General features: G+C 51.2%; 11 protein-coding genes, 1 long non-coding RNA gene and 1 pseudogene across 12 annotated transcripts in view; 4 read left to right on the top strand and 9 right to left on the bottom strand.

The window, feature by feature from the left end:
- The window catches only part of LOC108864657 (uncharacterized), a 26,382-nt gene extending 7,688 nt beyond the window's left edge, over nucleotides 1-18,694 (bottom strand). Inside the window, exons 1-2 of the mRNA XM_029112376.1 lie at nucleotides 18,579-18,694; nucleotides 15,020-15,086 (exon numbers count right to left, since the gene is read on the bottom strand). Of these exons, the coding sequence (XP_028968209.1) occupies nucleotides 15,020-15,086; nucleotides 18,579-18,694 (183 nt within the window). The remainder of the gene's footprint in view (nucleotides 1-15,019; nucleotides 15,087-18,578) is intronic.
- A 1,461-nt stretch (nucleotides 18,695-20,155) lies between these two features.
- On the top strand, nucleotides 20,156-21,863 carry IscU (Iron-sulfur cluster assembly enzyme). The gene is made up of 3 exons (XM_003746450.2): nucleotides 20,156-20,343; nucleotides 21,104-21,275; nucleotides 21,361-21,863. The coding sequence occupies exons 1-3, from the start codon at nucleotides 20,263-20,265 to the stop codon at nucleotides 21,573-21,575; spliced, it is 468 nt and encodes a 155-aa protein (XP_003746498.1). The 5' UTR covers nucleotides 20,156-20,262; the 3' UTR covers nucleotides 21,576-21,863.
- Nucleotides 21,864-22,257: 394 nt separating this feature from the next.
- On the top strand, nucleotides 22,258-24,306 carry Bub3 (mitotic checkpoint protein Bub3). Its single transcript, XM_003746449.2, has 3 exons — nucleotides 22,258-22,337; nucleotides 22,978-23,292; nucleotides 23,456-24,306. The coding sequence occupies exons 2-3, from the start codon at nucleotides 22,985-22,987 to the stop codon at nucleotides 24,141-24,143; spliced, it is 996 nt and encodes a 331-aa protein (XP_003746497.1). The 5' UTR covers nucleotides 22,258-22,337; nucleotides 22,978-22,984; the 3' UTR covers nucleotides 24,144-24,306.
- A 339-nt stretch (nucleotides 24,307-24,645) lies between these two features.
- Ent3 (equilibrative nucleoside transporter 3) lies at nucleotides 24,646-27,760 on the bottom strand. The gene is made up of 8 exons (XM_029112374.1): nucleotides 27,546-27,760; nucleotides 27,124-27,379; nucleotides 26,931-27,005; nucleotides 26,544-26,812; nucleotides 25,916-26,435; nucleotides 25,613-25,800; nucleotides 25,216-25,456; nucleotides 24,646-25,081 (listed from the first exon to the last, which is right to left on the bottom strand). Exons 1-8 carry the CDS (start codon nucleotides 27,720-27,722, stop codon nucleotides 24,672-24,674), a joined length of 2,136 nt encoding a protein of 711 aa, XP_028968207.1. The 5' UTR covers nucleotides 27,723-27,760; the 3' UTR covers nucleotides 24,646-24,671.
- Nucleotides 27,761-31,001: 3,241 nt separating this feature from the next.
- On the bottom strand, nucleotides 31,002-34,146 carry Syx6 (Syntaxin 6). The gene is made up of 8 exons (XM_003746447.2): nucleotides 33,874-34,146; nucleotides 32,670-32,748; nucleotides 32,343-32,386; nucleotides 32,124-32,253; nucleotides 31,964-32,035; nucleotides 31,622-31,786; nucleotides 31,361-31,480; nucleotides 31,002-31,116 (listed from the first exon to the last, which is right to left on the bottom strand). The coding sequence occupies exons 1-8, from the start codon at nucleotides 33,900-33,902 to the stop codon at nucleotides 31,021-31,023; spliced, it is 735 nt and encodes a 244-aa protein (XP_003746495.1). The 5' UTR covers nucleotides 33,903-34,146; the 3' UTR covers nucleotides 31,002-31,020.
- A 371-nt stretch (nucleotides 34,147-34,517) lies between these two features.
- Nucleotides 34,518-36,971, top strand: Tmem18 (transmembrane protein 18). Its single transcript, XM_003746448.2, has 7 exons — nucleotides 34,518-34,585; nucleotides 34,752-34,849; nucleotides 35,351-35,445; nucleotides 35,702-35,770; nucleotides 35,946-36,052; nucleotides 36,277-36,364; nucleotides 36,508-36,971. The coding sequence occupies exons 3-7, from the start codon at nucleotides 35,362-35,364 to the stop codon at nucleotides 36,640-36,642; spliced, it is 483 nt and encodes a 160-aa protein (XP_003746496.1). The 5' UTR covers nucleotides 34,518-34,585; nucleotides 34,752-34,849; nucleotides 35,351-35,361; the 3' UTR covers nucleotides 36,643-36,971.
- Nucleotides 36,972-39,095: 2,124 nt separating this feature from the next.
- Nucleotides 39,096-40,307, bottom strand: LOC114828403 (RCC1 domain-containing protein 1). The gene is made up of 2 exons (XM_029112406.1): nucleotides 40,058-40,307; nucleotides 39,096-39,904 (listed from the first exon to the last, which is right to left on the bottom strand). Exons 1-2 carry the CDS (start codon nucleotides 40,173-40,175, stop codon nucleotides 39,141-39,143), a joined length of 882 nt encoding a protein of 293 aa, XP_028968239.1. The 5' UTR covers nucleotides 40,176-40,307; the 3' UTR covers nucleotides 39,096-39,140.
- A 186-nt stretch (nucleotides 40,308-40,493) lies between these two features.
- Nucleotides 40,494-47,031, top strand: LOC100897269 (peptidyl-prolyl cis-trans isomerase D). Its single transcript, XM_003746446.2, has 7 exons — nucleotides 40,494-40,554; nucleotides 40,770-41,091; nucleotides 44,595-44,710; nucleotides 44,812-44,937; nucleotides 45,037-45,366; nucleotides 45,476-45,826; nucleotides 46,128-47,031. Exons 2-7 carry the CDS (start codon nucleotides 41,031-41,033, stop codon nucleotides 46,335-46,337), a joined length of 1,194 nt encoding a protein of 397 aa, XP_003746494.1. The 5' UTR covers nucleotides 40,494-40,554; nucleotides 40,770-41,030; the 3' UTR covers nucleotides 46,338-47,031.
- A 1,838-nt stretch (nucleotides 47,032-48,869) lies between these two features.
- On the bottom strand, nucleotides 48,870-51,698 carry LOC114828397 (fibroblast growth factor receptor 1-like). The gene is made up of 7 exons (XM_029112373.1): nucleotides 51,626-51,698; nucleotides 51,407-51,543; nucleotides 51,152-51,281; nucleotides 50,876-51,033; nucleotides 49,677-50,794; nucleotides 49,353-49,493; nucleotides 48,870-49,131 (listed from the first exon to the last, which is right to left on the bottom strand). The coding sequence occupies exons 1-7, from the start codon at nucleotides 51,696-51,698 to the stop codon at nucleotides 48,870-48,872; spliced, it is 2,019 nt and encodes a 672-aa protein (XP_028968206.1).
- A 4,084-nt stretch (nucleotides 51,699-55,782) lies between these two features.
- LOC100897561 (uncharacterized) lies at nucleotides 55,783-60,179 on the bottom strand (annotated as a pseudogene).
- Nucleotides 60,180-61,669: 1,490 nt separating this feature from the next.
- On the bottom strand, nucleotides 61,670-62,442 carry LOC100909377 (uncharacterized). The gene is made up of 2 exons (XR_001951218.1): nucleotides 62,408-62,442; nucleotides 61,670-62,222 (listed from the first exon to the last, which is right to left on the bottom strand). It is a non-coding gene; the product is annotated as an uncharacterized LOC100909377 (long non-coding RNA).
- Nucleotides 62,443-81,909: 19,467 nt separating this feature from the next.
- Nucleotides 81,910-84,354, bottom strand: LOC100909378 (52 kDa repressor of the inhibitor of the protein kinase-like). The gene has a single exon (XM_018640720.1). The coding sequence runs from the start codon at nucleotides 84,352-84,354 to the stop codon at nucleotides 81,910-81,912; it is 2,445 nt and encodes an 814-aa protein (XP_018496236.1).
- A 3,734-nt stretch (nucleotides 84,355-88,088) lies between these two features.
- On the bottom strand, nucleotides 88,089-132,241 carry LOC100909093 (Down syndrome cell adhesion molecule-like protein 1 homolog). Its single transcript, XM_029112403.1, has 14 exons — nucleotides 131,749-132,241; nucleotides 131,466-131,473; nucleotides 131,231-131,378; nucleotides 121,541-121,624; nucleotides 93,452-93,520; nucleotides 90,751-90,898; nucleotides 90,431-90,608; nucleotides 89,816-90,247; nucleotides 89,539-89,683; nucleotides 89,350-89,445; nucleotides 88,768-88,959; nucleotides 88,517-88,687; nucleotides 88,249-88,421; nucleotides 88,089-88,160 (listed from the first exon to the last, which is right to left on the bottom strand). The coding sequence occupies exons 1-14, from the start codon at nucleotides 132,239-132,241 to the stop codon at nucleotides 88,089-88,091; spliced, it is 2,409 nt and encodes an 802-aa protein (XP_028968236.1).
- Nucleotides 132,242-137,143: the final 4,902 nt, after the last annotated feature.

The raw sequence follows: 137,143 nt of genomic DNA, 5'->3' as shown, positions 1-137,143 counted from the left end.
TGCGGATCGACACATAGGTCCTGCTCTGACATGGGGAGTATGGGAAGTCTCGAGAGGGGGGGGCGCCCGGCCGTCCCCCTCCCTGGATCCGCCACTGGTAGGGAGTCGCTACTCGCTACCCATTCCCTTTGGCGCCGCGACGACAACATTTGGCAAGCACGTGCCTCTCGACGCGACCCGAGCGTGCCCCCGAGGCGTGCTCTGGGAGCTCGTTAGGCGCGTGAATTCCGCCGCTGCCCCTCCCCCCTCATAGAATTAAATCATGATCATGATGCAAATAAGCAGAACGGTAGCATTCGAGCCGGGAGTTCCGTTGCTCGTGATTCATATCTTTTTAATAGGAATGGATTAGGTACTGATTGCCAGATTGATTTCTATCTGCGCTATCCGAGCTCGCTCCATTTAATCGTGCAGGTAATTACTCGTCGTTGTGAGACCGCGCGGCGTCGCAATCAGGAGCCGTTAGCCTTCTCTCCAGATTCGGTAACGTTCCGTCGCAGAGGCAATTTCGCTAATGATGGCCCGGGGAGGAATTTGGTGTCGAGTGCGCGTAGTGTGAAGTCACTCATGCTCTAATGGTTTCGAAGGACCGACGAGCAGAAATCGTCGCTTGGACTAGCAGAGATTCGGGAATAGTTTCACTCCAAAACTAATACATGGTACCCGCCGCATCCGGAGGAGTAGATTAGCGCAATGTGAGACTTTCTCTTTGAAATCGACGGTCCCCATTCCGACTCCGAACGTTTGGCGTCAGAATTCCCACTCCGAACATTTAGCGTCAGAGTTCCCACTCCGGCGTGGACGCCTAGGTGGAAGAGCCTACGAACCTCTCTGAATGAATCACGGGGACAGACTTCCGAGCGTTTGCTGGCAGCTCCAAGTTTCGTGAAGCCCGCAAGGCGCCATCGGTACCTCGTCGACGGACACCCGCCGGGAGCCATCGCATAAATCCCTTGTGAGCATCGCATATTGCGATGATTAGTCGAAGGAATCGTTTTGATTTATGCACACGCCACGACCTCTCACCATCATAAAGTGACGGAAGACCGAACATATGTAGCTGCGCTCGGAATTCTCCGGTCTTTTCATCATCGAACGCAACGGATCCCAACGAGACACATCGGCCGCGAATCATGCTCGCTGCCAGCGGAGCGATTAACAATTTCCGTCCAATGAACCGGATTGAAAACGAAGCCGGACATCTTCAAACCACCCAAGGGAAGCGTGAAGTAATGGCCGCGAATCAAGACGGTCGTCTAAACGCTGCAATGAGCCGGGCAACAGATCGCCCGTTCCGAGCTGCTCAGCAAAAAGAATTTCGGTCGGTCAGTCGAGAAAAGAGCTAACCAGATAACTTGCCGGCTGAGCGGCTGACGAGCGGACAAACTTCTCCGAGCATCGCAGTCGGTAATAAGGACTCCGTTCAAGTCGTTCTGGTAACGAGTCCGGCCTCGTGGCGGAACAAGACAAAAATGCATCCGCACGGCAGTATCGATCTGATGACGCATCGAAAGAATCAATCGGGTCGACAGATAGAAGTCGCTAATTCGAAAAGCTTTGGAAATCACGGATTTCGTGTCTAAGACGATTATTGATATCGACACCAGTAAATCACGGATCGACACATACCGTGAGAAACGAGCTTTCATCATTCCTTTGATGCTTCCAAACAATGGAAGTCCAAGCGATTCTAAGGGTCAATGAGCGCCTCCGATCACCTTCGAGCACGAACTGGCGACACCTTTGTTTCAAGGGTGTGAATCAGATGACTCTGGCTGTGAGATAATGTGGAACTAACTCATAGAGCAACTCGGATCGCGAGAGCTCAATTTTTATCTTGGAAATTGAGTCCCTAGGAACATGAGATGGATATGGATGGAAAATCAGAAAATGAGCGGGCGTATAATTTCCGAAGAGCAGCGACCAGGACACGGACGCTATGCGCGGTGGGCCGAGGGAATTGATTCGCTAATCACTAATAAGTTCCACCGTCATCGCTCCAATCAACGGGATCGGTGTAATGGAACAAAAACGAAGTAACGTTGTTCGAGAAAAGTTTTTTCCTTCTTCGTTGGGCGTGGCCGACTGCTCGCAATGAGTACACTTGACTCGTCGGTGCGCGCCGCTCCAGATCAGATTTGCTATCCGCCTTTCAGAATGAACTCGGTGTGCGAGGTAGTTAAGACTTATTTTTCGCCGTTGTATTATTCTCTTCTTCGGTGCTCGGAGCCACGATCCTTTGCAAAAGCTCTCAATTCCGGCTAGATCCACCTGTTTCCTCTCTTAAATCCCATTGTGAATCGGAAGGAGCCACGAATCCTTACGGGTCCCGGCTATACAGGAATCCCTTTTATGCCTCGAACAATTCAGAGGGATAAACGATGAAATCTGAGTCGAATTCTCCGAATAGAAAACCAAGCTATCGAGAGGGGAAGCGAGAGAAAAAAAAACGATACCCCTTCGCTCTGAACGTACGACCCTTCGACGCCGGACACGAATCACGTGACACTCTTAGTTTTCCGATTCTCAGCCCCATCCCCCATTCAAAAGTCTGTCAACTCTCTTGACGATGAATTTTGTCAAATAATGATCCTGAAATCCCCGGAGCTATCCCTTTCTTCCCTTTCCGGAAGAAAAACACGAACGAGAAAAACGACGCGTGAGGATACCGAATGGAATCATATTTCACCCAAGATGGATACAATTGGAATTCCAGGGTGGAACTATAAGCGTGACCCTGCGGGCCCCCGATCCTGTGATGGCAAGTTGGAAGAGTACTCAAGGTAATCCGACACGTCGCCGGATGTGTCTGGTAGGCTCTGATCCGACTAGGAGACTTTCGACCTCGATATTTGATCTGACCCTCACGAATGAGCTCATCGGGGACAGAATCCGCTCAAAAATAATGCGGCTTGGAGACAAAGTGACGGGGATCATATTCCGACTGATCACCTCCTACAGAGCATTCCAAAACGTGGGTCGTTGGGGTCTACCTTATGATAATCAAGGAAGACTGAATGGAAATTCAGCGCTCCGGCTCGAGGTTTCCCGATCATGAATGAGAGATAAGAGATAATCGGAGCGGGAGTTTTGTTTGACTTATATTTTCAAGGTCCCCCAAGGGCTACAGGCGGGATTCAATAATGGCGTCATCACACCGTCCGCTTCCTCGGCGTCGGAACTCAACCATTGAACCTCGACGCAGAAACCCAAGGGCCAAGACCACGAAAATCGGTGTCCGATTTGTGAGTGTTTTCTCTCAGAGCCAGAATTCCTCGCTCATAATTTCGCCCGAAATGATTTACAGCCGTCATGAGGACCACGATTGTTATCCAAAATACCTTCCCATGAGTTTGCGGTATTTGTTCCGTCAGTGCGTTCATTTTATCCGCAACCACTATTGCGTGTGTTAGAAAGTGAGCGCGGCCGAGAAAAAAAATCGAGAAAGCGATGCGGGCCAGGGTTCTTCGGCTGAACGCGTGACGATATTACGAATCGACTGCACGTTCTTCTGTTGTTCGCTTGTAACTAACACACACATATCAATCGGACGGTAAAACTCAGCCCGGTCTGAAGAGGTAGGCCAGCGGAGAAGAATTCACGATAAGAGGATCGGTGTGAGAGGAGTCGTTCCTATATTTCGAACGGACTCCACCGGTCGACTGAACGCGGCGCACCCCGCTGACCGTCAAGGAACTCCGGAAGAGGTCCGAATGCGAAATGGGAATAACTTAAGGATTTCCGTGGCTCGCGTTCAACCCCGGTAGCTCCGCCGTTTTCTGTCGGGTGAATCCTCCGTCAGCTTCGAATATCTCCGTGATCCATCAATCCAGCGGTGGAGCTCGTAATCATCAAATCATCGGTCTTCCTCACTCATACTAGCTCCCTGCCGCTACTTGACGGTGCTTTCAGTCCGATGCTGATCACAATGCGATCAAAGGTCGTGAATTTTCGCGCCGATTTCGCTGTGTCGTCGTCGCCGGCTACTCCGCACAGATCAGATCGTCAGACGAGCGACAGCTGACGATGATACCGAAAGCCTCATCTATAAACATTTCCGAGCGATGTCCGAGCCACGTACAGACAAATGAACGGTAATCGGATGATCGCAGAGTGGCTACCAGACTCTGTGCTCAAATGTTCGGCCAACGACTGTCGTGTCGAGCGCGGGTCCTCGATTCGATGGGAGCGTTTGCCTTCCAAGCCTCGGCTTCGGTAGTTCATGACGCTGGGTCTGCGGGGGTCGGGAAGCTCGAGAGATCCAAGAAACTTGTTCGGAACACCTCACAGTCGAAAAACAACGATAGAACACTGTTCTGCTCGGATCAGGACACGTATTCATCCTCAAGGAAATCGAGTCGAGCCTAGTCCGGGCTTCTCCGACCATTTCATCCAGGATGAGACTCCGAAGAAGAAGGCAAGGCACGTAAAAGTAAAGAGACGTGCAACGGAGCCGAGCCAGTGAGTACGGAACTAGGGGGACAGCTCGGGGGAGGAGCAGAGCAGAAATGAGAAAAAGATATCAGGGCGGAAAAAGGGCAAAGGAATGAAGGTGACCAAATGTGTCGAGAGAACAATGTACAGCTGATGAGAGGGCCGAGAAGAAACTTCGGGAACAGTCCTGCGGGAAGCGAGAGCGGGCTCGCGCCCTGCAATCTCGATGTGACTTCGAGTGGGAGAACGATTCCGGGCGACCGCGACGGTCCAACCGGGACAGACGGAGTGTGATCGCTCGAGGCACCGAGTGAGACTTCGCTCAATGAGTCTGATCACATGACCCCTCGCACTGCCATGGCCCGATCGGGTTGGAAAGAGAAAGGCGAACCATCAAACGGAACGGGGCGATTTCTTTTCCAGCCCCACGGTCTCCAACACACGTCCCGTCGATATTCTGTCCGTTTCTCCCTCTGCGTTTCCGGTCCAGATATCCTCTGGCGGGAAACCTTCCCGCTTCCGGGGCTCCACCTGTACAAAATTTCCCAGAAGCGGAGTCGAGCTCGTTCGTTTTCTTCGCACAGAATGGAGCGGTAGGGTGAGTCACTAAGCGCGATTTTGCAAACATTGAGTTCCCATTTTCCCGAGTTCTCGACCGCAGAAACTCTGAACGTACATGTGATTTGTTCATGTCAAAACCGGAATCGTTGACTCGAACCTAGTAAGTGAGCACCTCGATCGGAAAGCAAGTCGACTTCGAAAAAGTTCGAAATCCCCTGCAGAGAGTCGAGTTCATTCCGCCAGTCTATTCTTGTCAGACGGTAGTCAAGTTGCCGGAAGCAGACCTCTCGTCTCAAAAAAAAGGTCCATCGACCGCCAGGAACAGAAGAGGGGAGAAAATTGAAGCGAAAGTCGCAATCCTCGAGGGGATACCACAGTTCCGAAAATATTTTCGAGAATTCAAGCCGATTCGAGCTCGACGGAACGGAATGCGGAAGGGTCTGCTCTGAATCCGGCCATAAACGCGAATGTTATGAAACTCCGAGCGTGCCCCGTGCTGGCGCCACTCTCAAGCGTTCCCCAGAGAACGACCTATTCGTCACGCAGATACGTGAAAGCTTAATTAGATTATACGTAGAATGGCCGCGGGCCTTAACTAGGACGCTTGGCTGAATACAGATCTATAACATCTCTTGCGGACCGTGGACGTGACCGGGGCGAACATAGTTCGTTTGTTCTCTTGAGTTTGTCATTGAATCAATAAGACGCTACCAAAAGCTACGCTGTGCGATCCACTTCCCACCGCCCGCCTGGATCCAAGTGGTATCTTAGCGACCAACAAATAACCAGGATAGGTGGCCCTCTCCTCTACACGGATCCCTCCCCAGTGCCCCACCCGCGAACTATGCACTCGCAGTCCGAAGTTGTATAGGAAACCCCACATTGTGAGGGAGCCCCTCCCCCACCCAGCATGAGGGAGCCTACGAAGTCTGCGTTTGAGCTCTACGATATTGGGTCGGCTCCACCGGTCGAAGCATCCCATTGGCGCAATGTTGATGCTGCATCCTTGGGAGGAGCTGAAGACTAACGTAGCCCGGCAACCAACGATAGTTACCCCAGAGCCATATGAGTCACCTAACAGCTTCTCTATTAGCAAGAAGAAGGAAGAGAATCGTTTTGATGTCACATTACAGAAGGAGCTCGAGGCGCTGGCCGGTCCGATCCGGGAGGGAATAGTGATCAACGCGCAGGTGGGAGAGCAGCTGCTCGGAAGGAAGAACAGGGTAGACGACTCAGCACCTGCTCTCTGCGATACCGAAGCATTGGGAAGCTCGAATTTTCGAAGATCATTCTGAAATTCGTTTCTGAATTTCAAGGCCGCGAGTTTCGACAGCTCGCTCTCTCGGAGGCGGTAGGCACGGAGAGGCTCGGACGCCATCCACGATTTCTGATTCAAACTCAGGACTCGTGATGAGCTTGTCGTAGATGAAAATAGCGTGGATGGGCTACGATAGCCGACAATCTTGGCATCTGAACACACTCACTGAGATCTGCCATCGAAGCCGATTTGAAGATATTTTTTCACGTCGGTATGAAGAGCTACGACCGTTGGAGTCGGATATTACTGATAGCGGTGGTGAGGCTCTACTGAAAACTCGTCGATTATATCCCCATTAACAGATTTTCAGACGGAATGGAAATTCGATTGAAAATCAAGGAGCGGTCGTCGAGGACGATCAAACTCGGAAAGAGCGAACGTCGTGCATAATTCAACGATTATGGGGATCGAAACACTTCAAGTCATCCCAACGCGGGATCGTTTTCCCCTTGAACGGAAACCAATGATGACTTACCAACTACGCAGATGAGACTTCAATCGAGCCAACACGCATTCACCTCCATTCGGCAAAATCGGAATGCTCAGTGCTTAGCTTTCGGTGCGAACAGAGTCCACGTATAATTTGATTCGTAGTCTCCGGGGGCGATAATCTCGCCCTTGCGGAGAACAAATAATCGTTGCATCGATCCCGTTTCGGAATTCTAGTCTCGAGCTCTCGAGAGTGGGGGCAGATACGCACCACCGTTTGCTCCGTGGGGTGGGACGATCGCGTGAGCTCATATCGGATCCTCGGACGCTCGCCTCTGTTTCAGCCCATTCACCGAAAGCGCGGGCGGGCTCGCAGCAGATAAATCCAGTCGGATAAGGTTCGGAGATAATAGATTCCCCGTGCGAGAGCTCCTTCCTCTATTCCCTCCCAGTCAATGTCATTCCCGTTCTCCTTCGCCTCCCTTCTCGATCCCGATAAGCCGAATGCGCCACCAGCAACACCGTCGAATAGGATGAGCGTATCATGGGCAACACTGTTGATTGTTCCTTCAATCGGTGGTCGCTTCGGTGCGATGAATGAATTCGAGCTAAACGCAACGAACGACCCTGTACGTACATCGGGCGAAAGGACAAGCCGGGAGCAGATCGCAACAATGACAACACACAATCACGATAACTTCGCGCTTTGATCTATCACTGATGACACGACGCTCTACGATGTGGAAACGACTCCAAACACCTGCACCATCGGTCGACGCTGCCACCGTGTCGTTGGTCGCTATCGAATGAATAAACAGTTTCAGGCAACCGCTTGCGCTTCTGTGTCTCGGTGACACACGAGGTTCGCTCATCCGCATCGTCATTATGCATAATTTCTCTGATCTGCGTGAACACGACAGCGGGACAACGATACTTTGAAGATCACCGGGGCGGTGGCGCACTCACAGCCGAAAAGAAACACTGCAATGTCCCGCGGAACAGCATCAGGTACTCGAACACCCCTTCTCATTGCCCTTGAATACGAAACATAACCCTCCCTAATTTATCGTGAGCGCTAATCGACTTCGGATCCAAGAAAATCTTGCTGTCCCCGGAGCTGGTTCGCAGCTTTTGCGGGGAAGCCTCAGCGTTCCCTCGGAAACTGCGCACGTCTTTTGCGTTCCGCACGGGAGGGAGCGGATCTTTTCTCTCGCGAATTGATAAATCTTCCCCGGCTCTGAGCAATGTGTGCTCGCAAAGCTCGATCGCTTGTGAATCAATTTAGGAAAGTTTCCGAATGTTTGAGCGGAGATGAACCCGTCGGGTCGCTGGGCCAGAAAATAAGTTCTGCAGCGATGCAAATACGCCAGGTCTTGCACATTCCCACCGTGAGATTTCCTCGGAATAATCACAGAAACAACGAGATAGGGAAACCAACCTCGCCCTCCAAGCGGGGAACTTCGATACAAAGTACAGAGGTCCTATACCCGGTATGTCGTCCGATGTGATTTTGTTGCTTCTGTGTTATGCCACAACCTCCTCTCCTCCTAATTGGCCTGATTCGGGAGCCGGGCGAGACCTCGTTGAAGGACATGGTTTGCTCCGCAGTTCTCCTCTCAAAGTGAACCGCCGGTGTGGTTCCACTCGTTAACAACGCGAAGTGGACGATCGTTTCACGGAGGCACGTAAACTCCGAGGGTACAGCGTTCCCGCAATTCCACCTGACTCGCTGTCTAGGTTTGCTCGACTCATATTTATCTGCCGAGATAACTCGCGGAGTTCTATGCGGGATTCCATCGTTCCAGAAAGCTGCGAGAAGAAGAAGCGTGAAACAGAAACATCGAATGTTCGTCCACCCGTGAACCGCACGCGCTGACAGATCGCACAACACTCTGATGTAAGAGTTCCCTTGAACGGACGCTGACTGACGGGTAGGGAGCCACAGGCCAGCGTACGTGTACACTGACACGCACACACGCGATGGTCTACGAGGAACAAAGACATCCGCCACAAGATGCAGCAAACAAACAAGCGGAAGGAGCTCTTGCTCCTGTCAGCTCCGACAGGGGCGGAGGCAGACTCGAGCACGTTATACTCGAGGTGGTACCCCCTAGCCTGCCGTACAAGCGACGAGAACCTCGCTCGTCTTCTCGAGCCCCTGCTGACTTCACTACATCAGCTCTTCGAATGGATCTCCAATATTCCATGGAAATCCCTGATATTCCATGAAGCCGGCAACCAGGATGTGGTGCCCGCGGGACAAGTCGTGGAGTGGAACATGACGCCCAGCAGAATAAGATTAATTGATTAGGCAGTCTCTCCTGGAACTGGTTGGTCAGGACGGCCGTAGCTAACGAGGTCTAAGCCGAGGCGATGCCTCCTTGTGGTGAGTCGCCGGATCAATCAGCTTGCTGGCCAGTCGATTAATCTCCTTGAATCTGTCTCTGGAAGACGGAGGCGAAGTAAATGAAATGCGTCTTCTACGTCGTCCGCGAGGATTTCCGTCGTGGGAGATCCTTCTTCCGCAAAACAAGCAAGGCTCGATGGGAGTGCATGGACTCCGAGATAATGAATGCTCGTACTCGTCTGAGCGAGAGCGTACGGCTCCGGATGCAAAAGTGGCGTTCTTATCTTAACTGCGGCCGCTCCGCGGACACGAAAATACCAGGGAGAACGGAGCTCGGAGAACACGAAGGCGGCGTCGACCATCTGGCTTTGGGTGACACAGAGCGGTGGATCCCGGTACGCGGGCAGTTATCCCAACAAACGAGAGAAGGCGATTCTCAGCTGCGTCACGTATTTGCTGCTGTCCTAACAAGCCATTTAGCTCGCTGGCCAGTCGGCACGCTTGCGCCCGAGCGGCAAAATACTGAGAGCCTTCTTTCTCCCGGAGCACAAGCACCCGGAGCCTCCCACGTCGTAAACCCCCAACCGCAAACGTCCCGCGAGACAGGAGCTGATTCCGCGCGACATATGGCCACGCAATACTCTCTCTCTCTGCCTGCCAGGGAATGAATGGGAGGCACGCTCGCGGGAAAAGGAAGCAAGCGACCCGCGCGCAGCAGAGGAGACTTCGGTGAAGCTTTCCGGGAGACGAAGTTGCATTTGAAATTACTTTCGAACTGACACTCCGTCCGCTTCCAACTGCGCGCCAGCACTCGGAGTGGGAACGAGATTGGTGAAGGACGAGATCACAGAGCAGAAAACCAGCCGCCGAATCCTTATCGACGCGAATCTAGTTCGGAAGGAGTGAATGCAATCGAGGGATGGCTCGGAAAGTAACGCCACGAAGCCACCGGGAGAGCCTCCTTGACTCTATGGATATCATGAGACTCGACAATCTTTAAACCCGAATCGAGGTAAATCTCGGTGCTCGCGAAGCTCCTACCGAGGATCGCGAAGATCTCCTATGTCAGAGTCCACGATTCTGGCGTCGATGACGACAGCAGCGGGTAAGAGGGGGAGTGGTGAGTGTGGGCTCCAGTATTAAATCTCTGCCGAGAGGGAATCGTGTTATACGGCTGAAACGAGGCGTCGTTTTACGGCCTCAGTCAGCTATGGGTGAACAGTTTTTCGAACGTCCACCTCCCATCATTGTGCGCTTTGCATGAAGGGAGCGCCCAGGGCTTGGACGCTCCAAACCCGACCGGATCCAAGCTGGGCCCGTAGCTGGCACGAGATTCCGTCTGCGGCTCGGGCAATCAAGCCGAACTCATAATGGGACTCTCGAAGCGAACTCTCGATCCGCCTTCTGTGGAGTTCTCCGCTCATTGTGGATATCGCAGCCGCTCATCCAGGAGAAGTTGCTCGGTTCTGACATACGGACGTATGCAGACTCGTTCTCTCCCCAGACGCCTTGATTTCCTCGTGACTTCTTTGCTGCTGTACTCGGAATCTTCTCCCAAGTTCTAGATCACCTATCCGATCCCCTTCCCCAGCCAGCCCTCAACGACTATTCCGAATCCGTGACTTCTTTCGGGTTCCACAACCTCCCAACGAATTATTCCCTCAATGAGACGCCGTAGGATGCTCCGTCGAGTGTGTAGAGTGTTGGAAATGGGTTTTTCTGAACTGCTCCACGTGATTTAAGGTCAGGCCACAATCGCTCTAACTCAGGTCTGTATCCGGCCGAATAGGTGATCTAAGTTTATGGAATTCTATTGTTTGAGGGATCTCCCGGAATCCCTCGGGGAATCCCGATTTCTTCAACTCGATTCCACGCTCGTGGCAAGGCCAAGGCGCATTCCCACATTGGATTGCAGGGTAGGAAAGAGTGAAGATCCTTCTTCGAAATAATTCAAACAGCAGGCGATTTCTTCGTGTTTTTCTGAGAAGAATATTCACCCGTTTGTCTCGTCGACTGGCAAGCGACGGAGAATTACGCTTCACATCTTCACTCTTTTGCTCGGCCAAGATATGGAGCTATTCCGGCCGATGATAATCACCACATACACGCGAATCACATGCATCCGGCTTCATACCATTAACGAAAGGATTTCGTAGAGATCACCCTAAGTCGCGTGCCTGAAGTTTGAGACACCGGAAGCATTCTTAAAGGCTAGCTCCCATCGGCCGGAGGAGAGTGACGCCTTGTAAATCAAGTCGGTGATGGGAGTCCTTCGTGTTCACGTCTGAACATGTCTCGAGACACGTTGGGAGGCTCGCCAACATTTTTTGAGCATACTTATCGTGCACTCCCGAGCATATTCCATTGCATTTTTTCGGGGTCTCGAAATGGCCGGCCACGAGTAGCCCCGGGATATTTATGGTGCTATGCAATGGTAGAACGTCTGTCGCAGCTGCGAGAGGACCGAGAACTACCTATCTTTCTCCCATGCGATTTTTTCCTCGGGAGGAAATGGAAAATGTTCCACGCTGAGATCCCTGAGACGCGAGCTCTAACGACTCATTCTTCTGTCTCCGTCCTAAATGTTCTACGGTGACACTCTGTTGGCGCTCCGAGACTGAGGAGCAAAACACCACGACCAACGAGTTTCTCGCTCGCTCTCCGTTGGTGCCCAGTGTCGAACCGCTCGGGAGGAACCAATCGAACGGCTCTATTCTTGAAACGGATGCCTAGCACAGCCGTTCCGTGAAAATCAGGTCTCGGACCCGCGCACGTACAGGCGCGATTCGCAAGGTTGGAACGTGCCGAAACTGGCCACGCTCGCCTCATGCCCGTTGTCCGCATGTTCTTTCCGTTAGCGTGGACGCGCATCACAGCACGCGATGGCGGTGGTCAGATTGTCAGACCGAGCTGGATAACTCTGGCCATTTGTAACGATTTCGACAAATTGTTAAGCATGTCAGAGGCCAGCAGAAGATATCTCTGCGGCCAGAGGTCTCCATCTCGAAGGCTTCAAAGTACCCGAGACTGTTAGAGTCTCCGCGGGGCACCAATCCACGCGGCCAATCGCATCCCGCGAATATCGAGATGTCGAATGTTTGGGCGTCACAGTCGCCCGAACTTTTCAGCTCTATCATTGCTCATAGAGTTCATTCTCGTCAGTATACAACCCCGCAGAGTCGTCCCGACGCAACCAGCTCGTCCTGTCTTTGCTCCAGGAAGCTATTATCCGAATCCTGAGAATTCGAAGTGTCAGGCGTAGCAGCAAGCTGCACTTTTTCCGAATACCTTCTTGTCAGTCGGTTCACGGTACAATATTGTCCTTCAGAGAGGGACCTCCTTCTTATTCGCGCAAACATCCCAATACTGTTCGTCGATGGGTACCAATCAATATCCGGAGAAGTCGCAAGCTCTCGTTCAAGTGGCCCCGTTTCCGGTAGCGCAAGAGCAAACACGTCCCACCGAGGAATGCTACGGAACGACCTGAACTCCAGACCGAAACCTACAAACATGAATTTCTTTTGGAGAGAGCCAGTACCGAACATAGCACATCAGCTTCGCAGAAACGAGGAAGCTCCCGAAAGAACGCAGCGCGTTGCAGTCAGTCTGGTTAGGGAGCGGGAGTGAACTCCGAGAGGAAAATTCATACGATGAAATTCAAGTACGACCATGCCTTGTGGAATCGAATGTCTCAGGTTCCTACAGATTATTCCAGAAATTCGAATGTCCTGAGGCAGTCTTCAGTTCATTTGTCAGAATTCGCCTTCGATTTTTTTTGCAGTTTTCATGAAGCACCAACATAGTATGTATATGCCGAGCGTAGAAGCCTAGCAAACACCGCGGAAAAACTCCATCGCGAGGTCTGACCCTTGCTCCCGCTTCGGCAGCACACCTTCGGGGCGTCTCATTACCATACGGAATATCTTCACGAGAAGGAGACAAAGCGCGGTAGTAGGAAGATGCTCTGCTGAATATCGTGGCGTTAGCGATTCGCAGAAACACAATCGAATCCGAAAGTACACCATCGACTCACTTGTTGTCCACTATTTACATTATGAGCTCCGCTTGACAAAGGACGGTGGCAGAAAGCACGAAGCACTTATAATGACAGAGGCGACCGTTCGATGATGAGCTCTCGTCGATGAGAACGAGTGTATCACCGTGGAACGACTTGTCGGCACCTATGACATGACGTACCGCCGGTGCGTATAAATGAACCACATTACACACAGACGTAACAGAAATCTCGGCGCTGGGATCCTGGCCGTGCTTCAAATGGAAGCGGAGCAAGCAAGCGTGAAACATTTCGAAATGGACCCGCTCGTCCAACAATGGTCCCGAGTCCCGAGTGCTGTTCCGTATTCGAGCTCGGGCTTTATTCGAGGGGAGCAGAGTACACCGTCGAATAAGGGGGAAAGACCCTCTGAGGGCAATAAACCACAGAAAAATCTTCGCACGGAATTCGGTGGGACATCACGCTAGAGCTGCCTAACTACGGGGAGCATCGTCGATCCGAACCATCGGAAGGAACGCCACCGGAGACGTTACTATTGACCATGGTCGAACGGGTTTCTGTGTCTGATCTCGTTGATCGTCGTGATGATCGCATTGACTTGACCACGAAGACCTTGTGCAGCGGTAACCCTGCTCGTGGCTTACCCATTCTTCTGGATCGCGAGCGAACAAAAAAAAACGTCCACACTTTCTGGAATCACAAAGCGTCCGCGGAACATTCGCTGGCTCCAATTTAGAAAATGCGGGGAACTTCCATGGGAAGTTTGACGTCTACAGCTGAGGGTTCGGCTCAGCAGGAGCTACGATGAGCGAGTGTTGCGTAAGCCAGAGTTTAAGGGGTTAGATCGAGGGCTGTGTCGGGGGAAGCTCAAAAACCTCGGTTGCGGCATCGGGGAAAAAAGAACCTGACCGAAAATCGAGGGGCACGGGGAAAAAGCTGCGGACGAAATCAACGGAATATGCAAACTTCAGAAAGCATCCCGCGCAAGCGAGAAACGAGTAGGAGGAGGTGCATGAGACTTTAGACCAGACGCTCCCGAAACGTATGCGCATACGTAAGCGACCAAAGACCATCGGAGAGGAGGCGCTTATCGGGAGACATCCACAGGCTGTGTGTCAACAGAGGAATGATTTGCAATGCGGCATGGATGGACTTTTCTCCGAGGGTCTATTCCGAGCGATCACTGCGAGCAATAAAGAACGAATTCGAGAGTAGGGGAAAAACACACTGATTATGGAATGAGGAGAATATGATCCGAAGAAAATCCCTATGGAGACCTCTCATCGTTTCCGAAATCGCAGGAAAGCATCCAGGCGAATAGAATCGATTCCAAGGAGCGAGAACTCGGATTTAAGGGAGAACGTATCATCGTCCTGAAGGGGAAAACTCCAAGGGAATGCCAATGAGGCAGCATTTATCGATTCGAACGGTCTCTCTACGAGGTGAGACATTCCATTTGGACAAATATGCGACAGATCTCACAGAGCTCAAACGAGAAGCAAAACGATGCTATTGATCGAAGAGCTCTATTTGTCGCTTCTATCCGCATCGCCGCACAGCAAACTGACGATGAGATCGGAGCTTGCTGCGGGAAATGATGAAAAAACGTCATGTGACGCTCTACGAGGTAAATCAATGTCTTCTATCCGCACGTGGATTCCACGGATACCGGAACGGCACTGTGACACAACAATCAATTCGACAATTTTTCTTAAAACTTCCACCGTGGCTCTTCTATACAATTCTACTACTACGGTCAGCGCGGATGCTCGCGAAGATCGATTATATAATAGCATTGAAAAGCGGTTCAAGACTGAATTGTGAAACCGAGAGAGTCCATATTTCGTGTGCGATAGACTTAGTTGAGCAACAATCGAGCGCGGGTCCGAGAGAGTCTGTCCGGCTAAGCTCTTACCTTGTTCGCGAGTTGAGGCGACTCTTGGAAAATCACGGCACGAGTCTCGACGGTTTCGGCAGCCTCCCTGCAACAGAAATCAGTGATCGTCAGCTTTTTTCTAAAAATAAGGCTCGCAATTAATACAGGAATGTGTTCGGATCCGCTCACGGAGGCAAACTAATTTCGCCGAGCATGGCGTACTAATGACTTCTCTGACCAGCAACGGGAATGTAAGAACAAGTCGTTCGCTTGGGATTCCAATCACGTCTCCTTCATACCCCACGCGGATGCCCTCCCCTCGACGGATCATGCTTCCTGATTCGTCCTCCCCCCAACCACTCCCTCCTGGAGTATTCCTGCATGCTGCAGCCGCTCTTCTGAACCTCGGAAAATGCCGCATAAATGTTCGAGCCCAGCGCTCCGAGCCGGCCTCAGTTCGAGCTTTGCGGCGAGCACATAACGAAGCCCAGCAATTATTTACTCGAACTCCGGGAGGAGCGCGTTTCTAGTAGTCGATTCCAAAAGCTTCCGAGCAATTTCCAGCTGCCTCCGTGCATTCGAAACCCTTCCAACTCTACTTGATGGAGAGATCGTGGACTCTGTAACTTTCTTCCGGTGCTCCTCCTTGTCCCCGGCATCTTCCTCTCCGGATTCCAGAAGAATCAGCTGGAATCTTTCGAATTATACCCAACGGAAGCAACTCTTTCGTTAGGGCGCCCTGCTCAGATTGACGGGGGATTTTCTCGTCGAATTTGCAAGACTCCGATGGAGACGAGAAGACTTGATCGGATCCCATGCGCCGCCAAGTTGGATTCGGAAAATATCGTTTTCAGAGAAAACCTTCGAATGGGATCCTGCCTCATGGGAGTTCTCATCATACGCATTGTCATTGTTTTGGATTTTGGACATAGTGATCCGTCAAAGTCTATCTAGTTTCTGGCGCAAGCGGTCGGCACACGCCGGACAAAGCCTTCAGGTGACGTAATTGACAAGATCTTAAAGACGATCCAGCGTACATTGGAATTTGGACGGTTCAGACTACGCCATCTGACAACTTCCGAACGCGAATACCGATCTCACCTCATTCGTAAGAGGGGGCGAGCTGAATTCCTGACAAGCACAGCCATCATGAGCTCAATACGCGAGCCCGGCTCGAGCAAGTTATCGAGACTGAATCAAATCAAGCTGTGATTCGAATGACATCTCACGGAGATCCTCCCGAGGAGGAATCTCGTGATCGAGAAGGGTGTTAAGGAGGCGACCACTACACATCATGGGACACGGCATGAATTCGCAATCCCACACCTCTCGGACGCGTCATCTTGAGCTGACGCATGCACGGGATTGCCTCCATCCATTCGCTCGAATTTCATGAATCGGAGACTAGCTCTCTAATCAGATTCGAGCTCAGATCCAAATCTCTGGCCTTCGGATTCGAAGTCGACAGTAGGAGAAATTTTCTACGACGCACCATCGGCCGGTAGGAGGTCGGCCGACTCCTAACAGCACTTAGGCGAAAACCTGTGATCTGTCAGCCTGCGAGAAACTTTCGCAAAGCCACGGAATGAGGCTTTGCGCCTCCTCCACCACCGACTCATAGCTCGTACGGAGGTTTTTCTGGGAAATGAAGTTGAGGAAATATTGCAGGAGGACATCTTCTCATCGCAGAGTTTCGCAATTTCCTAGAGGAGACCGTAATTAGATCGAGTTCTTCCCCAGCTTTGGGAGTTCCTCTGATCATTCTCGCTAGACTGAAATATGTGAAGACGAATTTCTCGGGATCACATCGAGATAATCATCCAAGAATGGATGAAATTCATCGCATACAGCGAATAATCGAGGCTTCGGCTACTGCCTGCGATTCAGAGCCGGCTTGGTAACCCTTGCGGAGCCTTTGCATGGACCGCGAATCCATCGAGTGGGGCTCCTCGGTTGAGTTTCCTATTTTTCCTCTGCTCTTCTTCCGCCTTCTCCGAGCTCCCACGAGCTGTTTTTCCGCAACGAGAAGAGCTACAGAATCGGCTGCTCGAGGCTCGGAATACACCTGCGGTGTTTTCTTTGGGTCTATTCTCGTACTCGAGTACGGCGTCGACTGAGGAGAAATCACGAACTTGAGCGACGCGTAGCCTCCACCAATCGAGTTCGGAAGCGCTCACAGCCTCAGAGCCCCCTGTAAGAGAGTCTAGCCACCGGGACGACCCCCTTTGATGCAGGTCAATTCCCTAAAAATAAGTTCCTGTTGACTCTCGAATTCAGTCGTCGAATGCTTGAGCACCGAGTGATTCGTTCTATTTCCATCCCGGGAACCGAGACGCTCCTACTCAAGAATAGCAACAGATCCGAGGGTCGCAGAAACTTCGGGAAGGACGATGAAGGATGATCCTCGAAGTTCATGAGGTGAGTCGACGACTAGCGATAACAACTTCGATACGAGACTGTTTCCGGGGTATCTCGGTAATCTGTCTCGGTAATCTCTTAGGTCATCTCACTCCCTAAGTCAGGGGACGCGAAAAAAGGGATGCCAACCCCCCCAAGGAATTGAAAGCAAGGCAAAGATGCTTTGCCTTGCTGTGAACGTATCGAGCCGGAGCTCCGATCATTTCAACTTGAATGGGTTCGATTCATGGCAAAGAGTATTCAGGGACGCCTGATTCATCGTCGCCCGTTTCAGATCGCTCTGATTCACTTCAGAAACCTCGCGTACGAACGTCCACTGCATCGCAATTCGAATTGACTGCATTCGATGCTTCGGAAGACGCTCTAGCATGCGTTCGATGCCCCACGGGGAAACCTCCTCTGAATTCCCTGACTCGATCACGAATCGTGAAATTAGGGTATACATATACATGCTAAATTATTTCCCGGAGACGTGAAATACCGGTTTCCATATGTCGATATTATCGATATTTCGCTCGACTACTCAAACTGCTTTTGACAGCTCATCACTTGAATTCCGATCAACTCAGCGATCAGGGATCAGATTCGAGAGAGAAGAATCTCCCGCATCGTTGTGTCGACAAATGACGTTGTTCATACGAAAGACATGGTCTCGGAGGTATTCTAGCAAAAAGCAGCGGGATCGATCGAGAAACTGTCGGCACAGATAGAATCTTCGATCGCAACATCACAGCCGATCGCATGGATCGCACTGAATCGGTGCGAAATCTCAGCGGACCTCCCAGGACAATCTTTTCTCAAAACTGTCCCCGTTCCGAAGCCGATTCCAGGCCGGAAAACTACATGTCGGTCGTTTAGTCGGAGCCAGCTACGCCGATGATGATTTCTCTGATGCCACTGAAGTCACGCCCTACGAAACTATCAACAAGTCTTCGCGAAGCTTGACAAAGCGCCGAAGGTTCTGTCGGTGGTTCTCCATGCTCGACAGCAGAAAATTTCCGAATCATTCACGGCGAGTGCAACGTTGGCTCTCTTATCGAGACTCCATCCGATCGCCGAGGAGGGTCCGTCGTCGGTATGACCGATAGAGTAACTTCAATTGGCGGTCAGCTGAGCGATATCCGAGACGACGGGCGCTCAACTCGATTGGCAGCTCCTCTCGGTCGCTGTTCGAACTTACTTGTTGGCCTTCGATGAGTTGCGACCGCACACACACATTGCAATGAAGAGAACGGACACGATCAGCACCGATAGCGAAAAGCCTGCCGGCCCCAGAATTGCAACTTCCACCGACATAGTGTTCGTCGATCCTACTTCGCCGCGAACCCACTATTCCTCCTTTTATCGGTGCACGGCGTTTCAAGACATACGTCCACCCTTTTTCACATTTTAACAACGATTACACGGGAATGTCCCTGGAGTCGTGGACCGCATAGCGAGGCGGTTGCCTCCCAACTCATAGAGACTCAGTCCAGCTGCACAGATACGCGGTCGGTGTTGCTGCCTGTCACTACTGCTAGCTTCTCTTCACAGTTCACAGCTCCACCTGCCATGTTTACACTGGAGGGCTACCCTCTCCCCTTGTGGTGATAATGTGGGGCCTTCAGCCTTCATGCCGTACCACGAACGTTGGCGCTGCCCAGAGCTCCGGCTCAACTTTGAGACCGTTGCCGCACTGTTTGACGGGCCCTCCAGATCTCGCCCCTGAGCGCGGGGAGTTGTCGGGAACAGTCCCTTGGTCCAGGCCACAGAGCAACTCTGCGCGAGACAGGAGGGAAATCCGTCGCGTCATGGGTCATGGAACGGATCAGGGAGCGCTGCCCGAATCAAATTATACCGCGTCAGAAACCGAGGTATCTGAACATCTCTGAAACTCTGACAATGCCCCTAGCCCAACTCTCGCATGCGGGGGAGCCCTCGACCTTGATTGGCGGTTCATGAGCACACGAGGAGCCTTCCCAGAATGTCCTGTAGTCAGTGCCTCTTCCCAGAACCTACTTAATATGTGCTCTGCATTGATCTCAAACTCACGGCTTCCCCCGTCATCCATTAAAAGCCTTCAACCAGCTGAAGGAGTTGAGAGCGGTGTATAGATTGTCGGTCACAAATTCTTCGCGCTGTCAGTCAGTGACCTATTCTACGAGAGGGAACGTCCGCTCGGAATCACTGGCGATGACGTGCTCTATTCCTCCCCTGGGGAACCACTGGGATCCTCGCGAGCTCTGCAGACGTCGCGGGGAGTCCTTTCGGCTCGATCTCTAACTCGATTCTCCGAGTGAGATTCTCCATGAAATACTAACAGTCCGTGATACTCATGGCAGGATGTCCTCCGAAACATGCGAGAGGAATTTTGCTTCCTCATCGGGGAACTTGGAACCGGTCTTTTTTATTGCAACCCACTTCCCACTTGCAGCGATCGTGGAAACGTCGCCGGTATCAAAGGAAATGACCTTTTGCCGAGTTCGTTCTTTCTTTCTTTGGAAAATGCTCTTCTCGCGTAAGCGACGACCGCCCGATCTGGCTCAGGTCCGGAGACGGCGGGCAGACAAAGATCATCTTCTGAGACTCGGATCCCGATTTCGGCTCCGAGACCCGCCTGACAGATAGACGTTGAGTCTGTCGAGGCAGACTAGAGTCCTTCTTCAAGCTCGAGAGCTTGACTTCGTAAATGAACTCCCCCACTTCCCCCTGCAGCCTCGTCATAAGCCGTATCACATTTTCGATACCGAAATCATGAATCCCACACACCATCGAATCATAATAAAACATCAGACCTGCGCGACTGACTAGTTTGCCTGGACGAGACACAGAAACCACAGCTACCAATTGGATTTCGAGAGAATCTGCGAAAGAAGTTCCCTATAATGCTGTCCCGAGTGATCTCCAAATCTCTGAACTCACTCAAGAGCCCGTTCGGAGGGCAGACAGCCTGTTACCATGAGAAGGTGGGTTAGACATCCGGCCTTATCCTTGGCCTTGAAGTCATAGCATGAAACTTCCGAGAAGCAGTACCGAATCATTGCCATTGCTCTGGAGACTCGACGGAAGTCCATCCGAGGAGAATATTGATCGACCCCCGTAGCGGTTCCGGACCTACTACGTCGCCTGGACCCGTTGGTAGAGTGCGATGGATGTCAGTACATGAGGTGTAGAGGTGTCGGAGAAGTTGAATCTGACGAATTGAACCTATCAGCCATCTCTTTCGGGACCATGCCCCTGTACTGGGCCGGGCCGCTCACTCGCTCCTCGATCAGAGCCCCGACTTCACTAGGAGTGGAATGGTTTGAGTCATGAGATTACGCTCACCTAGGCAGAGACAGAGGCGAATCAGCGAACGCAGTGCTGCGTTCAATAAGCGTGACTGTCATACGATATGGGTACAATGGGTGCGATCCCGAGAGCCTTGTCGAATCTAGGAGGATGGATGGTTGAGACTTCCCGTGTCGATTGAAGTTCTTGACACCATGTGTGATCGTTGATCCTTGATTGCGATGTTGGGAAGTGCGGGCGCGACAAGGCTTCAGAAGGCGCAGATCAGCTCAGCATCGTATCATTGGTCTCAGACGATCCCTGAGTCAGCAGTTCCCTCCCGCATTCAGGAAGTTGCCTCCTTTGACTTCCACGTAGTCATCTCTTGTGCACCTCTGATGGTCTTTCTCAGTTGAGTGGGTTCTCGATCGGATATTGAATGAATTCTCCTCGCAGGTGATCGATCACTACGAGAATCCGAGGAACGTCGGTTCTCTCGACAAAACTTCAAATAAGGTCGGAACCGGACTGGTCGGGGCGCCGGCTTGTGGAGATGTCATGCGTCTCCAGGTGAAGGTTGACGACCAAGGCAAAATAGTCGAAGCTAAATTCAAAACTTTCGGCTGCGGTGAGTGATTTTCGGAACTCAATAATTCCCAGAGGAGGAACTGACAGAAGAGCGATAACTCATTCAAATTGTCTCTCTCTCACAGCCAGTGCGATCGCGTCATCCTCGCTGGCCACAGAGTGGATTAAGGGAAAGACAGTCGACGAAGCCCTACGGCTCAAGAACACGGATATCGCCAAAGAGCTGTGTCTCCCGCCGGTGAAGCTACACTGCTCGATGCTCGCCGAAGACGCGGTCAGGGCTGCTCTTGCGGATTATCGAATCAAGCAGAAACCGGAAGCGGCATCAGATAAGCCATAGCAAGCTCGGTCGCCACGCGACTCCGATGGATCCCTCCAGCCTCAGCTGAGGGACGACTCCCGGGCATTCAGCGCGAGCTTACACCACATACAGATTTGAGTTGTTATCGATGGATCTTAGATTGTAGTCATGCGCACTGACGACTGGCGAAGTTCGGGATTCAGTCCGAAAGAAATCTTAGTGGTTCGACGGGAGTCGCCGCCAACCAATCTGTGATCGGGGAGGCCTTATCATGGGGAAGGTGAGAATCGCCAGATGTTGATGTACATAAATAAAATTCGTTGGTTAGACAAGCGAAAGTGTCTTAAATGCCTCCCCCAGATCGACCATTGTATTATATCGCATCACGTCTCATATCCCCCTGTCTCAAGGGAACAGCTCGATCGTGCTCCTTGATTGTAAATCAGCAATGATGAAATGTCACGGACGAAATTCTTCCTAATGACCCAATAGCTATGCAGAAGGAACAGCCTTCCCCCGTGGTTTTTGAATTCGTGGTTCCTTTCATCACGACGGAGACAGCCCCATTCTCGCGAGTGATGGTGGCGGTGATCGCCGCGTTGAGCTCGGTGATCGCCGCGTTGAGCTCGGGTCGCTGCTCTCATCGCCCGCCTAAAGAGCTCCCGATGACGAAGCGTCAAGTCCCCCACAAGTGTCGGTGGCTGAAGAAAACATTGATTCGGTGCCGCCGCTATCATTGTTCGAAGCGTGTTTTTGAATGAAGTGTTCTATCGGACCTCCTCTGTCGTGAATTGATCATCTGTGAGTAATCCCGTGGGATCTATGGGGAGCCTTGGGAAGCCACGGAAGGAGCTCGATCACTCGCATATCAGGAGCCCGCATCTGTTCGATTGACCGGTAAACCGTTGGATGGCGCGAAGACATCCCTGCGAGTCCGCCTGGAACGGTCCATACGGGAGAACTCCGACATTTACCGCTTCTCCACGTCCAGATTTGGTGGTGACGTTCCGCATTTTGTTCCCCTTGAAATTCCCGATTCGAGGGCTCTATCTACTACGATGTGAACGCTAAAGACATCGTAGCCCGCCGAGCGACATGGTCATGCCTAAAGTTTTGTTTGAGCACCTGAGACTACCACAATCCCCGTCTATATAGATACGACGGAGAATCGTACATATATCTCAGGAGTAATGGTCTCGGCCGTCTCCGCAGTAATCGAACATTGCCTCGAGCTTGATAGTTTGAGACAATATTGCTGCTCGACATCGCACATTGCCGGCGGCTGGAGCGTTCGAGGCGAGAATCGAAGCGGAGTAGCGATGGAGCAATATCCTGGAGCGAATGATCGGAATTCGAACTTTCCCCAACTAGATAATCAGCCACTGCATCATCTAAAGAATATTACTTCGATCGAGATTGAGTCTTCAGAAAACTCTTGCAGGTCAGAAATGTCCGGCGAGCCTACGCAGAACGAGATCGCTCTGCAAGACTGTCCCACGGACGGGATCTCAGCTGTCAAATTCAGCAACTCTTCAAATCAGTACCTCCTCGCCTCCTCGTGGGATGAGTACGTCCGCGTTTATGACGTTCAGCAGGATCGCTGCAAGCACAAATTCGACCACACGAGTCCAGTTCTAGACGCATGTTTCTACAACACTACCCACATCTGGAGCGGAGGTGCCGATAAGACGGTCCGCCTATTCGACCTCCATTCCGGGGCCGATCTCCGGGCTGGAACACACGACGATGCGGTTCGGTTAGTCCTGCGTTTTTTGACCTTCTAGTGCGTCAAATTGAATCGCATGCCCCGGATACCTTGACGGATCGGATCGTATTCGGAGCGATTCGTTCCGGTTGGGGGATCGGATTCCTGATCGGAATGGATGGAGATCGTGGAAATTCACTCGATCGTTTTTCAGATGTGTTGAGTACATCCCAGACGTCAATCAGATCGTGACGGGCTCCTGGGACGGAAACATCAAACTGTGGGACCCCCGACGACCGGTGGGAGCCGTGAGCACGCACGCCCAGGATAACAAAGTCTACACTCTCGCAGTTTGCGGAGAAAGACTAATTGTAGGCACCGCGAACCGCAAGATCCTCATCTGGGACCTCAGAAACATGGCCTACGTCCAGCAGAAACGGGACTCCTCGCTCAAGTTCCAGACGCGGGCCATTCGAGCTTTCCCCGATCTCACGGGCTACGTGCTATCATCGATCGAAGGCCGAGTAGCCGTCGAGTACCTCGACCCGTCGCCCGACGTACAGAAGAAGAAATACGCCTTCAAGTGTCACCGAACGAAAGAGAACGGCATCGAGAACATTTATCCAGTCAATGCGATCGCTTTCCACAGCAAATACGGCACTTTCGCGACGGGAGGAAGCGACGGGTTCGTGAACATCTGGGACGGCAACAACAAGAAACGTCTCTGTCAGTTCCATAAATTCCCAAGCAGCATCGCATCCTTATCTTTCTCGCCCGACGGTAGCATGCTAGCTATCGCCTCGAGTTTCCAGCATGAATACACCTTGGATCCGAATGTCGAGCCCCCGCCCGACCAGATCTTCATTCGTCACGTCACAGACCAGGAAACGAGACCCAAATGAAGCCCCCCTCTTCGGATAATTGCCTTCCTATTGTACAATATATCGAATTATTCCTCCATAATCCTCCCGCCTTCAAGAACTCGTATACGAATACGGCAGGGGGAAATATGGAGCTCCGGAACGTAGACTCAGACCGACCGGCTATTACTCACCATGCCTGGACGTCCATGAAAGCCAATAGATGTTTGCGCTTCGGTCCTGATTTCCGGGCTGTCGGTTCGACGGGGAGTCCGATCATAAGTGAAATATACGAGACAAGATTTCCGGCGAAGATACCCTCTGTTATTTTTTCCCACATCGAAAACAACAATTCAAAGGCGAACAACAAGAAGCGTCATCTGCGAACGCCTCGCTTTCGATCCTAGAGGCATCCGTGGCTTTCAAGTGTAATAATTATATTATCATCGATTTAAAGTAGGTACTACGATATGGAGCTTGGTATTCGACGGCCAGGGATCCGAGATTCGCTCCTTCATATGATAAGACTTATTGTACAGTGATGCAGCATAGCGATGATGATCGCTCCATCTAAATTTGGCCATTCGGTTCAACAGTGGTAAAGTTCAGATATGTCGAAATGGTCGTCAGCATAGCCGTCGGTGTTGAGGCGGAGACGGTGCTTTCCGGCGTTGCCGTTGTAGTTGAACTTGTCGTCGACGAGTTCATCATCGCCCCTACGGTCTTGAGGATAATCGAGGTCGCATTCGTTAGATGTGTGCTTAAGAGCTCCGTCGGTAGCGGAGTGGGCAAAGCCGTCGCTCGCACAACTCCAGCCGCCGTAGAGATCGGAGCGCTGAAGCCAGCATGGAAAAGAGTCGGGTGCTGCATCGATGCGCATGGTTCATTGGTTCGCATTTTTTTCACCCAACCCTGTATGAGGTAGGCTACGAGAGAGCCTGTTGTCAAGCCCACGCTGTAGCTGAGCGTCATTATGTTCCCTGCGGAGGACAATAAGATCGAGGAACAATGGATGAGACCAGTTACGGAGAGGAACTGTCGCAGACTTCCAACTCTTGTTTCATAATCGGTGTATCAGGGGGCTCATGACCGGGGATTTCTGGCGCAAACTCACCTGTCAGCTCTCGGTACTGATGCGGAACCTTGCTTGGAGCGACAATCATGGGAACGCTTCCTAGAACTCCGTTACTCACGCCGAGCACCAGAGATAGAATCATTGACCACATATCGTCGAGAGCCGTCGTCTTCGCGCTCGGCAGAGCGCACATGGCGATCCATGGCACGAGTATCACTCGCCCCAAAGAGTAGTATAACATTGAGTTTTGGCTAAGTTTATACGAGAAGGATGCGAGCATCTGGAAGAGCGGCAACGAAAATCAGTTCAGAACAGCGTCAACGATCGGGATGATCACAGAAAAATATTAGGATCCGAGTCGATCGATCCGAGCCGATCCCCGGAGTCGAGATCATGGTCGTGCGAGTTCGAGCGATTGAGGTTCTTCCGAACTGACCTTGCCACAAAAATCAGAAACGTTGAAAATCGCCATAAGAATCACAGGCATCCAGCTGCCGAGGCTACACGAAACTATTTGGGACTCAATTCCGGGGAAAAGGCAGAGTGTGACGAAGTACGCCAAGGCAATACTCAGCATATAAGGCCAAACGGACCGGGCGACTTGGAAACGGTCCGTGAAGCCCTCTGTAATGAGATGGGTCCGCTCAGTCTTCGCTAGAGAATAATTCGAACCGAATAGGAATCTACCGTCGAAGTACTATCCCTCGTTTCCACGGGGAAGCTTGCGGAGCCGACTCACTTTTGATGGCTCTCAGCCACTGCACGCGTTTCGTGGCAGCGGTGCCTCTGATTTTCACTACAACGTCTTGTACTTTGAAACGATGACGGCCCTCAGACATGTCGAGATCGTTGCTCGAGAGCCACCTGATCTGATGCGCTGCCAATCCATAATTCGCCAGCTCCTCTTCAATCTGGAACGGTTCCGAGTCCTCAATGCCATGATAGCTCAAACAGACACGATCCGCCGTTGCGGGGACCGCATCAACTCGAATTCTTGATATTGGCCAAACGAGATCTCTGGCTGTCGACGTCAGGTTGAAGGTCTGCATTGAGACATTTGATGATGATTGATTGATTGATTTATTAACCATCCCTGGTGTTACAAGATTGTGAATCACCTGGCGAGGATCAGCGAGAGGTTCGGACAGAAGATTCACGTCCCCGGTCTCGACGGTAGGAGAGGTCGGAGGCGACCTGAATGAGAGCACCGCGTTCTGAGGGACTCTCGGAGATGCTCCATCATCATCCGCCGTGTCAACCTGGATTCGAGAGAACTCGTTATCCGCCTCCTGTCGGCTGGGTCGATGAGTACCTACTATGGATGTTTACTGGAACCCGATTCAAGCGAGCGCATTGGGAGGCTTTACCAAATGCACATCTTCGGTATCGTCCTTGTTCAAGAGTTCGCTCCGCACCCCCGACTGAAGCTGGTCGCTGAGAAACACTGTGTTCGGAGTGCAGTGCTGACGGAGGTAATAAGTAACGAAGGCACAGCTCTGCAGTTTTGAATAGATGATTATGCATGACACGATTAGGACTACTGATATGAAGAAGAACAGCATCGTGTTGATTCTTTCGTCCTTCAACAGGAACTTTGTCGATATGCGATTCAGCGACGCAATCAAACCCGCGGCGCCTGGGAAAAAAATTATTTTCGGTACGACTCGCTTTCTGAGAATGGGAGGGAAGGGAAGCAAACCGCGCGTATGGATCTCTCACCCGTCTTCATAAAGTCAAAAGACAGCTTGACTCACTTTCTCCTGTCATCACGGCCTGAGTGTAGCGCGCGGGAAGCATGCTGGTGTATCCGTAGAAACTCGACTGTTGCACTGCACGCAGAATATAGAATCGAGTCATCTCGAAGTCGGGAGAGGAATAATCCTCTACCCTAATAAGGAGCTGCGGAATATACGCCTCATACCTAAGAAAACCTCCTCCAGAACGAACCTGTGCATCCGAATGCGACGATCGCTACCGCTAGCAGGTTTACGGCGTATCCCGTATCGTGGTCGAATACATCCCATCCGATTTCGAATAGAAGAACGAAGACCAACGTCACGCACGAGACGACGTAACCGAACGCAATTCTTGTCGTGAAAGGAAGAGCCTCCACGAGAACGTTGTTGATGCATACGGCAACAAAAGCGACGAGAATGTAGCATAGAGACATGTCAAAAAGTATCAACGTTTTGGGGTACTTGTCCTGGAAGATAAGAACGCTTTTGTCGGGGGGAAATTCGACGGACTGCCCCATATCTGTATGGTCGGTCAGATAACCCGTCCCGAAAAAGCATCGAGCCCGCGTGAGCTCATCATGGGCTCTCTACCATCCCACGTCAATTGGGAGGGCATCGCGCAAGCGATCTTACCTGGAAGTAGTCGCAGGCTGTGATGAACGAGTTGTAAGGTACAAGAAAGCCGATACCGGCGAGCACTAGGCCTAAATAAACTAGGTGATAGTTGTCACGCGGCGCATCGTGATCCCGTTCCGGACCGCGCTGCCGCCGGTTGAGTTGAACGTAACCCCTACTGAGGTTTTCATCCATGATTTGCCTGCGTTGAGAGCATTCCTCGCTCCAGCAGCTGCTTCTGCTCTCGTTGCTGGTGGTGCTGCCGCTGCTGCTCCCGCAGCTGAGGACCGAGGACAGCTCAGAATTCCGTGTGAGGGTAAGTGAGAGGGAGGGCTCTCCGTCTAGGATGGCGCAAATCTTCCCGCATCTACAGGATCCTGAATTCGGTGCCGATGTGACGGAACCGCAGAATTCGAATGGAAACCCTCCGTTTCGGAGAATATTCGTGCTCCACCCCTCGTTCGACGGGAGTTGGGGGCAGCAGAGGAGCTCCGTGAAATCGCGCGATTCCTTCCGAGGAGAAGCTCGTCAAGGGTATCGAGTTGCTCGAAATGTTTCGGGCCATTCCAGCCGGACTCCAGTCGATCCACAATTCGAGTCGAGTCAGGCGATTAGCGTCGGTCGCTCGCTGAGAAACGACTGTTGCCGAAACTTACTTAGGCCTTAATTCATGTATCTATGATTGCTCCAGGCTCGGATTCCCGACCAGAAGTGGAGACGTAGGGAAGGAGGCGGAGTGTTTTCCCTCAAGCAGAGACGCTGACACCGCATGTTCATACGAGCGCTTTGATACGTGCACTTTTCCTCTACAACCGAAACAACATGGGAGGTTCCATATGAGACGACATCGACAATGGAGAGTTTTGAGAAAGTGTCGAACATTCTGACAGTGATCTCGTGGGTCTCTGGGGTGCTGAAGTCCAAATCCGAGACCCGGATCGCTTCCCTCGCAGATTTTGAATCTTTATCGCTCGTGCGCTAAGAATGCAAGTCGACTTTCTTCCGCAACGTCGACCCGAGGACGTCGAGAACAGCGATGGAACCTCACTCTCTCAAGACACCCCTATCATCTCTCCAGACGGATCGCCGATCGAAGGTCTTTGCAACCCATTGTGGGGTCCTGAGTCACTGTTCAAATGTGAGCGTTGCGGAGGGTCCTATTCCACCGCCGTCTTTCCCACGAGTGCCACCGCAGGAGGCGATATATCCATCGTTGGAACGAGATGCGTTTGTCGACTTGGTGACGTTAGCGTAGAATCCCAGATCGATTCACAATCGTCGTTCGAAACCGACTGGATCGAGAATTCCAGTCTCATGTCGGAGATTTCCGCCCTCCTTGATGACGAGGAACTCCGAGCGGTTTTCACGATAGCGGATTCGCAACATTCTGAGGGTAATCCACTCGATTCGATGGAAGAAGATTCCCTCGTCAGTCTGGAGAAGAGCGAGCTGTTCTTCTACGAGAACCCGTTCCGTCCAGACGTAATTTCCAGCCCGATGAATCGTGAGGTGGACAACGCAGAGTTCTTCAACGTGGACGAAACGCCTCGTTTCGTGAGAATGAACTTCGAGTGTAGAGACATGACTCGAAGAATTGAAGGGGATCAAGATTGTTCTGAGAATGTTTCCGCGGAAACTCTCCGCGTAAAGGATATCAGATCTTCAGCGAGGAAGGAGCAGAGAGTGACGACGGTGGGGAGCAAGAAGACGGCGAAAAGAATCCGATCTCTAACAGGGAAGTGGAGGATCATGGAGTTTCATCTGAAGGAGTCGAGCATCAAACTTTACCTCAAACGCGAGGTGTCTCGGGGGCGGGCGGTGACGAAAGTTCGTACGACGTCACGAGTCCGGTGAGTTCCCGCTCATAGACGCTGCAGAGGCCGCATATCCCGTTCCCGGAAAAAATCCAAAAACCTCCTTTGTGCTGTTCGGAGGATCAGAAGTGGACCGGAGAGTGGGAGTCAGTGTGGAGCAAATGACCTTGTGGAGTACTCCTCGTGAACGATGCGCCGCTCGAGGGGGCTCTCGCGTTGTATGAAAGCTGTATCTACCTTAATTCCGTTGATTTAGTGAACATCGATTCTTGTACCACATCGACTGTTTACATGACTCGTTCGAGCGCGCAGAACAGAGGAAAGTGTGAATAAATTCAGCGTCGAATTTCGCACGAAAGGTGTGTTTCGCCTCTCGTGCCAACGGCAGTTAATGATGATATGACTGTGCTCGAGAATATTTCGGTGTTTTCCAATCTGATTGAATTTGGAGGGGATGCTCCAATCGACGCTCACCCAAAGCGAAGGCTGGATTATCGTGGGGTATGCCCTCCAATTAGAGGGATTGCCGGCGGAGGAATGAGAACCATGATTCCATAAAGTTCAATATATTTCGACTTTATTGTAGCATCTCTTCTCCAGGGAGGCGAGTCACTCGTTCCGAGTATAACCCCCTTATCTGCATAAGAACAGAGTTTTCTCGGCTTCGGAATGCAACAAATGTATCATGAGAAATCCAAGTATCGTTGTAATGTGCTATGCTCCCGCGGGAGAGATTGGTTCACATTGAGAAATACCCTTCGGAGGAATTCAACAGAGGCCTCGGACGAAGCATAAATTGGGAGATGGCGAGTTTCGATCCCCACGGATCGGCGACTCAAATTCCCAGAGCAATGACTAAGGATCGTCAGCGAGATTCACGGAAAGACGATAATAGGAGGACAGCAACACCAGAGGAGATTTTCCAGGCGACGCCTACTATCCTTCAGTGAAAATGTAGAAATAATTCGAAACGACGCATTATCTGGAATCGCGCTGTTCAGGCCATATGCCAATTTTTCTACGGCTACTCCGGTCTACTCCTACTCACAACCGCGGTTGCTTCGTCAGAAGGCTCAAAATACGAGACATATTCGAATCCAAAGTGAGCGGCGCCAAGCATCAGAGAGGCGTCTTCGAAAAACAATGAAGAGAAGGGTAAGAAAATCTCAGCAGATTGAATCTCATGCCGTGGTGTTCTTCAACCAGTGCTTGAGCTGCGAGCAACATTCGCAGGATCACGGCGCAGTCGCAAGATTGTATAGCAAAAAGTCTCACTCTCGACAAAACACTTGGGAAGAACGCTCAGGATCTAGCTGAGTGAAAAATTCATTACGCAAGCTACAGCGAGCCCGAAAGCTCAGGGCTGGAAGGTCCCGGGAGGCCCGGTTCTGGATTCTCCCGCCCCACCCGGAATGAATATCTTTGGTGCAACACAGAAGGGTGAACTATGGGATACGCTATAAAAAGTGTCCGCGTGGTGTTCGCGTTTGTTCAGGGGTGTTCTATTAAAAGTGGTCGATAAACTCTGGAGGGAAAATGAAAAAATCGAACTATCGAAGTTACACAATAAATCATTGGCTATCGATCACGGTGAGAGATGTCAACGAGTTTGCTTCCGAGTATAATCAGGTTGCAACGGCCGCACTCTCCTGAGGATCATCTTCTCCCTCTCTCACTTCCTACAGGACGATGAGTAGCGTTATGACGAAGATCAGAATACACGTCAACAGAATTATCGCGAACCACTGACGCCGATCGTTGGACATGTTCAGGACCTGCGGAGTACAATATCGATGTTGAGCGTGACCATTCCAGAATCCGCAAATGCCTGTGACACCCTGATGCTCAGAGGGGCAAGTTTTTTGAGAATGGAAACGTTCGTCGTTCGTGGCGGGAAAAAAGCGAAACGCTCGAAGAGTGACGCACTCCTCGTGGCATCGGCAGGGAAAGGCTCGAGAAGAATTATTTGTTTTGGGGGCTATCGCTCTCAAAATCACACTCAAAAAGCGCTCCACCTACCTTCGCCATTTTTTTCAGCGCTACATCGACTTTATTCTGCGTTGATTCTATGTCGTTGCCGAGGTCGTCGAGCATCATGTTCTGTTCGTCCAATTCAGAGTTGATCTGTTTCGACATCACCTGCGGGGAGCGCGATCAGCCGTCACTCAGAGGAACGAAGCAGCCGTGACGACGCGTCGTCGTCGACGGGAGACCATTGAAATCAGCTGACCGCACACCTTATTACGCTCCGAGCGAAAGGTCGTGGACCGAATGTCTCACCTTCAATGTACCGACTGTGGTGTGTATCTGATCTAACTCGTGTTCCTGCTGATTCATGAGGCCACGCTGGATTTGAGACGCACGCCCCGCCATAACTCGGTGTTCCGGAGATTCTTCGTTCCGGAGCGATGTGTAGCCCGCACCAGCGCCTCTCCCGAAAAGATCCTGCCAAGAGCAACTCCTATTGAAGACATATGATGCGGGATCGAGATCTCCCGGGAATTTCGATCCAAGCCCCGTCGGATTGAATACCGACTGAGAAGGCTTTTCGTGAGGGTGCACTCGCCGGGAATGCGAGAAATTCCCAGGGAATCTTCCCGGAAATTCGGAACTGATACGTACCATTCCTGGTGGTTTTTTCTTTGGTTTCTTCTGATTGTCTGGTCCCATAACAGCTTCTTTCATCTGATAAACCTGCAATATTCCGGAGTAGATGCAACTGACTCAAACAACGTCGATATGACTCAGATTGCGATTGAAAGGATGACCCTTAAATGTGTACCTCATTCTTCACGGCTCCGATAAATTCCTTCCGCGCGAGGACCTCCTCGGATGTCAGTCTATATCGGCGTATATTTTTCTCAAGATTCGATACGGTCTCTTCGAGGTCCTCCACGTCCCAATCGATCGATCTGTCGGAGAATCAAATTCCAGGAGTCCTGAATGATAGCTTGCTGAACTCTGAAGACACATCGGCGATCGATAAGAAGTTCTGACTCACCTCAGCGCGTTCCGGAGTTCGTTAGAAGTCCACTCCACCTCTTCCTGTTGGTAGCAAGATTATTGTGTCATGAAACAATTCCACGGGAGTAGACCGGAACGATTGTGGTTTCTACCACGAGCGCATGCGTTCCCCCCGAGGATGAATTCGATCATAGAATCAGATTCCGAGAAATCGATCGAAGAAGAATCATTGCGAGATGTATGAATGCTTCGTCCAAAGGGACAGATACGGAGTGAAGCAGAGGAAACGGATAGCAGGTTTTATGTACTCTCGAAATCATCTATTTGCTATCCGAACTACGGATTCCGGAAACAAGTAATATACCTTCGATCTGCTCTGCAGCTTAAGCTGAGACCATTGGCTGTAAAGGAGACGGCTCTTTTCCAAGGCGCGGCTAATGTCCCTGAAGCAATAGGTTAAGAGTAAAGATGAGAGAGGAGGAAGCGTTATAGGGGTTCACATGGAATCGACTCGGATAGCAGCAGAGCGTAATCATCGTGGAAGCTCATCCGACTTCAGCTCGGCAGGTGTTTGCGGAATAATCGAGGGATTCGGGGAAGTTGAGGAATGGTGTCCATAAACAAAAACATCCACCGGGCAGCGCGGACTACCACTTACTCAGGCGCATCAAGAGAGCGGTCCAGAAAAAAAAGCTCCCCATTCTGAAAGCTGAGCTTTCAGTGATTGGAGCCCCCGCGGTTCTCAAGGCACCAAACGTGAAGCTCGCTAGCGGCTCAAATCTTTGATGGACGCCTCATTTACAGTCTGCCTTGCTTCGGATCGTAACCGCTCCCGAAGCCTACACCGAAGCGACTACGAAAAACGCACCGATTGCTTCACGATAAACTGCGAACATCGTCTGATGATGATGATTGATAATTTATAAAATCATGCGGAGAAGATTGGGAATTTTCATCAACAACCATTGCAATCTTCGCAATCGGTTGTCAGCGTGACCGGAGCGGAAAGACTCCGAGTTTTGCAACCTGACTCGCCATAATGGCTTGACAAGACACCACCGTTGGGAGCATCGAAGTCTGCGGAAGCGAGCGATCACGGACGGTAAGGATCGATGGAATACAGCTGTCAAGGTTGTCTCAGGAAGTTCCCGGAAAATTTCGGGAATTCTCCCCCAAGAATCGTCGCCCACAACCCACAACGAAGATCGTCCCATCTCGACCGAAGAACTCACAGGTCGGAAGGAAGTGCCGTCGATGACTTTCAAGCGACAGATATCTGATCTATAAAGAATTGCTGGGCCTTTTTGTTCACCCCAATCGAGGAATTACGCGGATCCGAGCAGTCGTGATCGCCCCTCTCGATGATTCGGAAGCCAAGTCTACTTAGCAAGCGACGGCCAGGCAAATACACAAATGTCAAAAGGCTCAGAGCAGGCTTCAAAATGTAAATAATAGCATGCGAGAAGCTCTTGCAGTAACAACGCGATCGAGCCTAACCTGAGAGAGCTTAGAAAGCGTGATAGTGGGCACGCTCGAGCGTCGCGCAACGTACTTTCGGCAAAACTTACTCCTTGCACGTAGGATACGGGTCTTCCATGATAACTGTTCAATCTGTTCTAAAACAGCACCACCATTCCCTCAGAACCAGCTGTCTGTCCGCAGCACGACTGACTGAACTGCTGTTGATGATGACATCACTTGCTAAAGCCCCCTCGCCCCCTCCTCGAAGGCTCCGGGCATACTGAAAGATCCTGAGATGGGAGTCGGGAGTGGACCGTGATGCGAAACGATTCCCCCGCGACTTGTGACGAATCAGAGACTGGGAGTGAAGAGGTGGAAAACCTGTTCTTGGAGCGATAGTGGCGATCCGAGAGCGCTCCGAGGGTGCGGAGCGTTTGGCGGGAAATTTCAAAAAAAATTACAAACGAACATTCTCGGGGACTGTCAAGCGGATCGAATGGATAACGGAAACATCTATCAGACTCCGGATCACCCGGTCGACTGGAGCGACGCACGAGGATAGTCACATCCGTCATCCTCGCGGATCGAAGCTGAGGAAAAGAACACGGTGTTCTTTCTGCGAAGGACAGAGCGCGCCAAGTTCGAATGTCTGTCAAAATCAAATTCATTCTGGTGATCACTTTCGGAAATGAAGACTTGAGAAGCATCGAGCCCTTCAAGAAGCTTCCGTCTGCGCCGCCGTTCCTTTCTTGGTTGTTCGGTGAAAATTGTTTCGGCCAGTCCAAGGCGGTACATTGAATCGACTCTCGGCTTCGTCGAGTGAGTTTTTATTGTTTACAACCGCTCATTCCGTTCTGCGCCAGGCTGCGCGTTGCTCGGCCAGCTGATGAATCGTGCCGATCAAGCTCGGCGGCCTGAATTGAGCGTCTCGATTTGCAGCAGTGTCGGCATTTGCGCGCAGAGTTCTCATTCAATGTTTTGACAGATTCCTCCGAGAGACGTATAGAACTTCCGTGAGTCTAGTCATCGGAAGACGGCGTCTGAGGTGACGGGAGTCTTCGGTCGAGGAGCGGCACGGTAAAGGTAATTATACCGACTCTGTGCTTCGGATACCGGATAGCAACTCCCCACTCTAGCGATTCGGCATCGAGGAAGACCCTCGAGCCTGCTCATTTTTCCATGCTGATGGGATCGATGGAGCGAAATCGAATTCGGATCGAAGTTTCCTGGTGTACGTGTAGTGTGGTCGCGATCTGTCCGAGCAGGAAGATCTGAAAGCTCTCGCAGCGTCGATGTCCGGAAGTGTCGAGCATCATCTTACGATCGGCGATCTCGCGCTCTGACATATCCGATTCTCCAGATCAGGCATCGGAGTGAACATAGTGTGCCGCTTCACCGAGTCAATAGCTGTGCGGGAATTCGGTATCCGTAGGTGTACATCCGGAGAATAAGATTGAAGAATAGACGGCTCTAAGTCTCTGACGGGTTTTTGGATCGTCGTACCGGAATTGTGAGATATGCAGCTTCTCCTGACGGTCTCCTTCGCGATCCACGGACCGTAGATAACCGCTTTCCTCTATTCAGACGGGTCAAACATGGCAGCTCGGGAGCATTTTGAGGATCCTCACTTCGAGGAGGTTGTTCCGACTGAGTTCTCTATGGGCCTCATCATTAGCAAGGTTGGTATCCTAGGGAGAACAGACTGATCACGCAGAGGAGAATGTCTCTCATCCTTCAGTGCTAAGTTGGTTCCCTCTGGAAGAGCTTTCTCTGTCCGGGGGGGAAATGTTTTCCCAGCCTTTCGGACGTTTCCTCTGAGATCATTCGTGTGACGTTCTGATAGCCGAGAGACCCTCTGGGTCGAAACAATCCGAAAGGGAATAGGTCACACCAGGAACTGCTCGCGTAGTCGCTCATGGCGTGAATCAATTTCAGGTCGATTTCCGAGAGCCTTGGATCATAGGACTTGTGGCCTTCCACTGTACCATGCTATTCTTGTCTGTGGTGAGCTGCTGCCCTAGAAACGCTTCATATCTCACAATTTCACACGAGATCAAAAACGACTCTCCGACTTTGCAAGACCAGTTTAACGCGGACCGATCATCGACTGCGGAATTCCGCGTCTGTGCCGCGGAGCATTGGAGGAGCGGTTGAATATTTCTATGTTCTTTGATTACAGACCACAAGATCAAGGAACAATGTTCAGATGATTCTCTTCAGCATAATGCTCGCTCTCGTTTATTTCTCTGCGACCGTGAACGAATGGGCGGCTCTGAATTGGAACAAGTGAGCATTCCGTTCCACTGTATTCAAGCTACTTACTTTATAGTATCGAGATCTGAGGTCCCTGCTTCCCTTCGGCGGATTCCCCCTAACACATCTGACCATGAATCCTCCTTTTAGAGAGGATCTGCCGCTGAAAGTCGAATCGATTTCAAATTTTAATTACGCAAGGGGATGAGATGAATGATTTTGGGTTAGATTGTGAGTCTGACGGAAGAAATTTCCAGGTTCAGCAAATACCAGTACTTTGATTCCAACGGATTCTTCATCTCGACCGTGTTTTCGGTACCGCTGCTCCTCAATTGCCTCTTCATGGTGAGTGAAGCCTGACCTCAGTCAGTTATCACGAGAGAGGAATTCCCGAGGTATCCGAGTGTTTACTGCGATCAGAATTTCTGGCTCCAGAACATTCGGTAGTTTTGTATCTCGGAAGTCGAGTTGACGATCTCTCTTCACAGATTGGACAATGGCTCTACCAGGCGCGAGATTTGATGGTGGACCTCCGCAAGGTTCAGCTGAAGAAACGGCGACGAGATCAGCATCCGATAAATTATCGAGAACAATATGATGGGAAGGCATCGAAAGATGCTTGAAGTTTTTTCTCCGCCCCAGCTCGAACCAAAGTTCCAAGTTTGAAGATGCTCGTGCCCTGTAATTGTAAAAATTGTGTCCCTAGTTTGTGTTGGGTCTCCGTCCGGAGACCTTCATAGGGTTCAGCCATCTGTAAACAGAGATGTCATGCTGTGAAACACAGGCCACCTCCTATTAGTTTTATGAAGCGCCGCCATTACCACCATTGCCCCCGGAAAATCAGACATTCCGTCGGTTTTCTATAGGTACCGCTCAGTGCGTCGGGCCTTAGCCGTTTTCCTGATGCTCCCAATCGCAGAGAATGCTCGAATAAAGAGTACGAGTTCGGTGATCGATAGGTGCGGCCCCTTTTCAACAGCTGATCCGCGCCACGAGTAAGTTGGAGACTCGATTCGCAGACCCTATACCCTACCGCAGCTCCAGGTGAATCCCGGGAAAATCTTTCCCAACACTTCGGTAATGATGATATTCGTGCCCGGCAATCACCGAGGAGAGGTTTCGGATCGCGCATGCGGCAGGTTGAGCTTGACCTTACCGAAGTATTCGATTGTTCCCGCGCAATACGAGCGATTCCGGATCGAGGGCGTTTTTCTGATAGGTCACTTTCCGAAAGATCAACGCAAAGAGTATAGAGACACGGGAAGGTCGGGGGTTCGACCATAAATTGAGGAGCATGAGGGGGAGTCCCGGAAAGCCTGACGGGTAACTCAATGGACCGTTCCAGGCACGGACTGACGGTCTGACGTTCCAGATGTTCTCCCGCTAGATGAGCGAGTCAGAGCGACGCCCGCCCTCTATGAGTTCATGCTCTCAGAACAAGACAATGGAATGGAAGTTCCAATCCATAGGAGTTAATGAGAGTCGGAGTCTGCCGAACTCAGGGTTCCTCGTTTGCCTTGATAGAACGAGCACGAGCATCGAAGCCTACGCAGAGAGTGCTCCGAAGTGGAATGAAGTGAATTCTGATGGAGACAATCTTTGAACGTTCGCGGAAGATCTCTGCGAGGACATCTTTCTCTCCTCGTGACAGCTGATCCGTGGTTGACAACGGATTCCTCGGACACGTATGGGCTAGCCTCTCATGAGCCGCGCCGATATACGGAAAGGAAGCCATCGAGCGAATGAATGAGTGTGCGATGTTGCGGAACGCGCTGCGGACTTCAACCCTATCCGTCTTTACAGTGTCCGTAGTTCTGTTGCAGTGAACGTTTTTGGTAGCGCATTTAATGGCGTCCGTGATGTGCAGAGCGGAGAGAGCGATTCGACAGCTCAGCTCGGTGAACGAGCGCGTGAGTGAGTCCACCCGACCGACCGTCAGTATTTCGACGACGAGTGAGATGACTGAAATTTCCGCAACGGCAGCCTCACTGCCCGCGCGAGCCGGTCAATGCCCTCGTGTTTACCACTCCCGTCAGCGGTGCGACGACACCAGTGCCTCTGACTCTTTGCCTCTCAGACCGAGGGACCGACTGGCTCGTTGCTTTGCCGATCGCGGACCTTCGACTAAGACTCTTCAGCGCCTGCTCGTGACCGTAGGTCGTTGTTCCATGAACCTCAAACCCTGTTGACTGTCGTCTGGCGGGCATTTCCATAGATCTCTACGAACCCGGCGAGAATCAATGTTCGAAAGTTCCAGGAAGTAGTCCGGCAGAGCTCGGGCGTCAGCGAGAGCGCAGAAAAGCCTTGCATCGCGAGAGCGGACATTCCTCCTTTTTAGGTGTTCAGTTCCCCAACCATCGGCGATTTGAGTCAAGCTACAATTTGCCGTCCCGTGGTGGCGAAATTACGATCATTAGTCGCCAACCGTATCTCATCTTGAGTTCTCCCGATTATATCGACGCCCCATCTGCGGGTAAAGAAGGATACTTGATCCTCAGAGGTCGTCCATGGAAAATAACGAACAAAAGCTTTGAACTCCCGAGGCTCTGCTGAGTGTTGATCCAGGAATCGGGACCTCGTAGAGTCGTAGAAAGTGTCGGAGGCTGGGGATGAAATTTGCTTCGTTCGAAAAGGATTTCGGCTTCTCTCCGGCGCGGAGCTCTTTACTATTTTGATCGAAAGACAAAGAGTGAATCGGAAATAGATTCCCAAGTTCCTTTCTACGAATCGGTGGGAGCCCCAGGGTCACTCACACGACGGTGTCTACGCTTTTTCCACAAGTTCCGAGCGGCTGTAGCAGAGGTAGCGTGTCCCCATTGTCTGTTTCTAGCCGTTGGTAAAGGAATTTGTATAAACTGACGGGAACGAGAGTAACGGGAGAGGTTCGGAGGGGACACCGACGACCTGGTCTCCACCTCCAGAGCGAGAGTCAGGAAATTCTCAGGAGGAAATTTGTCCCTTCGCCTTAAATGAAATGAGGGGTCGCGAACCTCCGAGCGAAAAACATTTATTCCAGTAAAATCAGTCGGACTCTGCGGGAAGCTCCCGCTTCCGCAACGTTGAGAAAGATAAGGCCTGAATCTTCGCCGTGCTTCGAGTCGAGATCTCGATCGAAGCTCCCTCAACTTCCGCGGCAGACCTCACAGAGCTTATAGGCAGTCGTCCAGAAGCCTGCTTCCAAAGTTTTGCCCTTACTCGAACCAGAACAGCACGTTCTATCGATTTTCGAGCATTGCCCGAAATCATCCCATCCCCACGAGAGAAGTCTTCCATCATCCGTGAGAACCACCGTGTGCCGCGAACCACACCGAACGTCCCTAAGTCTGATTCCAACATCCCTCAACTCGGGCAGCCCCACAACATTTCTCGAATCGCCCCTCGGTCCACCGCATTGCCCGTGCTGATTCCAGCCCCATTGGTAAAGATATCCTCGATCGGAGATAGCAGCCGAGTGCCATCCCCCAGCTGACACATGCGTGATATCTAAATCTTCAAGGTGAGCCAAAGGACGGAGTTCTTCATCGGCCGAAAGATCACCCGAACCTCGTTGGCCCCGGGAACCGTCACCGTACACGAACACTTTTCCCTCTGTCGAAAGTGCGACAAGATGCCCGAGACCCGCCGCTATTCGCGAGCATCGCAGTTCCCAAGACTTTGATGTACAGTTCTTGTAGTCGTATATGAGCACATGGGTGGCTGTTCGCAGAGCCAATCGATCTTGAGCCATCATGGATATTTGCAGGACGCCATCCAAATTTTCGATCTCGTGCTCGAAGCCATCGTAGAGACCATGAATGCGGCACTTTCCTCTCCTGACGATCGCAAAATGGTCTCGGGACAGGCTGCAGTCATCGACGGCAGCCGTGTCGTCGGATACGACTTTTCCTGGAAGTTGAGACAGTCGCCGTCGTCCACGGAGCCTTTTCAAGGAACCCGATCGATCGGGTGGGATCCTTCATAAGGCTTAATATTGTAATGCAAGCGCTCATTGTATTTATTTAGAAATATTCTTCGAATGTGGAGGAGATGAGGTCTAACCTGTTCTCAAGTTGCTCACTTTATTGTTACTGACTGCCAGAAAGTCTTTCCAACCTATGAAAATGTCATCCGCTGCGATGCTGGAGATATTCAGAGGATACCCGCTGGTTTTCCACATGCCGGCGATGCGGTTGGGGAGACTCTCGCTGGCAGGCCCCGCCTCGATCGAGTGCTCGATGATCCCTCAGATCATCGAAACGCGCTCGGAACCCAGTTATTCGGGTGGGAATGTCGCAGGATACGCATTGTCTTTCTATCGAGACCGTCGTCGAATACGATCAGCTGGTCGCGGATTCGAATTCCAGCGGCGGCGTAAGCCATCTCCACAACACTCGCTCTGAGCAGACAACATCAGCTCGCGGTTCCCACACGGCTGCTTTCGCTACTGCGGCTGCTGCCGAATCGGCTGGTCGACTGTCGGGGTGACGACGGACACAAGATTTCGTTCTGTGTATTCGTGTTTTCTCTGTAGCCACCAAGGAGGCACGCCAGAGCAGGTTCGAGAGTGCCCCCGTGGGCTCCTGTTGTGTTTCGGAGCCGTTGTCGAGTTCTCGTGCGAGAACGACAGTCGTCGTCACACCAGTCGTCGGTGGCTCCAGTATCCTGTTGTTGTGGAATTGTTTGTGGAAAAACTCAGCGGTCCATTGTCCGGGCGAGACTTCTGGCGACGTCCGACTCCTGATCTATCCTACGAGCCCTCTATCGTTAGCAGGAAGTGGTCTCCCTGATACTTCACAGCGCGTACCGCTGTTTCCTTGCTCGGAAGCAGAACCGAAGTTCCCGTGATTGGAAGAGCGCCGCTCGCTGGAATCAGCGGCGCCGCTGCGGCAGGGACGACGGCTTCGCCCATTGGAGAGTCCATGAAAAGTACCTGCTAGGTCGGAGAACAGGCAAGAAGCCCCGAGTTTCACCCGGAGATCGATAGGGAACCTTCGCGCGAATCGTACTCAGTCAGTGTTGCTCCTTGGCCGGGATGGCCGCTCCTGCAGAAAACCCCATGGTTTTCCTCGACATTCGGATCGGCGAAGAACAGAGTGAGTGATTTTCGATGTGTGATCATGAATAAGTCATGTATATGCAGTGGGAGTGTCGGTCGTCCGATTGGAAACCGATTGATCCGCGAGCATTCGAGGTTCGCCTCACAGAGCGCATCGGAACTATATTCAACATCGTCCTGTCAGTGTACTCCTCCGGTGCTCAGGAACCGAGATTGCGATTCGAGCAGAGGACTTTGCGAGAAGGAGCTCGCTGTCGCGGTCCCTGGGGATTCGGAGGCTCGCACTGAGGGCACGAATGGAAACCTAGGAAGGTTGGCTGTTCGCTGGGATTTTTTTGTCCCAACGAATAAGGAACCGGGGGTCCTCTTCCCCACCTACCACAGATCAAGCTTGTTGCGTTCGGCTTCCGATCAATTTTGTTGAGATATGTAGAGATAGCTTTTTTTTCAACGGAGGAAAAGGCGATGAAGCGCGTCGAGCATGGATCGCTCATTGATAGCCGGTCGTTACTCCGAGCGAATGCGCGTCTCTGGATGGATGAATACAAGAGCAACAATGGGGATAATCGCCGCGGAAACGGCGAGGAACCAGCCGGGAGCAAGCGAGAAACCTTGAACGAGTAGTTCGGATTTAAGCGGAACGTCGAGACGTCTGACTCTTCCTAGAGGTGAAAAGTTCCAATCTCGCAACACTGAGCGTGGCCGACAGTTCCGCATGGTCATGATCGATGAAACCCATGGAGTCTGTAGCTGACCGTCCGTTTGCCGAAACAATATCGAAGCGGAAAACTCCGACCCCGGAACTCGATCCTTTCATGAAAATAGCTGAGGTTCCATAAGTGACTCATCTATCCGGAGCGTGACCGACGCCGATATTTCTCCGAATTATTTTAAATGTAGTTAAATTTAGCAGAACACTTCACAAATAGCGAAAACAACTCACGTTTCCACCCTTCCAAGAGGACGATGGCCTGCCGGGTCTTTTCCGCTACCACCAACGACATCAAGGACATTGACAACGAGAATTACTAAAGGCATGGACTTCTCGAAGAAGTCCATGAATAGATCGGTGCCCGCGACCCGGCCAGACACGGAGTTCGAAACGGTCAGAATTCAGTTACCTACTCCTTCGAAAAGCTCACCAGTTCACGACGCTGGCACCGCTCTACATAGTGAGCGAAGTCGGAGAGCTTTGAAGAAGGTTCCGAGTTTCCTATGGTGACGAAGGCTTCGAACCCCTTCCGGCCGTGTGACCTGAAGTCTGGTGGAGGTCCAGCAAGGAAGATGTATTCGTGATTCCCAATTTCAAGATCATCATCGCATTTCACCGACACCTTGCGTGTGAAAAACACCTTACTCACAGAATATGGCTGTAGCCCTTTCGGAGGAAGGGACGTTCCTACCTATACGCTCACGCAGTTCGAGAGAAGAAGCCATTTTACTATCGAAGAGCACGGTAGACAAATACTGTCGAAATCGGCGGACGAATCGCTGTATAATGATTCAGACATCCGAGATTCAATAATTCCGCGTCAGTAGCCATGTATTTCCAGAAGTAGGAAGAGTCGACCCGAGCTACTCCCGGAGTATCCTCCTCATCTGCTGAGGGTGCTAGGCTTGTCACTTTACACGCTCGTGTATGTGCTCAAGCCCTCTGAGGCAGATCGGTGCTTAGCGTAACGTCATAACTCGAAACCGGAACGGGATTCCGATTAACATTGTTTTCCAATCGCGTATTCGAGGGAGCTTGTCAGTAAAGTTTGTTTACTGACTTTCACTGTGTGTGACCGACAGGGCGGTTCAGGCAGTCTGAGTCGGTTCGACGGTTCAGATCTCTAGGTCAGGGCGAAGCTGTGTCATAGCCATAGCCCTGGATGTCCTAGAATTGAATTGCAGCTTGGGACCGCATCGGTTACTAGGCTCTATGAGCAAGCAGAACAAAGACGGAAAAACCTCGTGTGGAGGCAGCTCATGACATCGATGACAAGGTCTCGTAACCCACAGACGGCACGCGTCTGTCGTTAGTTTGTCCCAATCAGACTGGGAGACTTACGAATCAGTTACCGAACTTATCCGCGGGGGGTTCCGATCCCAATCTATATTCGAGCGGGAGAGTCATCTACGGAAGCCGGCGACAGGCTTCGAAGGAATGAGATTGGAAGAAGAAATCATCCATCTAAGGAGACTATGTTTATGTATTGTACCTGAGCTGGAGAAGCTCAAATGTCCCTGCGATGGATCGTCACGAAAAACTGTGCTTCCCGTGGAGGATTCAGAGGGGCATTACTCTATCGATGGTATCACCTGACGGCCTACGGAGGCGATTCCTGAATCGGACTTCATTTGTGACGGTGCACGAGCTCGTCAACGGAATCTCTTTGGTCCGCCCCGAGCCAGGATTCCCATTCCTGGGAATTCTCTCCGGATGAGCGTTCGTAGCTTCGGGAAGTGCACCAAATCAGTACTGAGGGCGCTGGTCATCGAATCTTATCAGTCAGATCTGCCTCGTTCGGAGCATCGACATATCTCATCGCCTAATGGATAAGCCTCTGTACGGGGACAGGTTTGCTTTCCGAGAGTGGGATCGACCCACGAAGTGAGCCTTCACTTTGCGGTATCTCTCGAAGTTGGCGACAAAGAACTCATCTGAAGCATACGGTCTTGTTTCCGCGAAAATTTTCCTCATGCGACTCTGAAGTTGTGGAGCCCGCTCGATGATCAAGCGGCGATGAAAGCTCGACACGTGCTTTAAGGATGTCTGAGAAAGTCCCTTGGAGCCCCAATCTTGCCGATGCAGCTGGAAACTAGCGGTTCAGGGCTCAGGGCACGCTCCTTCCGCCATTCTCATCGAATGCAGAAGTCGAGCGCGTCTGCCTCACTGCTCGGACTCCCGGGCGTGTATTTACATCGAATCGTTACTCGCGTCGATCTTCCCTGGGCCGGAGGCGATTATCTTGGGCGCTATTCTTGAAGCTCCACCAGAGGAGGTCATCATCGAGGGCTCTCCACGAAAATTCCACCTGGGAGTCCCGATGTCGAGGCTCCGAAACTTTGCAGCTCCGCTTCGTTCACATGATTTGGTAGGCTAAGACAATTCCCTCGTTTCTCACCTTGAGTTAATCATTTCCAGGCCCCATGATCAATGATCCATTTGACCGCGATACTCGAGAGTTAATCATGATTCATGGATGATCACTCGGGGAGTTCTAGCGTCATTTCCGGGCGCTTCAGCGGAGCGAATGACCCAAACGGAGATTCCCCCGCAAGATTCGAAAATTTTTGGTCGTCGGGGGACATGTTTATCTGAGTTGCGATATCTGAATGTCAAGGGGAGCCGAGGTGATTCGCGGGATGTCCCAACCCGAGCCTCTTACGGACGAGACAAGGCTCGGACCTAACCTCTGAATGTCGATGTCGAATCGGTTTCCACCTCTCGCTGGAATGATTACCTGGAATCACCCGCCGACATGAGAAAGACGAGGCCATGCTGCGAAGGAATCACAGGGTTTCGCCTCAATCTTTTCTTTCTTCTTTTTGCAGTTGGGAGGGTGGTTCTTGAGCTTTATCAGGAGGAGTTCCCCAACACAGTCCGGAATTTCCTCGCTCTCGCGACTGGCGAAGGCCGCGGCTCGAACGGGCAACAGATCTCTTACAAGGTGAGAAACGTCACGATTCATTCAAATATCCAACCTCGGGTTTCGATACGTCTAGCTCCAGGTCCGCTTTCACTCGGGACGGTCTTTGAATTCCTCCGCAGGGTACTCGAATATTCAAAGTTGTGCCCCGATTCGCCATCCAAGGCGGCGACGTGGAGAACAACGATGGAACCGGCAGCGAAACGATCTATGGGAAGTTCTTCCCGAAGGAAGGTCCTTTCAAATCGGTGAGTCGCCATTCTCAGGGAGAGCGGAATGTCGCCCCGATGAAGGATCAATCCGACCCGGATATCGTGCCATCCATCTGAATTTCTTCCGCATTACAGCATACCTCAGCCGGCCTTCTCGGGATGGCGAGTCACGATGCCGAATCGAGCGGAAGTCAATTTTATATCACCACGGTACCGAACTGCACTCACCTCGACGGCAAGAGTACGGTTTTCGGACGAGTAGTGAGAGGCATGGGCGTGATCACCCAAGTCGAATGCATAGTCACCACTCACAACGACGCACCCACCGAGGACGTCGTCGTTGACGACTGCGGTTTGTATGAGTGTGGAATGCCGCTCGGACCCGAGGACTCTTACGGAGACGACGTGTTCCCACCCTTCCCAGAGGACTGTCCACCGACGTTCATCAACTTCACATCCCTCCAGGTTGGTTCTCGGATCTCATTCCGGGAGTCCGCCAGCGCCGGTATTCCCCTAGTAGTGACGCCAATATTGACGTAAGACAATCAGTTCGAATTGGAATTTCCCTCCCCAGGACGTGATCCACGTGGCGGAGCGCGTTCGCATCGTTGGCAATTTCTATTACAAGAGCGAGCGCTATACTAAGGCCAATTCGAAGTATAAGAAGGCGCTCAGGTACTTGATGAAGTTCCAAGAAGATGCTCAATCGTCGAATCATGATCTCAGTCCCAAGGAGGAGCTCGAAGTCACCCACGCTGTCATCCACAATCTCTTGAACTCGGCGGCTTGCAAAATTAAGCTCCAACTATACGACGAGGCTCTGGAGAATTGTAATGAAGCTCTGGACTGTGTGCCGAACCACGTCAAGGCTCTCTACCGGAGAGGTCAAGCCTACCACGGAAAACGCGAATACGAACGAGCAGTGGTAAGGATTTTTCTCTGCGAGAGGGTCATCTGATGATATAGATGAAATGAGGGAAAATGCATACACAATCATCTGATCATGGCCTAGAACCTAGAATATAATCATTGCCCTTCCCGTAATTATTGCTCATAAAATAACTTGAACCTATAATAATAATTATGGTAGAATAATTATTGCCTCAAGCATAATTTAAGCTCATGATATAATTATAACCAATTACATATTGTGGCCTCTCCCTCTGAGGGAGATATCGCGCGGCGCGTGAGTTGGTGAACTGCTCCTAACATAAACTCTCTTACAGGCGGATCTGCTGGTGGCTCAGCAACTCGAACCGACAAATCATTCCATTATTGCGGAGCTCAAGGCTTGTCGCGGGGAGATGACCATGTACAAAGAGCGGGAGAGACGCGCTTGTCAGAAGTACTTCAAGAGCTTAAACAACACGCCAAATAATGGTGAAGCTCAAAACAGCCAGAACAATGGGTCGCAACCTGAAGCGATGCTGAATTAGATTTGACCTGTAAATCGAACATTGTTGTAGATAAGTTGTCTTTTTTCTCGTTATCCTGCACGATTCCCTCTGACCTCAGCTTGGGTGGCTTCGAAATAATTTCATTAGACCCGCGCTGAACTGACCGCCTCAACGGATGATTTACGTAGAGTACTTCCCCCGTAAGAAAATTCATTCATCCATGGTCTGATATTTGATGTAAGACGGAGAGAAACGCTGTATATCTTACGTTTATTTGAGGGGCTCCTTCGTCAGTGGCATATTTTTCTGACGAAATAAAATCCGAGCAATACCAAGTCTATGTCCCTAAATACGAGGGGAAACGGAATCAAAACTGATGTACCTTAAAACCGTGGGGATATAGTTCCGTGTTTCCGCCTGCGATTGGGCTGCTCTTGTTCGGCTCGTCTGTTCCGGAGGGAGTGATTCAGCAATCAGTCGTCACGAGTTCTGACAATTATGATCCTCTATAGTTGACGAAATACACACAAGAGGACGATATTAAATATTATTTTGGCACGATCGCATACTGAGACGGGAAGACGTCGATACAACGTATCCACCGTTCCTTGTGGTCAAGACCCTCCGTTAGATAAGCGGAGAAATCGCGAGCTTGTATTCCGGATTCATCGACTCTAACGGTTCGACTACACAGATGAGCGGCGGCTATCGACTGAATGTTGATTGATGAGATTGCCGGTCTTTCAGCTAACAGGTTCCGCTGTACGTTGGTGTAAATAAATATTAGCACCAAAACACTCTGGATCATTTCTAAGTTAAGTTAGATCTCACCTCTCAGTCTAATCCAGGCAAGAAGTTGGGATCTTCCTTATATAAGCCGATATGTATGGAAAGGACAGCTCCGGTACCTTGTCGGCTCGGGACGCTCGCCGGCTCAAGCTTGTCGGGAACAGAACTTCTCTTCCAGCGCACACGCGAGGCTCACCAACGAACCGATTGTCACGCAAGAGACCGTCGATCCTTACATCATCCGGGGTCACTTCATGTGAAAAGCGGCGGACAGCCTCGTCCAGGGTGCAATGAGCGTCTCAAGTCGGAGGAGGGATCGGTTGGTATGTGTTTCAACGCCATCGCCCCCGAGAGGGACTGCCATCCCAGGGTACCGTCCCGGATGCCTGATTGGTGGAAACCCGGCACAGCTGACTGGCTTCTCCTATCGCGTTCATTCTGAAGCTGCAGTCTCCCCAGGGAGATTCCCCCGGGAGTACGAGCGCCTGCTCGATGTCGATGCGAGGGGTAGCGGCGTGATGCGCCGATGACACGGTCCCTCCGAGCCTACGTCTCTGGCGATCGCTCAGCCCCTGTGACGGAAATGATGAACAGCAGCTCCCTTTCGGCGGAGCCGAGTTGCGGCATGCGGGAATGATAAGGAATTTAAGAAGTTTCCTAGCCAGGATCGCATAGATCGAAGTAGTTGACTATTCTCTTAAAGGAGCTTTTGGTTTTTCCGCGATACCGGTCGCGTTGTGTCTCTCGTTGAGTTCGAGCCAAACTGAATGTTCTCGGCTAAAAGTTCCGAGCTGTTCGGCGCTTTCGTTGAAAGCTCGATCGAGAAGGGAAACAGTGTTCCCGAATGATAAGCGGCAGGACCAACAGTGTACCAATTGATGGTTTCGAAAAGCGAGCGATTCGCTGCCGGCTGTGTGGACAACGGTCATTGCGAAGACAGCGTGCATATTAACCCATCAATTTTCGGCTGTCTTTGTGCCTCAATTGAGAGGTGAGACCCTGAAGAATCTATTTTACGAGTATTTTGAGCTTTCGTTGGAAAACTTCCGAAAACCATTATATATGCCGTTAAAATGCGAAGAACTTTCGCGTATACTCGCTTCGGAACGAAGTATCGCCTGCTCATAACTCGTAACCCGACCATAGGTATTCTCTCAGCGAGTATCATTGTCTCTACACAGGAGCGTCGCCGTCTCAGAAGGCGTGAGTTACGAACTTCGTCCCTACGGGTGTCCCTCGATGAACACTTTGATTTGAAAACATCGAGGAGCTCTGAATCGCTCCCTAGGATTCGCCCCAAACGCCGCACCTGTACGTGGAATCGGTCGACTGGATCTTCCCAACCCGAGACTTCATTTACATCGGGAGGGGCTTCGCCTCAAATTCGAGCTGTCGGTCCCGTAGCATTCATGATCGAGAATTTTCGCCTCGTCTTCTACAAATACTGCAGATCCCCCTCAGACTCAGCTTCGGAAGTACCTGATGGGCTGATTGCGATGCGCTCTCAGATTGTCAAGGTATTGGAGAATCGTACCTCAGTCAGCAGTCATCACATCACGTATGAAGTATGTCCCACCAGGAAGTCAAGAACTCAATCGCTCAATAAATAATAATCATTCGTTTATTTCCTCGGAGCAGGTCGACGGTCCGCGATCCTGCGAGCATTGGGCACCAGGACCTATCCATCCCTTGTCCGACTTCCGATCAACTCTCGTTACGAGAGTCGTTGTTCGCTGGTCATCGCGTTTGGTACGCGTCACTTCTGATTCGCTCGGTGAGTGTTCAAGGTATCTTCATGAAGTATTCGCGTTGCTCGAATGCGAATGTTGACGATGCGGGGTTTACGCGATCCGGGGCGAATCCCGTCCGGAGGTCCCGGTTCGGGACGGTCCCCGTGTGTAGAGCGTCTCTGGATAAACTGAGTTCTAAGTAGTCTATGTCACTGCAGTTGTCCCTCAAGAGAGCGTCCAGTCGTTGTACCAGCAGAGGGAACGAAGGTCTCATGCATGGATTGTCGTGCCAGCAATCCAGCATCACCTCATACCTGTGACGTGAATTCAATTGGTGAGAATCCGCAGACTTCAGGCTTTCTCATTTGTCGAACGCCCTCAGCAAAGGCTGATACTGATCGAATAACTCCATCAAATTCTCATCAAACACATCAACAATTAGACACGTATTCGAAAAATCTCATGCCGCCATGAAGTGAACGAGGGTCTTCGGAGCATTGACAGTATTTGAAACAGAAACATCTGGCGAACGCACAATTCGTCTGCACAGTGATCCGGTCTTTCCATCCGATGTCCAGCTTTAAGAAAGTCGAAGAGTTTCTCGATGTGCGCGAGTGAAGGATAGGGCGTCCCACCCAGAGTCATGATTTCCCAAAGCAGAATACCGAACGACCACCTGTTACGAAAAAAGCTCATTTGCCTGGGTGCTTCTGGCGTCTCGGTCAGGGCGACAGATCGACCGCCTCCTTCGTGGGGAGGAGGTCTTTCTAACTTACAGGGCTGAAAAATCGTTGCACATTATTATACATGATGGAGATGAGCCTCCGGCATACAAAATAAAGTGCAAATCGATGCTCACACATCACTCATCGAAGTGTAGACCTGATCGAAAAGTGCTTCAGGAGCCATCCACTTGACCGGCAGACGACCATTAGTAGTCTTACGATAATAGCCGTAATCGTGAAGATCTCTGGCTAGTCCAAAATCAGCGATCTTGCAGATTCGGTTGTCTACTACGAGGACGTTCCGGGCGGCGAGGTCTCGATGGATGCATTTCCTCGACGCAAGATACTCCATGCCCCTCGCCACCTGAAACGCGTACGACATCAGATCCCCGAGCGACAGGAGCCGGTTGCCGACGAATCTCTGACCGTCGATCGGTTCCAGATAGTCCGGCGTCAGACGTTGTCTCCGAAGGTGGTCTCGAAGATTCCCATCTGAGGCGTATTCCACGATAACGTACAAGGGACCATCTTGGGTGCAACATCCGAGAAGGTTGATGATGTTGATGTGTTTCCCGATGATTTTCATGACCTCCATTTCGGAGACAAGATCGATCATGTCCAGATCAGAGTGCGACTCCTTCAGCATCTTGACCGCCACCACCGAGCTGGAATTCGTATCTGGAGCTCCGATTCCGAAGGCTTCGGCCTTGACCACCCGGCCGAAAGCTCCTTCACCCAACGGCTCCTTGAACAGCAGTCGGTCTCGGGGGAACTCCCACAATGGGTCGAGCGGAAGTTCGTACAAAGACATTGAAGATTTGAGTGAAGATTCCGAAGCCGGAACGTACGTCGGTTGGGGAGTTATCGTCACTTGGGGGAAGCATGGAGAATATTCAAACGAACTCGAACGCTTGGCGTCGGGGCGCTCGCAGTCGTACTTCAAGGTGATCTTCTTCTTCAGGACACAGACCTGCTGCTGAAGGAGCTGCATCTCGACCTCCTGCTTCTTGCGGAAATCATTCGATCGCCTGCTGACCAGGACGACGAGAATGCTCAGCGACACCACCGAGAATAGCACACCATACACCAGGATTGGGGAAGTACTTCCTTTGACCGTGAGTTCTGATCGGTTGTCCGCTAGCACTTCGACGTACAGTGTATGACGCGAAACTCCCACAGAGTTCCCAACGACGCAGGTGTAGAGGCCCTCATCTTCGAGGCTGACGTTTGTCACTAGTAGATGAGGACCGCTCTGGAATGAATAACAGGGAAGTTTTCACGAGCCTCTTCTCTTATCCCATTGAGCTAGGAAACGTTATATCCGGATGCTCACCGATAATTGCGCCTGGTGATCTTCGAAGTTTCGGACCCACATGAAGGACGGTGTATCGCCGGATATCGCTTCACATGTCAAGTTCAAGTTCTCTCCGCGATGGATCGTCTGATTTCTGAGGTAGTTTTCGAGGATTATCGGCCCGGTGATTAGAAGGTCTGTAATGTTCGAAAATCCGACTAGATGCCCATCGAGTAAGATACAGATCAGACAACTCCTTTCTGTACTTATTGAGGGGCACTTCTTGATTGAAGACATGAACCGAAGGATAATCACCTGTGACGTTGACTTGGAAGACATGAGAAACAGAACCATGATTGTTATAGGCCTTGCACTCGTAGTCGCCCTGCATCCCTTGAGACAAATTCGATAGTCTGAACAAAGGGCCGCGCATACTTGGGAAACTCTGGATTGGAAGGAGAGTTTAAAAATTCTGCTTGACTCTTCAGGGTATTGAAACAGTATCTACTGCTCCCCCCGAGACCGGTATCTGTGCAGTCACCATACGGCTGTCAAAACCGATTCACTGACCGTCGAGCGCCCCGTCGTCCTATCGATTTTCTTCCAGGTGTACGATTTTGCGTTCGACGCCGTACAATTCAAGTTGAGATCGTTACCGGCTGTGATGACCTCGAAATTCGTCATCCGACGGAGGAACTGAGGAGCATCTGGAACAGGCCGAGTCTCAGGGTCATATCGGGATCCGAATCGGAGGCTTCTCCCCCCTCGGAAAAATTCTGGGTGACAGACCATTCAATTTCTGCGCGGATGATGCGCAGACTGCGAACGCGAAGACAATGGACGCGTTCTCCAGGACGAGCATCTCATCTGGAAGTCTGTAAAGTTCATTTAGCTGGAAAGCCTTCGGAAAGCTCAACCAGACCACCGTCGGCTCCTGTCACATACGTGTGAGACAAGCAGTCGTGACACGGCCGGGGGAACACTCTCGATTGTTTGTGGAGCACGGAATCAACTGATCGGCTTGCAACGGACAGTCGGCAGGGGGACGGAGCGATCTTCCCGGGCCATGTCACGAGAATGCGTGTTCTGATCCTGATAGTGCCACAGCTGCTCCCTCTTCTTGAGCGAGCTCCGGTCTCAGTTCAGATCATCGGAAGCTCGGGTCCACTGACTATACGAAGAAGGGCGCCGTCCGGAAGACGGGAAGCCGGCGGATACTTCCTTTTCACGATTCCCTTGATCTCGGGAGAAACATTGATTCGGAAATTCGAGAGAATGCTCCGGTTGAGGAAACTCACCTTGAATACGAGCTACTCCGTGAATATAGTCTCAACGGTACACAATTGAACGCCTCAAGTTCTAGGATATCCGAACATCCACATGGCTCGAGTAGAACCCGTGGCAGAATTCGCCATCTCGTCTTGTGTTTGATAATTTCGTCGATTCGAGGACCCTGAAGCGAGAGAAGGGCGGGGACTGCTTCGCGCGCCTCTCGAAGTTCTTCATATTCATGAAGGGTGGAGCGAGACTTCGTTTGAAGAAGGAGAAGATCAGTCGAAGACCGGATCTTCGCCAAATATTATTTCACTGCGCTTCCCGTCTGTGCTGATCGATTGCTCTATGCGAAGCTCGCTTGGACCGCTTGTGAGCGAATCATTAATGAGTTCCAAATTCTAGCAAGTCAAGGATCGTCACCAATGAAGAGTTGTTGGGGATACCTGATCTGGGGAATGATGACCAGTTTAGACCGCGAGAGCGGGATTCTTCCTGGGAAGACCGATGGGGTGCTCCCTATCTTCACGCGGACCCAGTTTCGGTCGAAACCGACCTCCGAGTCCAAGGTGACTATGATCAGAATATAGCCGAAACTGCGGTACCGAAACCCGCGGCCGCTTCCGGCCTTATTCGACATCACGAGGGTGTCCCGGACGAAACGCAGGGTTCCGGTCCCGATGCGCTCCTGGTACCTCGTTCAGAAGGCCATGGGAAGTCCTAGCGCTGGCAGCAACGCCGGGGGGGGGCGATCGTCGGTGGCGCCACCGCAGTCAACGAGAGACGCGTCGACGACAAAGTTGAAAAACATGCATGCGGCCTTGAGCCAGCCTTACAGCTCAAAGAAACCACGAAGAAACCGTGGCCTCAAAGAAACACAGCTAAGCCAGCTCCCTAGACCACTACAAGTCAGCCCTGGGTGGGGTACGGAGGCCCGAGTGAGCTCATGGGAAGGGAAGTCGCTCCTCCCTTTTGAACCAAATCGGGTACCCTTGAGACACCTCCGAACGACTTAGGCGGCTGGAAAGGATACGGTTAATAGTTATCGTAGGAGTCGCCCGTCGAGCTTGACGCACGGAGGGAATTAGAGCAATTTCCTCCAAACTCATGCTCCAAAGATTTCAGATAGAAGACTGGAAAGGCACAAGGGCGTTCATAGGTCTTTGATCGTAATAGCTGCGCCTCGGATCCTCCAGGCATATTCGGAGTCCCCACACAACATCGTCGGTTAGGGCTAGAAGGATCTGCATCACCGAAGGCAAAACTGAGAAATCGGGAATCCGGTGCGGATGGATGTTTTTGAGACTCGTCCATATGGGATCATTTATAGAACTCCTGGCCCCCAGGAAGTTCCTGACGTCGCGCTGAGGCATAGCTACCTCCCGCTGACGGTAGTGAGAAGATCTTAAGTCAATGCTCGCGAACATTGTGATCCATTTCGAAGAAAATGTTCCCTTACATCTTTTGATGAAATTCTCTGCTTCATGGTCGAACGTGAACGATGTTGAAGTACAATTTGACTGTCCTCAAGACATCGCATCTGCCAACACCTCCAGGGCATTCGCGGAGGATTCGGTCGGAATCTTGGACCCCATTCAACTCGAACTTCGAGCTGACGTCGCTGATCTTTGAAGTCAAGAAAGAAGCCGAGATCCAAGGCCAGGAGACTGGGCAAGTGGAAGATCTCCCTAGCTGGACTCCATTCAGCTCGAGATTCCTGCTGACTAACCTAATAGTTCGACAAAGTGCGAAAATCCTCTTTAGGAAGGATCGCGAAGCCGTGAAACCCAAGGAACCACTGACGGAGGAGACTCAATTGTGAGACGACTGCTGTGCATTAATTTCCCCACCCTTCCAAGGCTGGTGATGATATTGTACACCCGACGCATCTCAATTGAGAGCGAGTACCGTATAGAGGATCGAGAATCGATTGTCCACTCAATGAACTCGTTCTTTTCGTTTCATTACCCTGAAGACGCCTACGGAAGTGACATACTCTCAAAACGATGAGAGGCGCATAGGGAGACTCCTTGCGAGCCGCATCAGGCGCTACGGTCATCGGAGGCATTGAGTAATTCTCTTCGGCAGCTGTTTTCCCTGGTCAATGGATTGTCCTCTCTCCGCCTCTCGGCGGAAATAAATCAGAGTCCCATCAGGACCTTCCACGCGACAAGACAATCAATCATGGGGCGATGGAGGCGGGAATCCTAATACGATCGAATCACCAACTCTTCGACATGAACGGTTCTCCGAAAAGATCGTGGAGTTGGAAGAACGATTCGAACCTCGTGTGATATCCCGTCTCAGAGCGAAAACTCACGAGTCTTTGGAGATTATCTCTCACACATCTTCAACGTTTTACTGTGTAGAAGCTAACGCTTATTTTCGGATGTAGACCTCGAAAGCTACACAGCTTCATTGCATCGGTTGGCCCTTCTGTCCCGGGCAGTCAGTCAGAGCCTTCCATATCCTTGACGATGACTCTTCGAGAGCGATAGCGGACCTACCTCAAAGTCAGACGGAGCTCTGCGGCAGTAGCCTTCGCCGCGTTCGACCAGAGCGTGAATTTTCCTGAGGAGCTCCTCCACAATCACGTGAAATATGATCGTTCCTTCGTGTGCCATCCCGCAGAGATCCACCTGCCAATTACCCTCGGGGTTTCCACTCAGCAGCTCCCGGAATGATGGAATACCACCAGCTCTTCCCCGGAGTGGTGAAATATACCACACTAGTTATACTATTATATATACCACGCTAGCCGTGAAAGCGCTTTCGACCACGATCCTTCCTTCCACACGGCTCTCTCCAGGGTCACCGACTCTGAAAATCCCCATTCCGGCAGAGCCGCCGATAGCGATTGGCTCGCGAAACGCGCGGCCGGAAAGCAGAGAGCGCGAAGAGAGTCAACGACGAGCAGGCTGACAGAGGTCTGATTTATTAACCAATTGGGTATATGCTGCGGCGGTCATGGGCACCATGGCCACCTACCAAGACCTCATCTGGAGCTACAACTGTAGCGTAGCCCGAACTGTTTACCGAATAGGAGATGATAGCCAATAAATATGATCCCGAAATCCGGAGCATCGGAAGAATCAGGCATATTCTTCCCTTTATTCAATTTATGATGATCCCAAATCTAATCGAAAATTCGATCATGGCCTCAGATCGAAAACCGGAAACCAGGAGGGACCGAACATCACATACTTCCCCCTCATGCCCCGCATACATATCGAGTCAAATATTGGATGGGGGATTTCCAGGTACGATGATACAGAAAATCATCGAGTGCCGCAGGAGAGGCCTCCTTATCCATCCGCACGATAGTGTCTGTGGCGTCTGCAGGTCTGCAGGGTCTTTTCTTATTTCAACCACGGCAACGATTCATAGATCTGATTTTATAGGTTAGATATGATTAGCTAAGTATCTTCGTCGGTCCGCACATCCGAGCGAGAGCTTCGCCTTTATTGCCTGGAAAAATCTCCTATTGGAAGCGGTGGGCCGTACGCAGGGTGCTGGGTCAGTACATCAGTCCGATACTCCTTTCCATATGATATATGTTGATCTCATCTCCCGAAATCGCTGCACAGATTCGCATTGAGCCGGAAAGAAGCATGAAAAAGCTCGGATCACTACGCATCGATACGGCGAGGCATCTAATCCGAGTCGAGATTTTCCTAAGTCTCAAACATGTCGGCGACGTTCCCATGGACGCTTCGGTAGTCACGGATCAATTGTTCGAACAGCTGAGGTAGGAGAGAACATTATTATGATAATAAATAATGACCATCCTCAGGACTCGTCGTGGCCGTCCCGTCGCGGAATTTCTCAAGGAACCTCAAAGCTTCTCCTATGACTTGCCTCGATTTCTTTGAATACCCAGGCGGGAATCTCCGTCCTTTTGGCTTTGGCAACGGACTCTCGATTCGCATTGCTCGACAAGTCGTGGTTCCGATGATCGCGATTGGAGCCAATGATGGACTCCGCCAACGCTGTAGTCGCCATTCCGACCGTCTGCTCGGCGCTGGTTTCTTTTTCCTGATCGATCGAGGAGCTCGATGTTGTCTCTGTTTTATTCTTTTGAGATCCGCTATCGGGAACAATAATTCGCTAAGATTGATGAATTTTCATCGTTCTCGGATGAGGGTTATACACATGATGGATAATTGAGGAGGGACACATCAAAGGGAGGAAAAAGAAGATACTGATGAATGAGCTCCAAAAAGCGGCGGTATCTACCTGAGCCCAGAGGGTTCTTTCTGACTTCCAGTCTTTCCGCTGCCTCCAAATCGACCTCGTTTAGAGTCGAGCAGGCTGCCAAAAACCCTGAACGTTCCCCGGCGCTGTTTGTTAGCCATACGAGGCCCAGCGTTCTTCTCGTCAGTGTCTGAATCGTCCTGATTCGATGCGTGTTTATCTTCGAGGAGGGAGCGGATCGTCATCCATTGCCGTGATTCCCGAGATTTCAGCAAAGCAATGCCATCGGGGCGTCTCATTGCTAATACTCACCGTGATCCTTGTCATGCTGAGACTTTTTCTTCGGCTTCGGACTTTGCATGAATTTCGCTGCTCGAACACGCAAGGATCCGCCGCCGATACGGCGACTCGAATTCCTTCCCGTCGTGTTCTTGCGTTCGGCCCATTGCTAGAGGAAATTCTTTGGATCAAAATTCGGCAGCTTCTCACAATGATTGAAAATCGCCTCCTCGAATGTTAGGACTGCGAAACTGTGGGGCAATGTAGCTCGAAGTGATCGAGTGAGTCCTGGGAGGAAATGGACTCACATCGATGTTCAAAATCGTCGCGGGATCGTAGATGTGTTTGTACACCTCTTCCATTTTCGAATCCCAGTTTCGTTTTGTTTTCTGGGCTTCGAGCTCTGTTTGACCTAGGTTCCCTTCGAGTGTTTTCAGAGTCTCTGTCAGCTCCTGGAGTTGTTCCTCGAATGCGGATCTATCGTTGCCTTCTTCAGGTATTGCTTTCGGCTGGGTTTTCTTTGCCCTGCGCAACTGTTTCTGGATTGTTTCCATCTGCGGCGGAACAAGAGCGGAACTCCCTGTTAAGACTATCTCTTCCCATGAGCACATCCGATTCCGAGGCTTTGTGTCCAGCCTATCCGGGGTAAGAACGATCGTACAAAGAATCCAACACTCGCCTTGAGTTCAGTTGAGATTTTCCGCTGACGTAGATGCGTAGCCCGTCTTAGGGCCTGTTGATGTGCCATTATATTCGCGTGTTGCTCCTTCTCCTCCTCAGACCATGAGGCTATGAGCTTTGGTCTCGCGCCTGGGTTCGCCGTCGCAGCCCCCTCTCCGAGCCCTGAAGCTCCCCAGTCAGAGATCGCAATTAGAGTCATGATCGTTCGAATTTACGAGCGCTATCCATCTCCATTTGAACCAGCACCGAGGATCGATCGACCGTAGAGAATTCTAATATGAAGAAAGCATATCGAAACGATCGCATCTCGCTCCGTCCCCGAAGTATTTCTCCAACACGTAGAAATTATGTGTAGACAAAATTACCTTGGTTTTGGAGAGGGGTTTTCGTTGTCTGAGCTGTGTCCGTCTCGTCCATCACGATCACAGGCGCTCCCCTCAGGAGTTCATTCAATAATTGCAATGTTTGTGAGATAGCTCCCTGATTGTCCGAGGCCGATTCTATAGGCACGAACGACGCGCAGCCCTCTAGGTTTAGACCTTCGATATCCAAGGACGATGCCTAGGAACAGACATACGAGCTCAGGTGGCTTTCGGGAAGACGAAATCGTTTGCGGGAATTATGGTCTCGCATGACTTTTCTCGAATATTTCCTTCGGATCCGTGGTAAGTCGTTATTATTCATTAATGGAATCATATAGACTCACCGAAATCCTGCTCTGGATCGCGGCCACCCACTCCTCGGCTTCTTGCAAAGTCTGGGTCGCCAGTTGGAGTTGGTTCGGTGTACTCTGAGGCCTCAATGGGCAAGATATGCAAGAACCGAAATTGGCATTCGTGGAACCATCACTTGCGTCGGATTTGTCGCTTAACCTCAAATTAAGCAGCGGCTTTTGTTGCCCTCGCGGGTTCTGTCGACGAAGCGATGGCATATGAGAGGGAGAACTACCTAGTTCACTTATGTGTCAATCTTCCATCGAAACACTGTCGAAGAGCACAGTGAGAGAATAAATTTCCTGACTCTTACAAGAGAGGGATCTCATTGATTATTATCATCTATGATCATGATGCACGTTATAGTTATAGACCTTGAACATTCACATCGAAACTATCGTTCGTCACGATTCATATCGTCAAGCTGGGAGAAACGGTGCCTGGGATTAGAACGAGACATTGCATCCCGAAAAAGAAGGCACTAATGAATGTTCCGCGCCGTCATTGCGTGGGTACTCAGTCACGATCGCGGAGCTCTCCGCGTAATGGAGGTCAGCTCGCAAGCTGTCTGTCGAATCCCACTAACCTCCGGATCCGACTGCATGAGGTAGCACGGCACACGAGAACATTCACACCCAGATTTAAGCGTGACTCTCCGACTCGAGAAATCTGCGGGATTTCCGACGTGTCCTGCTTCGATCACAGATCACTGAGACCGTTCGCTTGCCCAGCAGGAGCCTTTCCCGCACTGAGAACTTTCGGCCATCTACGCCCCGTTGCCAAATATAACCGTTTAAATTTAGCGCTCCTGTCCTGGCGGGACAGGCGCTGCAAGAGCAACGGTGAAGAGCGTTCGGCTCCAAGGAGAGCTGTTCTACTGACGAATCAGAGCAAACTCAATCGGAGTGTGTAGCGAGTGCATCAGAGCCTCAGAATTCATGTCTCTGATTCCTTTTCGAGCTTCATGGCCCTCTCGCAGCCTAGTAATGCGCGGGGAAGCCCCCGTAATTATTTCATAAACAATTTCGCATCCTGATCTATCATCCTGACCTGAGTCTATCTTCAAACCCATCTAGGGTCCAGGTCAAATCCCCGACAACATAGCGAGAAACTTATACCTGCCCAGACCACAAGCTGGACTTCGTTTCTCTGTCCTCTCGATCCCGCACTGTGCGAATGGTACCGAACGCTTGATGATTTTCGGAGCCCATGTACTTTTTAGATTGAATAAGGACAATTCTCGCGTTCATCTTCTGCTTGTGATCCGAAAGACTCCACCCGCTTCAACCTCGTGAAACTCGTTCTCAGATTCGAGCGCTCGATTCACCGTTCCTCCTGTCTATATGACTCGACAATAATTTTTAAGGCTTAGAGCGATCCGTGATGATGTCCGTCGCCGATCCGAAGGCTTGGCTCGGGGCTCGAACAATCCAATAAATTACGGTTCTAGTGTGCTCTACGCAGATTCGAAGAGCTTCCGTATACTCACGATGATCACGAACGGGTACAGTTTTTGTTCCGAATACTGCGCTTCGAGTTGACAGGGCTGCTGTTTCAGCACTTTGGTCAGCGAAGAGAGGCTGAGCGAAATGCCCGGCAGGGGATCCAGAATATTATGATATGCGTCCAAATGTTTAGAGTAAACGGCCACATACAATCTGAACCACTCGCAGTCGTCCGACAGCACGAAGAGGAAGCCATCCTAGAAATATCAAACGTCGGGTACTAAGACTTGCAGGAATTTCGAGGCGGGCTAAAAGAACTCAGAACTAATCTAGGGTCTCATGGGGTTTTCATTCTTTTGTTTCAGTCTCAAAGTTATCACAATCATCTTTTTCACTCTCGGATGAGTTTTCCAGTGGGCGACTCACCTTGAGCGGAAGTTCTTTCCTGTAAGTGTGCGAAGACGGTAGATCAGTCAACGAATCCCTGGACTCGGTGAACTCATATTCCATTTCCAAGTCCTCAGTGCATTCTTCGATGAAACTGAGTTGAGATCCGTCGAATGCATCGCAGAGCTTTTTGCTCTCGTCCGATGACGTTGCATCGTCCTCTCGACAGCTGGACCAGGTTTCTGAAGGCACAAGGAAACACATTGTGGACACTTCCCTCGGGAGAACAAGATTCTTCTCCCAATCGTTACCTTTTTCATCAGCGTCTATCCGCTTCAATTTTTCTCTTATGTGCACGAACCAGTCTAGCATTTCGCTCTCTACTTGGAGACTGTCGTCGTCTGACTATTCTCGAACAGACTCCCGGCAAGCGAATGCTTTAAATATAGCGTCCAATGCGGTGCCTACGTAGTTTTCGCGGATCATCCGGGGTTTATAGCTCTGTCGCTCCACTCCGGCTGACAGTGAATCGGGAATTAGTTGGAAGCGATTGCCCGCGAGAGCGTGTCACTCCCCAAGATACCAAGGAGCGTGATCGAGCTACTTCCTCGACCGGAACGTACATCTTACGCGGCTCCGTCAGCCATGCATAGGGGGAGGGATTTCGAGTTTTGACCCAATTAGGAGCAGAATGAGAGAGTATTCCGAAGATGTTGAGCAAGTCGGACTCTCAAACAGAAAGCTCATCGGATTATCATGAAATGCGTCGAAGCTCCTTCTGCTCCGCCCCGATTCGCTGGGGTAGGGGGAACAGAGGAGGGTCTCACGGTCTCACCGGTAGCGCTCTTTTTGGCTAGGCCGATTCTGGGCTCCTTCAGCTGCATTTTTTCTCGACAAGTTCTGACAGTCAGCATTGTCCTTGCTGCTCTCTATTCCGAATCGGGCAAACCGACAAAAATACGATGCTTTTTCTCCGCACAAACACGCAAGATTCCCGGAACCGATGCAGAACTTTTTCTTCATCAGTCTCGAGAATTGGTCTCTCTTCGACACACTCGTATTTTCTATCGCGTGCATCGAGGACAGAAGACGCATTGCTTCTACATACATGCGACTTCACTCAAGACGGAGGACGCCTGTTCCCGTGAACCATAACCCTTTCACTGACTAGTCGAGCATCATAATAATGAATCTGATTCTGGAGCGAAATTTATGAGAGTCCTCCTGTCGTCTGACAATCATTCGGAGGGAAATCTTTCTCGTAGATCGCTTTCGATATCCCGGGCTCTCGTAATTCAACTTTCTCTGATTCGAGCCCGGCGGAACGTCCGAGGCCAGAAGTATCAGAAAACGAAGAATACTCACCTATGTTTCCTAGAATATCCCCTGTGTAGAAGTCAGCGATTATTTTCGCTAACTCTGAATCTGGTGCACAGCAGCTGGAGTTTCCGGCTTGAGTCTCTGTTTTGTCAGAACTAGTGTTTTGATTCCTGAAACTCATTTTCCCACTTCCTGTGTACGCGTCCCGAGCTCTCGAAGTGGACTGCAAATCTTGACCAGCGGAGAGACCGGTCGACGAAGTCGGGAGTGCGTGCGAGGATGATTCGCACGACGAAAGGACTATTTTTGGCTTTCACGGCATCGTACGAATGACTGCGAGCTAATGGAATGGGAAACCAGGATCTCCGGAGTCTACCTCCGGAGCCGAGGGATCAACGCGTATTAGAACGTCTCCCCTCGTGATATCTCGCTCTGATAGACATGAATCCTGTCCGAGCATTGTCACGGGGCTAAAGCGGAGATTCATCGCGGGACCTAGCGATAGCTGGGACGGATAGCTGCGGAACGATTTTCAAACATAGTTCCGATGCGGACATTTTTTTTATTAAATGCTCATCAGAATCTACATTGTACGATGTTGAGGCCTATGTCAATACCGTATTTCTCTCTGAGAGCCCTGGTCTCTTCGGCAGTCGGTGCCTCGGTGAAGTCGACGAAGACCCTTTCGAACACCCCATTGTTGCACACTACGAGAACAATCTGGTTCCCTTCTCTGATAGGCAGAAGATCTCTTCCGGCTTCCGCGATGGGCTCTCGGATATTGAGGTGATCCTCTTCCCGAATGCCAGACCAAACACCGAGGCGAGGACCTCGATATTTGAAGGAATCCGGGGTTGCTTCGAGCTGGCCTCTCTCACAGCCTAGAATTGATACGCATAGACAAGCCGGTCGAGAAGCCAATGGGAGCACGCTCGTTAGAGAAGCACCGAGAGCCGCAGGATCGCATGAGGGTACCGCGCTGGCGTATACGATGACGGAAGCGACTACGGCGGCGACGAGAAACGTTGGTTGCATGATGGTTGCCGGGATTTTTTCCCGTGATCTGATTCGAGTATGAATGTATGGATCCGAGACCTGAGCAGGGAGAGCAAGAAAATTCTATTTACCAAGATGGGCGATCGGATCGAACAGGAACCCAGGTACAAAACCCCATGTCTCGTGCATGAATTGAATCGGTTCGGATCTATCGAAACATCTGAGCTCTATAGAACGCTGCTCATTCATCCGTTCAGTCAGTCTATATCGTAGTACTCACTCACAGTTTGGTCAGATTCGCGAGGCGTATAATGAGCCGGAAAAACTAACGGATGAGCCCTTTATAGAAGTCGAGGAGATGCAGAGCCTAGAAGAGAAACTAGAGATGGATCATAAACACGAGACTTGTGATGACGAATCAAAACTCTCTTATTCCCCACACAGGGACAGAAGTCCAAGCTAATATTATGACTGTATGTTCGCGGCCGGCCAGTGATTTCCAATCGACATGTGATGAAAGCTTTCTCAGACGGAAAATCGCTACATTTCTCGATATCCTCGGTGCATCTCAGTCAGCGCTCGCTCTCACCTTGAGGACAGACAAATTGACTTGTCCCACGCCTTCGGGCTCGCTGGAGGTTTTTTTTCGATTCGGAGACAATCCGGAGGAGGTGAGAACAGGAATAGAGAAGAAGCTGCTGATTGCGAGGCTCCTGTATCAAACTCCGGGCATGTTTCCTCATCTCCTTCATTAGTCTGTGGTCGTGATTCGACAGGTTGAGCCTCGATCGGCTGTGTCGACAGTTTTCCGTCCAATATCCTGCCCCTCCATCGAGCGACGGACTGCAAATACAGAGGCGAGTTATTCGCTCCATAGAACCAGGGTGGCAAATGCATAAGGATGCAACATCGGAGTCGGGTCACGTTGTGTTCATTGCCAATCCTCCATCGAATCTGAATAGCTCATCTTGGATGCAATCGAGGCCGAAATTTTTTTGGAGCGTGCATCGAAACGTAATGAGTGGATTTCGGGAGATTCCATCGCCAGTTTTGCAGATCGCTGCCGGACGAGAACTCGAGGTACATGAATTGTGCATCTAACCAGTGTTCCCCAGCCTAAGTAAGACTTATGCCCCTCGAGAGGGAGACAATTTTCGCCCTCATCGAAGCCTCTGAGAGAAGGATCATGTTGCGGTGTGGATCGATATCTCGGTGGGGTATCGAAGAAAAACCTTTGGGTGCCACCTGCCACCTGCCAGAGTTCAAGTAATCATCGGGCGTTCCAAGACGCTTGCGAGGTCCGATATAAGTGCCACTGCTGAGTCACGCCCGAGTCGAAAGAGGAGTGAGTGAGACATTTTCTCCGATCGTTGAAGCTCCATGTCGCCCCGGGATACGATTGATTGCTTATATTATAGTTCTTGAAACAAGGTCATCGACCACGTGGAGCGCAGTGGCGCTCACAATCAGGAGAGAATTTCCTGTCCTCGGTTTATGGTGGTTCAGCCTGAGCTTCCCTGACGCACATATGGTCTCTTTTCACGTCTGAGCGCGCGGGCCCACGGAAATAAGGCAGCAAGTTCTGGATAGCTAGAACTACGGCAGATCTACGATTGCTCAAAATGTCACTGGTGGTTCGCGACATGAGCTCAGGATTTGACCGCACCGACTATGTATAACAATTCTTCACGGTTGGGACCCTGCTCTGCAGACAAGTTCAGTATCACAAAGTAAAGGACCGTACGCTGCGAAGACAGGACATTGGTATGAAGATCTTAGAAGCCGAGCCCGGGAAGCATGCAATTCCCTTGATACTCGGGGGAGCAGAGCTTGTCGTAGTCTAGCTGGATAGGGTAGATGAGAATAACTTGTGCTCAATTGAGCCAACCACCGCCCCGCCCCCTTGATCGATGAGGGGCTAGAGGCAGTTAATGATAAACACGGCCCGTTCCTTACATCATCATCTCGAGGGAGTTCGAAGCCTTGCGTTTTTCCATAACCGCTTTGTAGAAGAATGTCCGTCTAGTTGATGGTCGGGCGTTCTCTTCCTCTCCGCTTATATCCTTGGTTGCGGACTCTGGTTTCTCGATCTGATGCTTCTGCGGCTTCTCACTGGCAGCTGCCGATGAGCCGTGAGCCCAGAGCATGGAAATTTAGCCTATTGCAGGTGCACCGGAATTTCGAGGGAGTTTTCCCGCTTTAGCCAGGTTTATTAATTCAAGTCGAATCTAGTACTTAATTCCGACGAGGAGTTCCACAGTATAATGCGCCTAACTCCGGGGGATACCACGACGCGATGCCGCCCACGGACGTTAGGGATAGGAGGCCGGCGCAGAAGGGAATCGCTCAAGAAGTCTCATGAGCACAATGATCAGCATTTTTCCATCAGTTGCGATTCAAGATTATCATTCTGATATTCTTCCGGGTACGATTCCAAAGTTACTGAGGAACTAATCCGGCATCCGTTCGCTTCATCTCGCTCGGCAACTACCCTCAAGGTGCTACCTCGGTACTCGGTACTCATGACTACCCTGGCCGTGAGGGCGCTTCAGCTGTGACAAGACATAATGACGAGGCATTTGCTGAGTGTTGAGGTCTAGGTAGAAACTGGAAACTACTAGTCCTCGTTCCGTACTAGGACTATGACTCATACCAACCCACGGGGCCATATACCCGTGGCAGTAGTAAAATACGTGAGTCACCGGGTTGCACCGGGGTTGTACGAAATTGGGCTAGCACCCCACATGCTGGGTACACCCAATAGTATTCTAGGACGCTACTTATGATAGACCAAGGTAGCCTCATCCTATGTATATGTATGTACGGATCAGGACATGTAAGGAGGAGCTTAGACTCCTGCCTAGGTATAAAAGACCTAAGATTTCGAATAAAACTCACTGTGGTATCTCCCTCTCGTGAGATTGCATCTCTCTGTATTCCTGAACGGGCTGCTCTTCTACTCCTGACCAGAGCTACGAATCTTGACCTTCAACACTGAGGAATGACGATGACTCGAGACATACGTACATCTTGCGGAGAGCATGCGTCTGAGCAGCCCGAAGATTATATGTCGAGTCTGTATCAAATATATCTAGTCCCGTAATTGAACCTGCTCTAATCGCTCCTCTTGAGACAAGTCGACTTTGAGAGAGGGACAAAAGCCGATTCCGATTCCAGAGGAGCCCTTCCCTCCCGATTCCTCCAGGTACTAGGCTGAGCTGATGCTTCGTTGATGCGATCATCAACACTCGTTTATTTCCTCAGGGTCTATTTCGAAAAGGTATTTGTTCTCCAGCTCGGAGAGGACGTCGTCAGTGGCCGCGGATTTCGAGAGGAACTCGACATACTTCGTACGGGGCTCTCGGTCCTTGTTGCAGAAAACGTAGACGATGTAGTCGTCCTTCAGGATCGGGAAGTAGATAATGTCCTCACCCATCTCGATTCCGCTCGTGACCCTGAAGTAATCTCCGTCCAGCCTAGCGACAGACGACCCAAGGCTGCCAGCAGTATACGTGGTCGCTCCATCATCCACATCGACCGTCATCGGCCTGCATGTCTCCCCATTCCTGCAGGCACAAGAGGATCGGGTCCCGAACGCGTTAGCACCCCCAGCATCGGCTCCGAGGTGTTTGGCGTCGCATTTGAGGTCCGATATGTCTGCCGTAGCCGAGGTCGCCAGACAAGCGAGTAAGACAAGGTAGAGCATGCTTCTTCGATCTGAGAAGCTCTGGTGCTCTCAGGAATTCGATGAATGGCTTATATAGTCCTGTGGACAAGGTCGTTGAACACGTGGAGAGTAGCGGCACTCACAATCTGTAGAGGAATTCCCTGTGCTTGATGGATGGTGATTCAGCTTGATCTACTCTGACACACATGGTAACCTTTTCACAACTGAGATACGGGTCCATGCAAATAATGCGGTCGCGGCCGCTTCTACATAGCCAAAAGCTGTGGGGTATCCGCAATCTCTTGAGATATGAGTTGTGGTTCGTGACATGAGGTCGTTGGAGCATGATATTTGGCTCCATTCACAATTCCGACTTGGTAGAACCATTATTCACGGATGGAAGCTCCGCGACCGCTTCGCAGCTAAGTTCAGTCTTACAGAAGTATGGAATCGTCAGCCGTGAAGCCTCCCTCGGACAGGAAATCGCGGAGCGACTTTGTACGCGATCTGGTTGATAAGCATCGCAGTCCAGAGGTTCGAGAAGCTCATCTCGGAGAGCATGCGATGCTCCGGACGTCCCGGACCGTTGAGCTAGCCGCGGATCAACCCGATGTTTCTCCATGATGCTCGATTGAGCCAAACCCCCCTCTCCTACCCACGTCGATCGTCGATTGATTAGGGGCTATCGACCGTGTCTGATATAGAGCTAGGACTTTCAGGCAAAGAGCCTAAGATGCATTTTCGCGCTTGATTCCTGTGTTTTTGCCAATTCTTTGTTTTCGTTACGCCTTTTGGCATAGGATCACGCTCGAGGCTTCGGAGTGGGGGGGTCGGATTGGAAAAGAATTTGTGAGTCGATTTTATTAGGAACAAAGCCTCGATTGAAGAAAACTCTGATGGCAAAATTTCTTCAGGAAATCAGTATCTACAAAAATACTGTTTTTGATTAAGGAACGTCTAACGTCAGAGTTCGTCACGGAAAATTTAAGTTTCTACCGTTTTCTCGGAAATAAGACGTCAAAAACGTAAAAGCGTGATGGTTGAAAAGATTAAGCGTGACTCTTTCCGTCCGATAGGCATTCGAATTCCGACAAGGCGCGTCTATTATTAGTGAACACTGCATCGCGCTTGATTTCGCACTTTGACTTGGATCATTTTCAAGACCAACAAGATGATAACGAAGTTAATTCGCGCTTTGAAGTCGGTAATTGGAAACCGAAGGTGAATCAATATGAGGCGCAGCTTCTAAGAGATTCATTTCGTGGACTCAACGATGTCGTCATGGTTGAAATGATTCGGTACGTATTCAACCCTGGAGTTCGTCGCGGAAAATTCGCTGTTTTGCTGACATTCCGGCTCGCCCTGAAATTTCTTGAGGTTCGAGTCACCCAAGACCCCAAGACTCTTCCTTAGCGGGAAGAATTTCAAATTCGCTTAATCGTGTGTCTTTTATAGCGCTATCGACCGCGAGTTGAAAAGGGTCACCACCTAGAATCAGGTGTTCCTGCTCTGGCCTAGATTCTGCGTGGTGCCGTGCCATGTGACTGAAAGGTCTTCTTCAGATAGATTGCATCATTCAAGTAAATTAATCATGTGTTTTTAATAGGTTCCGTGCCATGAGATTGAGGAATCTCTTTCAGATAAATCATTCAGTTAAAATCAATAAATCAACGGACAGAGAGAGCAAGAGTACGGGAGGCTCGGTTCAAGAAGAGGTAGAGGTTTTTGGCCTGACCCCGGATTTCGTCGCGTGGTTTCACAATTCTGTCGGCATATGCCTGATCGTCGTTGACAGAGCTTTTCTCCGAGTGTGGGAGTGATGTAAAAATCGCTCGCCTTGGAGCTTTTGGAGGAGGAAGAAATGTTCAAGGCGCTAACAGCGACCGCGAGTCAGACAGATTTGAACTTTTAAGTCATGGTCTTGATAGCGACCAATATTCAAGAATAATTGAATGAACTGGTCCACTGATTTCTCGACTAGAAAATTAGTGGGGAGTGAATCAGTCTCATGGAATGAAACGGCTGGCTGTGTCTCTGGGGGTCAGAGTCGTGACGCAGCCTGAGAGACACTTGATCGTGCTGCCGCAAAGATTTTGCAGAAATGAAAATTATCTCTGCCTTGAACAGTACTTGAACATTTACAGAACGAATATCCCGAAGAGCATTTCAACAAGCTAGTCCGGAGAGTCAGTCTTCGAGTCTTCGAGTGCTCGAGTCGAGCGTGCTCGAAATGACTTCTCAAGAAGCAGCCTGGTTTCTGCTGAGACAACCTATGAGCAGTGCTAGTCGCGACACATGGTACAGAACCACTGAAGCTCTGTTATCGCACCCGTTAACGTGGATATTTCCTCCGGAGCGCCGGGTGGTGATGCCCCGACTTGCGCTTCCTGGCTGAAGCGCCTACACGGTAACTGTGAACCCGTCCGCTGTTCACTCTGTTCGTCAAGCCACCATCGCACCTGCATACCCCGCTCTGACGCGTTCTGGATTGACCCGGAGGCGAAAAGTAGTGATTTTGCTTGCCTTCTCTGCCGTGAGGCTGCGTCCCTCACATCTGTCAGCTCCCCGTCAATTTCCCGACCTCCGCTCAAAGCACGGCGTGATAACAAAAAACTCGACTCTGAGTACAACTCTCCAATTCAGCCTGGAGTATCTGCCGTTCCCCCCGCCCACACCCTTCTTGGGCACTGTTCACACTGCTACCCCGACGGTGTGTTCGAATCTCCTCGGCCTCGCGTATTTGGTAAATCCCCGACTGGGCCTTCCGTCCGGTACGATCACTGTTTACATAGCGGGTGTCTCTACGCTCTCGGTGAGCGTTTCTCGGCATGCCCACTTTGCTCTTTCCTTCCCACTATGCTGGGGGGTCTGCAGGCTGACCTCGCTCGGCTGAGGGGCTGTTGGAGCTCCTGTGAGACGGGACTTGAAGATCTTGAGTCTGGTTTGATTAAACTAGAGTGTTCCTCGGTTGGCGGCCCTGCTTTACACACCTTTGGTGATCGTGGAGGTTCTCGGTCCCCTCCCCTGAGCCCTGGGGCTTCTTTCGCCGATGGTCAACTCCTCATGCAGCGCCTCGACACCGCTCTGAGTGAAATCTCTGACCTTCGCCGCGAAAATTTCCTGCTTAGGCGGAGACTCTGCCTTTCCGCGGTCACGGATGTTGATGTGCTTCCCCTCCGCGCCCATCAGTTGCCGTCAACGCGTGAGACGCCCTTCCCTGATCCACCTGCTCGTTCTGCGGCTGCTGCCCCATACCGGCGTGTGATTGCGCTCCCTTCCGTCGGTTTCGCTCCGATATCTGCGCCCCGCTCGTCCGTCCAACCGATGCAGGCGGTGTTCCCACGACGTCTTCTGTAGCCGATGATGGCCTGATTCGCGCGGCTCCCGCTGCTACTCGTGTGCTCTGTCCCATATCTGGCGGTAGTTGGGCCGACTCTGATCTACTTAGGGCTGCTACTCGTCGCCCTGACAATAAAGATTTTTGTCTCCCGAGTTGATCCCTCGGCCACCGCGGCTTCGATGCTCAGCCACTGTAGGACGATCTCCACCGATGTGCTCTCTGTTGCCAAGTTCAACAGCTCTGGCCCCTTGACCTACGCATCCTTCGTCCTCCGTGTCCCGAAGAGCTCCTCTGACCCCTCTCTCTCCCCCGAAAGTTGGCTCACTGGTGTCGTCTTCAAAGTGTTTCTGGATAAAGTTTTTGAGGATAGAATCCTTGAAACCGCCCCGGTCCCGACTCCGACTGATGCAACTCTTACCATTGGCCTGGCTGAATCATCTCCGACCGTGACTAACTCAAGGTCCGCAGGTTCCGATGCTGCTGTCTCTATGACTGCTGACGGCCAGGGTCCGGTCACGGTCCTGACTGACTCCCTGATGGGAATGCCTCCGTCGTCACCCTTCCCTCTCCCGCTGCCTCAACTCCGGATTTCCTCCGAATTATTCATCTCAATGTTAGATCTCTCCACCAAACGCACAAGTTCGATCTCATTATAGAGTCATCCGCGAAAGTGACTATGATATTATTTGCTGTTCCGAAAGCTGGCTAACCCCCTCTGAGGCCCCTACTTTCCAGATCCCCGACTTTACTCATTACTTCACCTGTCGTAGCTCTCCTTATGGTGGTGTATCGATGTTCGTCAGAAGCTCGCTCAAGGTTTCTAACAATAAGCCTACCTCTGCCCAGACCCCTGATGAATGTGTGCAACTGGTGCTCGTCAAGATTGACCTGGGTTTGCATTCCCTTGTCTCCCTATACTCCTGCGCCTCTTCTCAATCATCAAAGCTCACCGAGCTCCTATCAGACCAAGTTCCTCGTTCTACGCAACCTCTCGTCATTGTGGGAGACTTCAATGTGGATCTTCTTTCTGACCGCCCCTCTCCCTCTTTCATCCTTGCCATGCAGCGTTTGAACCTCATCCCCCTCCTCCGGGATGTCACTCGTCCCGTTTCTCGAACATGTCTCGACCACGTCTGGATCTCCAACGATCGCAGGCTGGCCCCTTTTGAGGCCCGTATCCTCTCGGACTGCTTGGATTTCTCGGACCTTTTCCCCGTTACAGTGTCTCTCCCGATCCCAAGCCCCTCCTTCAGCCTCCATTCTCTCGCTCAATTCGTCGTATTTCCAGCTCGTCGAACTACCATCTTGTTTTCCTTGAGCTCTCCCGTTTTGATTTATTCAGCAATTTAAACAGCCTCAATGATACGGATGCTGCTCATTTTCCTCCGCTCTCTTTGATATTTATGATTACTGCTTCCCGATCGTCCCTTTCGTAAGACGCAATCAAAACGGAACCTGGTTCACCAAGTCCTTAGCTTCTTCTCAGAGGCGCCTCCAAATCTGTGGACATAGATTCTTCAAGCTCGGCATCCTCGCTGAAGAGTCCCATTTTTATCGCTCACTCGGCAGATATCGCTTCCAGGTCTCCAGGGCGCGGAGGAGATACGCCTTCTCTGTGCTTGCCCATTCCCGCTGCTCTCCCAGCGCCAGCTCACGCTCACAACTCCCCTTCCTTCCGACTAGCTCCCCTGACCCTGTTTTCGCGCTCGACTCTCTCTGCTCCTACTTCTCCTTTTTGGGTGGCAGCCACCTCCGCCGCATGCCCCTCACCCCGTTCAGTTCTCACGCTCCCTGCTGCACAATCTTCCTCGTGGTCTTTCAGCATGGGCTACATTGACCCCCTGTCCCTTCCATCTATCTGTTCTGGCATCAAGACCACTTATGCCAACGCCATTTCCTCTGTCCCCTCTAAGGTCATACACAATTCCCTGTCCCTCCTGTCTGTACCAATATAATTCATCTTCAATCTGTCTATCAGACATGCGACCTTTCCCTCGGCCTTTAAAGCCGCATCAGTTGTTCCCATCTACAATGGCAAAGGTTCACGATCCGGGCAATTACCGTCCCATTAGTATCACCTCCTACCTCTCTGAACTCCTCGAAAAATGTATCCTCCACCAACTCCTTCCCTCACTCCTGCAATCCAACCTACTTTCCCGACAACAGCACGGCTTTCTTCCCCATCGTTCCATTGAAAGTGCGCTCCTACATATCAAGCAATTCGATGTTGACGGCTGGACCGCTGGCTGCCAGGTCGTTGCGGTTTTCATTGACCTTGCTGAGGCGTTTGATGGCCTCGATCATGCCATCCTCATCAACAACCTCCGCTCCCTGGGTTTCGACACCCTTTCCACTGATTGGTTCACTCCCTACCTGTCTAAGCGGACTATCCAAGTCACTTCTTCTGGTCGCTCGTCCTCTCTCTTCCCCGTCACTCATGGAGTGCCTCAAGGCTCCGTACTCGGCCCCCTCCTCTTCATAATCTGTAATACATCAAGTCTCTCCTTCTTCGCGTCAATTCCCTCTCTTCGAATTCCGCTGTTGTATCATATGCCGATGATACCACTTTCCTACTCTTCCGCCTTCACAGGGATTCCCTATCATCTGACGTTGCTGAGCTCAACTCACTTCTTCTGCATACTAGTGACCTTTTTCCCTCGCTCCGCCTTCAAATCACTAACGCCATTTGTTTTCGGCCAAGGGGCTCCGGGATGTTCGTTCCTCGTGAGTCCATTCTACTCGATGGGCTCCCCCTTGCCTTCTCTGACACTGTGCTTCTCTGAGCCGGATCTGATTTCGGGAGGAGCTCTCCCGAGCCGGTTTACTCAAGAATTAGGTTGAGCGGATGCTGCATTGATGCGATCATCAACACTCGTTTATTTCCTCAGGGTCTATTTCGAAAAGGTATTTGTTCTCCAGCTCGGAGAGGACGTCGTCAGTGGCCGCGGATTTCGAGAGGAACTCGACATACTTCGCCCGGGGCTCTCGGTCCTTGTTGCAGAGAACGTAGACGATGTAGTCGTCCTTCACGATCGGGAAGGAGATAACGTCCTCAGCCATCTCGACTCCGCTCGTGATCCTGAAGTAATCGCCGTCCAGCTCGGCAACTAACGATCCGAGGCTGCCAGCAGTATACGTGGTCGTTCCATCATTCACATCGACCGTCAGCGGCCTGCATGTCTCCCCATTCCTGCAGACACAAGAGGATCGGGTCCCGAACGCGTTAGCACCCCCAGCATCGGCTCCGAGGTGTTTGGCGTCGCATTTGAGGTCCGATATGTCTGCCACAGCCGAGGTCGCCAGACAAGCGGGTAAGACAAAAGAGAGCATGTTTCTCTGATCTGAGAAACTCTACGTGGCCCTAGGGATTCGATGGAAGGTTTATGTAGTTCTGTAGACAAGGTCTTTGGAGCGCGGCACGTGGAGCGTAGCGGCACTCACAATCCACTCACAAGGACTTCCTTGTGCGCGGTCGAATGTGGATGAGCTCGATCTCGCCAGAAACACACCTGGTGATTTTTGATATCTGACAACGCAGCCGCGGCCGCTTCTACACAGCCGAAAATTACGGGGGATCCGCGGTTTCTCAGAATGTCAGTGAAGGTTTGCGACATGGACTCGGGATCATAGACGCCATATTTGGCCGCCTGAACAGCTCTGACTTGGTAGAGCCATTATTCTCGGATAGAGCCTCAAACGACCGCTTTGCAGACAACTTCAGTCACATAAAAAAGTGTGGGATCGTGAGCCAAGAGGCTTCCCTCGTAAAGAAGAACGGAGAGCGACTATGATCGCCACCGCAGTTCAAAGACCTTAGAAGTCGCGCTCGTGATCTCCAGGACGGTGCAGCTTGCCGCACATCAACGTGATATGTAGCGTTCTCCTATGATGCTGAACTGACCCGATGCCCTCCCCACTTTCCACCTTGATCGAAACCCAGCGACCGTGTGTGACAGATATTCTCCGATTCCATATACCCTGACGCCCAGCAGGTTTCGAGAGAGTTTGAAGCTTTGCATTTTCCCCTGTCTGCTCCCTGAAGAAGCCTCCGTCGGGTGAATGGTCGCGCCTCCCGTTTTTTTCTGTCTTCGCACCCGGTTGCGGTTGTTCCTGATCATATGCTTCCGCGGCATCTCGGCAGCTGCCGATGAGTCATGAACCTCAATCCTATGACCAGACCGCATAGCCTGCAAAGTTTATGAAGATCTGCCTCTCCTGATGTAGCAATCTTCGATGATCCAATTCGAGAGTAACACCAGACTGGGAACTATTCACGGCATTTTTCCCGAAAATTCACGGCATCCTCCGCCCTGGACGATCGCCTGGAAGTCCCACGAAAATTCACGGGTTTCGGCGCAACTGCGCTGAAATTCCTGCCCTAGTAAAACTCGATTCCGAAGAGGAATTCCAAAGAATATCGAGCCCTGCCCCGCGGAGTACCACGCCGGATTGTCGCTAATGGACTTTAGGGATGGAAGGAAGCCGCAGCACGGAATCATTCTCGCATTGACACAACGATCATCTCACGCTCATGAGCCGTGAAATCAGGTTGATTCGACTGTGCTTCCGGAGGCACGTCTGCCGAGATGTTTAAGGTGCTACCTCGGTACTTATCATGATGCCCGCGAGCTCAGAGAGCGAGCATGCAGAGGCATGAAATAGAAGCTACTCGAATCGCTTCTCTTGGGCTGAGCCGACCGCAGGACGGGGAAGGGGAGGGAACGATGGATTCAACTCCCTCCGAGAGAACACAGACAGCATGTGAGCTTAGCAGGACGTTCGACATCTCTACCGCGCAAATCGCGTTCTTTGAGTGAAGGAGCGCTTTCGAAGCGTTTAATTGGTCGAAAAATTTTCGTTTCGATGACGGAGGCAGAATACATAGCTGGGAGCCTCTCATGACGTTACTTCCTTCCCGAGTGAATCCTCAGCACACTAGTTCGCCCCTCGCAATGTATTGCAAGGCTCCTCTGATTGAAAAAATCTCCTAGCTTCCTTATGGCGAGCATACGCATCCGGGTCCGCGTCGGCAACGGGTCGCGGGTTCAGATCAGCCCTCTCGGTCCGACCCCTCGGATATTTGGATGAAATGAGTCCTTATTGGTGCAATCGTAGATCATAAATAATGCCGAGGAGCCCATGCTTCCCGGGGGCTGGCGATCAGCAGCACAAGCGACTTTGTGAATACGCACAGCCCAGGGCTCGATTTTTCTTCAACTAAAACAAGAACTGTGCACTCCCCGGGGAGCCGTCGATTGTGCGAATCCGGGGGCATCATGAGCGCGTTCACCGAGCAAGACTCTCTGGTCAACGCCCACGGTCGCTTCACCCGTCGAGCCGAAGTTGCTGGCGCACTGACCGAGTTCTTCTCCCTGTGAGCACCTTACGTCCCCGATGTGATTCCCCGAATATTCAGCTGCGTTCTCAACTCAGAGGATTTTCCGAGCGGGCTCCAGAGAGGGAAGCTCGAATCTTGAAGTGGCAGTGGAATAATTGGACCCTCCCTTGGAGCCTGATGTGCGGGCTCATCCCATTCTTTCACATGGATAACGTGCGGAGACAGAGACAATTCGTGAAGGAGATACGTTTGAAGAAAGCTAAGTCAGCTTCGCGTTGGGAGAGAAACAGGCATGCTTCTCCGGGGAGCATCGCATCCACAGAAAGCTTTTGCTGGCAATATGGCAAAACATCGAGACGTGAGGAGACAATGAGTCCGTATTCCAGAGAAGTCACAATCCAATGATCGCTCAACGATCACGTTCATCGCGGGAGTTTTGATTTTTCAGTCGCCAGCGTAAGATACGAAAGCGGGAGACTTTGTAACCTCTCTCGTGATGAACATGACAATTCGAATGAAGTATCGAGCGGAGGAAGAGATGAAACCTCGTCGAACAGTCGAGAAGGTCGGAGACTGCCGTAGCACGGATTGGAATCGCTTAGAGAGACCGACTAGCGCGTATTATCATTTGAACGACAGTAATCTCCATGATACGGTACGATCGGTTGGTAGGCAGCAAAGAATAGCTCGAGGGGCAGATCGAAGAGTCTGCTGAGATGATGGTAAAGAGAATCGGAGAATCGAGAGTCAAATCATCCATCCAGGATATAAGCGCAAGAATAGCCGACTGTCGGACACAGACTGCAGTATAGTGAAATACTTATTCTCTCAGGGAATTGAACTGCTCTGACTCACGACTAGCGCAACTATGTAGAGTCGAACCCGAACAAAACGGCTCCGTCGTCCGGGAAATACACAATCCAAAGCTTTTTCTCCTGCTTCCGGAGCGTGTTGGTGCAGACAATGAACGGAATTGGCCCGCTAGCCATGCCTGCGGTACACAAAACCTAGCGGAAAACCGCATTCTGGTTCGAAACATCACGTACTCATTCGAAACGTTACGTACTTTCCTCTGCTCCTCGAGAAACGTAATCATATTCGGGTCTATGTTTCATAATCTTGCTAGAGACTAGGAATCAGTCCCTAAAATCTTAGGGACCACCAGGCCCGAAAGACCAGCCAACAAGCTAGCGAGAGACCCGTTGTTCAAAGTGATGGTGTCACCGCGTATGATCAATTGGGCCAATCTCCGGTTGCCGTGGCCAGAAGCGGGACCACAGTGTCCCGGGACTGCCCGAATTCGCCCGACACCATTGATGAAGAATTCGCGACTGGATAGGGGACCCTCCACTGATTTTGAGGAAGCAGGATCCCCACAACTTCCGCAACGCTCGGTATTCGAGCTACTCAGCTCAGTTCCCGACTTGTACACTCCGTCCCGAGTGTACAACTCATCCTCCTTAGCACCTTTGCTCATGAGAGTCTTCCTCAATAGGAGCTCTGCGTGTCAGAAAATCGGTCAACAGAAGCTCTCCCGATCGCCCCTCTAGCCGAGCCTTGGAGCGCAACCCTAAGCTGAAAGCAGGGCCCTAGTGCAGAACTCCTCGCAGCTCGGCGCGACTTCGGCAGCTCTGACAGCTCATTCTCCACTTTGTCTCACAGACTGATCCTACCAGGATTTTGGTACCTAACGATACCGTGATTTCGATCGAAGTCATGACTAAGGACAGGAAGTCCTCGCTGTGCTCGGACTGCTCCGCGAAAGCCATTCGCTACCTGGAATCTCCGCGAGTACTTCTCAGCTAGTTCGGAGAAATTGGACGACCAGAGGTTCATTTTCATCGAATTTATTTCACTCCTGCCGGCTCGATTGCAAGGAATTCCGCCTGGTTGGAACTCCGGAATCAACACCCATCCAACTCCTGAGGGTTTAATTCGAAGAGGTACTTGTTTTCCAGCTCGGAGACAACGTCTTCAGTGGCCGCAGATTTTGAGAAGAACTCAACATATTTCGCGAAGGGCTCCCGTTCTTTGTTGCACAGAACGTAGACGACGTAGTCGTCCTTGAGGATCGAGAAGAGGATTATGTCCTCACCCATTTCGTCTCCGCTCGTGACTCTGAAGTAATCTCCGTCCAACACAATGTCCGACGCTCCGAGGCTACCAGCGCTATAGGTGGCCGATTCTTCACCTGCATCGACTGTCAATGGCTGGCATGCCCCTCCATTCCTGCAGGCACATGTTGATCGGCTTCCGAGCGCGTCGACACCCCCAGCGTCGGAGCCGAGGTGCTTGGCGTCGCATTTGAGTTCTGATATGTCCGCCACAGCTGAGGTCGCGAGACAAGCGAGTAAGACAAGAGAGAACATCTTACTCTCGTCTGGGAGGCTCTATGTTGTCCCAAGAGTTCGATGTATGGCTTTTAAAGGCCTGGAGATGAGATCATCGACCACGTGGAGCGTGGGAGCACTCAGATAGCGGAAATCCTTGTTCTGGATCAATTGTGGTTTAGCTCAAGCTCTAATGACACACATTCTGTAACTATGTATCTCTGAGGATGAGATAACGGGCCGATGCAAATAACGCAGCTGTTCCTGAACAGCGAAGACGTCCGGGAGAGCCGCAATCGCTCAAGATTTTTGTAGTGGTTCGAAACATGCACTCAGAATCATCGGCGTGATGGTTCTCCCCCTCGACGGCATTCGATTGAAATTTTCCCTCGAAACTTAATGTGGCCACGGGGAATTTCCCATATTTTGGAGCTCGTTGTGACCGTGTGAGCCCGAACCTCCATCGAATCCTGAAGACGCTCATGTGAGCTGGAAGACATTGATGGACACGATTTTTCAGTCGATGATGTACCCAATGCACACTATTGGTAGCGATTCCCGCGAAAGAGACTCGGTTTCGCAGTTTTGCTCCGAAAGACTTCGGGTACCCTGCACCTTCCCGTAACGCCAAAGCAAGGAAATATTCGGAAGTTCAGATAAAGTCTTCGACTGCTTCTGACTCCATTCTTCATCTATGAAAGCTCATTATCAGACTTCTGGTGTCAATTCAGATATTTGTACGTCGTGTGCGTGGATTACAGAGCACAACGTTTGATCGGTCCTCAAGAGAGATCATTCCGGACAAACTGGCGAGGGCAGGCATAAGATCCAACATGCTCCGGTTGGTTTTTCAAACGCTCCGTCGGAGAACCCTCAGGGTGAACGATGGTGTCTTTGCGCTGCCCCGTTCCCCCAGACGACCAGCATGGCGCGAGGCGACCAGTCGAGCCCGTCACTCTTCTCGGTGTTCTTGAGTGACCTCCCTTCCGCCATGAGTTCGGAGCACGATCCAGTCTCCAGACTCCTATGTGCTGACGATGCCGCTTCATCCTCAAGATCGCGCAAACACAGTTGCAGAAGGCCATGCGGAACTCGCATGAGTACCCAGTGGCTGACGGATCGACCATAGATGTGGGGGAACCGAAATTCATGGAATCTGGTAGGGGAGGCGCTGCAGCCTTCGGTGACATCCCCGCACTATCTGGGCAACGTATCGAAAAAGTTCGTTAGCGCGTTTATCTGGGCGTCGAGATGAAGTCCGGAATGTCCGAGCACTGTTCCAAACCGAGAATACGCGAGTTCTCGCTCTAAACCGCACTGACGCTTTTCCCCATCGAGTTCGCCCCGATCGCTGCGTACGGTATGCAGCTGACATTGAGACACCTGACACAGAGACAGCTGGAAGGATTTCACAGACTGGAAGTGAATTTCCTCGAGCAGGCCCTGGGAGTTCAGCGTTCGGCTAGGAACCGGCTGGTCTACCTGCTCGCCGGAACTCCGCTGCTCACAGGAGACCTACGGGCACAATTCGTATTGCCGTCCAGTCTCCCATCCAACAGACATCTGGAGAGCTGAATTGGCAAGTTCTCGGATATCGACGGAGAGTTTCGCACGCCCCCGGCGATGGTTCGGGGCTGCTGGGAGCAGATTCAAGAACAGACGTCGGATGTCGAGAGTCGAGAGGCGCATTCCATGGGTTTCATTACCAGATCTGAAAGAGACCCTACACACAGCGAGGACTGTGATTGGGCGGCGAACGATTCTTAGAAACGTGTTAAACATTGTATATAGTATATACATACCCTATTGAGGCCATGAGATGACTAGTGAAAAGCTTTTTTTTATTTATATCAATCATAATACTCGCTCAGTGCGAAGCTGACTGTAATGGCTAATTCGAGTCAGAAGATGATGATATGAAGGAATTGAGATTCCTCGGATTAGGTCCGACTGGCTCGACTTCGAGCTGCCGCTTCGGCTTTGGTGATGACTCTGATCCAATCTTATTTGCTGGAATACAACCAGCATTGCCGGATTCGGATCCGTATTCAACCTCTCAATCACATGATGAAGACGCTTGCCTGCCGAAGGCATAGGAGTCATTCTCAGGAAAGCTCCTAATGTACCTACTGGCACTGCAGAGTTATCCTGTGTCATCCCGTTTTCAAGTCTCCCGGTGACAGTTCGTCGTTACAACATTATCGCTACCTGTCGTCCTGTCCGAGAGAATAAACGGTCAATAATCCGGTCCTATTTGAGAATTCTATCCGTCAAGTGGCAGAAGAAGGTACATCCGGCTCCGGAATCAACACCCATCAATTTCTTTCGGGTCGAGCTCGAATAGGTATTTGCTCTCTAGGTTCGAGAGAGCGGATTCACTCGCTGCGGATTTGGAGAGGAACTCGACGTATTTCGTTCGCGGCACTCGCTCCTTGTTACACAGCACGTAAATAATGTGGTCACCCTTATTGATCGGGAAGAAGATCGTGTCTTCGGCCATTTCGGCTCCACCGGAGAGCGTGAAGTGATCCCCGTCCAAGAATGCAGTCGATGAACCGAAACTGTCAGAGGTGTAGGTTGAGGCATCCCCCTCGACTTCCACCGTCATGTTCCGACATGTCTTGCCGCTCCTGCAGACACACGAGATGCGGTCCCCGAGCTCGTTGACAGACTCGGCGTCGGCTCCGAGATTCTTAGCGTCGCACTTCAAGTCAGAGATGTCTGCAACAGCCAGACTTGCAAGACAAGCGAAGATGACGAAGCGACGCATGTCTCTGTCTCTAGGTTCAACAACTCGGTTCTAAGGATTTCAGCGAAGGCTAATATAGTGGCGGAAGCGAAACTAGTCGGCTAACGTCGACGGTCCTAGTCGGATTCCCGGCTCCGGGCCTGGGAGATCCCTAAGGCACTCTCTGCAATTGATTTTATTGGCGTTGAGCTTGACGTCGATCTTGAGACATGTTTTTACAGCCTACATTATCGGGTCCCACCTGTTCTACTACTTCGATGATTACTCGGATCCCGCGAGAGTGGAACTCGGAAAATACTAGTGGCGTCGGATCGACGACGGAATCGAGATCCTCGACACGGAACAGGGCCCGCACAACCAAAGAACCCGACCAAGATGCTTGCAGATCGGAAATCACAGTGGAGATCCGATGCGATGATCTGTCCTTAGCTGCAAGATCCATAGGAATCATTATCGGTTGACAGACAGTGAGATCGGATGTACTCGAGGATGAACAAACTCAATCGAGGAACATCCAGAAAGGACCGCTCAATGGTACATGACGGTCAACAACGGGCCTTCTTTTTTTCGCGTTGTGAGATTCCATCAGAGGGAGGCTTCCGTCAATCTCCGATGTCATGGATGATTCTTCATCATCGGTCGGGCATAAGCTATTTACAATATCAAACTCTCCATCTATACCGAGCTATACCGAAAACTTTTTGTCGTCGAAGAAGCCCTGGGCGCCGCATCATATCGAAGAAATAGGCTTCTTCTCTGCCTCGGTTTCGAGTATGGATATTCCTCCATCGAGACACCACCCGACGGGGAGTGTGTCGTAGTCTCTGTCTGGAACTCGAAGCCACTCCAGCTCAGACCTCCGATGCCGTCCCATCCTGCCTCCATCGGAGTGATGAACTCCCAGTATTAGGGGCGGCAGCGGAAACGTCGAGAGGAAATGTTTTCGGATACCGAACTGTTCGATCAACGAATGGATTAGGTTCGATGATCATCGAGGCCCCACGTCACGAGACATTCTCCCGTGGGCTGGGGTGAACATCTGGCTCAGAGCTGCGAATGTGCGTGACGAAGGAGAATGTACATCTACAAGTTCGTGGCCTCAGGCATCTCTCAAGATCCTTGCCCCGTTCCTTACCTAAAAAAGCGGGGACAAGATTTAGGAAGGATTCTGAACTCCTGGAAATCCTGAAGAAGAGCCTTATGTTCCTATCTAATGGGCTTCCCAGAGGCTCAGACAGTGACTCAAGCTCTTCTGCGTAGCGAATACCCTCAACAGAATAATTTATTTAAGTTGTGCAATGAGTAGTTTTCTCAGAGGGTGCACTCATCGAGCAATTCGAAGCTCGTGTAGAAGAGGTACTTATTCTCCAATTCCGACAAAACCGACTCGGTGGCCGCGGATTTCGAGAGGAACTCCACGTATTTCGTCTGGGGTTCCCGTTGCTTGTTACAGAAGACGTAGACAACGTAGCCGTCTTTCATAATCGGGTAGTAGATCATGTCGTCGGCCATTTCGTCTCCGCCAGAGAACCTGTAGTTTTCCCCTTCGAAATTAGCTTCGGAAAATCCACGGGTATCAGCATCGTACCTGATCCAAGTATCACGGATTTCGACCGTCATGGCGTGGCAGTATGTGTCAGTCTTGCAAATACAGGAGGTGCGGCTTCCGAGATCGTGGGCTGCCTGAGCGTCGGCCTTGAGATGTTTGGCGTCGCATTTGAGGTCTGATATATCTGCCACGGCCAGAGTTGCGAGAGCAGCGCAGATGAGAAGACGCAGCATGCTTAGACGGGCTCCTTGTGTCTGTGAGTCGGCGACCGGCTGATATAGCCACGGCGACAAGATCGTAGCGTGCTCGAAGCACGGCAATCTCCTTCTTTTTAAGTCGGATTACTGCTCCCAGAGCAAAGCAGGTCACACCACTTCCGTTCGCTCGCATAGGTAGGAGCATGTGGTCCATTACAACCGGCGATTCTACCAACAATTCGTAATGGATACGCGGTTACAGCCGTTCGGCTTCATCCTTCTTGCGGTTTCTCGAATTTTCGGCCTCCCATCAGAGCGGCTACTCGGAACAGCCGGGAGCTTCTAAATGAAGGGATCTTTGCCTGAAACTCAACCCGAGCCAGGGGCGTGCCCAGGATTCTTTGTCGGGGGGGGCCAAATTTTTCGAATCAAGCGGGACCCCAGAACTTCTGTTCGAATCAGCCAAGCGACCGATTTTGGGATCAAATCGCGTCAGATCACAAAGACAATGAGGCGAACTTTATTGTATTATACACAGGTCTGTTCTGAACATGAGATTTGTTATGTGATTCTCTCTATGATTCTCTCTTTCTCGTTATATTACATGCTCTATCACCTATAGAACCAGATCCAATTTCCGAGGATCGAGGGCGAGGACCTCGAGAACCTCTTCCGGAGTGACTGCGACATCTTTTTGGATGAGCATAGATGTCAATCCATTCAGACGCTCTTCGCTCATTGTGGACCTCAGATAAGTTTTCAGCAGTCTTAAAGAGCTGAACGTCCTTTCCGCTGATGAGGTGGTTACTGGGAGAGTCGCGAAAATCCTCAGTAGGATCGAAATCTTCGGGAACTCCTCGTCACAGCAGCTATTCAGAGCGTCAATGGCATTTACGGGCAACGTGTCCCGCGGCACCTCGATCCACCTTGCTCTCCAAAGTTCGAATTCACCACGTAGAACGCTCTCACTACAGTTCAGATCCGCTTCGTAGAAGTTGAAGATTTCACCCATATCTCCGTACGAGCTATCGATGGTGAACTTGGGTATCAGAAACTGAAGCTTCGCAGCATTATTCCGGGTGTCGTCGAAGAGGGAGGTGAATTCTGTGATCAGAGCGTCGATATATGGAATGTAGGTGGAAGTTCGGAAGTAATCCTCAGGAGAATTCACCGTATGATTCTCTCTGTGAGCTTGCCGATGGCACACCCGGGGCATTTTGATTTCGATGTCGATACTGTCGGAAAATTTCGTCGCTTCACCGAAAACTCCGCTGAAAACTGAGCCGGCTTCTCCTCTCCTCTCCTTGAGTACTGAGAGAACTGTGTCAACAATACGCAGCGCGCCGAAAATATCGAGTTCTTTCTTCTGTAGATTGACCGACAAGGGCAGAAGGAGCGACGCGAAACTCTCGATTGTGTAGAGGGAGATCAAGAAGTCGAAATTGCAGACGGTGTTCAGGAGTGTGTACGCACCAGTACCGCTATCACCTGGGATTTGACTGATCCCTTCCAGGCAACGGACAATCGGGAACAGAAGCTCCTTGAAAGTTACGAAAGCCTGATGGCTCTCAACCCAGCGGGTGGCACATAGAGCTTTGAGTCTCCGCTTGCTTGAAGAAGGCGCGTGGATTTCCACCTGATCTTCCAAAGATCTGACCCGTGAAGAAGAGTTCGAGAAGAAGGCCGCAACGCTTGAAACCACACCAAAAGCTCTTCGTATCGGGACAACATCAGTTGAGTGGACCACGGCGAGGTTGAGGCAATGACTCGCGCAATGGAAGTACAAGGCCTGCGGGACAACGGCTCTAATCTCGGCCTGTACGCCTTTCCGACGACCACTCATAGCGCTGCACCCATCATAGCCTTGGCCGCGGATATCCCTAACATCCAGTCCCTCTTCCTTGAGGTTATCCAGGATGGCGCGAGCGAGGCCAGCGCCTGTTTTGTCGGTGACATCACAAAACTTCAGGAAAACTTCCTTCAGTACCCTCTGGTCATCTCGATGCGCAACGTAGCGGAGACACATGGTCAGTTGATCCAGCTTGCCGAGATCTCTCGTCTCGTCGGCGAGGATGGAGAAGAATTTTGCGTCCCTGACTTCATTCACGATCTTCTTCCGGATTAACCTCCCTGTAGCTCGGATGATTTCATTCTGGAACTTGCCGCTGATGTACGTTGCGTTTCGCTTCGGATTAGCGAGATGCTCTTCGAGTAGGCTGTCACCGGCATCAAGTCTGTACCTCAGCAACGCTCGGAAATTACCTTCTTTCGAGTCTCCGAGGGAATCATCGGAGAGTAGCCCATTATCTCTATGGCCTCGCAAAGCTATATTCTGCCGGCCACAAAGCAAAACAGTCTTGATCATGGGAATCAGTCTCTGACGGTTCTTCATCACTTGCTGCTCACGACCGGTAACAAGGCGATTCCTGACGTCGAGTGACGGCTTATCCTTGTAGCATTGAAGGAATTGTCGAGCTTTCTCTCCTGCGTCCAGGTGATACTGGAGCCCGGCATGATTCTTGAGTGTTTCCACGGCCTTCTTGAATTTATTCAAAGGCTGAGTGACCAGCGTACCCAGGACTCTATGTCCGCGCCGATCGGACGATTCTGACTTTGCGAAGAGGATGCAATGCTTGCAAAACCCTCCACCACCGTGCATTTCGCTATAGGTCAACCACGACCACGTTCTCAAATAGTAGTGTTGGAAAGCCCGGGAGCGACCCTGTTCCTGAACTTTCGGAAACTTGTAGTGCTCACCGGGCACCCACGCATTCACCAAGGCGTCGTAACGCTGTTCGTCGTCCAACGAGACATCGGACCGGACAAAATGACCGATGTCAAGCGGACTGAAAGGCGAAATTTCACTCACGGGTGGAGGAGGAGATTCGTGAACGACTCCCTCGGTTGAATCCAGAGCAGAGGTAGACGCCGACGAATCCTGTGGAGCTGGCGGAGCTTCTTCTTCTACCGAACTCGATGCAACACTTTCTTGGCTGCGGGAATAACTGATTTTTCTCGATTTATGCGAGAAAAAAGTCGAAGGCGTCGATTGCCTCTTCATGATCGATCCGTCGAGATCAAGATTCTCGGAGGATATAAAAACATTTGTAGGACGAGTCTCATGCGATATCGGGGAATGAAACTACACCGAACGCTTCCGCAGAACACATCTCGCACATTTATTTCGTCATTCGAAGGGAAAATTTGGCGCCCAGTGCCGGATGAGAGTGAGAGAGAAAGACGATTCCGATCTCGAGATGGGAAAAACTAAGAATATCAATCTGGGAGTCCACAGAGGTAGTATGAACCGAAAGCTATCGGGGGGGGCCATGGCCCCCTTGGCCCCCCCCCTGAGCACGCCACTGACCCGAGCGCCCGATTTTAGAATAATTAAATTTAAAATAATTAATTCTAGAATAATTCAATTTAAAATAATTCATTTTAGAATAATTAAATTTAAAATAACTCATTTTAGAATAATTAAATTCAAAATAATTCATTTTAGACAAACCACTTCTAACAATCCGGAATCCATTGCGAAAGCTTAACGAATCAACGGCCTCTTCGCCTGTGAAATGGTCCGCCTCATGCATGAAAAAGGACCGTTCCCTATCATCCCTTCACATGAAATCCGCCTAGAATATGGTCCCAATACTTGTTTAGTATGCCACATTTTTAGCCTCCCCCCACTTCAATTCCTAAATAGAGAGCCTATACATATATACACACATGGTAGGAGGCGTTCTCAAAACTTCCGCACGGAGTATCCAAGGTTTCCAGCTAGAGATGTAGTGGAGCTCATGCTTTAAGGAAGGAGGAACATTTTTTCAGTTGGCATGGGACCTCGCGACAACAGCCTCTAGACTCATGGAGAGGATGGAGGAAAGGGGGTGGAAGGGTCCTGGGATATGGGGTGTCAATTTATCAGACGAACAGTAATAATTATCCCCATCATCAGTCACGAATCGATTTCCGGACGTCGCATTGTTTTCTCTTCACGTAGAGAGCAATTTTCCCCCTTGATGCTATCCGTGCATTGGATCATAACTCCGACTTCTCCAACAGACCGTTCCGATCCTCGAAATCATTGCTCGAGAGGCTCATTGCTTCTCACGTCATCGGGGAATCGACGTCAAACCACTAGAAGGTCCCCATGGCTGATTTCTGAGATTGTGGGGGATCGGAACTTCACCGAGCTCAATGGATCGATCACTGAAATGGTGCAGCAGAAAAGGATGGGATTCGGTCGCGGAATCGCGCGAGTCCGGGTCGTAGCCGGGCTTGGACCGCCCGCAGAGCCGACGTGTGTCTTCCCCCAGCCACACCAATCACCAACTGATCTCGATCTGACGCCAATGGCGACTCATCTCCATTAGCGTCGATTGAGCTGATTCTGGTGCTATTCTGATTCTGATCGACATGAATCGATTCGGCGGAGCGCATGGTACTGGGAGACAAAATCTCTGGCCCTCTACAGCTCTCCGCGATAAGTGGTCCTGTAGGGCGCATTCCACAGCGTCGTAAAACATTCGCTCGGGAGCTATCGGATCTCGCTTCCACAGTCTCCTGGATAACAGCGCGCAAGGCCTGATCCCGAAGAGGTACTCGCTCCACCTAGACGAACACTTAGACGGCGTAGTCGTCTTCCGGCGCTACTTTCCGTTTATTGCTTCCGGCCTCGGAGTGAGCTCGGAAGATCCTTCGGTTTTATTGATGTCAATTCCAAGCACAGAAGAAACATGTGCTATTGCAGCTTATTTCTGCGGAAGAACTCTCTACCAGGTCAGCGATGCGTTGGTCTCCGAAGAGGAGAAGTCTTTTGGCAGACTCAAATCCCGGAGGGCCAGCCTCTGCGGTTGGAGAACGACCTGCAGAGAGCGTCTTAATTGATGCGTAGCCGGTCTCATCAGAGCATACGTGCATACATCATCGGGCTCGTTATTCCGACAGGAAAAGATCTTCCTCCCCCAAATCGAGTCCAATGATCGATGAGCATTTGAGGAACTATGAAGAATGGCCGCGGAAACATCGACTCCGAGGGAGCCCATCTACGAGTCCAGTCAAACTCGCGGCTTGCGAGAATTACGAGCTGTGACGCGCCTGAAGCCGGTGGAGACCGCTGCATGATTCGGCATATGTATATCGCTGCGTTATCCTTAGCGAATGATCGCAGGTTCCCGCGCGAGAACGTATCGGCGTGTTTCGTCCTCTCCGCTATTTGCGACCCGCAACGCCAGGCGAAGGACAGGTAAGAAAACGTCTGAGTTTTCGAGCATGAGCGCTGAGGGAAAATTATGGGAATCAAATAATCAGTACAATCCTATGAGCCTATGAGCTCTTCTCTCGCAACTCGGGGTACAGACGATCTGTGACTTGAAGAGGATCCCGAGAAATCGCCCGCCGAAAACTCAAAGCTCTGTTGGCTCTCTCGCTCCATGCTAGATGTCAACCCGGTCTCGGTACATCCCACCTCAGAGCTCTCAGAGCCCACGCCCATCAACCGGCGTCCAGAGTGCGAGGACGCGAGGAGCGTCCCCACGTGACTAAGCTCCCTCGAGGGTCGACACGAGAGCCGGGGGGAGCCCCCGTGACTCAGTCAGAGCTCTGAGGCATCATAGCACATAGCCCATCTGGACTACGCGGGTCGGGCGCTCTGAAGCGCTCATTGAGAACACGAGAGAGATTTCTTGTCTTAATCGAAGAAAAATTCCGAATGATTCACTTCCCGGGAAGAGTGGATAATTCATATCGAACAGGAATTCGTCGGTCCGATTGATGTTGGAACAAACACCGGCCGAATATAGGTATTTATCTAATGGAAGGAGCGATTGGCTTTTGTGTGACTTCATTTATGTCTTATTATGTTTCATTGTTTCGGTTCAGTGACATGATACGAGAAAAGTTCGTGGCACGTACGAGTAGTATGAATATGCAAAAGGTGAGCCGGAAAACTGTAGATCAAGTTTTGGGATCAAGTTGACAATGACTAGATGTTCTGGAGATTTTCCAGCGTGCTGAAGTTCTAGAGTCACACGGAGCATGCCTCTCGGAGCCTCGGACTAGAACCTTGTATGTCTGATGTATAGACTACTGAGTCTTTAGAAAATATTTCCGGGGCTCCGATGATTACGTTAACATACGAAGTGGCACGATTTCGAACAATGCCTACGTGAAGAGACGCTCCACAGGAGTGTCTGGTGGCTCGAATTGATCGATTTATGAACAGAATTCGGGTGAAAATCCTGTCTCCAGGCTTCTACGAGTCGTCAATCAATTATACTGAAAGCAGACGCGGTCCGCGAGGGACTTGCTGGTCCATATCTTGGAAAACGAGATCGAGTTTGAGACAACGGAATACCTTCTTTCAAGATTCAGCCTCGCTCCCTCAAAAATCGAGGTGGGGGGCTTCTTCTCGAACCCTTCGAACGAAAATTGAGCCTTCCTAGAACATCTCTATTGAACGGCTGTATGCCGAGCCTCCATTCACACACTCATTCACATAAGGGAAAGGATTGGAAGTCTGAAACCCACACTAATTATCTACCACAGTCTGGGGGACGTGAGGAGGAAATACTGTTTCACGGTTACGTCAGGGTTGTAGTCGATCAGCTTTGTGTCCAGGGAGTTTAATATTCTTGAAGATCGCCGTCGACAGCATTTGGTTGCAGGTTGAGAATAGGCTTGACGGGCGTGTTCATTTTGGCATATTTTCCATCGCTGAGAATATTTTTCTGTAAATCGACGTATGCAAGATGAAAACGTTGAGTGGGTGAACGGCATGAACTTCTTCTCTCTTCACTGGGCGCTGTCGTAAAAGTGTCCCGTCGCTTTGTCCGTTGCCTCCGTCGGAATCGGGAGGGGCCGGTTCTGGAGTGGAAATTCAAGACGGTGACGCCCAATTTTGGATATCATTCCCCGAAAGCGTATGGACTTTTCTCCTCCGACTGGAATTTACCTTCGGCGCTTCCTTCCGGCTCCAAGTTCCCGTTGGGTTCGCTCCCGGCGCCATCGTGGCGCTCTGCATGGCCATGGCTGCGGGATCGGGAACCGTGCCGTACGTGACGGTCAGCTCGTTTCCCGCAGCGTCGACGTAGCGTTGCGGCATCATCGTACCGTATAGTGCCATTTCTGATGAGGAGGACAATGTCAATAGGTATGGCGGGAGGACCACCCGACGTTTAGCTGCGCTTCAGACCCCGTGTCGGGTTCGGAGGCAAGCTTACCTTGCGGCATTGGTGGTACGGCAATGTTCTTCATCTGTCGGCAACAGATACAAGAGGAAATGACGATCACAATCACGGCGAGGGCCAGAGCCGCCGCGGGAATCACGAGATACATATTCAGGTAGAGGGGCATATCGTTGGAGTCGAAAATCTCCACGAGGCCGTTGTCAGCTGTAAGACCGAATCGTCCATTGAATAGCAGCCGAGAGAAGAAAGCGGAAGCGGGAGCTCAGTACGCAAGGGGGACTCACATGATCTAAGGGTCTGAACCTTCAGGATTTGCGACGGATCGCTCTTGATTGCGCCATTTATCGCGGTCAGGAAGATTTCGTAGGTGGTTCCACTGCGGAGTGCCTCAAGGGTGTAGGTGTTCTCCGTTGAGTTGATAAGCAAGTGTTCCAACCACGCTCCGCCATCGGCTTGCCGATGGTTGATCGTATAATCTAGAGAATTGGAAATTATCGACGGTGATCAGACGGATGTCACCGTATACCGCGAATACCCCTCGAAAGAAATTCTACAGCAGTGATTCGCAAATCATCCGATGCAATCCTAAGGACCGCTGTCTTTCCCGTACTTATTCAAGGCGCTCGAAATGTCGGCCTAGGGACATTCGACCGTCGTCGATCTAAACCCTCGACTCGTATGGAGCTTGAAGCCTCCCGAATCAAGCGCGGGTCCACAAGCTGGTCGCAAAGAACCGACAAGAGATCCGAGCCCGGTTGCTTCCTCCGCACGAGTAACCTCGGACGTCACCAGCACGGGTTACTTCGGATCCTCCCCTGCCACCTACGGATTTCTATATGACTACCCATTCGGTGAGAAAGACTTACTCAGATGTTGGCCACCGGTGCGGAGCTGCCACCGGAGTTTGATGCTGTCGATAGCGACGGCGTCTACGAATAGCCGGGGAACCTCCGGTGAGCCCTCTGCAAGACGATAATTGTTCACTCATTGTCAGTTCCTCTCCTTCGGCATGTTCACCTCGAACGCGGACGGAGTTCCGATGCTTCGAGTCTCACCTTCGGGTCGAGTCATCACTAGACTCTGTGGACTACTGGGTCCTGAGCCAGCGTGATTGTAGGCCTGCACTGTGATTGCATACTCGGTACCTCTGTTGAGGCCTTGCAGGATGTATTCATGGGTCACGTTGTTCTTTTGCTCGACCTGATGGAATGTGAACGGACACGATGAGGATCGAGGCTTCTAATTGCGTCGAATACTTCCCCTCCGGAAAGCGACCACTACTCTCCACGCGCTTTTGGAACGGGCTATTCCGCTAATAATAATTGTACTCGCCTTGCGGAAAGACGAAGTTTTCTTCGATGCCTTCGGTCTGAAACCGATGTAGTAACCTTCGATATCTCCATTCCAAGAGTTTTTCTCAGGTGCCTTCCAGGAAACCAGGATAGATGTCGGACCCTGAGTAATGGCGTTGACATCGATCGGAGGGGCTTCAGGTTCCTCCTCGTTCGTCGTGAAAGTCACAGTTCTCGACGCTTCGCTTTTGCCGATCACATTTTCGGCAACGACGTTCAACACGTAATGGGTTCCTGGCTGAAGATCTCGAACCAACGTGAAGTGTTGTGCCGAGGAAACTTCCAGTTCTTGCTGTCGGAAGTTCAACCCCTGATCTCTCCAGTACGTCACGATAAACTTCGTGATCGGGCTGTTGCCGTCGTACGACGGAGTCCAGTGCAGCGCCACAGATCGCGACCAGATGTCTTTCACCTTGAAAATGGATCCGATATGTCTGAGTGAAAGCGAATCCAATGTGTCATCGACAATCACTGTGATTGCTCTCCAAACGATTGCTCTTCATGACAAAGTTCGCGAGGTAGAAGATATCCCTGGCACGGACCGAATTGTCTTGTGCTCCCGCGGCGATAACCGAGGAGTCGGATTGAGGCTCACCTTGACATCTTGGGGAGCCCCGGGAACGTCTTTTACGACTAATTTCACCTTGCGGTCATCTGTTCCGTATTTGTTCTCCGTATGGCACGTGTACAGCGCGGAATCCGCTCTGTCAGTCTCACGGATTCGCAGCTCCGACGACATCCCATCGGTTGTTATTGATTCGATTATCTCGTACCTGAATGATACCGATATTCTCATGCAGCATCCATCTCGTACAAGATTCCATCCGACTACCGAATGGATATCGCTTTATGCCGATTTGTGAAGAGCTCCGAGAAGCTCGATGAGGAACCGGTTCTATCGCCCAACCAAATTACCTCGAGCTTGTTCTTTTGTCCAGTTTCACGTTGCCTTTGGACCACACGACAGATATTGGATGATCTCCGACTGCGTAGCATTTCAGGTTGGTGGTATCTGAACGCCTCGAAGTGACCACAGATGCCTTTTCCTTGAAACGTGCTGGAACTGATGCAGAAATAGCACTAAGTTAGACCTCCCCCCGACTGCTAATGGCTGTGGAGAAGGCATGATTAGAGCATACAACGAATTCATCGAGCTCGAGAGCGTTACAGGGATATCGAAAATAAAAGCAAGTCCTTAAATTATCTAATTTTGATCATCGTAGCGATTCATTGAGTTCCACGACTTCGAGGTCAGCTCGTCGTCCTTATCGGACATATCTACAGTTAAAGATACCAGTCAGGTGAAGAGCAATCGTTTTACGGAGGCTTCCGACTTCGTTGGAAGCATCGCAAGAATATTCGCCCTTATCAACTTGAGACACTTGTTTTATTTTCAGAACACCGTTTTCTACGCGCCATCGTTCACCCGTGACTATTTCCGCATCGCCTGCAAATGTGGAATGACTCCCGTAGGGCAACTATGGAGGCGAAGAAACATCAGTTTCGAGAAACTCATGGTCGTGGTCACTGGAAACCAAAATTTTTCGGAGAGGCACATACCTTTCATGATTCGCACCGTCGGCGAGGGATGTCCGAGCGCTTTACAGTTCAGAGACACTTCATCTCCTAGAACCACATCAAGTCTTTCGCTCTCATACTCCCACTTCGGTTTGAATTTCAAAGCCACAGGGATCGACATCTGATCAGATCCGAAAGCGTTCTTTGCGGAGCACGTATAGTTCCCGGCATGCTCGGCGCCAAGCTCGTTTATTTGCAAGCTGTTCTGATACTCATTCGAGTGAACAACCTGGACGCGAGGCAAGCGGTCGACTGGAGCTCCGTCTTTCGTCCACTGATATGAGATCGGCGACGTTCCAACAGTGACTGAGCAAACCAGAGACAGCCGACGACCCTCGGTCAGATCCTCCAATACTTTGAAGGGCGATATCTGGGGCGGAGCTGGAAAAGGTTGCAGTCAGCGAGGAACTAGCAGCTCGCGAACTCTGCCTCTTCGCCATTTTCATCGAGAGCTCACCTTGTGCCTCGGCGTACCCGTACAAACAAATCAATAAAATGTATTCGATTACCGCGCGCTTCATGGCTTCAACTTTCTATGAGAAGCCTCGAATGGCGTCAGATTTTCCTCGAGCTTGCCATCACGGTATACTTCCGCGGTACCGGTGGCGCCGTCTTGCGGTACAAATAGAGACTAAACTATGAGGAACTATTCGGATTTCCGTGCTAATAGCGGACCCTTCCATCCCATTCTAGCGGAACCCCGCAGGGATGCAACCGCACGCAGATAATCTCGCACTCGGAGCTCTCACGCGGATTCATCTGAGAATATGTGTTTGGGGGCGTCTGCGAAGCTCCGCACGCAGCGGGGCTCAGTCGGAACGCTGGGATACAAACAAAGAGCGCGAAAGTTACCACTCAAAGTTACGGAGACGATCTTGGAAATTCTGCCGAGCGAGTTGGAGGCTTCGCATTTATATTCGCCCTGGTCTCCGCGAGACGCAGCCTGGATTGTCAGAACCCCGTCGGGTATGAGAGTCTGCGCGATTTCACCTGAGCCTGGAAGGAGCGTCAAATTCTATAAGGGCACACCCAACTTGCGAAAAGTCCACGAGGAATTCTCTCGTCACCGCCCCGAGCCGATCGGTGACGAGTATCTATGCGTCGACAGCGTAGGGTGGGTGCAGCGTTATGCGGACGGGAAATTCGCAATGCTTCGCGATAAGTCACTGACGTGTACTCACCTCTGGTCATTTTGAGCTGAGGCTGGGGATGACCGAGTGGAGCGCAGTTGATTCGAAGCGCTCCTCCAGCCACTCCCTGGACCTTATTTTCATCGGATCTCCATTTAGGGGCGAACTTCAAAACAACTTGGACGGCCATGCGGTCGGAACCGTAGGCGTTTTTAGCGTTGCAAGTGTAGTTTCCAGAATGCTCTGCGCTCAACCTCTCGATTTGGAGCTGGTCTTGGAAGTCATCGAGATGCACCAGCTTCAGGTTAGCCAAGTCACCCAAGGATTTTCCGTCCTTCAGCCAAGTGAACGACATCGGTGGAGTCCCGAGATTGACCGAGCACACGAGCGAGAGCCGGCGACCTTCTGAGAGGTCTTCGGAAATTTTGAATGGCGAGATCTGTGGGGCGACTGAAAAAGCTTCACCTCAGACACAGAGTGACGCCAATCTCAAACATCATGGCTCAGAAAATCACACTTGCGGCCATACCCTGTGAGAGGACGGTCCTTATCACTACAGACGCGCCGAATATCCAATAGGAAACGCACATTTCGGATGAGTATCCGAGTCGAATTCAGCAATGGAAACAAATCGTGGCGTCAAGCCTATCCGACAACCTTGGGATAACGAGCCACGATGCAAGTGGCGCCGTCTTGCGGTCGGACTCGCAGTTGAGACCGAATTAACCTCCGACATAGGAATTTCGAGCTTCAAATCCCGCATAGTATCATCTTACATCCCGAAATCGCTACTCATGCAGAGTGGAACAGGAACCCTGAGAACCCTGGGATCCTGACTCAGTGAGAGTCGAGCAGAAGAATCAGAATCCGGGAACCGGCTCGGGATCAAGAATTCGGAGGAGATTTACCACTTAGATGAACAGAAATACTCCTCGTTATTTTCCCCAGAGCGTTTGATGCTTCACAAGCGTATTCTCCTCTATCGGACGGCGAGACATTAGCAATCCGGAGGATTCCGTCGTGGAAGAGACTCGCGGGGATCTCGATCCCACCTGGAAGGGAAGAAAGAGCTCTAGGAGCGTTCGGGACCATCGGCATTCATGCTGAGGAAATCGCGTCTCAGAGAGGATTCGCAAAGCACGATCGAGTCCGGCAACTCTCGCTGCCGGATATTGAGCTTCCTTCGAAACTCTCCGTCGAGGTTCAAGTTGCTCGAATCTACCCGGTCTTCTACTTAGGGGTGAAATCAGTTCGATTTAGTCATACTCACTTTTGAACATTTTCACGGTGGCTTGCGGGTGAGCCACGGCTCCACAATCGATATCCAGAGGCTCTCCGGCCACGCCAGAGACAATTGTGCTTTGCGATTTCCATTTCGGAGCGAATTTCAGCGAAACTTGAATCGACATCCGGTCGGATCCATAGGCGTTCTTCGCATTGCACGTATAATTGCCCATGTGGTTCGCACCGAGGCTTTCGATCTGCAGCTGATCTTGGAAATCGTCAAAGTGAACGACTCTGACATTCGACAGATTCCCGACCGGCCTACCATCCTTGAGCCAAGTGAAGGAAACGGGGGCCGTACCCGATGTCACGGAACAAAACAAGGACACCCGTCTGCCTTCCGATAGGTCCTCAAGCACCTTGAATGGCGATATCTGAGGTGGGGCTGCAAAAGCTTTCTGTGAGCAACCTCACTGCTGGCCAGCTAAGCCTCATCGGAAGACACGAATTACAATGGAGACATACCATTTGTCGCAGCCAACACGAAAACTTGGAAAAACACCAGACACTTGCACGGCGAACCAGACCCCATTCTCCGGTCCAGTCGTTCACACCGCCGTGCTATGCAACATGCCTCTACGGAGTTGTGAGCAGCGGGAGCGACGCTTGGTATCAAGGGCTACGGTACCAGTGGCGCCGCCTTGTGGTCGGACATTGCGACTGCCTCGCAGTGTCACAGCCGGGAAATGTCGAGGGAAGATTCGAATCCCCCATGGCGGAATGGCTCAGGCGAACGGATTTTCGGAACGGAAGGGAAAGACACCGGAAAGATACATTGGAAGGAACTACGGGTCGTCGATGTCGATAAGTGTCGCAGTTCATTGAGGGAGGATCAATGTGCTGGGATTTACCACTGAGCGTCACTATGACGGTTTTCGAGATCGTTGACAATGGATTGGAGGCTTCGCAGGAATATCTTCCTTTATCTGCCACTGATGCCTGTTTTATCACAAAAATTCCGTTTTCGTGATCAAGTGAGGCCGATCGAGAGGAGTCTGGAAGAAGGAATCAGAATCGGAACGTGATCTTCTGCGTTCTACCTGAGGGATGCGGCTGCGCGCCAACCCTCCCAATGTGCTGCTCTGAAGCCTCGGAGCCCGGCGTTCACACGAATTCTCTCATTATGTCGAGAGCGTGCGGTTTCATTAGATAAGAAATCTCGATCAGGATGAGAATTCGAAAACTTCTCGCACGAGGAATCCGCGAGCTCTGAGGGTGGATCATGAAGCTCACGCTAGCGGTAAGAACTCACCTCGGAAAATTTTCACTCCTGGGGCTGGGTGTCCCTCTGCCGAGCAATCCAGGAGGAGTTCCTGTCCGGCCACGCCGGACACGTTCCTAGGATCCGCTCGCCAGCGAGGAGCGAACCTCAACGACACCGGTATCAGGATACGATCTGTTCCGAACGCATTCTTCGCGTCGCAACTGTAGTTCCCCACGTGTTCGCTACCGAGATCGTCGATCTGGAGCTGGTCTTGAAAATCATCGATATGGACTAACTTCACCCGGGGCAGATTTCCGATCGAGTGTCCATCTTTCTGCCACACGAACGATATAGGAGGTACGCCCTTATTGACCAAGCAGATCAGCGAAAGCCGCTGCCCTTCGGCCAAATCTTCGAGACTCCTATGCTGAGCGATTTCAGGAGGGGCTGGAACGTCTCCGGATGAGCGAAAGCTTTGCGTGCATCGTTGCCGATAATGGGCCCCAGGATGGACGATTCACAATACGAACCATTGCAACAGCAGAATTTCACGAAACCGAGCAGTAAACACCAAACCCACATGACCGCGTCTCAGGAAGAGGACCGAGTGGTAAACTAGGATGGAAGCCATCACTTATGCCGTATAACCATGTTTCTCGAAGCACAGGTAGCGCTCCCTTGTGGTACAATTGGGCAGCGATTCCTGGGAGAAATTTTCGAATCGGACGCGGAACCCTCGCCCGCTTTGGGGAACACTCCGGGAACTCGACTTACAGAATCAAGTCCGCGGAGCGGGACACGTTCAACTCGCGTGAAAAAGACAATGTTGGAAAATCCGATTCAACTTCCAATCCGGACTGATCGCGATCTTAGGAAATGCAAGGGATTAATCGTTACCGCTAATAGCGAGAATCAGGCTTTTCGAAATCTTCCCGAAATCATTTTGTGCGACACATCGGTATTCCCCCCGATCGTTTGAGGACACGCTGTGGATTTTGAGGAGGCCGTCAACGGAAGCGTATCTCGCATCACCGAGAATCTCGCGATTATCTGTAATATCCAAGGATGCGCATTATTAGCGAGGGATGCTCTGCGAGACCCTGAGCCTGCAAAATGTTCCTGAACGCATCTTCACGGGAGAGAGTGTTTGTACCGCATCCGATGCCTTCTCTGGTATTCGATATACCGTATATATTCGGATGTGCGATCCGTGTCATATTTACGAGCAGTCTCAAAGAAACGGGCAGGTTCCGGATGAGGAAAAAAATATACGGGCAGTTTTCGATAAACGGGCAGGTTTCGGATGGTCGAAAAGCGGACGGCTATTCCCTTTGCTTACCCGGACTATTTTTGCTATTCTATTTTGAAGACGCTTGAGTTCTTGATTCTCACCTTTCGAAAAGCTCACTGAGGGTGCTGGATATCCCTTCGCTTCACAATCCAATGTAACACTTTGTCCTATCACTGCCACAACACTTTTCTGATTTTCTGTGCTCCACCGCGGTTTCAATTTCAGCAGGACCGGAACCGCGAGGTGATCGGACCCATACGAGTTTTTAGCTGTACAAGTGTAGTTTCCGACGTGCTCCGCGGCAAGGCTCTCAATCTGGAGCTGGTCCTGGAAGTCATCGATGTGCGAAATTTTGACCCCGACCAGAGGTCCGAGGGCATTGCCGTCCTTGAGCCAGGAGAACGAGATAGGTGGAGAACCCGAACTCACTGAGCACATGAGAGACAATCGCTTCCCTTCTTTCAGATCGCTCGGTGTTTTGAAAGGAGCAATCTCGGGCAGAGCTGGAACGACCACGGTTAGCTTTCACAGTCTGCTTTCGTAGTCATGTTTGGAGATGAATCGATAGAGATGAGACACTATCCACTCACCCAGAGTCGCAGAAACCTCATTGAGGAAAAAACACAAAGCCCCGGTGATCAATAGTTCCATGATCTTGCAGCGTTTGGAGTGACGCTCCTCGACGAAGGAATAGAAGGGCTACACTAATACGAAGTATGATCCAAGTGGCGCCGCCCCGCGGTACAACTGGGAAATCTCAGCGGGTCTAGTCTTTATTCGAAAAGTTGGCTCAATGCGCGCAGTACAGAACGTTTGCTCGCAAATCTCACAATCAGAATACTCATCGAAGTACGATCAATTTTACCTAGTCAACCATCGAAAGCGATTTTCGTGGAATCGCAGCATCGACCTTAGTGATTTTTATAACTCGCAATGATACAACCACGAGAGATCCGCAGACCTGCGCCGCCCGTGTGAGACACCATACCTCGGTCTCCATCATCCAACTAGAATAAATTCAGACTGAGAGCGATTACCTCAGGGAAGGCATCAAGAATATCTCAAGTTCGGTGCCTAGCTGGGGAGCTCCCTCGCGATCCGAATCCCCAACGATATAATCTAGATCTAGACCTAGAGGCTATTTCGCAGATCATCTGCGACGGACCTGAGTTCGAAAACCAGAATCATTCAGTTTCCTACATCGATCCTCGGAACCTTCTAGATTCAGCAAGCATTCAATTCATCCAAGCAGCAATATTGTGTGACTGATAATGGGATAGTTCGGAGCTGAGTTCAGATAGTCATTGTCATATTCATAAGTCACTTTCATACGGGCTCCCCCGCCAAGGCTCGCTCGGAGGAGTTCATCCCTCACCGGAGCGGAACTCACGAGAGGCTCTGTCATGCCGGCGAGCGAATCCGAACATATTGGAAAAGCCCCGCCACCTTCAAAAATGTCAAGGGTTTTAGGATTGTCTTCGCAATAGTTTCCATACCGCTCAAAGCGAGGTTCACGATCTTCGAGGTGACGCCTTCTGAATTCTCCGCCACGCACCGGTATTCGCCTTTATCCGACGCGGTCACTCTCCTTATGGATATCAGTCCGAAGTGCTGCTCGATTTCACCAGATAAAACGTTCTGTTTGTCTGAAATCCTTCAGATTACTTCATCTGAACTGTCTCACCCGTGTATTTTTTAAGGATCGCAACGCATGGTTTCTTCACACAACAAACCTTTCGCCACCGAAAATTTCGGTGAGGGATACCCAATGTACTGACAATCGATCTCGACTCTCTCGCCCTCGATCGCAGACGTCGAGGTTTCATTCGAAAGGAACCTGGGTTTGAATTTCAGAGCGACGGAGACGCTCATCTGATCAGTCCCGAAGGCGTTCTTTGCGGTGCAAGTATAGTTCCCGACATGCTCCACGGATAACGATTCGATTTGTAGGACCGTTTGGTAGTCATCTTGCAGCGAAATCCCAGTGCCGGGCAGCGAACCGATGGGATTGCTATCTTTCATCCAAATGAATGATATTGGCGGAGTTCCCACGGTTACAGAGCACATCAGAGAGAGACGCCGATTTTCGACCAGATCCGCCGGTATTCTGAACGGCGTGATCTCAGGAGCGACTGCAAGGCATAAATTTACCTTGGAACCTTGTCCCATCATCGGTAGGTCGATTTTGGAGAAAACCCAGGACCGAATCTGTTACCTTGAGCGATGGATCGATGGGAAACCACACACAACACCAACAAGGATATAGACGCCATACCCAAGGGTTAACTCCCGAGGAGGTTCCAAGCTAGATCCGTTTGCTCAATCTACCACTCTAAGCCTCGAGTTTGATACCGCTGGCGCCGTCTGGCGGGACCGGAAGGCAACTTTCCATTTGCGTGGAATTCGAAACTCCGGCGCAAGATTCTCGCTCACGATTCCCCACATGCGATCTATATGGAAAGTCGGGGAAATCGAATCGAATCAGAGATCCATAAAGGAACTTTCGGATGGCAACGCTGAGACTACGGCGCGGCACCGGCGTACATATCGAATACCGCTCGGACAACAATAAGAAACAAGGAGTATCATGGCTTGTTGAAATGATCGGGTCTTCTTCTGTTTGACCCGATACATCGGCTGAAATTACCGCTGATCATTACGGAGACGTTCTTGGATATCCGTCCAAGAGAATTTTCGGCTTCGCATCGATATTCGCCTTTGTCTAATATTGAGACATCGTCCACGGTAATGAGCCCGTTTTCGAGAGAAATGCGAGGATCTCTCGATTTCTCGGATTCCTGGAGGATCTCTCGATCACCTACAAACAATCGAGACGACATTGGATTCGATCGGGCCAAATTACTCCGGATTTCACTGGAATCATTCTTATCCCGGAGGACTCACTGTGGGAAACTCGTAGGAGCGGGCCAGGATGTCCCGTGAACGAGCAGTCGATCGTCAGTGTATCTCCAGGTGCCGCATGGAGCTGTTTCGGTTCGCTATCGAGCCACCGAGGTGCGAATCTCAGCAGGACCGGGATTGATATGTGATCCGCACCGTACATATTCTTAGCGTTGCAGGTGTAGTTCCCCACATGATCGGCGGAGAGCTTTTCAATTTGTAGGACGTCTTGGAAGTCGTCCATGTGCGCGATTTTCACACCGATCAAGCTCCCGATCGGTCTCCCATCTTTGTGCCACACGAACGAGATCGGAGGGCTGCCAGAGGTCACCGCACACATGACTGAAAGTCTGTTCCCTTCTGAGAGGTCCTTCGGCACTTTGAAAGGCACTATCGTTGGGCGGACTAGAAACCGATCGGATGATGCATTAGAATCCAGACAGGGACTCCAGACGGGCTGCACCCGAGGAAGGCCAGATGACGGAAATGTGCTCACCTTGCGCCTCACAGAAAACATTGTGCATGGACAGAAGGAATGAACACACTAAGTATAGGGCCATCTCCGATCACTGAATAGGCCTACGGGGCGCGGGACGCCATTGTGATCCTCCTATTCCTCCATCGTCACTGGAACCAGTGAGTCCCCCTGGCGGTACATTCGGGAAACTTTGAGGCTGTCGGTGATTCAAATTCCAAGTTCGGGACCAAGTGACTCGGTTCCAGTGTCCCGGATTTTACGACACGCGCAGCGTTCAGTCAACGAAGTTTCCAAGAGTATTCAGAGGAAAAAAGACCTCTGAGAAGTCTCATCCAAGAAGGGTCCATCTGCTTGCCTTCCTCTACGTCACGGAGAATGCAGAGCAGCTTGTTGGACGCCCCCAAGGAGAACATGGCCTTCCGAATTACGCGGAGGATCGGCCCGAGACTTCAAGCCCTGATGCGGTCTGGACACTCGCGAGCTCGCCACGCTTTCTCGAGAGGATGGACCGACGGGGCACAGGTAATGTTTCGTTTCAAAGTCTGATATTCTCCCGCTTATTGGCGTCTTCCGAGGATCAGGATCGATTTCGATCTCCTCGAGGCCTCCGCAATTCAGGGTTAGACCCGTGGAAATGTCAGCAGAATTAGCTCTACACTAGCATCGAGGCATCCGTTACGAACTCAGAGCTTCGAGCTATCAAGTACCAGTCAAAAGCAATGTTGTCGTTTTCGTAATACTCCCGAGGTTGTTCGCCGCTTCGCAGGTGTATTGACCAGCGTCATCATTTGAAATTCTTTTGACGACGAATCGCCCGTCATCTTCGACAGCAATGGCTTTGATTTCCGAATTGCCTGGAATTTTATGCCTGAATGACCATTTATCGCGCTTGGGTCTCGTTGATTGATATCCCCCCCGAAAACACATTTAGAGCGATCGAGGGAGTCTCCTGCGCATCATACCTTTGAAAAGTCTGACGGTGGGCTTGGGGTGACCCACAGCTCTGCAATCTATCGTGAAAGCGTCGCCAACGACCGCACTCGTCGAACTGGAGACTCCGACATCTATGAAGCGCGGTTTGAGTCTTAGCACAACTTCAACCGCCATATGATCCGATCCGAACATATTCTTCGCTAAGCACGTGTAATTTCCGATATGGGCCGCGCTCAGCTTTTCGATCTGGAGGTTGTCCTGATAATCGTCCACATGAACGAGCTTGATGTCTGGCAAGTTCGTGATTGCGGACCCATCTTTGAGCCAAGAGTACGATATGGGGGGCGTTCCGGAAGAGACCGAACAGACCAGTGTGAATCTCTTCCCTTCTTCAAGCTCGTTCAACACTTTGAATGGTGTGATCTCAGGCGGGGCTAGAAGCACAGTGAGGACTGTTGGAAAACGCGAATTCGCTTCCGAAAATTACACACAGGAATCCTTCATGAATGATTGCACGGAAGAAACGTCACCTTCTGCGCTGATCCGCCCAACAGTGAGAAACAGGATTGCCAGCGTGACACTCATCGCGTGAATATGAGGCAAGAAGTCGCCATTTTGTATGCTGGCGGCTTCTCGAAGCGCTTGCTCCGAAGAGGTACACGTGGTGCCCCCTAGCGGAACAGGACGCAAGTTTTCGATTTCGCGTCTCCATCCGGAAGCATAGCGAGCCGAGTATCATTGGTTGCCTGGCCGACTATGATTCAAGCGCATTAATTGCTGTTTGTGAAGACTCCTGCCGAATAAATGCCGTCCAACGAGATCCGCTGGATGACCCGGCTTCTCAAGAGCCTATAACTCAGAGAGCTTCTCTGACACGCAATGAAAAAGACCCTTCCGTAGCAATGGCTTCCCCGCGTGTTTCCCGAGTCTCCCGCGGTATTGAAAGTGATCATTGCCGATGGCAGGATTCACAGCGAATTGGCTACCGGAGAGGTCACGGCGTTCGACGCTGGGGAAGGATACCGCGGCAAGCCGACGAAAGTTAGGTGGTATTCGTCTCATCAGCACGCGCTCAAGTCAACAACCGATCATTAGACTGCCTAATGAGCTAGAGATTGTACAAAGGGAGCGATGCGCTGCGTCTGGGAGACAGGTCGCGATTCTGTCTCGTGCAATTGACCTCCTCATTCACCTATGAGATTCAATTGGAAGCTGCGGTGAATCGTTCCCAAAGAGTTCGAAGCCTCGCAAAAGTATCGTCCTTCATCTTCTGAATTGACATCACGGATTGTGACGAGGCCATTCTCGATCGAGACTCGAGCTCCGGCCTCCAGGGCCGCTTTTTCTGCAAAAGCGAGGCGATGTCATTCCGGGATCCGGTCGCCTTATGGACACTCGGAAGCTCATACACCTTACCTCGCCGAATTTGAATATTCGGACTCGGATGGCTCAGGGCTGCACAATCCAGGCTCATATTTCTCCCAGAAACCGCGGATATCGTGTCCGAGGCATTCGCGACCCATCTAGGCCCGAACCTCAGAACGACTCCTACCGACATCTGATCCGCTCCATAAGAGTTTTTCACACTGCACGTATAATTCCCGGCGTCTTCGGCTCTCAAACTCGGAATGAGAAGTTGTTCCTGATATTCATCCAAATGCACAATTTTCGCAGCACTTGTCGAGGACAACAACGTGTTTCCTTTCCTCCACGCGAACGATATCGGTAAGCTCCCCGTGAAAACAGCACAAGTCACTGCGAGGCGTTGCCCCATCTCCATCATGTCGGGTAGACGAGCTGGCGTTATTTGCGGGGCCCGACTCCCCGCCGCGAGCTCGGCAAGTTCTAGGATCAAAGCGACGCACGAAACCAATGACATAATGGATGCTGAAAATCGAGCCGAGATGCGACGAGTCCTCAGCCGCTTGGCCTAACGGAGGACTCTCAGTGCATGTGGCTCCCCCTAGAGGGACAAACCTCAAACTGAGTTGCTATTGTCATGGCGCAGGACTTGAAGGGAGTAGTCCACGTACGCCGAGCCGGTCCGTGTTCATTCCGACATCTGCGACGCAGTGGGTCAAGGATCCATCCCAATCGAACGATTGCGTTCGGTCTTGATAGAGATTAGATAATTTCAGCCGGCATCTCCTCTGAACGAAATCCTTGGCTAGCTCAGGAGGCTCTTGCGGCGCCATCGAGGGACTTCATGAGACCAAACTCTCATCTCTCCGCTTTCACTTGACCTCACGAAAATCTCACACGCTCTAATATCTCGCTTTTGTTATGAGCCTAAAGCGCTCCGATTTACCAGTGAGAGCCACCGTTATCGATCTACGAATCTCGCCGATGGAATTGGTCGCTTTGCACTGGATCACACCCTTGTCCTCGCTAGACAAACCGGTGATTCTCAAAACTCCATTGGCCAGCGAGTATCGTGCAGTCGCTGTGATCTGCTCGTCACCTGCAAAAAATCCCAATGTTTGAGAGACGGAGCTGGGTTGATGGACTCAGGGAGAGAGTTGTGGCATGTGCAATCACTTGATCACGAAACTTCATCTCGGGGAGCATTCAAAGACTCGTAGCGCCGCTAATCGGCTTTCTGAGGACCTCTGTTCGCTCTGTGTGGTTCTCACAGGGTCTTCAAGCTGTACTCACCTCGGAAAATTCGGACTTCTGCGGGAGGGTGTCCTTGGGCACTGCAATTCACAACAACGGTATTCCCAGCGACGCCGACCACCTCTTCGACGTTCGACTGGAGCCAAACGGGCTTCAGTTTTAAGAGCACCCCGACGGATATTTGGTCGGAGCCAAACGCATTCTTCACAGCACAAGTGTAATTCCCTACGTGCGCTGCAGATAATTTCATTATCTGCAGCGTCTCTTGATAATCGTCGTTGTGCACCACTTTCACGTCGTGGTTCTGGAGAATAGTCACACTATTTTTCCGCCACGAAAATGTCATAGGAAGAGTGCCCTTTCGCACGGCGCACATCACAGCGAGTCTCTGGCCTTCTTCCAAATCATCTGGGATCCGCACAGGAACTATTTGAGGGGCAACGGCCTCAGCCAGAGGCAAGAATGTCGGAATCAAGACCATAAGGACGTTCCACATGATGAATCTCTTCGAAAATCGGGTGCGAATGGGTATGTCTATGGCTCCTAGCAGGGACGCCACAAGCTTCCATACGAAGGTCCCCTGACACAGGTAGCTCCCCCTGGAGGGACTGATTCGGAACCGGAGACCAGGGTTCGTTCAAACTTTCGGCGGCACAGATTCGCGGAACGATGGGCTTTACCTGATTTCGTGAAAATAATCTCTGAGATAATTGCTCATGTGCTGCCGCGAGTTCGCGGACAGCGATGTCTCGTTCGGATGAAGGCCAAAGCCCTGATCGAGTCTCTCAGCATCGATGTCAAATCTGTGACGAGCATACTTCTCGAACAGAACAATCACTCCAGGGTAATCTGGGGGAATCTCGCACCTCCCGGGAGCATCTCTCCAGGGACCACGATGGGTCAGGAAACGAGGTCGAATACGAACTCGACCGTATCTCGGGAAAAAGTTTTCCATGGATTCGCGTGCTATGAGCATCGATAGAAGTCGTGTGAAGACATCAACCGGCTAATCGATTGATGTTCCGGATCTACCCGAGGGAGAGAAACCAAATCAGAAAATTTTCGGACTTCGTTATGGAAATTAGGTAGTGACCTCGAAGTGACATGTTTCCTAATCTAGTCCATAGATCGGTTGAGTATTAACCAGTCAGGGATATCGAAACCGTTTTCCGGATGACGCCAAGATTATTCGATGCCTCGCATGAGAATTCGCCTTTGTCACTCGCAGTGATGGAATCCAAGCGCAGCAAGCCATCATCGACCGATGCTCGACCCGAGTTCTTCACTTCGACGTCTCCTGCAAAAGCAGCCTGCCGATTCTAGAGGCGTGCCTCCGTTTTTTCGGAGAATGCTTTTGGTCCTCTATCCTCAGCGCGATGCTGGACAGAGACATATTGATAAGTTGGATACCTCACCTCGATATATTCTCACCACGGGCTTAGGATGGCCATCAGCCCGGCAGTCGACAGAAGCTTTTTCGCCAAAGCTCGCGCTCACAAGGCTGGCTGCCGGCCGCCAACGAGGCTTAAACTTGAGAACGACTCCGACGCTGATTTGATCAGAGCCGAAGTCGTTTCTGGCCACACACGTGTAGTTTCCGGTATGTTCGACTCCTAACTTTTGAATTTGCAGGGTTTCCTGGAACTCATCGCGCACTATGCGAATCGTTTCACTGGAAATCACTACGGACCCATCTCTGCTCCAGGAAAACGCTATGGGTGGTGAGCCCTTTCGGATCCCACAATTGAGAATCAACCGCTGTCCCTCTTCGAGATCGTCTAATTGCTTCAACGGGACGATTTGCGGCGCCGAGGCCTCTGACCCTCGCGTCGAACACATCACGAGCACGACGAACTTCAGCAAGATTCGAGACATGATTTCAAAGCCAGCCGCCATGTTGGTTGCTTGGGGGCTGGACTCACCCTCGAATTCGCGATACAGGTGGAGCCCCCTGGTGGGACAGAACGCAAACAAATATAATGTGGGAACTTTGAAATGTTTCTCGCAGCCAGCCGAGACTCAGCTTGACCTCCGCAATAGTGGTCTACGGAGTTTTTCGACCACATTCTCAGAGGATGTTCTTATTGACACCGAAGTGCAGAGTCATATTGTCATATACCTGAACGCACCGCAACCGTCTCTCGAAAAATCGTTCCAGAGCATCGATGATAGCCGAGTAATGCTCCTACCGCCAACCACAATACTTCGCTCCCCACGATGCATCGTAGCGCAGAACGCGAGCAGATGCTCGGTCGTGGGGTGCTGGACCCATGATTCCGGCTTCCCATGGGGCTGACACAAGTCAGATCGAGCGCTTCGCTCGCTTCCCCACATCACACCAAACTGATATCGACACATGATTTGTCAGCTGATCTTCACATGAACTCCGCGGAGAGCAGATGCCTGCGTATCCCGGGTGCTCGGGCATGAGCAAAATTATGGTTATCGAACTTATTGCGGCTATTTACCAATTAGGGTCACAACTATCTCCTTTTCGATCGCTCCGAGAAAGTTTGAGGCGTGGCACTCGTACGCCCCTCTATCATTGGCGGAAAGGGCTCGAATTTCCACCACTCCCCTATCGATGGACAAGCGCTCGGAGCGCGTGACTTCACTGCCTTCTGCAAATTGGGACGATATTCAGTATTCACAGCGATTGACAGTCCGCATCGAACCCCCTGTATCAATGCGAAAATACCTTTGGTGACAGAAATCGTTGGCGACGGTTGTCCTCGAGCTTCACAGTCTAATATGAGCGATTCCCCCAGAATAGCAGCCACAGATGTCGAGTTCGGGTTCAGCCAGACGGGCTGATACTTCGGAATGACGGTGACGCTGGCTTGGTCTGAGCCAAACGAGTTTTTCGCGGAGCAAGTGTAGTTTCCCACGTGATCCGGAGTCACTTTCGCAATTTGGAGAGTTTCTTGGAAGTCGTCGGAATGCAGAATTCTGATCTCATTACTCTGCGTCACCGGTATTCCATCCTTTCGCCATGAAAACGATATCGGGAGGCTTCCCTCTCTGATCGCGCACAAGACGATCACTCTTTGGCCGATTTTCAAGTCATCTAATTGCTTCATCGGTACGATTTGGGGAGCAGAGGCATCGATGGAATCGATCGCGAATGAGAACAGTGTGAACCAGATGAAATGAGACAAAGCACATAATGTTCTGCGAGGCCTATTCATGGCGTCTGATGGCTCGGCCATCTTGTCGCGCCGAGACCTCACTGAGCACCCATTCCTCATTACAAGTGGCTCCTCCTCGTGGTACTCAAAAGAGACTCCGCACTGATGCGACCAAACGCGCGCGATTCGGATTCGTCAAGAGAATTTTTCCCCAAGAAAATTATCTCGAGAAGTGTTCTACCGAGCTGTCTTAGAATGGAGTCACTCAATTTCTACGACCGACTGCGGTTGACAAAACCATTCTCCACAGTTCACTCAAGTCACGCCCGTCGCGCATAGGATCTATCTCGAATCTCAAAGACTAACGCGAGGTTCCCAGAAGAACGGCACTCTTCCTGGAGCTGATGAAAGCCTCCTGAAGCTCATGATCTAGATTCAGATCCACCATCTACCGAATTCTCGGAATCTCTCACTCAGAGCGAAGTTCACGCTAGAATCCAGGATCAGGAATGCACCTTAAAGATCCTCTCTGGCTTCTCATCCTCTATAACTCTCATCCATGCCTGAATAGCATATCTGCAGCTCCCTCGCTGCCTAAACTCAACATGGGATAGCATGTCGTATGACATGTGGTATCCCCAAGGTATCAATTTTAGATAAGATCATTCATGAATAGTTATAGTGTTATTCGGAGTGGAAGTCCATGTTTGGACAAATCTCTTGCTAATTCTTGGTCCTGAATCCAATATCGACTCTCTACTCAATCTCGCTCCTGAATCTGAGTGTCTGGCAATCGTTCTATGCTAGGAAGCCTGAATCGAACAGAGGCATTAGCTGGTGTTAGGCAGCAGTACCATACCCGTCAGAGTCACTCGGATATATTTTCGGATTGTTGCGATGGCGTTGGACGCTTCACAGGTGTAGTCGCCACTGTCTTCTTTCGACAAAGAGTCGAACTGCAATGAGCCCATCCTCACTACACGATGATCCGTAATATCGAGATCAGAGGCACCTAGAAATTCTCTCCTAGTGAGACTGGAGATCGAGCGCTTCCTTCACGACAAGGTTCCAGAATCCGAACGATAATATACATCGCTCGTCTGCTGACCTTTACGAACGGTGACATTCGGCACTGGGTATCCTAGTGCGCCGCAATCCAAAGCTAGACTCTGGCCAGCGACGCCACTGATGCTTTGTCTGTCGCTTGCTGAGGTCCAGCGAGGTCCGAAATTCATCAGGACCGGTACTGTTATTTGATCCGAGCCATGGAGGTTCTTCGCGGTACAGGTATAATTACCAACATGCTCAGGAGCCAGCGCCGAAACCTGGAGCTGCTCTTGATACTCATCAAACCGCTGGATCTTCACCCTCGCACTCGGGATCAACTGGACATTATCCTTCCTCCAGGAGAACGAAATAGGCAGGGTCCCTTTCTGCACTGCGCACAGAATAAGCAGTCTCTGGCCTTCTTCCAGTCCTTCGGGAGCTTTCACGGACACGATTTGCGGGGCTACAGCCCAGGCTTTTGACGAGAAGGTGAGCGATGAAAGAATCGTACAGACAAGCCGAGCGTCCATCGCTGCTTAGGACTAGTCCGCCATTTTGTGAGCGCGTCCTACCCGTATGGATAGCGTGCACACTCCTGGGGCCCGTGCCTCCCCCTGCTGGGACAAAACGGAAGCTTCGGAGGGAAAAGGATTGGCAGGATTGGCGGAGCAATATTCTCAATTTAACATGAGTCGATCTCATCTCAACGAACGTACGAAAACGCCAACCCAGAAGCGATTCGACCCCGGGAATATCGGTGATGGAATGTACTCGATTAGAACAGTCCGATGCCGTTAGCTTGAAATGCACCTCCCGGGAGAGTTCGATTCAGACGTCGGGCTTATTCTACCACAGGGGCTTTTGCAACCCTCTCTTGAGATACTATAAATACAAAGTTAGAGTTATCAGCTGGGCGCGAACACGCCGGAGTGAGAAGACATATGGGAAGGAGAGCCATATCAGGATAAGGGGCGTAGATCAGAGCAAGTTTTGCGGCTCCTGGCCCGGTGACCTAACAGGTTTAGCGTCATGAAACGTCAGCCCCGAGCTCAGCAAATACAAGTTATTCACCCGTCAATAGCAAGGAGACAGGCTTCCGAATTTCCCCCAGTGCATTCGTGGCACGACACTCGTAATCGCCGGCGTCATCGGGCTCGACGGAGATGATCCTCATGATGCCCTTAGTCATCACGAGTCGTTTCGACAGTGTTACTTCTTTCCGGCCTGTAAACACGATCATTCAGTTGGAGGTCTCCGATCCACCCGAGCTCGGTAAAACTCATTCAGTCCCGACCTACCTCGGAACAAGTGTATCGACGGCGTCGGATGCCCCTCGGCGGCACAGTCAATACTCAGGGTTTGACCCGAAATGCCGAGAAGTGCTCCAGTGTCTGGTCTCGTCCATATTGGTTTGTATTGAGGGAACACAGCTACACTGATCTGATCCGAGCCGAAAGCATTTTTCGCGGCGCAAGTGTAGTTTCCGACATGTTGCGGAGAGATTTTCGTAATTTGGAGCGTCTCCTGATAATCGTTGATGTGGACGATCTCCAGCTGCGCTTTCGGGACGACTGCGACGCCGTCTTTTCGCCAGGAGAATGAGATCGGAAGGGATCCATCTCGAATCGCGCATAACAGGACGACGCGTTCCCCGATTCTGATATCGTCCAATTGCTTCACAGGCACAATTTGGGGTGGTGTACTGAAGGTCACACCAGAGCACGACACAAATATTAGTAAATGGACAACCTGCGAGCGCATAGCCAAGAGATTCCTCATGGCGTCCATGACATCGGCCATTTTGTCGCGCCGTGAGCTGCAGGAACTCATATTCGGCGATATCGGTGGCTCCCCCTTGTGGGACTCAAAGGAAACATCGGAAGCCAAGCTTTTTGAAAGTGCGGGGATCGTTCGGATACTTCGGGCCGCTGCCCGGATACGTTCAGGCTTCCTCGCTGGAATCTGGATTTTCATTTTTTTTTTTGTCGTCCTCGCACAGGAAACAGAAAATCAGACGAAGTCGTTTCTAGACTCAGCATCAACTCCGAGGAAAGTATCAAAGATTCCATGGAGAGGATGGAAGCCATTACTCCAGCTCTAGCGACCGCGTCTACATAGATCGAGAGAATGCATCGGATCGGCGAGCATCCAGGAAACGGCTAATAAGACTTGGATCCTTTGTCGTGAACCTAGACACTGAGTAGAGCTCTTGGAGCGATCTATTCAGAGCGCTGGTCCTCGAAGGGAGCCAGAACTCTTACCGGTGAGAGACACTCGAATTTTCTTCCTGATTCGGCCCAAAACGTTGTGGGCTTCGCAGACGTATTCCCCACCATCACCACTCGAAAGCGAGGCGAAATGTAAGAAGTCTCCATCGGGCTGGGCTAAAGCGTCGGAGCCACCTGCAAAGCGGCCTACCCTCAAGTATGGAACTTCCAGCTCAAATAGCGGATACTGCCAACGACATCGATTCCGATGAAAACGGACGAGATTGCTTTTCTTCGCTCACCTCTGTAGATGACCACTTTTGGCTCAGGATGACCGATGGCCGTGCAATCGATCGTCAAGTTCTTGCCCGCTACCCCTCGGATGGACGTATCGTTGCCCGGAGCCGCCCATTTCGGGGCGAATTTCATCAGAATGGGCACGCTTATTTGATCCGAACCGTGCAGGTTTTTCACAGTACAAGAGTAGTTTCCAATGTTCTCCGGAGTCAAATGCTGCATCTGCAGTTGCTCTTGATAATCGTCGATATGGATAATCTTGACGTCCTCCGTAGGCGTGAGCACCTCATTGTTTTTTCTCCAGGAGAAGGACAAGGGTAAGCTACCTCGGTGCACTTCACACAGGATTCGAAGCTTCTGACCTTCCTGCAGCTCATCTTTAGGTCTCACGGTGGCGATCTGAGGGGCTTCCGCGGATACATCCGTCAAAATCACCGTCACGAAGAAGAAAAATCTGACCGCAGGTCTCGCATACATCGCTCCCTCGAAGCCTTCCGCCATCTTGACGCGCGTCTGATCTCAGGATATCCGACCCATTGACACACCTGGCTCCCCCTTGCGGGACAAAATAGAACGAGGGCCACAGAACTCCGATTTCAAAGTACACGATAGGGCGTCGACGCCGACACTTCGGATGTGATAAAATCGATTCGCGCACCGCAGCATCTCATCACAGAGAGAGTCTCTTTAAATTTTAAATCATATCCGAATTGATTGAACATCGGCACTTGGTCCCGGTGGCGATATTTCCCTTCTGGGTGAATCCGGAGAAGGTTTCGTGGCCGCGAATCGGAGTATGAGACCAGGTTTTGCGGAGAAGCGCGATGATTCGCAATAATTTGCGTTTGCGGCCCAGCATGGGACGTCCATGGGGAACCGCATTCTACCGCACTGAGGAGCAGCGCTTTCTCAGGGAATTCGCGGTTTTTCGTAGCGCCTATATAGTATACGCGATAATATATATAATATAGTATAGATACGCGAGGGACACGGCCGGGACGCGCGACGAGTACATTCATAATGGATTCCGATCCCCCGGAGAGTTATCGGATGGATTCTGACTCAGAGCGAACTCAAGGATTAAGACGCGAGCCTGAGCTGTTATTATCGCGCAATTATAAGCTGCCCCCGTCCTGGTCGTACACAGACCAAGCTACATTCTGCAAGGGACGACTACTTCACCTATGAGAGATACTTCTGTCGACTTGGAGATCACTCCTGCAGAGTTGGTCGCCTCGCAAATGTACGTTCCGCTGTCTTCCCTCGTGACAGCATGGATCCTCAAAATGCCCGCAGTTTTTCCCACATCATCCGAGGCCTTAATTTCTGTGGCTCCTGTGGATTGTGAAAATATGCGACTTCAATTCACATATGGACAAGGACCGAATCGGGTCTAAAATCCGAGATCTTGGATACCTCGAGGCGGGCGGCCTATTAGGTTGGATGGGACAGAAACTTCGAAACAAAACGCCGACTCACCCTTGCGGATCGCTACAACCGGTGCAGGATACCCTCGGGCTCCGCAGTCCAGTGAAAGACTATGACCGAGGATAGTTTTGATCGCTCCCTCGGCGGCTGGCGTACGCCAAATCGGCGCGTATCTCATCACCACGGGAACGGACATTTGATCCGAGCCGTGGATGTTCTTCACTGAACAAGTGTAATTTCCGACAAATGCTGGGGTCAAACGTTGTACTTGCAACTGCTCTTGGTAGTCGTCCAGATGCAGAATTTTTACATCCTGTTCGTTCGGTACGATCAGGTCGTTGTCCCGTCGCCAGGAGAATGTTATGGGAAGGCTCCCTCTGCCAACTGCACAGAACACAATCAGACGCTGGCCCTCCTCGAGGATATCGAGCGTTTTCACAGAAGCGATCTGAGGAGCATCTGCTGAGGCTTCCAGGGCGAATCCGACGAGGAACAAAATCAGGATAGAAATATCCGGCAGATACATTGCCTGTATCGGTAAGCACGCCATTTTGAAGCGCCGCTAGCTTCGATTGATGATGGCGGTCCCTTGATACCCGTGGCTCCCCCTTGCGGGACAATATCGAATTTAGGCTCATGAGGGAAAATTCAAACATTGCTCCGGAAAATCGGTTATCTATTGACGGTCGAGTCCCCCATGATGTTCGTATGGCTGAGAGATGGTATCGAGGGTCGTCGAGCGGCAAAAACGCTCTTTCGCGGAATCGCATCGGCTTGTGATCTCAGGAAATAGATTTCCTCATCGGAAATCACAACGGGGACGAGGTCACGGAGTCTCAAGTCGGGAAAACTTCGGGCAAAGCCTTCGCTCCACCGCAGTCAAGAGCGACGGCTGATCCCGATCAGCCATCGTACAGTTGGCAGATCTCTCTCGAATAATATATCAAGTTCTCCTATATTCGCGCGATGGAGAGGTACTGAATTCGGATAAGGAGAAGTTCAAGTCCACGGCTGTCACTTGATCACGAAATCGTCGGATCCATTCATAATTACCTATTAATAGGATGGAAAAAGACTTCCGAATTTCTCCGAGACTGTTGTGAGCTCGGCATTCGTATCGGCCTTGATCGTCTGGTCCGATGCTCTCGATCCGGTAGTGACCATCTTGCCAGGAATCCCGATCGCGAAGAGCTAGTTCATCCTGCTCTGAAATAGCGGGAGAAAGCGGAATACCACGAGGCGTCAATACCGAGATGTTCCGCGTCGGCTCGATCGGGATCCGGATGACTCGGATCGCTAGGCCTACCTTTGAAAACGGTTACGATTGGTGTGGGTTGGCCGTTCGCCTTGCACTCCATCGAAACACTCTCTCCAATCGGAGCTGTCACCACTGAAGAGTTCGGATTCACCCAAACGGGCCCGTATTTGGGATGGACAGACACACTGGTCTGATCCGAGCCGAAAGAGTTCCTCGCCGAGCACGTGTAATTTCCCACATGACGCGGTGTGACTGTCACAATTTGCAGGGTCTCTTGAGATTCGTCGATATGAACTATCTTCAGGTCAGATGATTGCACTATGGGCACGCCGTCCTTCCTCCACGAGAAAGAAATCGGGGTGTTTCCTTCTTTGATTGCGCACAGGATCGTGACGCGCTGACCCATTTCCAAATCATCGACCGACTTCATGGGCACTATTCGAGGCGCTAACGCATTGATGAAGTCAAACACCAGGAATAAATAAATGGTGTACAACAAACGTGATGCATCGAGTACATTCATGGCGTCTATGTAATCAGTGATCAGCCATTTTGTGGCGCCGTGAGCACCTCAATTTGACATTTCTGCCTTCACTCGTGGCGCCTCCTCACGGGACCAGATGCGAACAGCGATATCCTGTCAGTGAAGCGCTCGAATTTGATTCGTCCGCGGGGTGGACCGATCCGATCCGGTGGACTTCCCCCGAGTCCGAAAGTTTCGCGTACTCTTTGGCCTGCCGAAGCTCCAGGGCGCCGAGACTCGAGTGAACTTCCAGATCGGGATACCCACACGCGAAAATTTGCTCTCCACATCACGCGGGAAACTTCCCCCGGGGGGCTGCCATCACGGACTTCGTGCTGAACTGTTAGGCCCAGTTCCGGTTTCCTTTTGTTATGCTCACTCCAGGAATGAGCAGAAACTTCCACCTCGCGCACGGATCCAGACTGAGACGAATAATCTCCGGGCCCCCTAGGGATTCATAGACTCGACAAGCTTAGCGGGAACTCCCGGGAGAAATAGAAATAATTGATTCAACAAACCGGTGAGCGCAAGTCTGATGGTTTTCTTCAGAACGCCTAATGAGTTCAGCGCTTCACACGAGAAATCACCATCGTCCTCCGAGGAGATAGAATGAATCCTCAGGACCCCGTCGTCTATCTCGAACTTATTCGATGCTTGTATCGCAGAAGAGCCTGGAATAGATTTCGGTGCTCAACATGACAGCGGAAGCTCTCATTTCGGTGCGGGGTCAATTTCGAGAGAACCGTATTGTCGCTCCCCGACAACAAATGAAACCGAAATTCAAATGTATTTCAATGACTCACCTCTATAAAAGGTTACGGCGGGTTTGGGATGACCGAGAACGCTACAATCCAACGTCACCGAATCACCAAAAACGGCATGGATCTTGTCTGCGCTCTCAGGTGTAATCCACCGCGGAGGAAAATTCATAATCACGGGCACGGAGATTTGATCCGAGCCGTGCAGGTTCTTCGCACTGCAAGTGTAGTTGCCCACGTGCTCGGAACTCAGCCTTTGGATCTGCAGTTGTTCTTGGTAATCATCGAAATGGTGAATTTTCATTGCTTGACCCGGCACTAACAACTTATTGTCTTTCCGCCAGGAGAACGATATCGGCAAGCTGCCTTTTTGTACAGCACAAACAATAAGGAGTCTCTGTCCTTCATCCAGCATGTCTGGGATCCTCACGGGAACGATCTGAGGAGCTTCCGAAGCCACGCTCCGGAGCAGAAGGACCACGATCACGACATGGGCGAACAGGGATCTAGCGTCCATGTTTAGTCAGACAAATTTACACCGCCATCTTGACGCGCGCCTAGCCCTCGACCTTCGCTTCCGAGCGGTAAACGTGGCTCCCCCTCACGGGACAAAACAGAAACTCCACGAGGCGGAACGAATTCGAAAGAGATGATTTAGATGGACCCCGATCCCACCTTCCCAAGAATTCTTTCGTATACATCGGCTCTCGTTCAGTGCACCCGCTTCCTAACTAGGAAACTATAGCTATAACTCTCTGAGTATTATCGTCTTCGTATGGATCGGAGCCGACGTCCCGATTGGATTTCGATGTCATCCAATGGACAGTGGCTCCGATTCATTCCCCCTCTCTACTCGGGCCGCGTAGAACGGGAATAATATTGTGAATCGAAGGTCTAGTCACCGGTAAGGGTCAGAGATATGATTTTCCTTATTTCTCCGAGCGGGCTGCTAGCCCGACATTCATAGTCTCCCGCGTCCTCCGCTACGAGCGTCCGGAATATCAGCAAACCGTGCTCGATATTTATCCTTTGAGATACGGGGAGCTCTTCTTTCCCTGCGAGGAAGAAAACAATCAAGTCAAGAGATGCAGATTTTCAAGTTGTTCTCAAATGAATTCACTCTCACAACATGATCTTACCTCGGAATATCGATGTGATCGGTGATGGTTGACCCCGAGCCGTGCAGTCTATTATCAGCGTTCTTCCGACGATTCCGGTTACCGATTTCAGGTCCTTGCTCACCCACATGGGTCCAAACTTGGGGACGACACTAACGCTCGATTGGTCAGAACCGAAAGAATTTCTCGCAGAGCAACTGTAGTTCCCGACGTGATCGGCAGAGACGCTCGCGATTTGCAGAGTTTCTTGATACTCGTCGGTATGCAGGATTTTTATCCCGGATCTCTCCTCAATGGGCTTTCCATCCCTCATCCAGGAGAATGAGATCGGGGGCGAGCCTTCGTTCAATGAGCACACCACGCTCACCCTCTGTCCGATTTTTACTTCATTCAGTTGTTTCATAGGTTCTATCCGAGGAGCACTCGCAATCACATGGTCAATAGTTGTCAAAACTACGAATATCCACTGAGAATGTTGCATAGTCAAAATCATCGCCTACTCGCTCGTGGCGTCTGAGCCTTCGGCCATCTTGTCGCGCCGTGAGCTCCGGTTACTATCTGCTCGCGAAACTCGTGGCTCCCCCTCGAGGGACTGCATGGAAACGAGGTTTTCGTGGATTGACCCGCGAGGTTTCGAGCCGGTATCGCCAACGAAGACTCCGCAGTCTCCCTTTCTATGGAATACGTTATCTCGAAGAAGCATCTCATTCCCTGCGAGTTTTGGTTCGTGCCGTTCGAGAAAGTGTCGGAGAAAAGGCAGAGTTCTCACAGCGCTCAGACACTCATTTTCTCCACGAGTAGAGCACTCGAGGCATCCCGCTCAGGAACAATCATTTCAGAATCGTGTCGTGGGGTTACCACCAGTTCATCGATGCACCAAACAAGATCTACGATTTATGTACGTCAGACCGATTAGTTATCGTCTGCCGGGAGCATCGGGAATTTTTCCCCACGGGGAGGACCGGAGCTCGAGCCGGCGAAGATAAGCCAATTCTCTCGGAATAGGACTCCCTCCGAAGATCATGGATTATAAACTCCTATAGACGGGAGGCGAATCCCGCGGTCGGAATGTCTCGCATAGAATTAATTATGTCCTACGTTGGGAACAATATTACCCGTCAGCGAAACTCTGATCTTCCTGGTGATATTGCCCAGTAGGTTGGAGGCGGAACAGGTGTATTCTCCCCTGTCTTCCGGGGAAACTGAGCGTATTTCCAGCACACCGTCCTTGATGGAGTACCGGCTCGCGTCCGTCAGCTGTGTTTTGCCTGGAACCGTAGCGGCTTCAAAAGGGACCCGAATCTGGGTTTCGGACTGCGGACGATGCTGCTCCGGATCATCGAGCTTCGCTCACCTCTGGATATGGAAACCGAGGCCGCTGGATGGCTTTTCACGGAACAGTCGACCCTGATCGACTTTCCGATCAGAGCACTCACGCTTTCCGTATCCATCTCGTTCCACATGGGTTTGAACTTGGGCATGACAGCCACGTTGACTTGGTCAGAGCCAACGGAATTTTTCGCAGCACACGAATAGTTCCCGACGTGGCTCGGAGACACATTCGAAATTTGCAATGTTTCTAGGAAGTCGTCGTTATGATGTATCCTCAAATCTGTTCCTTGAACGATGGGAGTTCCGTTCTTCCTCCAGGAGAAAGAGATCGGAGGGGTTCCTCTATTGATAGCACAGAGGATCGTCACTCTCTGTCCCATCTCCACATTCTCCAAAGTTTTCATTGGTTCAATTTGCGGAGACACTCCCCTCGAAATGACGCAACCGAAGAGGGGGAACCACAGCGGAAATAGCGTTGCATGCCGCCACAACATTCGTGGGGAAACGAAGTAGCTCATGGCAGAGATAGTTGGATCTCTCGCTTATCGGCCATTTTGACGCGCCGCGTCGTGAGCTGTCGTATGCCGAACTTCCTCGATAAGGGTGGCGCCCCCTGGAGGGACTGAATGGAAACTCGACCCGGGAGGACGCGGAGCGCCACGATTCGAGTCGAAAACGAACTCGGGAATGATTCCGAAGGGTCAAGTTTTCTCTCACGGGACCCAGACAATCTCGAGGAAAACGTGTAAAGACTCGCAACTCATGGGAGCTACATGAAGCTTCTTACCAGAGAACGATAGCTTGACCGATTTCTCAATCGTTCCCAAGGGATTCGTCGCGAAGCAGGAAAACTGCCTCATATTATCCCCGAGTTTGGATTCGATGTTGATGAAACCTTCTTGGAAACGAAAGTTGTCAGAGAATTCAACTTTCTTGCCACCTGGAAGCGCAGTTAGATTCCATCGTCAGGCCCTCGTTTTTTTCGACGGACGTCGCGTCCCTAGGCTCGATCAGGGCCAGGGTACTGAGGGGCTCATCAATGGTTTCATTCGCGAATCAACGCTTGAAAACCACTGGAACAACCTACCTCTCATCACGGCGATCGAGGGCTTAGGGTGACCGCGAGCACGGCAGTCGACTGTGACGCTCCCCTCAGAGAGCAGTTGGATCGCTTTGTCGCTCTCGGCAACTGTCCAACGAGGGGCGTATTTCACCAAAACTTGCGCAGTGACCTGGTCGGAGCCATAGATGTTCTTCGCGATACAGCTATAGTTTCCGAAATGATATGATGATAGGTTTTGAAACTGCAGTTGTTCTTGGAAATCATCGACTCGCGCGATCTTGACACCCTCGAGAGGCACAAAGGGTGTGCTGTCCTTTTGCCAGGCGAACGATATCGGCAAGCTGCCTCTCAGTGTTTCGCAACTGAGTCGAAGTCTCTGGCCCTCCTCAAGATTTTCGGGCACAGTAATTTGACCAATCTGAGGTGGTTCACAATGCACAGAATCGGCGATAAATCCACACAATAGTAACACAAAACAAAAGCTCGTGTCTCCCATGGCGAATCTAGCCTCATCCGCCGTTTTGACGCGCGTCTCATTCTAATGTGTCCCCTGTCGGTCAGAGGGACTGGTGGCTCACCCTTGCGGGACAGGACGGAAACACCGAGTTCCGCTCAGAGATGGTGCAATCGTTCCGGATATCAAAACTATCACTTGAAATTCTTATCGAGCGGAATGAAGAAATACCCCGTTCTCCCGAATGAGCTCCCGTGCGATTGATTCCCTCCTCCTTTGAGCAAGTTCCGCCGTTTGATGATTCCAATGCCGTGGCTTGATCACAAGCCGACTCGGGACCTTCGATCCCGGAGCTCGGTAAGTGTTTCGAGTTCACGCTTTGCTTGGAACTCATTACCAAATCTACGTACGACATTCACATATGTATACCCGGTGCAGTCCGAACTGATCATGGACCCAAAACCGAAGGCCATCGGGAGCTCTTCAATCAAAGCTCACGGAGTCGGGTTCACGGACTCATATCCACGAATTCACGAGAAGCATTGGACGCTCTAATCATGCGACAGCCCGTCGGTCTTATGCTCCTACATACGTGACACCCATACGTATACTCTGCTCTATTTTGTCACTCCCAAGCATGATTCATACAGGATCGAGCCGGACGACACTGATAATTACCAGTGAGCGACAATGTCATCGACTTGTGGATTTCACCCAATTGATTCGAAGCTTTACACATGTACTCCCCGACATCCTTCTGCGATACTGAACGCATCTCGATTACACCATCTAGTGTTGCAAGATGCTTCAACGATGAGACCTCCGATCCCACTGCAAGACGAGGCTTTGTTATGCTCATAACGACGGAGGTCCGGCGAGATATCATATCTTTAATCTCACTCAGACACCATCGGGAGTTCCATCCCAGATTTAGCTCTCACCTTTCCAAACACTAATTGATGGCGGTGGTTGACCCCTAGCGGAGCAGTTCAGAGTTACTTTCTGTCCGGCCATGCCGATTATTGTCCTCCGTGTCCCATCTGCCCACTGCGGCTTGAACTTCGGGACGACGGCGACGCTCATCTGATCGGAGCCATGGGCGTTTTTCGCGGAACAAGTGTAGTTCCCTACGTGGTCGGGAGCGATTTTCGCTATCTGAAGGTTTTCTTGGAACTCGTCGTTGTGCAATATCCTCACTCCATCAGATTGAACCAACGGTGATCCATCCCTGCGCCACGAGAAGGATATCGGAGGGGTTCCCTCCTTCAGCGTGCACACGATGCTGACTCTCTGGCCGATCTCGATGTCGTCCACAAGCTTCATAGAAACTATTTTCGGAGCCGTGCAGCGCACTCTTACGATACACACAAACAGAATCAACACATAGATTATCCGTGAGAGAACGCTCATCCTTCCGAGCTCCGCCATGGCGTCTATTGGCCCGGCCATTTTGACGCGCCAATAGCCCTCACTGTCGAGATCCGGTGGTCCAAGTGGCTCCCCCTCGTGGAACTCAACAAAGTCACATCGACGTGATTATTATTGGCGCCATATCCGAAATCTTACCCCACAGCTTGCACCTCGGAGAGAAGAGACTGGGGAAGTTCCACTCATCGGTAGAAATAAATGCAGAAAATAGGCGATATCGTCTCGATTTTGACATAAATCCGCGAGGAGGGTTCCACTGATACGAATTCAGAGCCGATGAATCCGTAGTGAGTATTTTTCCGCAACCAGAGATGCCCAGATATATTGGCCATCACGACAAATCCCTTCCTCTTTGCTCCCGTGAATGATCGATGATAACGCTCCGAGTTCTTCCTTCCGATACGTATCAATATACCAACTCATCACGACGCTCGACGAGGAGTTCGTTTCCTGAGCTCTGAATTAGCTCTGATTCCGCGCCAGAATTTCCGAGACGTCTCGATAACTCGGTTCGCCTCCTCCTTTGAGACTCGGTACTCTATACATATTTGTTACGCTCAGCATCAAAGTCATCCTCCGAAGCGCGGCCACGGATCCGGATGCCATTCTCTCGCGTATGAAGGTTTTCCTCATTCCCTGTCTGCTCCCTCATCTGATCCGCGCCGCCCTTACGGCACTCCGACGAGGGACTCTGACTTCCCCATCGTTCTCATGAGGTCTTCTATGTGTGTGAAATTTCCTGATAGTCTGTGCGACCCCAAAATCATCTTAGTCGCGGATCTGGTTTATTAGATCCTCCCTCACGTCGATATATGTTGAGCGCATATGAGGCTGAGGGTATGAACTTCGGAAATTCGGCGGTTTGCAAACATTAAGAAAAGAATAAGAATCCCAGTCAGATTGAAAGCCGATAGCGTCGATTCTCATTCAAGATAACACTATGTATAAATCCGTTTAGGCGTTCGCCGTTTCGATTCGTCTTCCGTCATCGCAGACAACTCCTACCAGCCTTATCGATTTTGGCCATAGAATCGACAGTTTTCCCTCGTTGAAGTCGAAAAGCCATTCGAGAAACACGATTTTCGCCTCTCTGTTCACCTAAGTCGGGTATTCCGAATTACAGAGGGATCTCTACGATCAATTTACCGGTCAATGTCAAGACGATCCGTCTTCGCAGCTTTCCGAGGGTATTCGATGCGCGACATTCGTATTCAGCCTGATCATCTGCTTCAACAGGCTTGATCCGGATCAAGCCGTTCTCATGTGAAATCCGTCCTGAAGATCTCAGCTCCGTCTCGCCTATAAAGCGGCGACCCGAATTATTCGACCCGTCAAGGGAGAATTGGCCAATTTGCCGTCCAAAGAATCCAAGATGGAAGCCAAACCTCGGAACAATGCGATCTGGGGCTCCGGTTCGCCTTTGGCAGCGCAGTCGAATGACACCATCTGTCCCGGAGCTCCAGAAACTGTTTTCACATCAGGTCTCACCCAATGAGGTGGGTACTTCGGATGCACGGCAACACTAATTTGATCAGATCCGAATGCGTTTTTAGCGGCACAGGTGTAGTTCCCCACATGATCCGGGGTTATTTCGGCAATCTGAAGGGTTTCTTGATATTCGCCATTGTTCGAAACACTTAGACCATTCCTCTGTGAGACCGGAAGACCATCCTTGCGCCATGCGAACGAAATCGGCGGAGTTCCTTCTCTGAGTGAGCAAAGGATGCCAACTCGTTGGCCCATTTTGATGTCGTCTATGAACGCGAAAGGCACGATATGGGGCGGTTTCGCGACAGCCGCCGCGCAGCAGCCCAGTAAGAAGGCCGTTTCCGCGATGAACCGCATCCTTATCCGACAACGCAGCTCAGAGGGACCAAGGCACGATGAGCTCGGCCATTTTGACGCGTCCCGCCGTCAGCATCTCACATCCGAAATACCCGATACAGGTGGCTCCCCCTCGTGGGACCCAGAGAAAACTCATTCAGCCCTGCGGCTTCGCGCGGCATTTCAAAAACCGAGGCCAATGACTCTAAATGAATCGCGCCCGTAATTCTCTTCCAAGGCTATTTCCAGAATCACACTGATAGAGGTGGATGTTCGTCCACTTTTCTTCCGCATGGACGGGGGGAGTGTTCAGCCTAGGGAATTTTCAGCGAGGTCCATCGCTGCAACGCTCATACCAGTCAGGGTCAGAACAACATTTTTTCGAATCTCTCCTACGGTGTTCCTCGCAATGCACTCGTATGAACCCTTGTCCCGTGAGCTTATGGCGGCGATTCGGACTATCCCGTCCGAAAGTCTGATGCGCTCGGACGGTGCGATCTCCCTGGTGTCTGCAACAGGATCGACTCATGAAGAATCTGTAGCGAACGATATTCAGATGCGGCCTGAATAACGGAAAACTCACCCTTCAGGACGAGGACGCTGGGGTCGGGATAACCTTTCGCACCACAATTCAGAGAGACCGCACTGCCAAGGACACCTATCACAGATGTCGTATTCAAGTCCATCCATATGGGCTGATGCCTCGGTCGTACAGATAGGCTCATCTGGTCGGAGCCGAAAGCGTTCTTCACCGAGCACGTGTAATTCCCAGAATGGTCCGAAGATATTCTGGTGATTTGTAGCGTTTCTTGGGACTCATCCGTGTGGAGAACTCTGAGCTCCGCGTTCTGTTCAATCAAAGTCCCATCTTTCCGCCAGGAGAACGATATCGGCGGGGTGCCTTCTTTCAGGGAGCAAACGATATTCACCCTCTGACCAATTTCGATATCATCTAACGGTTTGACAGTTACTATTTTAGGCGCGGATGCTCTCGACCCGATGATTATGGCACATAAGACACTGATTCTCAGGACACATGATTCGGTCGCCATCCTCTCAGGACTACTCATGGCGTCTGAGGCCACGGCCATCTTGTCGCGCCGTGAGCTTCTGTCGATAAATTGGTATGGTACTGGTGGCTCCCCCTCACGGGACTCGTGAAATGCTTCCTGATAGCGTGAGAACGCGCGGGAGTTTTGTGACTCGGGTTTCGGGATGCACTTGACGTAGCTCCCATGTCGCTCCAAGGGGTACGCTAGAGGAATGCCCTCATCATATATGTACAAGAGAAGAATCGCGACGCTACGGACCGATCCACCGCATCGACCTACCCCGCCATTGTCATAACGGTTCCCGAATTCCAATCAAGGCATACCCTCGAAAAACTGGGGCGGCCTTTCGTCTTGAAAATCCGCCAATATCTCCCGGAGATCGGACGTTAGGGGTTGCAAAATATTAGATTCCGAAGCGTCGGTATCCCAGTGAGGCAAAAAGCTCTTCTCGATTTTTTACCGGTCAGGTGGAGCTCTATGATTTTTCGGATCTCTCCTAAGCTGTTGGAAGCGCGACATTGGTAGCTGCCTTTGTCCTCCGCCTGGACATTCCGGAACATGACCAGACCATTATTCATGGCGATTCGCTTTGTTGGTAGACGAATCTCGACAGTCCCTGAAAAATCGAGTCGGGAATTCGCACGATCCATTCAAGGATCCCGCGAGGGCAAGAAGCATGGTGCTCTTCCTCGGAATCATACGAAGCGGCTCACCTCTATAGAAGCTTATCGTGGGGGTCGGCAAGCCGTCCGCCGAACAATCCAACACGAGGGGCTGTCCTAACTGTCCTTCCGTGAACGGAGCGTTTGCATTCCTCCAGAGGGGTTCGAACCTCGGCGCAACTACCCAGCTCATTTGGTCAGAACCAAAAGAATTCTTGGCCGAGCAAGAGTAATTGCCGACATGTGTCGGAGAAACGTTAGATATAATCAACGTCTCCAAGAAATCGTCGTTGTGGATCACTTTCACTTCTCCAGTCTGCTCGACAGGGACACCGTTCCTACGCCAGGAGAACGATATCGGCGGAGTCCCTTCCCTCAGAGCACAAGATATCACGATTCGTTGTCCCATTTTGGTATCGTCCTGCTGTTTGACGGGCACGATCTGGGGAGCTGCAGTTTCAGACTTCGTGATACAACACAGAATTATCAGGTAAAGACACAGAACGCGACTTTGGGTGAACGCTCCCATTCTTTCCCGCATGGCGTCTCCGAGATCCGCCATATTGTCGCGCCGTGAGCTTCGCTCGCAGGATACCCCGTACGAAACTTGTGGCTCCCCCTTGCGGTACTCCCATCATTTTGGCAAGGAGCGTGACGTCGGGCGCGGAAATATGAATTCTCGAATCCCCAAACAGTCGGTCTCTCCAGCACCGAAGGGCTGATAAGAATAACCCGCGAAGAGTCCTCTCTGTGGACGTCACCAAGAAAACCGAAACGTCACCATACGAGGCCATCAGAAGAAGTTTCGCCTGGGTGCACGACGGCCCAGGTATGAGGTATCCCAGCTCCCAGGGAGAGAGTAATTCTCATCATCAATGAAACAGTTGTCACATCTGAATCATCGCTCAAAGGGTTTATGTACACGAGTGCTGCGGCTTCGGCCTTTCGATCGTACCCACTCGTTACTAATAAGCCACAATCAACCCAATCTCAATCAGCCGGCATTCCTTGCTCGGGAAAATAGATCGAGTAATCATCTTCTCGCCCACGATGATGTGAACAAAGAGTTTCTATCCTACCAGGGGAAAACATGATCTCCCGATATGCTGCATGTGTGATCTCGCAAGTAAATATGTGAGGCGCAATTTATCGTAATATCGAACCTCTGAGTCCCCAGATTTACCAGTTAGGAGGACCGATATTTTCTTTCGGATTTCTCCGAGTTCATTCCGAGCTCGACACTCGAATTCTCCCCCGTCGTCTCCTGTGACGGGGTGGATTCTCAGGATGCCGTCTTCGACCGAAAAGCGGCTGCCCTGAACTATTTCGGATCTGCCTGAAATGCAACGCTACTGTGGTTAGATTCTGGACGAGCGAAGTGAGGGCGACGCCGGCCTGGCGTGGAATCCTGATCGCTCCCTACTCTCAACTTACCTCTCCAAAATCTTACTGATGGCTTCGGCAGTCCTTTCACAGCGCAATTCAATGCAATCCTCTGACCAGCGACTCCAGATATCGATCGCACATCCGAATCAATCCACATGGGTGCGAAGTGAGGGAGGACTGATACACTTATTTGATCCGTCCCGAACGAATTTTTTGCCGTGCATGTATAGTTCCCTACATGATCCGGGGCCACTTTCGCTATCTGCAGCGTTTCCTGGTATTCATCGTTGTGGAGAATTTTCAGACTGCTTTCACTCAATTTGATCGGCGAACCATCTTTCGTCCAGGAGAAAGAAATGGGCAGGGATCCTTCTTTGAGGACGCACAGTACGGTCACTCTTTGGCCCATTTTGATGTCGTCCAATTTGACTGGAGCGATTTGGGGAGCCGCACATTCCACACACGTCAAAACCATGAGAGAAAGGAACATAATCAAGTCACATGAAGAAAAGGCTTCTTCCCTACGATTCGCCATGGCGTCCGAGACGCCAGCCATTTTGTGGCACCGTGAGCTCGAGGCTCCTCCGTTCGTCAGTACGGGTGGCGCCCCCTCACGGAACTCAAAGTAAACTCGGTGAGCCGTGAGAAGCCGCACCTTTTTCGAAAATTGCCAGGTCGACCTGTCGTAATTTTCAATACTTAGATAGCTCACTCAATCGCATCGAAGCGAGAATCATGATCGAGCATTCTTGAGGATCGCAGCCTCGACCCGGAAAACACGCTCATCGATGACCCTGGGAGTCATGATGAGGACCCGGGGAAAATGGATCGAGAGGGGGTTAGGGGAAACTCTCGCGCAGTTCCGCACCGACGTTCAGATCGTGGAAGATCTTTCGCGCGCGTGGAGACAATTCTCCCCCTACTCATGATCCCACAGATCGATTCATCCGTCTGATAGTCGACGGAACAGCTCGAGGACTCCACGGGATTTCTCGGGCCGATCGAGTTTACATATAAGGTCACTAGATAGCTAGATATCACACCTGTACATACACCAAGAATTCATCCTTGGAAACAGTCGCGTCGCTCCCGCAAATACTTGACCTAGATATTCATTATTACTGAATATGTATCGGAGTTCTCCACGCATCCGGAAATTCACCAGTTAAAAGAAGTTTCACTGTTTTCTTTATGCTTCCCAGGTCATTGGAAGCTTCACAAATGAACTCGCGCCCGACTTCCATTGATACGGTGGGAATTTCCAAGATTCCGTTCTGCAATGACTGCCAATGCTCTGTGTCCGAATAGGATCCCCCTAAAATGGGGAAAGCTCGATGAATTTCCTACATCCGATGATGCCAGCGAAGGAAGGAATCCTCGCCAAAGGAAGCGGATCCCTGTGCCTAAAATCAGCCGACAGTTTGGACACTCATCAGACTGACCTTTCCCGATTCTAATTGTTGGTGTCGGATATCCATCGGCACGGCAGTCGATACGAACATTATCACCCGCAGCGCTGGTAATGACTTTGCCATCGCTCGCCATTTTCCAGCGCGGAGCGAACCTCATTACCACAGACACAGAGATCTGGTCAGACCCGTGGAGATTCTTGGCAGCACACGTATAGTTCCCAGCGTCCTCAACACTCAATCTCTGAATTTGCAGTTGTTCCTGGTAGTCGTCGAAGTGCAGAATTTTCACATTGCCGCCCGGAACCAGCACCGCATTATTTTTCCTCCAAGCGAAGGAAATCGGAAGCGTCCCTTGGCGGAGAGCACAGCCGATGAGAAGCCGTTGTCCCTCCTCGAGATCATCGAGACCTTTTACAGGAACGATCCGAGGAGCTTCTGCCTGAACACCCTCGGCAATTACTACGGCGAGTACCAAGGTATTCAACACACCCATTGCGGCTACACAGGACTCCGCCATCTTGACGCGCGCTAGGACTCGCCGCGGAGGAAGGACCTCTTCAGGACTCGTGGCTCCGCCTCGTGGAACAAAACGGAAACTTGAGCAACAGACACGAGTTTTGAAATGGTTCGCCGCCAGATCCCAGCCGTTATGGACCTCAGCCCGCAATGCGTCGTCTTCTCGACCGCCGGGGTAATGACCAACGAGTATTCAGCATTCATCGCGGGAATGAAAATGTGAGTCCAATTCATTCTCGATATCTGGAGCCTTTTGGGCGGCTCGAACGAAGTGCCCGTCACTTCGGTGTACATCTGACTACTACTCTCGGAACCGGGCTAGTACCGTTGAAGCTAACTGCCGGTGAATGATATTAACGCCGGAACATAAATAGGTAGCTCGCCTTCAGAAACGTTGAAGGTTTTCTCCCCCTCCTCGGGGGCCTGCACCGCAGGTCCTCTGCAGTTTTCCGCTGACGACCGCGAATATTCTGATTTCACGAGGAATCGAAATTAAGTGGTCTCAAGGCGACGGTGCATTTTGGTTCAGCGTGCATACTGCGCGAACGACACCGTCCAGCGCCCCTTCGAAAAATAATCAGCGAAACGGGATGGATGAATTCGGAACGTAGCCGGACGCATGAAGTTTCGTCGAGCTGGTCCTCAAAAGCATGTATCTACAATATTTTCAGTCTGGAAAGTTTCGAGACAAGACTCTCCGAGAAGATCCGTAGCAATAGTACCGATTAGGGAGAGCCGTAGCGGGCGGCGAATGCTCCCGATGTCGTTGCTCGCTTCACACACATAGTCGCCGCTGTCCTCGGAAGAGACGGCTGATATTTCTAGGACACCGTTCTCGATGTGATAACGTTGAGAACTCTCAATGATCCCGAGTCCTGTAAGTGGAAGTCTCTGTTTGACTCCGCAGTTTCGGATGAGATTCGTCGTCGACTCTGGGAAAGTCTTCTGACGATTCCTCCGTGGGAATCGGAGTCCGACAGTCTGCGGGCAACAATTATTATCTGCGCTCACCTTTGCGTATGATGATTGCAGGCGGTGGGTGACCTCGCGCGCTACAATCCAACACTACGCTAGCTCCAAACACGGCGTTGATCGGCTTGTCATCTGGACTCGTTGACCAACGCGGAGCGAACTTGATTACAATTGGCACCGTAATTTGATCGGAACCGTGGATGTTTTTCACAGCGCAACTGTAGTTCCCGAAATGAGCGGAGTTCAGCTTCTGTATCTGGAGCTGCTCTTGATAATCGTCCAGATGAAGAACTTTGACTTCTCCGTCTGTCAGAAGCGCTTGATTGTCCTTCCTCCAGGAGAACGAGATCGGCAGCGAGCCTTTGTCTACCGCGCACAATATCACAAGCCGTCGTCCTTCCTCTAGGACGTCGGGGATTCTCGCCGGAACGATTTGAGGGGCTTCGCCCCATACTGCGGCAGTGAACTTCAGTGCCAGGAAAACGGAGTAGTACACGGTTGTCGCGCCCATGCTGGCTTGAGATTCCCAGAGAGATGCTCCGCCATATTGACGCGCGCCCGTAGCTTCCACATCGGAATATCCACGGAGCTCGTGGCGCCCCCTCAAGGTACAAAGTGGCTCTAAGAGCGGACTCCGCCAGATTCGAATCGTCCCGAAAGGAGCGGACTCCGCCAGATTCGAATCGTCCCGAAAGGAGCGGATAGAATCCTCAAATCAGGCATAGTTCACCGAGATGTCTATGTGAGGAGCGGGACTCTCTTGCGTATACGTGCACATACGGCGCGGAGTCAGATCGCTCTCCTCTTCCCTCGAACCGATCCGGGCTGCAGACGATCAAAATTTGCACGCCCTGAGCATTTCCTCTCATTCCGAGCGCTGGCGAGCGAGGAGATCTCGACCGAGGCTTCTCTCCGGTCAGCTTGTGTATCGGAGCAGGGGATTTTTTCGCGAGAGTCGGGCTTCCGGCCCTAAGACTGGTGGAGGAGGCTCCCAGAGCAGTCTTTGGAGGAATCGGTCCATGATTCTCAAGACGCACCTGCCCGGGTCTCCCCGAGACTATCAGACCTACCTATTCCGAAAGAGAGAAATAATTGATCGCATAGATTTCCGAAGGAGCGAGTGAGGTCGGCCGACCGATAAGCATTACCGATTAGAGCGATTTTCACGCTCTTCTCAATTGATCCCAAGGCGTTCGTCGCCCCGCATTTGATCGAGCTCGCTTCCCCGAGCCGAATACTCTGAATTTCCAAGATTCCGTCTCTAATTTCGTATCCCTCGCCACCATCCAGAAGCTTGTCATCTGAAAGCGAAATGGTCCAGGTGATCGAGGGCGTAGCGGGCAGCGAATACCAAGCATACGGTCGATAATGATAGCGACTCGATCCTCCACCGACTCACCTCTAAAAATGCGAATCATTGGTGTTGGTAGTCCCGATGCTGCGCAGTTCACGGTTATGGAAGCTCCCGCAACAGCATCGATGACACCATTCTCGTCATGTTGAACCCATCTCGGCGGCGATTTGACGAGGACAGAAACCGACATCAGATCGGATCCGTGAATGTTCCGAGCACTGCATGAATAGTTGCCAGAATGTTCGGCGTTCAACTCTTGAATTTGCAAAGTTTCCTGATAGTCTTCTTGTGACACTCTCACTTCACTACTCAGCTTGAGGGGCATGTTGTCTTTTCTCCATGAGAACGACAATGGCTGGGAGCCTTGGAGAGCCGCACACAAAATGGCGAGTCGTTGGCCTTGTTCGAGGTTTTCAGGCACTTTCATTGGCGCCAACTGCGGAGGGCTCGCGTCGACGTGCCCGAACATCGAGCTCAAGAATACTGAGAGGATATAGAATACATTCATGGCGTCACACGGCTCGCCAGTCGGACTAGCTGCCTTTTCAGACCCGCCTCAGCGTGCCTCCCCAGACAGGGCTCGGTACCCGTGGCGCCCCCTAGCGGGACCAAAAGCAAAGCGTCGACTCCTCCCGAATTCGAAAAACATTGATGGGCACTCATATGAACATCCATGTATGTCTGAGTGCCTGCATACCGAATCGGGGATCATTTTGGAAGCTCCCATCAGATCCGAGATCCTCTCCGTTACCGATTGGATCGCATAGGGTTTACAGGTTACTGCTTTTGGAAATTGTAAACCCTGAAGCACCCCAGTCGGAAACTGAGGCGCTCCCACCAATCACGGCTTCCGAGATTCCTGGCTCTAATTTTTTACCGGTTAGGTGGAGCCGAACAGTCTTGATCGCGGCTCCGAGATTATTCGTTGCTTCGCAATCGTAGTTAGCCTTGTCAGCTTCATTCAAGTCCTCGATTTCGAAAAGACCAGTTTCTTTCCCGCTACGAAGCTTCAGGGTGCCACCATCTGCAAGAGATATGAGTATATGAGTCCTCAGGTTGGTATGATTCTGAGCGCCACGGCTACGTATGGGCAGATGTCCGCTTTCCACTGTTCTGAATCAGAGGGAAACTTCTGCATCTAATGTTGAATCCCTGCCGGAGCTACGAGACAGATTTCCATGATAAGAGTATGTTTGCAGTAGCGCATATCAGAAGTTTCAAGGACTTACTTTTCTTGATGGATATCTCCGGCGCCGGATGGCCTTCCGCTCTGCAGTCGATTATGACGCTTCCACCTAGGGCGCTTTCAACAACACTCTCCGTCTCTGCGGCCTTCCATTTGGGTTTGAATTCCATGAGCACTGGGATAGTTATGTGGTCACTACCGTACGCGTTTTTTACGATGCACGTATAGTTCGCTACATGAGTGGTCGACAGACTCATGATTTGTAATTGTTCTTGGTAATCGTCCGTCTGGAGAACCTTCACATCCTTTGAAGATACGAGGGGCTTATTGTTTCTCAGCCATGAAAAACTCAGAGGCTGGCTCCCTTCCGCTACGGCGCATACTATGGCGAACCTCTGCGCTTCTTTCAGTTCGTCTGGTATCTTGATCGGGATTATGCGCGGGGCGACACCAGCGGAGATACTCCCGCTCAGAATACAGATCGTCAAGCACGCGAGAATCATGGTTGGTAGCGTCATTTGAAAATCGCAGCCATTTTGATCATCATTGCCTTGATGGAACACGTTGCTCCGTCTGGTGAGACCCGGGAGAAGGAGAAATGGAGCTGAATTTCGAAATCCTCCCGGTGCCTGGCACGTGTCTTATTGCGATTTTTATTCCAGGTCCGATAAGCTCACGCCGCATCTAGGTCCCATTATATATGTAGCTTATAGCTACCCAAATCGGCCATGAAGCCGTGCCTCAGCGAGATACTATTATCCGTTACCGTAGTTCTCCGCAGCTGTACCAAGCCCCTGTTTCGCGATGAAATAGTGAGAAGACGGACTTCAACGTTCTTTCGTGGGAGTTCGCACATCAAATTCAATTGGAAAGTTCGCGTCAGGACACCAAGAGCATTCGATGTTCGAGAATTATACTTCGCAATGTCGGACTGCTCGACTTCTCTTATCTCGAGGAGCCCATCATCTAACGACTGCTACGCCACGAGGGAAAGCTCTCAATCTCTTGAAAAATCGGAATTGGTTCACGCAGAGTTCCGGGAGCACTCAAAGCTTCACGGAGCAATTTATGGCCGCATCTAAAGGAAATCGGATGAGCGACAGTGGCGGCTCGGCCACTACCGACTACTGGTGGACTTCTTGGGCTCTTAATTGGACTTCATGGACTGTATCAGACGATTAGATTCTCGTCCCCGCAGAAGAACTTCGCTGCAACAATACGCGCCATAGTCAAGGGATCATTCTTCATCATCGAGGTTCTACCTCGGAGCCTTCAGTCCTAGCTCGATGAAACATTAACTCCAGAGAATCTGATCATTCAACTCTCGGCGTCATTTTCAAAATGGCTGCCATATTGATGCTGGCCGCTAGGTTTTTCGGTGCCAAGCAGGAACAAGTGGCTCCGTCTGGTGTCATTAAATCGAAACGACTGGGAATTGTATCCGGGCGCAAGACTTGGGGTCCTTCCCGACCTCTTATGCGTCTTAAATTAGGCATCTTATGCGATTGCGTCGAGAAGCATAACACAGGAGAAATAACTCATGGGTGAGGTTTCGACTTCCAGGTGATTGGTTACCCTTCAGGGTGAGTTTGATTGATTTGGATATGGAGCCGATAGAATTGGACGCTTCGCACTGATAAAGGCCCCCATCGGAAGAACCGACGTTGTCTATTTCGAGAAGACCGTCTCTGATGTTCCGTCTGTCGGATGATACAATCAAATCCTTCCCTGAAATTCATAAGAACGGAAAAGGATCAGTCTTGGTCAACCTGAGCGGCTGTGGAAAATCCCCTCTCGCTCCCTCCTGAGCGAGCTGGTCTCCCGATCATCCGAGAAAGCTGCCGATTCCGCCTTTCCAGAGCTCCACATTTACGTCATGAGATGAAGAATCGGCGGCAGGAGGGTCCCGAGCGCTCTGGATGGTGGAAACATAAGACGAGAGCATGCAATCTCGGAGGGAGCGTGCTACAGACGAAGTTTTTTATCCGAACCTCTCCCTCGTCAGCCTCGTCTGGCTCATTCGGAGCTTGGCTGAGCTTTCAACAGTCAGGCCCGCTCAGCTTATTTATCACAAATCGGATTAGAATACTTGCCCTTCTTAATGTGGATATCTGGTTTCGGGTATCCTTTCGATCTGCAATCCACTGTAGCTCGACTTCCGGCAGAACTGACGATTGGGGATGTCTCTCCGGACAGGAGCCATTCGGGGCGAAACTTCATCAAAACTTGGATAGAGATGTGATCGGACCCGTAAGCGTTCTTCACCTCACATGTGTAGTTTCCAATATGATTCGTGGACAACTTCAGAATCTGCAGTTGCTCTTGGTACTCGTCCATTTGGAGAATTTTCAGATCGATCTGAGGACCAAGCGGAACGCCATCCTTCCTCCATGTGAATGACAGCGGCTGACCTCCTTCGAGAACTGCACACATAATGGCCAAACGTTGGCCCTCTTTCAAGTCATCCGGAATCTTCATGGGGCCGATGCGGGGCGCTTCCCCGGCAATCACCGGGGCAGAACTCAAGGTTGTCACGATAACGATCACGACTAGCCTGGGCGGCGTCATTTTAAAATGAGAGGCCATCTTGGTGTAGTCATAAGCTTCACCGATGGTCGATACCAGAGGCGCCCCCTAGCGGAACCCGACAGAAAGTATAACCCGACGATCTCTCCGCCGTCCTTCAGATTCAAGCGCTGATCACGATCACACACCTCGGGGGAACGTCAGGCGGACATCTCATATACAAGGGCGAGGTCGCAGGAGATCTTTGTGCCGTGGAACGACCCCTTGAGAGTGTGTCGACCACAAGCTAGATCGACCGATATACGCCCGGAAAGGCCTTCAGAGGACCCTCAAACTCAAGTTATCGCTATGTAGCTGTCACGATTCGACTCGAGTGAGTAGGCCATTTTGGAATGACCCCCAGAAAGTCGGCGATCTCACCGTTCAAAGACAAGAGGATGTTTTTTTCGATCGAACCTAAATCATTCGATGCCTCACAAGTATAGACTCCCGCGTCCGTCAATTTTACAGTCGAAATTTCGAGGACTCCATCCGCGACTCGCACTCCGTGCGAGTTCCGCAGCGGGAGTTTTCCTGGAGAAGAAATCGGTCTTTCATCCTAGGGTTCCGCAATGACTCGCCAGAGAAAAAATCGAATCAGTTACATAAGGTGGATGTTGCATGATGTCGATGATTGAGGATCGTTGATTAGAACGCTGAAATATCCTCTCCACGGGCTCACCTTTCGAAATGCGTATCGTCGCTGTCGGGGAGGCCGATACTCGACAGTCTATCGAGATGCTTTCCCCGGGTACGCTCCTGATCTCCGGAACATCATGAACCCACACAGGAGCGAAGTTGAGATTCACAGAGACACTCATCTGATCGGATCCGAATGCGTTCCGAGCCGAGCAGGTATAGTTGGCAGCATGATCGATACCGAGTTTGTCGATTTGCAACTGGTCCTGGTAGTCATCAGAATGGACGATTCGAACACTCGACGAATTCAGGGGTGCATTATCTTTCCGCCATGAGAAGGAAATCGGGAGACTCCCTTTCACGGCGGCGCACACGATCACTAGTCTCTGTCCTTCCTCCAGCGGATCAGGAACTTTCATCTGAGCGATTTGTGGTGGGGAGGGAGCTGAACCGACAGTTCCACTGGTGAAAAGAATCGAGAGACACAACGCAGAAAGCAACATGATTTCTTCCTGAGGAGCCATTTTGCTACCGCCATAAGCTTGGGTATCTCTCTGTGGGTCGGTACCCGTAGCGCCCTCCTGTGGGACAATCCGCAAATTTTCGACTCGAGAGGTATTCGCGCCGGATACGAATGCAGGTGTGCTGTCCTGCACAGCTTGATTGTCTCATCACCCTAGTTCGGGGACTCAATTATTAAGTTTATTATTGCTTATCGTTTCGTGTGAGTCAAGCTGTGCTGATCCCAACGGAGCCGGAGGCTGAACTCGAATAGTCAAATGAGTTCGATCTAGAATACAGATATTGCACGCTGTTTCCGACAAAACCCGGGCGGGCATTTCCCGCGGAATTCCGTTCGTTGCAGAGTACAGGAACCAGTAGTGGGTTCGACGCCCGAAATCTCATCAGAGAACGAACCAGGAAGGAGGTTCCGACTCTGCGTGAGTGGAGCTCAACAACCGATTGTGAGCTTATGATCAGATCCCTCATATAATGCTGGCGAGAATTTTAAGAGGACGTGTAACACATGCGTGGTGACCGTCGCCATCGGAAGTTCGAGAGACCGGCGCGGCGTGCTCCGCAATTCGAGTTCAAACATGCGTTTCGCTGCGTAACGTTGTGCTAATAATTTTTCATCTCGAGCGGAACTTGGGGCTCTACTGCCCGCGTCCCATACATATATATCTGCAGGATGAAAATTCCGGCACCGCGCCGGTGCGAACAACTTCTCAATCACGACTCGATTCTGATCGGCCTGACCCTCAGAGTCAAGATCAGCTACAGCCGGGGCTGAGGCGCGTGTACAGCGTCCGTCATAATCCCGCCACTGCTTTGATAGGACTGCATATGACACACGAGTATAATAGGGAGTATGATGGATGATGGAGCTCCCAATGTATGCATCATGCTCATGAGCATCATCTGTCATCATCATCATCATCATCATCATCAATCTGTCAGATCTATCATGTGCTGCAGAAATATTCGTTCTATGAAAAGTTGATCGTTCACACCGAAAATATCATGCAGTGTGAAAGAGATCGCGAGCGCACGATACAGTTCATGGTGATAGAAGCGGAACTTGCAAGCATTTTGGCCTCACCGGAGAGCTGTAGAGTGATCGTTTTCGTGATCGAACCCAACGCGTTAGTAGCGTTACACGTGTAGGTTCCAGCATCTCCGGGCTTGACTGGATCGATTCGGAGCCTTCCATTGCCCGTCGGAGACGCTTGCTGCGCCTTTCCCTCTGAAACCCGAGGGGCGAGGAGTCAATTAGGCCCCGCTATCCTGAATCCGGAGCGGGAACTCAATCCGACAGGCGAATGCCGAGCTCGAGCCTCGGACCCGTCAGATTCATGACCCACCTTTCAGCATGGTAATAATTGGAGTTGGATGTCCTGAAGCTTCACAGTTCAGCGAGACGTTTTCACCCGCCACGCCAGAGACTGAAGTTTCATTTGAGATCCAGATGGGAGCATGGTTCAAGATAACTCGCACGCCCATTTGATCGGACCCATAGGGGTTTTTTGTCGAACAAGTGTAATTTCCGACATGCGATGAGTTTAGGTAGAGGATCTGGAGGGTCTCTTGGTAATCATCGTTGTGTGAAATTCTCACAAGCTGATCTTCATGGAGTAAACCACCGTCTTTCCTCCACTGAAAAGTTATTGGCTGCGTTCCTTTTCGGACTGAGCACACAATACCCAGTCTCTGACCGATTTCCAAGTCGTCGGAAAGCTTCACGGGCACAATTTGGGGTGGGACACTGGAATCAATGGAAGCAATCAGAGTCATGAATGCAAGGAAGTACATTGTCTCTCCTTGTTCGTGCCACCACAAGACTTTGCCTTTGAGGTATGGTATACGAATAATTCAAAGGACGCCATCTTTGGTGCCGCCGTGAGCTTCCAGTGTTGAAAGTGTGCGGTACATGTGCCGCCGCCTGGTGGGACTTAGGAGAATCTCGATTCGTGGCTCGCGCATTTGATTTTCTCTGCCCAGAGACATCGGTCCGAGAATGTATCGGTGATGTTCCTGGTAGAAACTCGGACGAAAGGCCTCGCGGAAATTCGACTCGGAATAGAAGACTCTTATCGCGCCCATGGGACGCCTGAATCTCGAGCTTCAAATTCGAGAAACGAAAATGGAGCGCTTGAGAGCCTCTCCTACGGGAAATCGCGTAGGAGAACAATACGATCCCTTCGACGATTTTCACCTCTACCGTGAATGTTCTAATTGAAGAGCAGTCTCGAACATAGGAGCAGCCTCCGATAGAGGAGCAGGTTCTGAGGGCTCGAAATGAATGAAAGAGCGGTCTCACTCATACCTGCGAGCAGACTCTAATGAACGAGCACTTTTCGGAGCCGGAGATCGAGTATCCATGTCCAAAAGACTGAAAAGGATCCACGGAAAGGACATTGATAGACTGTTCCTTACGGCCTACGTATAGGTACGATGGGTCCGGCGGTCCTGGACTCATCGACAGAAGAAGCCTTACTCTGTCTACATTTTGGAGAATGGGGGAATCAGGGAAGCAGCCTCGAACATACGAGCTGTCTCGAACAACGGGGCAGGTTTTGGAGGCTCCAAGAATAGACGAGCGTGCTCTTCAATCGAATATTTATGGCACGTACGTTACTGGTCTCGACCACAGCGGAGCCTCAATAGGGTAACGATTCCCCGCTCTCGGGAGTGCAAGCCCTCTCAATACAGAGACCTCCCAATCTTCGCTCTCTGCAGGCCCCTTATGTCGTGTTGCTGAAGGACCCCTCGATAACGACGTCGGAGATTCCAGAACGAGACCCCTTTTATAGGACACCTGTAGTGGGTCTGCGGATGCTACATCCGGGTCAAACAGCCCGGATGCTACATCTTCTACCCGAGCTCATTCACTCTTACTCGACGGATGGCGTCAATTTCATTGGTTAGATGCCAGTATCGCTCCAAGGAATGAACCCTTGAGGGAATCTTCCGGGAGAAAAAATCTGAATAAGTTGATGATTAATCTCATCGTCGAATCATCGCCCACCTTCGAAGAAGCTCTGTCGCGAGAATCTGCCCCTACCTCGAGAATGTCGGAAAGGTAATGAACCGGAACGCGCTTCTCCACACATTCGCGGCAGAAGAAGCCTAGATTCCCCGAGAGAAGGGCGCGATTCTCCACCCAAGGAATGTGGGATACCTTGAACATACGTTCGACCTGCCTCCATGTTTCAGAGGTGTAATCAGTGCATATCGGGAACTAGCGCGTACACGAACGGGCGTCCGATAAGCTTACCGCAGGCGTTGGGACCGTATTGCGCCTGAAGGATTCCGCACGCGACCGATTTCAGCGAGCGGCGGTACCCCTGGAGACAAGTGTCCCCCGATAAGTCTCCCTCGGGTCATCCGAACTGCTCGACCGCGATCCAGAGCTGTGTGGATGAAGCCTCATCGAGCTACCCTAAGCTCGGGGCGACTAGCCCACAGTCCTCTGCCGTCGCATCATAGGAAGGTCTGGCAATGTACACTGTCCGAACCAATTGTCCGGGCTGCGAATTCTCCCGGTACGCATGCTGCTTGAGCCAAGAGTGAAATTCGGTTCCGGCATATCACCTATTCTATAACACCGCCCGACAGCCAAAATCTAACAGAAAAAGTGGATACCCGTTTTAGGGTAAATCGGGGTCGCTGATCACGAATCCGGCGTCAGAAAATTCGAAAAGGCTCCAGTTTTCGAGTTTCAACGGATATACCGAAAAAAAAAATAGGCTCAACAGAAAAGTTGATACCTATTTCGGGGTG

This window comes from Galendromus occidentalis, unplaced genomic scaffold (assembly GCF_000255335.2).
Source record: "Galendromus occidentalis unplaced genomic scaffold, Mocc_1.1 scf7180000077497, whole genome shotgun sequence".
Classification (NCBI taxonomy): domain Eukaryota; kingdom Metazoa; phylum Arthropoda; class Arachnida; order Mesostigmata; family Phytoseiidae; genus Galendromus; species Galendromus occidentalis.
The sequence above is the reverse complement of the archived record's forward strand: the minus strand, read 5'-3'. Positions and strand labels throughout refer to the sequence as shown.

Coding starts and splice junctions, on each gene's coding strand:
- IscU (XM_003746450.2), top strand. CDS start 20,263: ATGCTGTCCCGAGTGATCTCCAAATCTCTGAACTCACTCAAGAGCCCG. Junction 20,344..21,103: donor CAGCCTGTTACCATGAGAAG/GTGGGTTAGACA, acceptor TTCTCCTCGCAG/GTGATCGATCACTACGAGAA. Junction 21,276..21,360: donor ATTCAAAACTTTCGGCTGCG/GTGAGTGATTTT, acceptor TCTCTCTCACAG/CCAGTGCGATCGCGTCATCC.
- Syx6 (XM_003746447.2), bottom strand. CDS start 33,902: ATGGAAGACCCGTATCCTACGTGCAAGGA. Junction 32,036..32,123: donor TCGGAGCCGTGAAGAATGAG/GTACACATTTAA, acceptor GGAATATTGCAG/GTTTATCAGATGAAAGAAGC. Junction 31,117..31,360: donor CGCTGAAAAAAATGGCGAAG/GTAGGTGGAGCG, acceptor TGTACTCCGCAG/GTCCTGAACATGTCCAACGA.
- LOC114828403 (XM_029112406.1), bottom strand. CDS start 40,175: ATGTGGAAAACCAGCGGGTATCCTCTGAATATCTCCAGCATCGCAGCG. Junction 39,905..40,057: donor AGTGAGCAACTTGAGAACAG/GTTAGACCTCAT, acceptor CTCAACTTCCAG/GAAAAGTCGTATCCGACGAC.
- LOC100909093 (XM_029112403.1), bottom strand. CDS start 132,241: ATGGCCTCTCATTTTAAAATGACGCCGCCCAGGCTAGTCGTGATCGTT. Junction 89,684..89,815: donor AAACTTCGTCTTTCCGCAAG/GCGAGTACAATT, acceptor ACATTCCATCAG/GTCGAGCAAAAGAACAACGT. Junction 88,960..89,349: donor CACCGGTGGCCAACATCTGA/GTAAGTCTTTCT, acceptor CCAATTCTCTAG/ATTATACGATCAACCATCGG.
- LOC114828397 (XM_029112373.1), bottom strand. CDS start 51,698: ATGCTCGTCCTGGAGAACGCGTCCATTGTCTTCGCGTTCGCAGTCTGC. Junction 51,544..51,625: donor ATCCGCGCAGAAATTGAATG/GTCTGTCACCCA, acceptor GGCCTGTTCCAG/ATGCTCCTCAGTTCCTCCGT. Junction 51,034..51,151: donor CTTCCAAGTCAACGTCACAG/GTGATTATCCTT, acceptor CGAACATTACAG/ACCTTCTAATCACCGGGCCG.
- Tmem18 (XM_003746448.2), top strand. CDS start 35,362: ATGGCAGCTCGGGAGCATTTTGAGGATCCTCACTTCGAGGAGGTTGTT. Junction 35,771..35,945: donor CCATGCTATTCTTGTCTGTG/GTGAGCTGCTGC, acceptor CTTTGATTACAG/ACCACAAGATCAAGGAACAA. Junction 36,365..36,507: donor TCCTCAATTGCCTCTTCATG/GTGAGTGAAGCC, acceptor CTCTCTTCACAG/ATTGGACAATGGCTCTACCA.
- Bub3 (XM_003746449.2), top strand. CDS start 22,985: ATGTCCGGCGAGCCTACGCAGAACGAGATCGCTCTGCAAGACTGTCCC. Junction 23,293..23,455: donor ACACACGACGATGCGGTTCG/GTTAGTCCTGCG, acceptor ATCGTTTTTCAG/ATGTGTTGAGTACATCCCAG.
- LOC100909378 (XM_018640720.1), bottom strand. CDS start 84,354: ATGAAGAGGCAATCGACGCCTTCGACTTTTTTCTCGCATAAATCGAGA.
- LOC100897269 (XM_003746446.2), top strand. CDS start 41,031: ATGGCCGCTCCTGCAGAAAACCCCATGGTTTTCCTCGACATTCGGATC. Junction 44,938..45,036: donor AGGAAGGTCCTTTCAAATCG/GTGAGTCGCCAT, acceptor TCCGCATTACAG/CATACCTCAGCCGGCCTTCT. Junction 45,827..46,127: donor GCGAATACGAACGAGCAGTG/GTAAGGATTTTT, acceptor ACTCTCTTACAG/GCGGATCTGCTGGTGGCTCA.
- Ent3 (XM_029112374.1), bottom strand. CDS start 27,722: ATGGATGAAAACCTCAGTAGGGGTTACGTTCAACTCAACCGGCGGCAG. Junction 27,006..27,123: donor CGTCGCATTCGGATGCACAG/GTTCGTTCTGGA, acceptor TTCTGCGTGCAG/TGCAACAGTCGAGTTTCTAC. Junction 26,436..26,543: donor ATACCGAAGATGTGCATTTG/GTAAAGCCTCCC, acceptor TCTCGAATCCAG/GTTGACACGGCGGATGATGA.